Genomic DNA, 144,179 nt, shown 5'->3' with positions numbered 1-144,179 from the left:
TTGGCTCCTCCCTGCCCTCTACCACATTACCCTGTTTTCTTCTGCTTCCTAGCAGATACCCCTACTTGAATATATACTTGTGTGTGTTTAGCTGTCTCCCATACGAGGAGGTGAACAAAATGATAGTGTCCAGCATATAATAGGAATTTGCTCTGTAAATACTTGCTGAATAAATACAGTGGGCCAGGCCATGTTGGGAACTCAGGCTAGGAGGTCCGGAAGCATAAATAAACCTAATCAGTCGGTTTTCAAATCTTCCAAATCAAAAGCACAGTTTCTGGATCTCATGCCCCAAATTTCTAACCTGTCAGGTGTGGGCATGGGGTAGGAACCGAACCTCTGTGTGTTCATGCATGACCAGATTTGAGAATCACTGCTCTGGCTCTGCCTAGGATCTGGATGTGCCTCTCAGATACAAACTCAGAGTGTCCACACAGTGGAGAGGAGGAAGCCTTCATCTAAGGGAGAATTGAAGAAGACCGACTCCCAGGGAAAGACACTGCTCCTCTGGACAAGTGGGCATACCATTTAGGATGTAGACTTAGAGATTTCACCTGGCCGTGAAAACCTAAACTTCAAGCTAGATGTCTATTTCTCTCTGAAGGAGAAGTCTGAGTTGGGATGGCAGCTGTGCTCACCAAGGCCCTGCCCTTTTCATCCATTGTTCTGCCGTCTGTAGAGTGTGGCCAGCACTCACATGGCCAAGAAGGCTCCCCATCGCGTCCATGATGCAGCCAGCATGGAGGAGGAGGGGCATGCCCTCCATTCCCTCTAGGAAATGACATTAAAGAGCCCACAGGGCGCACAAATCCTCACCAAAAATTGCCACTGAGTGCCAGCTCCAGCACTTTCCAGAAAGACCTCCAGCTTGCTCCAGGGTGGGCAAGGGCGCAGCCCCCTGAATGACTCATAACCACCCTGTTGCACTCCATTACCAAGTTTTATGGCGAGCCAGGGAACAGGCCTTCCACGTGTATGCTCTCCCCAGTGAGCAGTAAAAAAACGCCCAAACACGAGAGTCAGATGTGCTGTATGTTAAGAGTTTTCTGTCCTCCCTCAGCCTCTGAGTGTCTGCCAAGTCCCATAAATTAGGCAAACGTCTCCAGGCTCTAGAGCTGCAGAAGTTAGAATCACCAGCAGCCAGAGCAGCAAATCCAGAGGAGGAAAGATCAGGAAACAGGAAGAACAGATCAACATTAGCCTGGCCTTGGGGAAGGAAGTTCCTCATCCCTGAATTTCCCGAGCAGCCTTTAAGAGAGTTTTGTGCCACTTTGCAATTCCCTAGGGTAGGGATTCTCAAAGTGTGGTCCCTGAACCAGCAGCATCAGTATCACCTGGGAACTTGCTAGAAATGCAGATTCTGAGGCCTCACGACAGACCTCCTGCATCAGTAACTCTGGGGCTTGGACTGGTGATTTATGCTTTAACAAAGCCCTTTTAACCAGCCCTCCAGGTGGCTTGAGGGCTCACTGAAGTTTGAGCACCCTGGCATGAGAGGCTTTCTTGTCTAACCCAAATCAGCCCCACGTTGGCTGGACAGGCCAGGCGGAGGGTGAGGCCGGAGGGACACAGAGTGTAAGGAGGTGGTCCTTTCTCAGGCTGTGCATTTGCATGACCCCGAAAGCGAGCGCCTCACAGTCCCAACTGTGTGTGGCAATGATATATGGAGGGTGGGGGTGGTAGGGGGTGGTAGCTGGAGCCAAGTTGGGGTGTTTGGAGCCTAGGAGAAGTGGTGGTCTACAGGAACCAAACCCCACAGAGGCCACCCTCGGGAGGACAGCGACCCGGCAGGGTGTGGACTCATCACTGGTGAGTGCCTGTGGGCCAGTACACCTGGGCCAGATACATTGTGCCCACTCTTGGCTCCATTTAGCCAAGAAGCACCCTCAGGCCCTCAGAGCCCATCATTTACTCAAACTCATCCAGTGAGTGAGCCCTGGTGGCTTGGGCGAAGGGGAGTGGGCTCAGTGCCAGTGAAGGGGTAAGAGGAGATGAAGGAAAGAGAGAGCTTCCTCGCTTGTCACTTTGGCAAAAACTCCATTCGGGACCCCCCTCGAGGATTTTCAAGAGCCTTCAATTATCTCCACAAAACCCAGCCAGCAAATCTCTAGTTATGGCTTTCGCAATTATTATTTTGGAAGTCAACAGCCTGAACATCAAGTCTTTCCTTCCCTTCGCTTCCTGCTCAATCAGGTTTCATCCCCATGAGGGAACATGGAGACCCAATGACTCACAAGGAGAAGGTCCAGAGCCAGTTATGGGGAGGAAGCACAGACCAAGATGTCAGGAGAGCAAGTCACTAGATCTGTTCTAAAATACAGAATTTTAGGGGCGCCTGGGTGGCTCAGTTGGTTAAGCGACCGACTTCGGCTTGGGTCATGATCTCCCAGTTTGTGGGTTCAAGCCCTGCGTCAGGCTCTGTGCTGACAGCTCAGAGCCTGGAGCCTGCTTCAGATTCTGTGTTTCCCCCCTCTCTCTACCCCTCCCTTGTTCACGTGCTGTGCCTCTCTGTCTCTCAATAATAAATAAATGTTAAAAAAAATTTTTTAATAATAAAATACAGAATTTTAGAGCTGGAAAGAACCTCAGAGGTGATCCTGTCTACCCCATCACTTTATACACAAGGCACAGAGAGGGAAAGTGACTCGTAGGGGTCACTGAGCAGATTAGTGGTTGAGCTAAGGCTACAGTCCGGACAGAGCATAGTCCTGCTCATGAGAAACACATCTGACCTAGCCTTGCTGCCCAGGTCTGCTCTGTGGAGTGGGTGGGACCCATCACTCCTGCCTTCGTGTTTCCATTATTCTATTGCCCCATAATTCTACCGCATTATCAGAAACATCTCCCTTTCTTCTTCCAAAACATGGGCTGTGTATTAGTCGATGTGGCTTATTCCGTGGTACCCAGCAGCCCCACAGTCTCAGCTTGAACACATACAAGCTTGCTCCTCCCTTCTAGATCCCTCCTCAGTGAGAAGTGAGTCTTCCACGAGCCCAGAAGGAGAGGAGAACCAGATACGTTTGGGTACTGGCACTGTCACCACAATCTGTGACTGAGCCGGTGTGTGACCCACAGCAATGGCTCACTAACTCCTAGAAAGTGTGAAGGAACAAACAAGTGAGACAAAACAAGGAAGGAACACAGATAACGAGGGAACGAGGGGCCTGCCTGCCCTCTGCCTATCTGATGGCATTTAATCCCTAGGCAACAGGGGAACGTAGCAAGAGAAACGGACACGGGGTCAGGGGGGCTGCAGTAAAGCCCTAGCTCTGCCACCAGGCTGTGTCACTTTGCACAGGTGTCAAATAATAGCAAAAATGGAACCAGTCTCCCCCCAGTCCCCGGCACAGAGCTCCTAAAACCCTTGGAACTCCCTGAGTGATGGGAACGTCTTTGGTTCTTGGCGGGCCCCTGGGTGGCGGCTGGTCACCAGAGACACCAAACCACGATTAGAAGGTTGATGCTTTTAGAGCTGGCCCTCACTCTCTAGGGTGCAGAGAGGGGCTAGAAACGGAGTAAATCATCAATCGGGCCTACGTGATGAAGCCTCCATAAAAATCCCAAAAGAACAGGGTTCAGAATGCTTCCAGGTCGCTGCACGCATGGTGGTGCTGGGGGGATGGCGGGCCTGGAGGGAGCATGGAAACTCTGGGCCCCCTCGCCAGACCTCTCACACTTTGTATCTCTTCATCTGGCTGTTCGTCTGGATCCTTTATCGTATCCTTTATGATCTAACAAAGTGACAAACGTAAGTGTTTCCCTGAGTTCCACGAGCTGTTGTGGCAAATTATTTTTTTTAATGTTTACTTTATTATTTTTGAGAGAGAAAGAGAGAGACAGAATCTGAAACAGGCTCCAGGCTCTGAGCTGGCAGCACAGAGCACGACATGGGGCTTGAACTCGGGAACGGCGGGATCATGACCTGAGCCAAAGTCGGACGCTCAACCGACCGAGCCACCTAGGCGCCCCTGCTGTGGCAAATTAATGACGCCAAGGAGGGGAGCATGGGATCCCTGATCTAGAGCCAGTCGGTCAGAGGCACAGGTGACAGCCTGGGACTTGCGAGGGGGCATGTGAAGGGGGTGGGGGGAGCAGTCTTGTGGGACGCAGCCCTTGTGGGATCCGATGCTAACTCCGAGTAGGCAGTGTCAGAACTGAATGGGATCATAGCACACCGGCTGGTGGCAGAGAGTTGATGGGCGTGGGGGAGACATCCACACATCTGGTGACCGGCAACGTGTGTGTGGTTGTAGCAGATTTTCCTGACCACGGGTCACCTTCCTTCTCTGGGCTCTGGTTTTCTTACCAGGAGAACGATACAGTTGGACTACCAAGAAATCCGTTCTAAGACCTCTGCCAGCAACAACATTCCATCAGCCCACATTCCTGGTCGTCCTCGCACAACAAGGACGACACCGCAGAAGGGGTCCTGCTAACTGAGTGGGTAGCTGGAGTTTTAGCCAAGCAAGTATAAGGATACGCTTAGGGGAAAATGACCCGCATTCTATGCTTTGTAGATTGAATTAATCATCAGTTATGACTCAAGGATTCCTAAAGATAATAGCAAATGTGTTCCTAGTCCCAAAGGGTGGATATTATCTGAAAGGAGTACTGAAGACTGTATCTCTCCTGACCCAGACCCCTGGGCAGTCAGGCCTGCAACACTGGGTACAAGGCAGGACTTGTGCTTGGAGAGAGCTGGAGAAAGTGCAGAGGGAAGTGGCCGGGCCTCCCTTTACCAACCACTCTCCACCCTCCGCCTTGCTCTAGGCCCCGGGGAACCAACCCTGGGCTACATCCATGACCCACTTGTCCCCTGGCTCCAACCGATGAGAGGCCCTGGCAGGAGCCAGAGGACGGGAGAGAATGAGGCCTGGGCGCCCGGGCACCTCTTTCCCTCCCTGCATCCCCCCCCCCCCCCCTCAGGCTGGCTGTGTCCCTCTGCTTCCCTAGATGGCTCCCCTTCCAGGTGCCAGTAACCACCCCTCCCTCCTCCCTTGGGCCTAAGAGTGGTAACAGCTCGGTTATATCAGCCCCAGCCGGGCACAATCCCTTATGGCTCCCCTACACCCACACCTTTGTCCACAAGCTCTCCTCTAAATGCTCTGTTGTTAGTGAGCCGCCAGTCTCCAGTAGGAATATAGGGCAAGGCCACGGATGGGAAAGGCAGACCAAAGAGATGAGCCTCCCAGACTTGGCAGGGAAAGGGTAGGGAGACAGCATGTGGTCTACAAAGGGCAGATCTTGGGGGACACAGACTCACTCCCATACCCTCGAATATGAGACCCGGGTGGGGCACCTGGGTGGCTCAGTCAGTTTAGCGTCAACTTCTCACAGTTATGATCGCACAGTTCAAGAGTCCGAGCCCCGCATCAAGTTCTGCGCTGACAGCACGGAGCTTGTTCAGATCCTCTGTCTCCCTCTCTCTCTCTCAGAAATAAACACACACACACACACACACACACACACACACACAAAAGAATACGAGATCAGAGGAAATGCCTCCACCAGCAGAACACAGGCCTATGACAACTATGGGCAAGTATCGTGTAGGTAACACATCATAAGGTCTCTGCCCCACCTAGGCCCCCTTCTCTGGTCATTGCCTGTACCCATAACATCTGCTGAAGATGGGCCTGAGTGGGAACATCTGTGTGTGAGTCCTGGTTTCCGACCCCCTCCCAATGCCCCCAGTTGGACCAGCCGCAGACAACTGACACAAGCTGGACCAATCATATTTTCGCCATCTAGAACCACAAACAAGAGACCCAGGCCACTGAGCCGGTGACCGACAGATCTGAGGGAACACATTCTATCACATAGTTATTATGTTACAGAAACGATCACTCCAGAAGGTAATAAAGGCCAAAAACATAATGCAAGACAAGACAAGTGAAATATACCCATGGGCCATTTACTATAAATGGATTTGGATTTTGTTCATGTCTTTTTAGATATATAATATATATCTTAAATATATTTTAATATATTAACATTTTATAAATTAATATATCTTTATTTATGTATATAATTTTACACATATATCATTTCTTCCCAGCCTTTTTAGAATAGATTCTCTTTTTTTAATGTGTATTTATTTATTTGAGAAAGAGAGAGAGAGAGAGAGCAATTGGGGGAGGGGCAGAGAGATCGGGGGAGAGAATCCCAAGCAGGCTCCACGTTCAGTGCGGAGCCTGACACGGGGCTCAGTATCACAACAGTGAGATCGTGACCTGAGCCGAAACCAAGAATCAGACGTTTAACCGACTGAGCCACCCAGGCGCCCCTAGAATAGATTTTTAGAGCAGCTGGTTATGGGGAATAAGTAGGAATGTAGGAAAAAGACCTAAGGTTTACTGAGCACTGTTCTGTACCAGGCTCAATGCCATACACTCTAGATGAACCTTACTTGTCCTCACAACCCCCTCAAAGCAACTGTACTTTTCCTCATTTTGTAGTTAAGAAACTCAGGTTCGGAAAAGTTAGGCTCATGTATTGGGCAAATGGCTTTTGAGTACCTTCTATGTGCGCAGCCTGGTTCTAGGCTCTAGGGAAGCATGTCTGTGAACAAAACAGACCAAAGATCTGCCCCCGTGGAGTGACATCTGACACCCCATAGAGAAGAGAGACAAGAACTAAATATCTAGAGTGTGCGGCCATCAGATGACCAAATGCCATAGAGAAAAGAGCAGCAGGGAAGGGGCAGGGAAGTGTACGGGGAGGGATGGGGAGGACAGAGAAGGGCATTCACTAAGTGCCAGCTGGTGCAGGCTTTACAGAGGTGACAGCGTGTGCCGCACAGCCATCTCGGCAAGACTGTTCCAATAGAAAGGAGTAGTGAATGCAGGCTTGAGGCTGGCGGAGAAGCAACCGGGAAGCCAGTGTTCCTGGAACAGAGTGAGCAACGGGGAAGGAAACAGGAAATGATGTTACAGAGGTAGCAGGGGGCCGGCGGGGGGGCAGCACCTGAGTGCAGCGGGAGCCTTTGGAGGACCCCGAGCAGAGGAGCGATGTGGTCTAACTCGGGTCTTACAGGCTCTGTCCAGGTTGCAAGAGAGGAGACTGAAGAGGGGTGTTAGGAGGCTGCCCGTGACTTTGTGGGTCAGGACTAGGCTGGCTGGGTAGTTTGTTTCTGCTCCGTGTGGCCGCAGCTGGGGAGGCCCGGGTAGCACATCAACCTCCAAGGTGGCTTCTCCACTCATGCTTAGTGCTCAGTGTCCCTTAGCATCTCTCTCTTCTCACATCATGGTGGTCCCCAGGCAGGTGCACTTCTTACATGGCGGCTGCCTTCCAAGAGGCAGGAAGTGGAGGCTGCCAGGCTACTGAAGGGCTATGCCCCAAACTGGCACAGCAACATTTCTACCACATTCTATTATTATTCAAAACAGTCCAGGGGTGCCTGGGTGGCTCAGCCAGTTGAGCATCTGACTCTCGGTTTCATCTCAAGTCACGGTTTCACGGTTTCATGAGTTCAAGCCCCACATTGGGTTTCATGCTGATAGTGCAGAGCCTGCTTGGGATCCTCTCTCCCTCTCTCGCTCTCTGCCTCTCCCCCACTCTATCTCTCTCAAAATAAATAAATAAACTTAAAAAAAAACAGTCCAGAACCTAGCTTATTTCTCTTTCTTTCTTTCTTTCTTTCTTTTTTTTTTTTTTTTTGAAAAAGAGAGAGAGAGGAACCGAGAGCAAGTAGGGGAGAGGGACAGAGTGAGAGAGGGAGAGAGAGAAAGGGAGAGAGAATCTTAAGGACGCTCCATACTCAGAGTGCAGCCCAATGCAGGGCTCGATCCCATGACCCTGAGATCATGACCTGAGCTGAAATCAAGAGTTGGACGCTTAACCTATTGAGCCACCCAGCCACCCCCAGAACCTGTCCTATTTCAAGGGGGTGGAAAAATTAACTCTACCTCTTGATGAAGGAGTAGCCTGTCACATTGCAGAAGAGCATGGCGGGGACACCGGGGATATTTTCAAAGTCATCTTTGGAAAACATGATCTGGCCCAGAGGAAGTTCGCATTTCCTAAGATGGAGAGGACAGCAGGGGTTGCAGGGCGATCAGCGCTCCATTTTAAGCATGTTAAGTTTAAGCTCTTCATTGATTGTCTAGGCAGAGGTGGAGAATAAGACCTCAAATCTGCCTTCAGCCATCCAGTCACCCACCTATCCATCTGCCGGGCCTTTATGGAGTAAGAAGGAGCTATCTGGTTGGCTTTTTGGTGTCTGAACGTTTCAGGGAACTTTTATAGCTTTTTGTTGGGGAGGACAGGAAAGTGGAGACAAGAAGAGAGATCAACACAGCCTCCTCCCAGGCAACATCAGGCCATTTGTAGTTATAATAAACCCTTCTGCTGGCTCCATCCAAGGCCCCAGCACCAAGGTGTTGTAAAAAAAAAAAAAGGCTCTGAGTCAATGAGAGGCAGCTGGTTGAAACATTTCCCAGTTTTTCATATGACTCATAAATTTGTTACATGGTGAGGAAATTCCCTGAAAGCTTTTTGGCAGTCTCATCCAGTCTGACCAGTAGCTAAGAAACACATAACCTTCCAGTTAAGAAAAGGAAAGAAAACACACAGGCTTTGACTCAGGGCTTAAACGGAGGGTCACTTTAAAAGCTTTCCTTACACTGAGTTCACAACAGCTTTCCGGGAGAGATCAGAAATTTATCTGGAAGGTTTGCAGTTGCAAGCAGACTTTAAGCTGCAGATAGGTCACAGGGAAGTGTGTGTGTGCACGCACGTGTGTGTGTGTGTGTGTGTGTGCACACGCACATGCACGTGCCTCAAAGACAAGCCCCTGGTTGGGGTAGATAAAAAGAGGTCGCTCCCTTGACGGGTCTTTCTCTGATTGTTGAGAAATGCATGGCCTTCTCTCCAGATACACAGACACCTGTACCTACATGTAGCAAAGTCAAGGCCAGGACAGAGCAGAGCCATGAGTCAGGCCTAGGTCTCCTGTCACTGCCCTCACAGGAATGCCATGCACTTTGGGGGCTCATGTTATAGGCAGTAGAAAGACACTGGTCCCTTTCCTCAGGGAGGAACTTCAGGCAAACTCCCTCACCTATTTGTTAGAAGTCAGATGATGGTTATCTTTGGGAAGGAGAACAGCAGAGAAAGGGGGGGTATTGCTGGGGCAGTGGTGGCGTTCTATGCCTTGTTCTGAGCAGTGGTCAATGGATGTGCTCACCTTGTGCTAATCTACCAAGGTTTTAATCACCAGACCTAATCATTTTTTTTAAGCAAGTTACCTGATATTTGACATCTTGGCAACATATGATTCTTCAACCATTCTCTTCTCTCAGCTTCTATGACACGGCTTTCTCTGTATAGGATGTGGGTACTTCCTATAGAAATATATCTATTTCCATTAAAAATTTATTTTCAAAAATAACATTGTCAAATCATTATACTGTACACGTTAAATTTATACAGTGCTGTTTGTCAATATATCTCAGTAAAATGGGGGGGGGGATTACCTTTTCCATCTGAGCCTCAACTTCTTCATCTGTAAGATGGTGATAGGAATTAACACCTCATGCCTCAGGGAGAGTGTAGTAAGGTTAGAGATATTGACACAAAGTGCTCAGCAAGATACCATCACATAGTAGACATTCGGCACCTGCTGACGCTACACATGACAAAATGTATTTGTATTTGACCTCTTATGATATGACATGATTGTCATGATAAACCATGACTTATTTTTCCCTTCTTTCTCATTGACTCCCAACCGTCAACCCCAAGGCGTCTGTTGGTTGTTTGGTACTGGCATTATTTTCATAGGTTAAATTTTCAGAATTTAAATTCTAGATAAGGGGCACCTGTTGTGGCTCAGTTGGTTGAGCGTCCAACTCTTGATTTCAGCTCAGGTCATGATCTCACTCATGAGATTGAGTGCTGTGTCGGGATTCTCTCTCTCCTCTCTCTCTGCCTCTCCCACCCCCCTGTCTTTCTCAAAATAAATAAATAAATAATAATTTTTAAAAAATAAAATACTAGGGGCACCTGGGTGGCTCAGTCAGTTAAGCATCTGACTCTTGATTTCGGCTCAGGTCATGATCTCACAGTTCGTGGGTTTGAGCCCCACGTTGGGTTCTGTGCTGACAGCTCAAAGCCTGAATCCTGCTTCAGATTCTGTCTCTCCCTCTCTCTGCCCTTCCCCAGCTCATGCTCACTTGCTCTCTCTCCCTCTCTCAAAAATAAATTAAATTAATTAAAAAATATATTAACAAAAAAACAGGACACTTCAAAGACCCAAAGGATGCTGTTAATGTTGAATAAAAACCACTGAGGACATGCTAGTGGACGGAATTTCTTGAGGAAAGCTTGGAGGTATAGAGGCAAGGAAAGTCCTGGAACAAACCCAGACAGTGGGAGGATGTTAATGAGAGCAGACGTTAATGGACATGAGGGCAGACAGGGAACCTTACATTTCCTGGTGCAGGTTTGGATTTTACCCTGAAGGCAGAGGGGGAGACTGAGTTTTAAAGTGTCAGGGGCACCTGGGTGACTCAGTCAGCTAAGCATCTGACTTTGGCTCAGGTCATGATCTCACTGTTCGTGAGTTTGAGTCCCGCATAGGGGTGAGCTCGATCCCCGCTTCAGGTGAACATGAGCCCCACTTAGGTGAGCCCCATTTCTCTCTCTCTCTCTCTCTCTCTGCTCCTTGTGGGATTCCTTTCCTCTCTGCCCCTTGCTAACTTGCTCCCTTTCTCTCTAAAAAGAAAAAAGAAAAGAAAAGAAAAGAAAAGAAAAGAAAAGAAAAGAAAAGAAAAGAAAAGAAAAGAAAAGAAAACTATCAGGACTGGAGCCACATCTCAGGAAGGAAGCAGCATGGAGGGTGGAGACTGAGAAGAGGGGCAGACCAGAAGATGCTTAAATCACTTTTTTTTTTTAATTTTTTTGTTTTCAACGTTTTTTATTTATTTTTGGGACAGAGAGAGACAGAGCATGAACGGGGGAGGGGCAGAGAGAGAGGGAGACACAGAATCGGAAACAGGCTCCGGGCTCCGAGCCATCAGCCCGGAGCCTGACGCGGGGCTCGAACTCACGGACCGCGAGATCGTGACCTGGCTGAAGTCGGACGCTTAACCGACTGCGCCACCCAGGCGTCCCTTAAATCACTTTTTAAAATTGCAGTAAAACACACATAAAAAGTTTACTAGCTTTTTAAGTGTATAGTTACACTTACTGTTAAAAGTAAGTGAGTACACTTGCTGTTAAAAGTAACACTTTTAAATGTACAGTTCAAAAGAAGTATATTCACATAGTTCTGCAAGCCACCTCTAAAACTTGTTCATCTTGCAAAACTGAAACTCTGTGCCCATTGAACAACAACTCCCACCTCCACTCCAGCTCGCTTTCATACAGCTTACTAACAAACTGGATGTGGAATCGAGGAAGACGGAGGTGACTGGGTGACTCTCAGGTTTTGAGGTTAGAAGGCTGGTTACGTGGCCGTGCCACTAACCAACTTAAGGGATGTAGGATATTTCAGTTATCTGTTGCTCACAACAAACACTCCAAAACTTAGGGACTTGAAATGACAGATAATTACGATTGCTCATGATTTAGGGGTTGGCTGGATGCTGCCTCTGCTGGCTTCATCTGGGCTCACTCATTCAGCTGTAATGAGCTGGAAGATGCACTGGGATGGAAGGTCAAAACTGGCCTCACACATGAGTCTGGTGGTTGGCACTGGCTGTCAGCTGGGACACTTCAGTTCCCCCCCACCCCTCACCCTCCAACAGGCTAGACTGGCTTCCTTACATGGCAGCTGGCTTCTCCCAGGCCTAGGCTTCAGACTCTCTCAAAGTTACAAGACCAGCCCAGAGTCAAGAGGAGGAGAAATAGATTCCACTTCTGGACGGGAGGACAGGAGGAAGAAGGTGCGGCCATATTTAATCTGCCACATGAGAGGAGGACCGGGTTTAGCAGGGAAAATGAGTTTACGGTCATAGACATAGAAGACGACATTGAAATCAACTCAAAGGATGAGTCTTCCCAACCCAAAGGGAACATAACACTAAAAAGAATGTAAAAAAGAGGGGAAAGATGGTCCCAGAGAGACAGAGATGAGGTGGAGGTGACCAGAGACTGGAAAGAACCAGGAGAAAACTCAGTCTAGAAGCTGAGAGAAGAGAGGTTGACAGAATCATATGTTGCCAGCATGCAATTTGCCTTTAAAAAAGAAAAAAAGATGGGGCATCTGGGTGGCTCAGTCAGTTGAGTGTCCAACTTCAGTTTCAGGTCATGATTTCATGGTTTGTGGGTTCAGGCCCCATGTCGGGCTCTGTGCTGGCAGCTCAGAGCCTGGAGCCTGCTTCGGATTCTGTGTCTCCCTCTCTCTCTGCCCCTCCCCCACTTGTGCTCTGTCTCTGTCTCTCTCAAAAATAAATATTAAAAAAGGCTTTATATTAAAAAAAAAGAAAAAAGAATCACTACCTGTGACAACTAAAAAGACTCTAACGATCATGGTGAGGGAATTTGGGAAGAATGCCAAGAATAGACACAAAACTACTCTAGATACTATGTCCGAGGGTGCTGAATTTTTCCTGGTGTACCCAGGAAGATGCTTGTGCTGGCACTCCCTGGTGAAAGGATTCTTCCTTCCCATCCCACTGACTTCGGGCTTGGTCAAGTGGCCTGCTTTGGCCAATAGGAGGTAAACAGAAGTCAAGTGTGCCACATGCGAGCATAAGTTTTAAGATCCCTACGTGGTTCCATCGTTGCTGTCTTATTCCCTCTGGGTGCTGCTCCTTCAACCTGGATCCCAGAATGAATCACTGAGAAGTTGTGGTTAACACAGTATCACCTAGCAAAAGCTAACTCATACAGTACTCGGTAAATATTCACTGAGTTCTATCAACTCACGACAAAAACAATGAGAGCCCAGAATTAGGAGTGCTCCATTGTGACTGAGGTGACAGTCAGAGAGGGACTCCAGAGGACAGAACACTTGTGCCAGACATTGAAATCTGGCCAAGATTTAAAGAGGAGGCAACTGGGGAAGTGGTGTGTTAATGTCCTAATAACCAAGACCACACATGCTCTTGGGAGAATTTTTTATGTTATAAACTCTGCATAAAAACTTTCTAGCTCCTCTGAATACTTATTTAATCATATGCTTTGGTTCCCTTTTGAAATATGCTTCGAAAACCTGTAACAGCAAACAGGGGCTGCAGGTTAATGGCTTGGCCCAGCTTATGCATAGGAAGGAGGTCCAAATAAAATTGGAGTTTCAGAGGAGAGAAAATAAAGAGGGATTTGAAAAGAGCCCCAGATTCTTGCCTGAAGAAAAGTATTCTCTTTTTAAGAGACAGACATCTGACACCCAGGAGACGCTCACCCACAGAAACTGAGCCCCCTTCAGAATGTGGGCAACTGGGGCCTTGCAGCAATATGGCCCCACCAATGCTCCCCTTTCCCTCCCCGGAGCCTAGCTGTCTTCAAAATGTAGCAGGAGAAGGCAGGCTGTGAATAGGCCAGGAGTGGAAACCCTCTGGAATTCAGAGGCTGTACCTACCCCTCCAGACGGTGCGTTCCAAGGCTTTGGGTGAGCAGATCTGACAGGGGTGACTGTGTGTGTGTGTGTGTGTGTGCGCGCGCGTGCACTCATGCACGTTCAATTTAGCAGAGGAAGTCAAGGCAAATAGTTTAATCACGACCATCCCTCGAGGCAATTTGGAATAATTTTCTCATTAGAGAATGTAACGTGCAGCATGACTAATGTTCAATCAGACGGTAGCTCTCGCAGTCCCCCTGCTCACCGCCATTACGCGGGCCTCAGCTCTGATTAATGGGGGCGGGCTTCCGTCCTTCCTTTTTGGGCCTGGGATGGTGGCTGGAGAAAGGGAGTGGGGGCAAAATCTTTTTCCAAATATAAACAAGAGGAATAAAGTAATGGGACCCCTCGGGGCTTGAAGCTGCCGTGATTAGAGCTGGAGGTGTCTTCACCCCCTGGGAGACCAGGAAGTTGGGGAAGCACACTCCGGCCCTGGAGGGGGCAGAGCCGGCAGCCTCTACTTCTCCCCATGCCCCCACAATTCCCTCCACTCTCCACCTGTACTCTCCCCGGCTGCTTTCCTCCTTCTGTGTGTTTCTCTGCCTCAATCTCAGGGCACAAACCTCTCCTCCTGTGTTCGTACTGTTCTCTGCATCCCTCACTGTACCTGCTCCCTGCCACATGGCACCCACTGCCTTTTTTCCCATTCTTCTTCTGCCTCTGTCTTTCCCCCTGTGAAGTGTGTGTGTGTGTGTGTGTGTGATCTCTGGGTCCAGAGCTGTGTGCTTGAGAAATCCCTGGAATGTGAGAACCCCAGCTCTGCTTGCCCACTTCAAAACCATAGTTCAGCCCTGAGTTCACATTGAAAGGACTCTTGGCGATTTTCTAGAGCCTTCCCATTCCAAGTGCAGCCGGTGGACCAGCAGCCTTGGCTTCTCCTGGCACCGGTTAGAAAAGCTCTCAAGCCCCTCCTCAGATCTACTGAATCAGAGCCTGCCTTTTATCAAGATCCCCCAGGGGTTGATGCTCATGGTAAAATCTAGGTTGCACCGGCTTCACTGCCTCATCTCAGAGGATGTGCCCCAGCCCCAAGGCCCAGAGTGACAGCACTCACCCTAAGTTAAAGATTGTCACAACCCCCAACCCAGGACGCCTGCCTCACCATAGTCCACACCCCACCCCTAATGATAAGAAACCCTGTTATTGTCAAGACACCTCTCATTTTAAGATGTCTGGTTTCCAGGTGTTTCCTTCAGGGATCACTTTAGAGAAAGTTTACCCCTCAATACAAAAAAAGATCCTTCTCTTCACAGGGGTAGCAGCCCCATCCCTTCTCTCCAAGTGCACTAGGTTATGGGTATTCAGAAAACCTAATAATACACAGGTGCTTTAGACGCACCTGTGAGGTATGGCAAATGCACCCATTTTGGGGCCATGACGGGAGCCATAGACAACTCAGAGCTCAGTTCTTGCCCCCAAGAAACATTCACTCCCAAGATTTCCCACCTGTCCCAAGATAACATCAATAGCTCAAGTCAGGGTGGCGGATTCCCCAGGTGCCATAGACACTTGTATGCTAATTACACCCATGTCAACACACACACACACACACACACACACACACACAGGTTAAATAAATCAAATAACTGAGCCAGCGTGGAATGAGCGGGGCCAGAAACACAGTTTACCAAGCCAGACTCCCCTGGAGTTAGAACTTCTCAAAACTCTCCCAAAAGTTGCTTTGGGGCAAACCACCCCCACCCATGCCCCGGTTTTCCCAGTGTAATCAAGCAACAGCACTCGAGCTGCAGGAAAGAGTCGCCCATGGTGGTGTCCTCTTTTCTCACTCTCAGAAGTCTGAGGCTCAGTGGAGAGACAGGAGGGGATGCAGAGTCAGACGACCCCAAATTCCCATTTCCCTTCCCCCATCCCGGCCCCAGAGACAGTGAGTTAACGGGTCATGGAATCCCAATTTACACCAAACAGTACGTTGCCAAGGCCAGCACGTACCAGGCACATCACAGTGAGGACATTCTCCTGCCGTCTAACCTAAATGCTAGAAGCCCGATCAAAATGGAAGAGGCGTGGCCTGTGGGCTCAGGCAGACCTGCAGAATCCCCAGCTGCCTCTTCCGGTTGTACGGACCGACTGTGGCCCCTGGCCTCCCTCAGCCTCGCCTTCCTCTTCTGTGAAATAGGGAGCATCCAACGTGGGGAGGTACGCGAACGCCTTAGCACATGCACGTGTGCACGGCCAGCAGACAACGCTCCCAGGGGTTGTCGGCAAAATGTAAATATTCCAGAGACCCTCCAGCGACTCCAGACCCCCGAGGCGCGAGGACAGAGGCACGGGGTAAACACTGGGATCTGCTGAGTGGTGGTTTTCATTACACGGTGCATGAGTACTCAAAGATCCGCCGGGCCTCCCCTGACCCCGAGCCCCACCTGGCAGCCCACAGAGTCAGGGGCACCGGAGCACAGCTGGAACCCATCGGCACCACACGTGGGGGCCCCTTTCAGCACCACATCCCCCCCAGCCCCCACAGGTTGGAGTGGGAGGTGGGGTGTCAACACTGACAGACACACTTCACCCCCTCCTGACTCCCACTGAGGCGGCTGGACGGGCCCCCCCCATACAAGCCTGAATGCAAAGGTTGTGGGGAGCACCTGTGAGGAGAGCAAGATTTGCTGTGGTGCTCCCCACTCTCTTCACCACCCCCACGTCTTTGCGGCAAGCACCCCTCACTGCCAGCACCTCACACCCACCGTTGAAGCGGCTGCCTTCCCCTCAACATCCCCATCTGGCATCTTCATGACCCCCAACTGCCCAGACCCCACGTGGATATTAATGGGGCATTCAGTAGCCATCCCCCTCCCCCTACACACACACACACACACACACACACACACACACACACAAAAGCCCCTCTGTGACTTTACTAGAATAGCTACCAGCTTAGTGAGGGACTGGCTGATCTTGGACCTAACTCATTCAAGATTATTAACCCAAAGTCATGGCTTTTAAAAAAGCAATTTGGGGGCGCCTGGGTGGCTCGGTCGGTTAAGCATCCGACTTCAGCTCAGGTCGTGATCTCACGGGTGGTGATTTCCAGCCCCGCATAAGGCTCTGGGCTGTCAGCTCAGAGCCCACTTCGGATCCTCTGTCTCCCTCTCTCTGCCCCTCCCTTACTCACGTTCTCTCTCTCTCTCTCTCTCTCTCTCTCTCTCTCTCTCTCTCTCTCAAAAATAAATAAGCATTTAAAAACTCAATAAAATTAAAAAAGCAATTTAGCTGTAAATGGAGAGGGGGAGGCGAGGGAGGACACCAGCCAGGAGAAGCAGGCAAAGGACCCAGGGTCTAGCAGGGACCCTCTGGCTCCACGGCTGGAGGAACTGGACAGAGACAGGAGCAGGAAAAAAGCCCTGAGGGAGAAATGGGTCTGCCTCAGTCCCGCCCTGTCTGCAGCCTGACCGAGGGCAAATGTCTTCCCTGATCCTACTTGCCCAGGGAGGGAGAAACAGAGCTCTGCGTTCCTAGATTCCTGAATCACCTGGGCTGGGAGCCTCTTCCCATGTTGAACCTGAACCGCTCCACAGGAGTTCTGACATCAACTGCCATTGTCCCATCATCCTTCCTCCCTCTGAGGTCCCTGATCACTCAGTGCCTTCAGCACCTCCCCGCCCAGAACCAACTCCCAGGAGGTGACCTCCATTCTTCCTGAGGGCCCAATCTCTGATTTTAAAGACTAAATGAACTGAGAGTGTGAGTATGACTTGGAAACTGGGCCAGTTAGAGCAATGTTCTTAGAGTTATTTGTGTCTTGACTTCTCTCCCTCCCTTGAGGGCAAGGACCTGACTCATTCATCTTTGCATCCCCCCACAGCACCTAGGGCCATCCCTGGCTCAGGATAGGAGAGCAAAAGACATTTTGGATAGATTCCTCTGTGGCTGGGAGGGTACAGGACCAGACATTTTGGATAGATCCCTCTGTGGCTGGGAGGGTACAGGACCAGACATTTTGGATAGATCCCTCTGTGGCTGGGAGGGTACAGGACCAGACATTTTGGATAGATCCCTCTGTGGCTGGGAGGGTACAGGACCAGACATTTTGGATAGATCCCTCTGTGGCTGGGAGGGTACAGGACCAGACATTTTGGATAGATCCCTCTGTGGCTGGGAGGGTACAGGAAGCATCCTGACAGACAGAAGACGAAGCAGCATTGACTGCCAAACCCAGTGAGTGGCCGGCCCTCCTGTAGACAAGGCCTGGAAGTTGGGCCCAATTAAAGGCATCAGACAGCATTCTTATGTTCAGCAGTCAATACGGAATATTTGTCAATCTTTAAAAATGCAAATCAATCTTTAAAAAAAACAAAGGCCCAGTAGAGACCTCTGTACTTAGAAGGGGAATGCCCAACACCTTCAGTGTCTAAGGCCCAAACCACCTTCCCTCATCACCTCTTCAAACCAAGCTATGCCACGTGGTGAGACATAGGAAGAAGGAGCTTGGACAGGAGATGGGGACCGGGATCCAGCAGCCGCCAGCCTCCTGTGGTAGCCAGTCCCCGGCATCCCGTGTGGGAAAGACCCAAGTGGGATCCAGAGTTGTGGCATCTGGCTCAGCCCTGGCTCCCTGACCTGAGCTTCAGTCAGAACAAGCCAGTCTCCTTCCCGCACTGACACTGTGTGTGCGGTGGGGACTTCTGATCTTTGGCACTTACCGTGATGGTGGTCAAAGTGCCCACCAGACTGGAGGCCAGTGAAAGCCCACACCCCGCAAATGTCTTCTGAATCTAGTGATGCTACATACGCTAAAGCCTAGTTGCTCAAAGCATGGTCTAGACCGATGGCGTGAGCACCACCTGGGAGCTTATTAGAAAGGTGCCCACCCCAGGAGGCACGTGGGTGGCTCAGTCAGTTAAGCATCTGACTTTGGCTCAGTCATAGTCTCACAGTTCGTGGGCAGGAGCCCCGCATCGGGCTCTGTGCTGACAGCTTACAGCCTGGAGCCTGCTTCGGATTCTGTGTCTCCCTCTCTCTCTGTCCCTCCTCTGCTTGCGCTCTGTCTCTCTCAGAAAGAAAGAAAGAAAGAAAGAAAGAAAGAAAGAAAGAAAGAGAGAGGGAGAAAGAAAGAAAGAAAGAAAGAAGAAAGAAAGAAAAAAAAAAAGAATAAACGTTAAAAAAAAAAATTTTTTTTTTTTTTAACGTTTATTTATTTTTGAAGGAGAAAGAGGCAAAGCATGAGCAGGGGAGGGGCAGAGAGAGAGGGAGACACAGAATCCAAAGCAGGCTCCAGGCTCTGAACTGTCAGCACAGAGCCTGATGCGGGGCTCGAACTCCCAAGTCTTGAGATCATGACCTGAGCCAAAGTCAGACGCTCAACAGATTGAGCCACCCAGGTGCCCCTATTAAAAGTAATTTTTAAAACAAAGGTGCCCACCCCAGACAGAGTGGGTCAGAATCCACATTTTAGCACCAATCCTAGGGCGTGCGTGTGCACACTAAAGTGTGAGAAGTGGGTTCTGAAGCACTCTGAGCCTCGGAGGAGACAGCCTTGAGGCCTGGGGCAGGGACTCAAAAGCCAGCTGGCTCTGCACCTTACTAACGGCGTGGCCACAGGACTTTGGCCCATCTCTCTGCTCCGGGTTTGCATTTGTAAAGAAGAGAGGATAATGTTTGACCTCCACACATCAAATAGCAGATGGGAATGCATTTCTGTAAGTCGGTTAGGGGCCCGGCTAACACAGGGGTGTTTGCGGCGGCTTCATGATAGCCGCCAAACTCGGCACGGTGTAAATATCAGTCCCAAGGGACCTGCTGCAGGAACTGAAGTAGGACCATACGATGCAGGACGGCACAGCGAAGAAGGATAAACAAGGACTGTGTGTCCATGATCTACTTGCTAAGTGAAAAAAGTAGCATTACAATATGTGTAGTGTGCTACCAGCCATGTGAAACACACACACACGTACACACACACACACACACACACACACACTCACATGCATGTTTATGTACAGATGGAAAAGTCTAGAAGATTATAACCCAAACTGCTAATAGTGGACACATGAGAAATAGAGGGACCTGAATCGGGGGCAGAGAAGAGGCTTTTGCTATCTCGATGTTGTTTCAAATATTCAAATTGATCAGAAAAAAAATACCATGCTGTATAAATCTGGGGCGCCTGGATGGCTCGGTCGGTTAAGCGTCCGACTTCGGCTCAGGTCATGATCTTGCGGTCCGTGAGTTTGAGCCCTGCGTTGGGCTCTGTGCTGACTGCTCAGAGCCCGGAGCCTGTTTCAGATTCTGTGTCTCCCTCTCTCTCTGCCCCTCCCCTGTTCATGCTCTGTCTCTCTCTGTCTCAAAAATAAATAAACGTTAAAAAAAATAAAATAAAATAAATCTGAGATATTATTACCATCATTACTGATGGGACGGAAATAACGTAGTGACTTTATCCAGGAGAGAGAACACATCCAAAAAGTTGTGTTTCTCTCATTGGCATTACTAACCTCCGCGGGATGGAGGCACAGGGGCCATGGGGACAGTTGTGAGGCTCCAGGAGGTCCTCAGTCTCAGTTCCTGCGATTAAGTGTGTTTCTGCTTTAGTGAAATAACTCTCAGAGGGTAACGTTTCCAAGATAAGTGCTCCCCTCCCTGTATGTTTGTTCTTCCTAAAATACCTATTGTTTACAGTAGAATACAGGTTAAAATGGCATCCAATTTAGAGCAGAGTTATATCACACTCAGTCATTTTGACTTGAATATGTCTGTATCTCATGGGGTTCCACAAAGTCCTGTGTTCCACAGCTGTAGATAGCAGGTGGGGGAGGTCTGTGGGGTGTTCAGGGGACGCCAGGAAGGCTACTGAGGGGTCAGAAGACACTGAATGAGAGCACCATGCCCATGCAGCCTGGAGGTGGCCTCAGGAGAAGGGCACCCTGACAGACCACTACCTCTGCCCAGAGGTGCGGGAAAGTCAGCTGTATGGGATTCACCCAAGAAGGGGAGAGAGCAAAGCAAAGGAAACAGTCAACAAAACTAAAAGGCAACCAACAGAATGGGAGAAGTTATTTGCAAACAACATTATCAGATAAAGGGTTGGTATCCAACATCTATAAAGAACTTATCAAACTCAACGCCCAAAAAACAAATAATTCCGTGAAGAAATGGGCAAAAGACACGAATAGACACTTCTCCAAAGAAGACATCCAGATGGCCAACTGACACATGAAAAAATGCTCAACATCACTCATCAACGGGAAATACAAATCAAACCACAATGAGATACCACCTCACACCTGTCAGAATGGCAAACGTTAACAATTCAGGAAACAACAGATGTTGGCGAGGATGCGGAGAAAGAGGAACCCTGCTTCCTTGTTGGTGGGAATGCAAACTGGTGCAGCCACTCTGGAGAACAGTATGGAGGTTCCTCAAAAAATTACAAATAGAACTACCCTTCGACCCAGCAACTGCACTCCTAGGTATTTATCCAAGGGACACAGGTGTGGTGTTTCGAAGGGACACATGCACCCTAATGTTTATAGCAGGACTATCAACAATAGCCAAAGTATGGAAAGAGCCCAAATGTCCACCGATGGATGAATGGATAAAGAAGATGTGGTATATATATACAATGGAGTATTACTCGGCAATCAAAAAGAATGACATCCTGCCATATGCAACTACGTGGATGGAACTGGAGGGTATTATGCTAAGTGACATTAGTCAGTCAAAGACAAATATCATATGACTTCACTCATATGAGAAATTTAAGATACAAAACAGATGGACACAAGGGAAGGGAAGTTAAAATAATATAAAAATAAAGGGCCAAACATAAGAGACTCTTAAGTATAAAAATATAATATAAAATAAATATAAATATAAATATATATAAATATATATAATATATATATAAATAAATATATATAAATATAAATATATATATAATATATATATAAATTATATAAATATATATATATATATATAATATAAAATATAATATAATATAAAAAAAAGGGCCAAACATAAGAGACTCTTAAGTATAGAGAACAGAGGGTTGCTGGAGAGGTTGTGGGAGGGTGGGATGGGCTAAATGGGTAAGGGCCTTAATGAATCTACTCCTGAAATCATTGTTGCACTATATGCTAACTAACTTGGATGTAAATTTAAAAATTAATTTATTGATTAATTAATTTTTAAAAATAGGGGTGCCCGGGTGGCTCAGTCGGTTAAGCATCCGATTTCAGCTCAGGTCATGATCTCGCGGTCCATGAGTTCCAGCCCCATGTCGGGCTCTGTGTTGACAGCTCGGAGCCTGGAGCCTGCTTCAGATTCTGTGTCTTGCTCTTTCTCTGCCCTCCCCCGTCTCACATTCTATCTCTCTCTCTCTCTCTCAAAAATAAATAAACATTAAAAAAAATTAAAAATAGAACTACACTATGACCCAGCAATAGCACTACTAGGAATTTATCCAAAGGATACAGGAGTGCTGATTCAAAGGGGCACATTCACCCCAATGTTTATAGCAGCACAATCAACAACAGCCAAATTATGAAAAGAGCCCACATGTCCATCAACTACAATGGAATACTACTCAGCAGTGAAAAAGAATGAAATCTTGCCATTCGCAACGTGGATGGAACTGGAGGGTATTACGCTAAGCAAAGTAAATCAGTCAGAGAAAAACAGATACCATATGATTTCTCTCATGTGGAACTTGAGAAACCTAATGATGAACATAAGGGAAAGGAAGGGGAAAATGAGATCAAAACAGAGAGAGAGGCAAGCCATAAGTGACTCTTAAATACGGAGAACAGGAGCGCCTGGGTGGCTCAGTTGGTTGAGAGACCGATTTCGGCTCAGGTCGTGATCTCATGGTTTGTGAGTTTGAGCCTCGCATCGGGCTCTGTGCTGACAGCTCGGAGCCTGGAGCCTGCTTCTGATTCTGTGTCTCCCTCTCTCTCTGCCCCTCCCTCACTCATGCTCTGTCTCTCTCTGTCTCAGAAAGAAATAAACATTTTAAAAACATTTAAATACAGAGAACAACTGAGGGTTGCTAGAGGGGGGTGAGGAGGGGTGCGTTAAATGGGTGATGGGCATCAAGAAAGGCATTTTTCGGGATGAGCACTGGGTGTCATATGTTAAGAGATGAATCACTGGGTTCTCCTCCTGAAGCCAAGTCTACACCGTATGTTAACTAACTTGAAAACTGATTAATTAATTAAAGGAGATAAAGAAAGAGGCCCAGGGGATTCTCGAATAGCCGCCTCAATGCCATCCATTCACACCTGCATAAAAGATTGGGATCCAAGGAGACCGAGGGGAGACCAGAGAGGTAGGATCTTTGGGGGAAATCTCTCCTGACCCAGCAGCTACCTGGAGACATGTATAGAAAGCCAAGGGCTGAAGCCCCAGAATTATTTCCAAATATACTGCCTGATGAGGTAGGAATTGGGCCTGGGTGCAGAGAGGTGAGGTGAAGTCTGGGAGGGCAAGGGAGTCAGGAAGAGGGTTAGCACCTATGAGTAGGGGGTAAACATGGACACTGGAGTGTTTACCAACTGCCTGGCACACAGTAGGTGCTCAGTAAATAGCAGTGCACTGTCCTCCTCACCCCTGCTGCTCCAGGGCCTCAGCCCTCCTGCACTTGTCAGTGCTTGAGGAGCTGTCTCAAGTCCAAGGACGGAGGAGCCCTGACCTCCCCTAGAGAAAGGAGCCCCCCCTCCAAAGGGACAAGACCAGCTGGGGTCCTGGGGAGTCATCTTGCCAGGTCCCATCTCCTAATCACTTCCCCGTGTTTCATCTCATGTAGGGTTGCCAAGTAAAATACAAATGAAATATGCCATGGGACATATTTATACTAAATAATTACCCGTGGTTTATTTGATTTTTTTAAATGTATTTGTTTATTTTGAGAGACAGAGTGTGTGTGCGTGCACACAAACAGGGGAAGGACAGAGAGAGAAGGAGAGAGAGAATCCCAAGCAGCCTCCACGCTGTCAGCACAGAGCCCGAAGTAGGGCTCGATCCCATGAAGGTCAATCTCACAAACCCGAGGCATAATCAAGAGTTGGATGCTCAACCAACTGAGATCCCCCGCCCCCACCGGCCCCGGGCGCCCCCCCCCCCAAGATGTATTTGAAATTCAAATTTAAGTAGGCATCTTGTTTGGTCTTACATTGTTGTATTGTTTTGTTTGTTTGTTTGCTTGCTTGCTAAATCTAATCCCAGAACAATCTACAGGCAGGCAGGCATCAAGGATGTCATCGTCCCTACACTGCAAAGAAGAAAGTGAGGTCCAGAATTTCTTACAGGGCTCACATTCCCAGTGCCAGTGAGTCGGGAAGCTGGGACAAGACCTCAGATTTCCAGTTCCCAGCCTACGCTGCCCCCCACAACAACAGTTCCCCATCTTCTCATGCAGCAAAAACAGCTGAGAAACTTAGTACAAATAAAAATGAGACTACAGAGGTACGTCCCTAACCAATGGGTCCTCAGGGTGGCGGGGGGGGGTGGGGAAGTGCTTGGCTGGGAAACCCAAGGACTGTGTGTTTTGTTTCACACACCTTCACGTTGCTTGCCTGGCCTCCTCGAGCATGTGCTGCTTTTGTGATTTTTTTTTTAAGTTTATTTACTTGTTTTGAGAGAGAGAGAAAGCATGCACATGAGCATGAGTGGGGTAGAGACAGAGAGAAACGGAGAGAGAATCCCAAGCAGGCTCCACAATGTCAGCACGGAGCCTGATGCAGGGTTCGGACTCATGAACCGTGAGATCATGACCTGAACCGAAATCAAGAGTAGGATGCTTAGCCAATGGAGCCACCTGGGCACCCCTGCCTTTGTGATTTTAAAAGTAAGACCATAGGGGCGCCTGGGTGGCTCAGTCAGTTGGGCAGCCGACTTCGGCTCAGGTCACGATCTCACGGTCCGTGAGTTCGAGCCCCGCGTCGGGCTCTGTGCTGACAGCTCAGAGCCTGGAGCCTGTTTCAGATTCTGTGTCTCCCTCTCTCTGACCCTCCCCCATTCATGCTCTGTCTCTCTCTGTCTCAAAAATAAATAAACGTTAAAAAAAATTTTTTTTAAATAAATAAATAAAACTAAGACCATAAATGAGGCTCCACATTGGAAGGGAGCAAAAGCCGGGTGTATCGGGGGAGTGGAACCCAGCACAAGGGAATGAACAAAGCTAAGTATTTCAAAGTCTACTCTAGAGCTTTCTCACACACCCAAGAACCCAGCTTGTGGAAGTAATCGGACAAAGATTCCCTTATGTGCGACCCGTACAAAACATGCTTTCAGAAAATATCGAATGTCACGGGAAAATACTCATGATGCTCAAAAGGAAAAGGACACCAAAGTGAGCGTGTAGTACTTCTCCAGATATAAATGTCTGTACAATAATAAAGACCGGAAAGAAGTTTGCAAAAACGCTCAGTGTGACTGTTGGAGGGCAGAAAACATTATGGTTCATATTTTCTTAATTCTCAGAAGGTTTTAAACGAACACGCATGCTTAAATACTCTCTTGAAATAAAAATAAAGATGCTTGAGTCCTGCATCAGACAGACTGCACCTGAATCTCTAAAGACCGTGAATTCTAGAAATCTGTACTTGTTAGGCATTTGGGACTCCTCTGTGCCTTCGCCAATTCCTTATAACTTGCCACCAAGAATCAAAGGCCAGAAGAGGGTTTGCTAGCACAAGTCTCTGCCCACCTGATTCATTCTGCCCCACCAGGTGGTTCTAGGGAAAGAATGGCTGCAGGGGAGAGGGGGCCCTGCCGGGGAGGAAGGGCGCCTCCCAGGCAAATGCTCCCCAGCATGTGACCTCCTCGAACTTGAAAGAAACAGAGCTCTGCGGCTCTATGGAAATGGCTTTGCAAACAAAATGGAAAGCAGGGCCTTTGAGACAGCCAGCCCCACAGCACACGCCCAGAGTCCCTCCCGCGGACACACAGTTATAGTCAAACAGGGGGCACCACCCAGTGTAATCCAATCAGAGTCTTATCTATGAGTTGACATCACTCTGCCAAGGGGCTGCATCTTGGACTCTGGAGTCCAGGAGGCCCATGTGCTTCGCGAGAAGAAATCTGTGCACGATCAAACCACAGCAATGAGTGAGTGGTCTGTAATCACCTTAGCCAGGGGTCTGGTGGCGTCTGGACAGAACAGGAGACAGAACACGTCAGCTTGGATACAGCTGAGAGTGGGTGGACCGGTGGACCCTTGAGGTCAACCCCCACCCTTGGCATGTCTTCCTCCCCAAAACACCAAAGTGCCCAACATGTCCTCCTACAGGTGCCACAGCCTGAGCGCCCATAAAGGAGCTCAGCTGTTTAGCTGAGATTCCCTCTCTCTCAATCCATTCTTTCTCCCAAACTTTCAGCCCCTCGATGGGCAGGGCTTGACTACATATTAAACAGAAAGAAAATGACCAAATTAATGCACAAGAAGGTGTGATGGACCCATAAACTGACCCCTGTGAGCCACAGGAAATGGGCAGGTCATGAAGAACATCTTGGTTCCTGCCCCCCTTCTGGGCTTGGGGCTCCCACCTCCCCCTGAGAGGTTCGGAAGAGAGGGTCTCTTGGATAACTGCCACCATCTAGAAAGGAGGCTTCTTCCTGGGCTGCCTCGGTGACCATCAGCAGGCCTGGAGCCCCGAGGAGAGACTCACGGGGCAATTACATCAGCACAGGACGCCTTTGTTTTGAGCTGAGGCTGGTTTTCCCACAAGCGACTGAAATAAATTAGAGCATTTTCAACGAGGGCGGTTGAAAGCAGCACTCTTGGAAAAATCACAGCATCTGCTCTTTATTGGATTATAACTAGGAGCAAAACACCCCAAACCACACAATCGCCTGCAAAGGGGGGAAAAAAATCAAATCAAATGCAACATTGTTGTAGGCTCTGGAAAATGTTTCCCCAGGAAAACCAGCCTGGGAACCTGGTCAATGTTCTCTAGCTCGACTGCTCCGGGAGACAGACACTGCTCCTCGGGGGTCAGATACAGTTTGTCTGCACACAGGCGGCCAGAGACACCGACAGACAGCCACACACAGGCAGGCTGGAGACAGGGAACAGGCACCCCAGTGCAGGCTGCCGCCACGGGGGTCTGTGGGGGCCCCACGAGAAGGTCCTATCTGCAAGGCGGCCCAGCCCAGGAACCGAGCCACGCCGGGCCCTCTTTGCAAGAGATCTTTAAGGGTCGGTGGAACCACCCTGTTTGTGGGGCAAGCAATCCCCACCGTGCCCTGAAAGCCAGAGGTGGGACACCTTCCCTAGGGAGCCCAAGGAGGCATTAAATCCGCTGTTCAGTTCAGCAGCTGGCTTGAAATGGAAAGAACACTTGGCTGGCAGACCAGAAACCTGGGTCATTCTAACCCTGCCACCACCGAGCTCCGTGAGCATAAGCAAGCTGCTTGTACTCCTTTGAGCCTCATCCCCCTTATCCATAAAATGGGTATTATCTTGTTTTCCCTGTGGTGTGGGAGGTGGGGGACAGTTGTTCATTAGCCTCCAATGAGAAGCAAAAGGAGACAGAAATGAGAACAGTGGTTGTTTGGTGGGGGTGGAATGGACCTGGAAGGGGCAGAGGGATCTCTCTGGGTGGATGCAGATGTTCTAGATCTTGACCCGGGGGCCAGGTCCTCGAGTATGTGCGTCTGTCAGAATCGATCGAACTACGCATTTAAGATCTATGCATCGCACTGTGTTTAAAGATGAGAAATAAAGTAGGCTGCCTGGGTGGCTCAGTTGGTTAAGCATCCGATTCTTTATTTTGGCTCAGGTCATGATCCCAGGGTTGTAGGATCGAGCCCCCAGTCGGGCTCTGCACTGAGCATGGAATCTGCTGAAGATTCTCTCTCTCTCTCTCTCTCTCTCTCTCTCTCTCTCTCTCCCGGGGCACCTGTGTGGCTCGGTCAGTTAAGCACCCAACTTTTAATTTCGGCTCAAGTCATGATCTCACAGTTCATGAGATCAAGCCCCGCATCAGGTGGGGAGCCTGCTTGGGATTCTCTCTCTCTCTCTCTCTCTCTCTCTCTCTCTCTGCTCCTCCATGCTCATGCTCTCTTTCTCTCTCTCAAAATAAACAAATAAACTTAAAAAAAATCCTCTCTCTCTACCCTTCCCCTGCTCACGTGCACACACTCTGTCTCTTAAAAAAAATTAAAATTAAAAAAAAGATGAGGGGCGCCTGGGTGGCTCAGTCGGTTGAGCAGCCGACTTCGGCTCAGGTCACGATCTCGCGGTCCATGAGTTCGAGCCCCGCGTCGGGCTCTGCGCTGACAGCTCGGAGCCTGGAGCCTGTTTCGGATTCTGTGTCTCCCTCTCTCTGACCCTCCCCCCTTCATGCTCTGTCTCTCTCTGTCTCAAAAATAAATAAACGTTAAAAAAAAAATTAAAAAAAAAAAAAAAGATGAGAAGTAAAGTTACAGTGCCGAACAAATGAAATAAAGGAAACTCGGCTGGCCTGCTGGGAACAGGACACTCTGAAGCAAATAAAGTCTCACTTCGCCCTCGGATAGGAGATTATTTTGAAGTTCAAGTTCAATAGTTTCAGAAAACACATATGTTTGTGTCTAGTTCAAACTGGCTTGGTAGGTATTTAAGAAAAAAACAGTTCAATTCAGAGTTCAGTTGAAAAATAATAATATTTGGATTCGGTTTTGGGTTCAGTGAATCGGGGCAGTGTTTTCCAATGTGGGGGTCATGGTTCGGTTCAGTTCAAGTTCTTGTTAGAGCGGCCCAGCATGGGGCTTGGCCCCTGGGACACGGCCAGCCTGGCCCACCAACCATTGTGTGCACACTTTCAGCCCCTCCAGATCAGTTTCGGTCAAGGAAGCCCTTTCCAGCTTCTCTCCTGTGCCTTCCAAAAAGAGAAACCAAAATACAAGAGAAAAAGAAAAGAGCTAAATTCTTTGGCTATGTAAAATCAAACTTGGGTCCTCACTGGTGTGCAGGGTGGGTGAGAGGCAGTGGTCGGTCCCTGAGATGCTGCCACCCAGCAGGAGGAAGGGTAAATAATCATGACATCCAGGCAGCTTATGCCCTGGCCATAAGGTGAGTGGGAGCTTCTGGGCCCTTCGGCAAGCATTGGAACCCAGCGGAAGTGGCTTACCCGGTGCCCTTGTCAGGGGTGAAGACTATGCCCACAGCCAGGTCTACACAGGCAGTGGGCAGGTCTGAGAAGCCCTTGCAGACCACCCCAAGCACAGGGCAGACTCCTTCGCCCCGCACTCTGTCGGTCCCAGCAGGCACACGTGTGGTATCCGAACTCTCTTCTACAGACTTGTCATTTCTGTTGAGAGTAAGGTTCCCAACTTTTATTTCTAAGACTCCCAGCAGGATCAGGCCCGATGGGAGAAGACAGAGCTCAGAACTACCAATGGAGGTTTCTGGACGCGGTATGGGAATAAAAATCAGGGAGCCTACAAAAAGAAGTGTTATCTCCCCGCTCTTCCCTCCTTGCGGCCCCCTTCTCTCCAAGTCCGATTCCTCCCATCCTCAACCACAGAACAACGCACAGAAGCCCAGACCTCTACCCTCTGGCCCCTACCCACCTCGTCCCCCACTGTCCCCTCCTTGCACCCCACCCTCCAAGCAGCCTGGAGATTTTAGGCCTCTGTGCATCTGCACATGTTATTCCTTTGCCCACGAGGCCCCTCCTCCTCCTTGTCTTCCTGAATAACTTCTTGTGGGTACTTCCCAGGCAGAGGCGGCCACTCCAAGCACACTCCGGCCTCACTCCTGAACCCATTCATGCATGCCTGGCACTCCTCCTTCCTGACAAATTCCCTCCCAAAGGGTTCCTCGGCCCCTGACACAAACAGGCTTCTGTCGGCAGGATCACCATGTGCAGTCGCACAGTTTACGCACTGCACAAAGGCACCCAGCTGAGGGGGTTAGTGGGATCTGAACTTGCAAAGCTGTGCTGCCGAGAGCCGTACACATCCAGAGAGGGCATTTGTCCTTAACTCTCGCCTGTGAAGGCAGTAGCCCTGCTCGGCAGACACACGCAGATCCCAGGAGTGGATGAGTGACACCTTGAGCTCTGTCTTAATGAGCTCGTCACTCGTCCTGGTTGCGGTGACTTGCTGAGGAGTCTGTCTGCTGGGGGCCCAGGAGCTCTCACAGGCAGAGACGGGAAAGCTGGGGCTTCTCTCTGTAACACTGGCCCTGAGCTCGGCAACCAGCCTGGGGGGACAAGAGTTGCTTTTACCGGGTGGATCAAGGACCATGTGGATCATTTCGTTTGGGTTCTCACGCTCGTTTGAGTGTTTCCCCAGCTCCCCTGTCAGAACCCAACACCACTTCATGACAAGCTGTGGAGGTAGCTGATGCTGTCCCTGCCCGCCCCACAAGGGGGATGACCGTGAACTTCCTTCAGGATCTGCTTCTTCCTGCTCACCCGGTCCTGCTCGGCTCAGCAAGACAACCCCACAAGTCCTGAGCTCACCAGGCGTTTGTTCTTGTACCAAAAGACATTTAAAAGAAAGACAATTTTTTTAATGTTTATTTATTTTTGAGACAGAGAGAGCCAGAGCATGGACGGGGGACGGTCAGAGAGAGAGGGAGGCACAGAATCCAAAGCAGGCTCCGGGCTCGGAACTGTCAGCACAGAGCCCGACGCGGGGCTCGAACTCACGGACCGCGAGATCGTGACCTGAGCCGGAGTCAGCCGCTTAACCGACGGAGCCACCCAGGCGCCCCAAAAGATACTTTTTTTTAAATGTCTGGGTTATCGAGGGGGCACATGCAATTGTCAGAGCCTCCTTGGTGGTGTGGTCTGTCCCCCCTCCGGCTGACGTAACCTGTGTTGTTCCCCCGCAAGCCCTGTCGACCCCAGCAGTGCCCCCTTGGCCTGGCCCGTTGCACATCTTCCTTTTGCGTGTGCCCTCGCCGACATGTCCTCGTCTCCCCCCAGTTCCCAACACGCTGCTTCCCTCAGAACTGAAAGCTCTTGAGGAGCTCCCGGGCCGCTGCCCCAGTTCAGGCAGCGGCCGCAGCACACGTTATAATTATCTATGCCCACGACCCACAGCTGCCTACTGTTTGGGCCTCCCAGATTTGCCTCTGCAAGTCACTTCTCAACTCCCAACTTCGGAGGAATCCAGGAGGCTGTGGAGCGCAATGGAAAGAACACCAGCGAAATGGACTTTCATTGCAATGTCAGCTCTTTCCTCCCCATTCTGAGACCTCCGGCAGCCCCTTTAAGCTCTCTGGCCCTCAGTTTCTTCTTCTGAACAACGGAGGTGACAATGCTACCGCCGGTGTGGATTACATGAAACAGTGCCTGAAACGTGGCGGCTACCCAGTTAGAATGACCAGGGTGTTCCCAGCTTGCCTGGGCTTTCCGGGGTTTAGCACCAAAGTCTTGTATCCTAGCAACCCCTCAGCCCCTAGCCACCCATCGCTGGGCAAATGGGACCACTGGTCACCCTCTAAACCCATTCAGGTGAGCTACTTCCTTTTCTCCTATGGTGCAGAGGAATAACTCAAAACCTAGAACAGGACCCTTCAAGAAAGAAAAACCAGGCTGGGGACTCAGCTTGCCAGACCCAGGCTGGGCCCCTCTTTGTTACACTTACACATTCCCCTTCAAGTTGTCCCATCCCCCTGCCGGATTATGAAGTCCAAAACGCCTCTTCATCGGAGCACCCCGACAGCTCCAGGGAGAGCCTGGCAGGCAGTGGTGCCCTGGAGCCCCACGTGGCCAGGAGGTCAGGGGGGACGCTGCGCAGCCAACCTGCATGGAGTTCTCTTCGGCCCACAGCCTCCCGGCCTCTTTGGGGGAAGGAGGAAGGCGGGGGGTGTCACCCCTTGTCTTAGGCAGAAGTGGGGACGTGGGGGAGAACAGGCTTCTAACCCTGTCACGGCCCAGGGTAAACCCTGCCGGGCGGGAACAGAGCTGTTTGGTCCGTGCGCGGGGCCGTCTGCTGGGGTAGCAGCGACACCTGCTGGTCTGGGCCGCCACCGCCACGCTCGGGATAGGCCGGGGCCGGGACCGGTTTGTCGCCGCACTGCGCGAGAGCCTCTCTGAGCGCTCGGGGCGGGGGGGGGGGGGGCCGCCGGGGGGGCCGGCTGCTCGAGGCCCTGCTCCAGCCTCCCGCAGCCCGGAAGGAGCACCTGGGGTCTGGACGGAGCTGCGAGGGCGTGTAGCCGCCCACACCATGTCCTTGATTTCCCCATCTCTCCTCGTAGTTCCCCAGATGCCCAAGAACACATCGTTTCTCCTGTAAAACTTTTTTCAACGTGTATTTATTTTGAGAGAGAGAGAGTGCAAGCAAGCAGGGGTGGGGCAGAGAGAAAGGGAGAGAGAAAATCCCAAGCAGGCTCCCCACTTGTCAGGTCAGAGCCGGACATGGGGCTCGATCCCTCTAACGTCAGGTCATAACTTGAGCCAAAATCAAGAATTGGAGGCTTCGTTGACTGAGCCACCCAGGCCCCTCTCTCCCATAACACTTCTTAGTTGTAAGAATCATCCCTCTCTCCGAATCTTCTAGCCCTCATAGCTGGTTTTCGCTTCGGGGCTTCTTCCAGAAGTTAGCGTTTTCGCAATGAGTGAGCATGACGAGGAGATGCCTCTGCCTGCTCTCCAGCCTCACAACAGCAGCTTCGGGAAGATGAGGGCTCAGCAAAGTCACAGGCCATCACGTGCCTCCGGGGCCAATGACCTATACAGTATACATCTATACATATCTATGCTAATTCCCATCGGACAGATGGGGAAACTGAGGCTCAGAGAGGTGGAGTGCCTTGCCCAGGCTCTCACAGGTACCTTCCACTGCCGTAGGCCACGCGTTCGGCTCCCGGAAGAAGCCATATACATATTTGGGAAGGTCATGATACCAACGAGAAGAACTGAACACAGCCTTAAATGTTTAGCAGTAGGGGGACTGGTATAAACAATGCCTATCCACTCAATGGAATAGTATGGAATACTATGCTCACCTTAAAAAGTAGGCGATAGATACACACATATAGAACTATATGAATGCTTTACTACTTTTGGTACACACACACACACACACACACACACACATCTGCATACGCAGACTACAAAACAATGTATGTGCTCACCATCAGTTAAGGTCCTACAAAACCTGAGGTGGGGTGATTTGGGGAGAGTTAAAAAAAAGGGTTCAGAAAGGAAGGTGGGAAAGAGGGAAGAGGGTGCCTGGGTGGCTCAGTTGGCTATGCTCCAACTCTTGATTTCGGCTCAGGTCATGAGCTCACCATTCATGGGATTGAGCCCACATTGGGCTCCGAGCTGGGTGTTGAGCCTGCTTAGGATTCTCTCTCTCCCTCTGCCCCTCCCACCCTGCTCATGCACACATGCTCGCTCTGACTCTCTCTTAAAAAAGTAAAATAAAACAGGGGCGCCTGGGTGGCTCAGTCGGTTAAGCGTCCGACTTCGGCTCAGGTCATGATCTCGCGGTATGTGAGTTCGAGCCCCGCGTCGGGCTCTGTGCTGACTGCTTAGAGCCTGGAGCCTGTTTCAGATTCTGTGTCTCCCTCTCTCTCTGACCCTCCCCTGTTCATGCTCTGTCTCTCTCTGTCTCAAAAATAAATAAATGTTAAAAAAAAATTTTTTTTAAGTAAAATAAAACAAACAAACAAAAACACCTAAAAATAAATAATAAATACATTTTTTAAAAGGGTTCTTTATAGGGTTAAGGGAATGGGCAAGGTGTGATGAAGGACCCAGGGGCCAGCAGCACCCCCTCCCCAGCCCCCCACACACTAGAGTAAAGGGAGGAGGCGGCTGTGGGGATGGGCAGGAGGGAAGGAATGCACTTGACAGATGCTCTGACCCAGAACAGACACACCTGGCAGAGAGGAAGGAAAAAAACACCACGACACTGTCCCTGCAGGGGCAGAGAGAGGCAGAGCAGGCTGGAGGAGTGAGAGTGGGCCTGGAGGTGTGTCCAGGGAAGAAACCACGCAGGTTGTACACAGATGAAAATGTCCAAAGGGACACACGCCAACATGCGAACGTGTGCAGAGTGTTAATCTTGGGGGCGGGGGGCCAGAACTGCAGGCAGTAGGGGAAATGACATGTGACCTTTCACTGTCTGTGCCTCTGCCTTTGAGCTGATGACAAGTAGCATATATGAAACGTACAATGGCCACTAAGAATGAAATACTCAATCCTGGGCACCGTACCTGGACTTCAGGGAGCTGTGATGGCAAGAGCCCTGTGGGGGAGGGAGGGTGGCCTCCTTCACAAGGTCCTGCCAGTCTCCCTACTCCGACCACCCTCAGCCCTCCCTTCTCAGAGCGCCACGTGGGCTCCAGCTCACCTCGGGCTGTTCTGGACTGTTCCACTTAAACAAGGCGTGTGTCTCCATGGCTAGACAGCAGCCACCTCAACGTCCTTGCCAGCAGCCCAGCGTGGGGCACAAAGGAGGTGGCTGTGGCAAATACGCGGTCACGACAGACGGACGGAATGCCCAGGGCGACCCGCGCTGTGAGTCAGTAACGTGGTGTCCTCGTCTCTCAGGTGCAGAGATCGATGGGGGCCCTGCTCGCTGCCCGGGGCCGCTGTGAATGGGGAGCCTTCCGAGAAGGCAAAAGCACTCGCAAACCCAACGTGTCAGGAGTAACACGCTTGGATTCATGCACCTTTGCGAACACTTTTCTTTTCGTTACACATTTTTATTTTTTAAGTGTGTTTAAGAAGAGTGATCATTTCTCTTCATTTCCTGCCCTCTCCCCTTCTCAGGGGCATGAGACGTTTCATTCAGGGTCGCAGATTCTGTTTCCGTCTGGGGGAGGCGGGCCTCGGGGGAATGGCCCCCTTTAGGAATTTATACCGGCTGGGAAATATAATCCAGTGTTTTCCAGCCATCATTTAGCAGAGAGTTGTCATCAGAGTGGTTTCCTCCCGCCCGACTTTGCCTCCCACCGCACCCCCTCCCGGCCCCCGATGGACCGACTTGGTGACTCTCTTCGTAGTTATGAACAAATCTGCGAAAACTCAGGAGGCCTCGGCTGAACCAAAACGTTTTTCAAAGAAACACTTTCCAGCCCAAGAAAGGTAATATCCTGGAGGGCTGCCCGCCTTCCTGCAATTAACTAGAATACCACCCAACGGCGCTTTTGTTGGCTACCATTTCCCGTGGAAATACCTCAAATGCTTTTCCTCCTGGTGGTTCAGCAACTAGAGACATGGAAACAGACAGCAGCCCTAAAATGGGACCTTTGTCTCTTTCCTGTTCAAGCCGCAGATGGGCAGCCGGGACCAGCGAGCCCTTCCTCTGCCACCCACCGCAGCGCAGGCGCCGTGGGCAAGGGACAAGGGGCCTGGCTCCCAGGTGGGCTCTGGAGGCCAGGGGCCCGAGGGAGGGAGAGGAGGGGAGAGGAAGGGGCACTGTCTTGAAGACGGGCCAGGGGTTGGGATTGTACCAAATGTGCGTGTAAGTGCGGCCCCGCCAGAGAGCCGCCAGCTCTGTGACCTTAACCGAGTAACTACCTTCTCAAGCCCCCAAACCTCCACTTCCCTATCTGTTGAATAGGAAAGTAAACCCATCTGTTGTGGGGATGAAATGAGATGATGCTTTGTGCAAAGCTCCTGGCATCCAGTGGGTGCTCATGACACCCAAGTCTTTTCTTAGCTTTTTTTTTCTTTTGAGAGAGAGAGAGAGAGAGAGAGAGTGCACGCATGCGTGCCTGAACTGAAATGGGGGAAGGGCAGAGGGAGGGAGAGAGAGAGAGAGAGAGAGAGAGACAGAGTCCTAAGCAGGCTCCATGCTTAGCAAGGAGCCCAACTTGGGGCTCAATCCCACGACTCTGAGATCAAGACCTGAGTTAAATCAAGAGTCAGACGCTCAACCGACTGAGCCACCCAGGCGCCCCTCCACCCTAGTCTTCATTGTGTTCTTTGAGTTGGAGCATTGCCCTCTCTGGTTGCCCCACTGTCTCCTTTTATAATATAAAAAGGGAGGGAGACCCTTAGAGGGTTTCCAGGAGCCTATCAGGAAGAGAAAAGGAGGCAGGTGATGGTGTCAGGCGGAGGGGCCCAGAGCAGGCACGTCGGACAAACCGAGCCGCAAGGCAGCCATTCTACCAAATTGGGGCCGGTAGCGGAGAGGTCCCTCCAGGCAAGCATTGGGGTACCTGAGCCCCAGGGACACCGAGAAAATGCCCATCAGACGCAAGGACTACAAGAGCCACCTCCTGTCCCCCCCACCCCCCACGCCACCAGAGTTTCACCACTGGCAGGGTGCCCAGGGGAGCGGGCACGCAGGACACCCCTCCAGTTTCCCGCCTGCCCTGCACCCACCTCCAGGGCCCGCTCTCCGGGTCCGCCGTCTCCCTCATCCACCCCGTGCAGCCTGCCTAGCCTCGGGAGGATCTCCTACCCCAAGCCACCTGTCCCAGCTGCAGTGTCTATACCTGAAATCACACCGCTGGCTGTCGACCTGTTTCAATAGGAAATGTCCAGATCTTGAACACGTTCAGACCATGGGGGAGGAAGGGAAGGGGGAAAAAAAAAAAAGGTTAGAGAGGGAGGGAGGCAGACCATAAGAGACTCTTAAAACCTGAGAATAGGGGCGCCTGGGTGGCTCAGTCGGTTAAGCGTCTGACTTCGGCTCAGGTCATGATCTCACGGTCCGTGAGTGAGTTCGAGCCCCGCGTCGGGCTCTGTGCTGACAGCTCAGAGCCTGGAGCCTGCTTCAGATTCTGTGTCTCCCTCTCTCTGACCCTCCCCCATTCATGCTCTGTCTCTCTCTGTCTCAAAAATAAATAAACATTAAAAAAATTAAAAAAAAAAAACCTGAGAACAAACTGAGGGCTGATGGGGGGTGGGGGAGGGGCATGGAGGAGGGCACCTGTTGGGATGAGCACTGGGTGTTGTATGGAAACCAGTTGGACAATAAATTTCATATTTCAAATAAAATAAAATCAGGAAAAAAATAAAGAAATAAATAAACAAACATTAAAAAAAATTTTTTTTAACTACTTAAGCACCAGCCCCTCATTGGGATGAATAATCTCAATAGCAATGAGAGCTGACACTTACAAAGGGCTTGTTCAATGCCACACACCTTTTTAAATGTATTAAAATGTATAAGTGCCACACACCTTTTTAAATGTATTATGTATTAAAATGTATGAAATGTATTTTAAAGGAGGCACCTGGGTGGCTCCGTTGGTCAAGCATCTGACTCGACTTCAGCTCAGGTCATGATCTCATGGTTTTTAGGTTCAAGCGCTCACAGCTCAGAGCCTGCTTGGGATTTTTTTCCCTCTCCTCTGTCTTCCTCTCCCCCTTCCCTGCGCACGGTCATACATTTGCGCTGGCTCTCTCTCTCTCTCTCTCTCAAAATAAATAAACGTTAAAAAAAATTAAATGTACTATATACTTCACTAAGTACCATCATCACCACCATCCCCATTTTTACAGGTGAGGAATCAGAGGGCAGAGATATTTAAAACTTCACTGGCAGAGTGAGTCCAGGCTTCAAAACAGGCCATCTGGCAACGGAGAGCCCACCCACTCAGCCACGTAGGCTGCCCTGCCTCCAACCGCCTGAAACTTTGCACTTGACCCAACTACACATGACATTTCAAAGAACGATTCCCGGCGATTTTGTCAATAATTAGAGGTATGGAATATAGAAAGCTCAGGGAAGTGTATAAGGCCTAGAAAATGTTTAATTTAATTGCTGTCAGTTTAGCAGAATCGAAGATAAGCATCATTTATAGTATCACTGACATTCAGAATAATTTTCCACTTACGGAGGCTACACGTTACCCAATGACTATAATTTAAGTAGGGAAATCGCCAGAAGAGCTTGGTGCCATGTCCTGCATCAAACCATTGTCCAGACAGGTTGCATCACTTCAGAAGGGTCAGCCACAGCAACCGGGAGCCCACACCAACGGTTGTTGAACGTGAACAAGTAATGTGGACATTATCAGATGTGTTTGATGAACCATTTGTGCTACGACTTGGAGAGTAAAAGAGAATATGTTTCTTTAGTTTATTCTGTCATTCTGAAGAAAGACAGACTTAAAGTCACTCAAGTTCTGTTTGTCTTTATTAATCATTGCACTGTCATTGTCCATTTCAAATCCGTTGTTTAAACCCAGAAGTACTCACCCGGGGGCTGGAGACACGGGCTGCTCACCAAGCCTGAATGCTTTTGAATAGCTGTGAACTTCTTCTCCAAGCGAATGTACACACAGTGAGTTCCCATGGGTCAGGGGCCACCTGTAGAACTGAGTATTCTCCAAATGTACTTCCAGGTAAAATAGTAACCTTCCTTCCTTTCTTTCTTTCTTTTTTTTAAAGTAGGCTTCACGCCCAGCGTGAAGCCCAACACGGGGCTTGAACCCACGACCCCAAGATCAAGACCTGAACTGAGATCAAGAGTTGGGCGTTCAACCGACTGAGCCACCCAGGTGCCCCAAATATTTATTTCTTAAAAGATAAAGGAGGCGCCTGGGTGGCTCAGTCGGTTAAGCGTCCGACTTCAGCTCAGGTCACGATCTCGCGGTCCGTGAGTTCGAGCTCCACGCCGGGCTCTGTGTTGACAGCTCAGAGCCTGGAGCCTGCTTCGGATTCTGTGTCTCCCTCTCTCTCTGCCCCTCCCCTGCTCGTGCTCTGTCTCTGTCTCAAAAATAAATAACAAAACCATTAAAACAATTATTTTAAAGATAGATTAAAACAAGCTAATTTAAAGCTTATGTATATGTTACAACAATTGTTTATGACTTAAGCCAACGAAACATTTTTTCAAGGAGTCATGTTATCACTGCCATGGTTCAGAACTGCTGGCTTTATTGCTGATGCACGGTGATCGTGAGAAGCCGGTTTTTCTTTGTTTTTGTTGTTGCTGTTGTTACTTTCATTCTTTAGTCAATGTGCCCCCTTGCCAACTGCTCCCCCCATTCACACCACTGCCATGCTCAGAAGTGTTACAGTTTAGATGATACGTTATTTGGTTAATAATTTATTGGCATCTTTGTTTTTGCTTACATAGGGACCGGAGGGGGAATGGGGAGAAAATGGCCATTGGATACAAATGGGAGAGGAGAGAAACAGCCAGAAGCACAGAAGCTTTGAGACACAGCCCTGCACCTTCTTACCAGGCTATCCTCCATCTCTGTGGAACTGCCCCCCGCCCCCAGCCCTGCCTCTCTCCCTTGAGGTCCTGTAGAAGAAAATTAAGCCTCTTTCCCAGGGCAACCCTCCAAGTATTAGAAGAGGGCTTGTTATGGCTTGAATTGCATTCCCTCCAAAAAGGTGCTGAAGCCCTAAGCCCCCAGTACCTGTCAATATCTTATTTGGGAACAGGGTCTTAGCAGATGAGCAAGTAAAATGAGGTCATTATAGAATAAGCCTAACTTAATATGACTGTGTTTGGACACAGAGACATGCACACAGTGAGACGACCCCGTGAAGATAAAGAGATAGGGCTGACGGGTCTACAAGCCAGGGAACGCCGAAGATTGACGGGAAATCACCAGAAGCTAGAAGAGAGGCACAGAAGAAGGAACCAACCCTACCAACGCCTTGATCTTGGCTTTCTAGCCTCCAGAACCATAAGACCACACATTTCTATCACGTTGGGACTTGGTTTTGGCAGCCCAAGGAAACTAAAGGGGCTCTTGCCTCATTTCACCCCATCCCACCAGCTCTTTCCTCAACCGGATCTCCCATAACACATGTCTGAGTCTCTTCACACTGATGGCCAGTTGCCCCCAAATTCAGAGCTCAACGCAATTCCCGCAGTGGGAATTATACTGAGGCTGCTGGTGTGTGGTTCCCACATCAGGCAGATTCTCCCATTCAGCCTCATCTCGTGGACCATATTGTTACATTCAGCTCAAAAGGCTGTTGGATCAAAGTATGCTTTGCATCTTTCTAATATTTTTCAAAATATCAGCTCTCCCAGCTCGTTTCAAATCATCGCCAAATGTTGTAAGTATGCTCTTTAGGGCTTCAGCGAAGTTACTGCGTTATCTCTAGGGTCAAGGTCAGAGCCTGGGGCACACCACCAGGTACCACCCTTGGGAGCAGCACTATTCCCGGCACTGGCCGGAGTATTTCCTCTTCCCGTTTCTCTCGCTTACCCACAGCTGAGCTAAGCTCACCAGGCACCACCGCAAGCCTGCTTACTCCTGCTGAAATTTTAAGTAGCGCATTGGGAGAGATAATCAGCTTCTTTAGGGATATCTTTGCATGTTCAGAAGTCCAGAGATGGTCCAAGTGGGGCTGGTGTGTCCCTCCCTGGTGTCGGGGACCTAAGCACCTTCTCTCCTGTTCTCTCCTAAGCCCGGTTTCCCTTCTCAGCATGTCCCTGTGGGACGGTGGCTACTGTGTCCTATCCCCAGTTCCTGACACAGGGCTCCTAATCTGTTTGGAATGCCCTTGAGTGGTAGGGGTGGCAGGAATGTCTTTTGTTATTCATAACAAGCCCTTTAAGACCATAAGGTGACTCTAATCTAATAAGGTGACTCTTGGTGGTCCCCTAGATGGTGATAAGGAGGGAGGCTGGTGGCCAGAGGAACCGACCATGTGATTGATTAGAGGGTTGGAACTTTCAGCCCATCCCCCACGCCCCAGGGAGGGGAAGGGACTGGAGGTTGAGTGCAGTCACTAGTTGATTATGACTTTTTTAATGTTTATTTTTGAGAAGGGGGGGCGAGTAGCAGAGAGAAGGGGGACAGAAGAGCAGGCTCTGCACTGACAGCAGTGAACCTGACACGGGGCTCGAACTCATGAACCATCTGACCATGACGTGAGCGGAAGTTGGACGCTCAACCGACTGAGCCATCCAGGTGCCCCATGATTTAGTCAACCGTGCCAACATAATGGAACCTCCATAAAAACCTGCAAACGACAGGATTCACAGAGCTTCCAGATGGCAAATGCATCCGTCTGCTGGGAGGGTGGTGCACCCAACTCCATGGGGCCAGAAGTACCTGTGCTTGGGACCCATCCAGACCTCATCATACATGTCTCTTCTTATGGCTGTTCACTAGTACTCTTTATCATATCCTTTATATCCCCAACCAGTAATAGTTGGGGCACCTGGGTGGCTCAGTCAGTTGAGCATCCAACTTCTGCTCGGCTCGTGGTCTCACGGTTTGTGGGTTCGAGCTCCGCGTCGGGCTCTGTGCCAACAGCTGAGAGCCTGGAGCCTGCTTCAAATCCTGTGTCTCCCTCTCTCTCTGCCTCTCCCCCACTTGTGCTCTGTCTCTGTCTCTGCCTCTCTCTCTCAAAAATAAGTAACATGTAAAAAAAAAAATTTTTTTTAAATAAACCAGTAATAGTTAAGTTGAGTGCTTTCTTGTGTTCTGTGAGCCATTCTAGCAAATTGCCAAAACTGAAGGGTCATGGGAACCCCCGATTTGTAGCCAGTTGGTCAGAAGTGCAGGCGCCGGGGTGCCTGGGTGGCTCGGTCGGTTAAGCATCTGACTCTTGATCTTGGCTCTGGTCGTGATCTCAGGATTCTTGAGTTTGAGCCCTGCATGGGGCTCTCTGCACGATTAGCACAGAGCCTGCTTGGCATTCTCTCTCTCACTCTCTCTCTTCCCCCTACCTCAAAATAAACAAACAAACAAACAAACTTAAAAAAAAAAAAAAAAAACAGGAAGTGCAGGTGACAGCCCAGGACTTGTGATTGGGCATCTGAATCGGGGCAGTCTTGTGGGACGGAGCCCTTAACCTGTGGGATCTGACACTAACTCCAGGTCAGTAGTGTTGGAACTGAACTGAATCGTAGGACCCCCGGGTGGTGTGCAGAGAATTGGGAGAACTGGTTGGTGTGGGAAACAAAACCCACACGGTTGGTGTCATAAGTGTTGGGAGTAAAAGTGCAGAAAGAGGGACGAAGGGCACCGGGCCTCTTTTTTTTTTTTTTTTTTTAATTTTTTTAATGTTTTTTTATTTAGTGTTGAGACAGAGAGAGACAGAGCATGAGCAGGGGAGGGGGAGAGAGAGAGGGAGACACAGAATCCGAAGCAGGCTCCAGGCTCTGAGCTGTCAGCACAGAGCCCAACGAGGGGCTCGAACTCACAGACCGTGAGATCATGACCTGAGCCGAAGTCGGACACTCAACCGACTGAGACACCCAGGCGCCCCTCGGCCTCTTTTTAAGAACACATCTCTCACCTACATTTCTGCTTCCGTCCCACTGGCCAAACCTTAGACACATAGGTCTTTTTTTTTTTTTTAACGTTTATTTTTTATGTTTGAGACAGAGAGAGACAGAGCATGAACAGGGGAGGGGCAGAGAGAGAGGGAGACACAGAATGGGAAGCAGGCTCCAGGCTCTGAGCCATCAGCCCAGAGCCCAACGCAGGGCTCGAACTCACGGACCACGAGATCGGCCTGAGCTGAAGTTGGATGCTCAACCGACTGAGCCACCCAGGCGCCCCAGACACATAGGCCTTTTATATGGCCTTGAAAACTTACCGCCAAACCGTGCCGAGAATGTTAACTGAGAAAGTAGTAGTTATTTTAGAAAAATATGAAACAGGCTTAAAGGCTAGGCCGTGTGTAGGAAGTCTGGGGCTCATAACTTTGGGTTCCTCTCCTAAGAGACGTGTGGAGTTTATTTGTAAAGTGAGTGTATTAGTCAGGATTAAGTTCAGCTGTAACACAAAACCCCAAAGTAACAGTGGTTTTGTTCCGTTTCCCGCTTCTGGGCGTTTTAAGTGACCGTAATACCTACTATTGACTGGAGGTCTGCTGCGTGCTGGGCACAGTCTGAGACACTTTACATTTAATCATCACAAGAGCCTGGAAAGGAGGATCTGCTTTACAGGTGAAGAAACAAGAAACCAAAGCTCAGAGAAGGTAGGTCACTCGCCCAAGGTCACACAGCTCCTTCGTGGTAGAGGCTGCATGAATCCAAAGCTCTTTCCACTCTGCTGTCTGGCCTTCTGGGGACAAATGCTCCCCCCCACCCCGCCCACTTCTCCCCCATCAGCATAAGGGAGGAAGGACATCACCCAGCTCACCGTACAGTTGACAGAAGCATGTTTTTCCAGACCGGCTTTCAGAACATATGTGTTAATGGTTGAAAAGGCAAACCGAAATGTGCTTCCACACTCATCACCCCCACACTGCTCTTCCTGTTAATTTGTTTAAATCCCACAAAGGAACATATTTGGGTTGTGCTTCTGGTTCACCAAGTACAACTAATCAGCACATCCACTCACTCAGATACAAACCAATGCCAAGGACTTCTGAGTCAGGACACTGTGGAATGAGGAGTCTGCAGGCACTCCCAGCCTTCCCGGCCAAGTCCCCTTTTCCTCCGCAGTCCCGTGTTTGGGCTCGGAACCTGATAGGGGGCTCGCGCTAGTATCTTTCCCCATGAACGATGGGTCGGTCAGGAAGTCGTGAAGAGCTTGGGTGGTAAGGAAGTTTTGCAGGCGTGAGCGCTCGGCAGCTCACAAACCCACCCTAACCGGACTCTCGGGACAATCCACGAGAGCAGAACAGCCGCATGGCGCACAGAGAAGTTCAGAGACATCAAGTAACCTGCCCCAAGTCACACAGCCTGAAAATAAACAGAGGCAAGACTCACACCCAGGACTTGAGACTCTGAGAACAGTGGTTTCTCCTTCCCGGGACATTTCTCCTCGACGTCCCTTTCCCTTCTGTCCAGCCAGCAAAAGTAATTGTTATTTTCCAGATTGAAGGCGCATCTGCTGGAATGGGGGTCAGGGGTGGGGACTGACAAAGGGATCTGTTTATGGGCCAGAGGTGCCAGGACACAAGAGGTAGATGGGGAAGAGACACAAAGAGACAGAGACAGAGACAGAGACAGAGACAGAGACAGAGAATGAGCAAGATACTTAGATACCCAAGTATCTTTCTGAGGAAATGCTTGGAAGACATGGTTCGAAGAAGCTCTGGTCTAGCTAAGGAGTCAAGAGGAGACACAGGAAGAAATGAATCCTAAAATGCATGAGGCCAAGGAGCACCTGTGCGGCGCAGTCGGTTAAGCATCCGACTCTTGATTTCGGCTCAGGTCATGATCCCACAGTTTGGGAGATTGAGCCCTGAGTCCGGTTCGGCACTGACAGTGCAGAGCCTGCTTAGGATTCTCTCTCACTCCCTCTCTTTCAAAACAAACAAACATTTTTTTAAACAAATAATAATAATAAAATTCATATTTTTTATTCACATTTATTCGTATGGGGGCGCCTGGGGTGGCTCAGTCGGTTGAGTGTCCGGCTTCGGCTCAGGTCATGATCTTGCGGTTTGTGAGTTCGAGCCCCGCGTCGGGCTCTGTGCTGACAGTGCAGAGCCTGTCTCGGATCCTCCGCTTCCCTCTCTCTCTCTGCCCTTCCTCCTCCTCTCTCTCTCTCTCAAAAATAAATAAAACATAAAAGAATTTAATAAAATAAAACAAAATGCGTTAAGACCAGATACGCGTCAGCACCACAGGTGACAGAGGAGGGCTGAGTGTGGGAGGGTGGGCTGGGGCTGGCCTTGCTGGACTTGAACAGGGCCAAGAGGGAAGACAAAGACCGGCCTGAAGCAGGGGTGAGCAGGGGTGGGGGGGTGCCCCAGCCCCAGGGCACAGGACTGCATAGCGTTCCATGGCGCAGGCGTTGCCGTGAAGAATTGGATCCATTTACGGGCATCTGGGCTGTTCCCAGTACACAGTGCTGCAACGGAGTACCCTTTCGTCGCCACGGTCTCTGCAGGTGGCTATTCCCAGATGGGCCACTGTGCTAAGACGGCCCCAGAACCACCCTCCTGCTTCTTTCCAGCTCAGTGACATGGAAATCGGTGCTCCAATCGTGCATTGGAAGAAATGTAGAGAAATGAAGGTTTACAGGCTTATTCTGACCTTTTCAAATGTCCGAGGGGGCTAGGCAGGTCTGTAAACCCCACCCCGACTCCCACATACAGTGACCACCCTCTCTTTTACGTGCTGTGGGAAAATGTGTGGGGAGGACACCGTCCTCTGGCAGTGACCTCCGTAACCCCAGGCCCGAGAGGGCCACGCCGGACATGAGACGGAGAACCGGGCTGAACCGCGAATGCCTCCCAACCTTTGCCCTCATCCTAACCTTATCTGAAGCTGGGGATCCTGACTTGGGCATTCCCTCCCTCGCGCCCACTTCCGTGCTGCTGAGTAAGCAAGTTTCCCCCTGTGATCACCCCGTGTCCATGGGATCTCAACGGAGTGTGAAATATTTTGAAATAGGCTTCAAAGACCAAGGCACAGAGAGGAAAGCCTTCGAGACACCGTTTGACTTGTGTATGAGGAGAACCAATCACCAGGGCTAATAACTAAACGCGCCGAAAGAAAAAAAACCTTCTTATTCACAGAGGAAACAACTGCTAAGACAAGGTGCTTTGAGCTTGAGGCAGGAAATGTACAGACACATTTCATACGTGCAAACCCTCACGCTTAACCGTTAGCCGTGGGAGAACGCGAACCCGCGAACACCTTTGTGTTTGAAAAGTACCATTTTGAGGAGCTGCCCACCCAGGTTTTGTTCTGTAAAACAGCCTGCATCAGGGTTAGTTTCGAACCTGTTAAAATCAAATCTCTCAAGCAACCTGAAACTGGTACAGCTTCCTTGTCTAATACAGTTTCAAGAGCTCACTTCTGCCATGTTCGCCGTGCCTGGTTTTCTTCCAGAGAGAATAATACGCACATTGTTGGAAGTGCAGGGAGCCAGGAGTGTCTTTTTTGTTATTGTTGTCACTTGCTTTTATTGTGGCCGTTTTACTTAACTGAATGAGGATCCGTGAGTTGTTGTTTTGTGTGTGTGTGTGGGGGGGGGGGGGGGGAGGGTTGGTGTTTTTATTGAGAGACAGAGCATGAGCAGGGGAGGGGCAGAGAGAGAGAGGGAGATACAGAATCCAAAACAGGCTCCAGGCTCTGAGCTGTCAGCACAGAGCCCAATGCGGGGCTCCAACTCGTGAACCGTGAGATCATGACCTGAGCCGAAGTCGGATGCTCAACCGACTGAGCCACCCAGGCGCCCCATCCATGAGTTTTCTTCTGATAAGCCTTGTGGGCAATTCAGAACGACACCATCTCTCTCCTCTCCCCCCCCCCCCCCCGCGCTGTCTCTCTCTCTCTCTCTCTGGCACCCAAGCACACTTCCCAGTTAGTGACACACACTATCCTTAGAGACCACTGCTGTCCCCTACTGTCCAGTGTGACACAAGGCAATGAAACATGGCCCACAGTTCCTTATCACTTGGGCAAAATGAGCACGGATGCCCTGTTTTACTTGGTCTTCAAAGCATTACAGAACTGAAAGGCACACTTATCCCACCATGTCTAGGGAAGACCAGGCAGATCTTCAGGTCCCCTCTTGTAAATTTACTCTTGTGAGTTAATACTGCACGCCAGCAACCGACATGTCAACCCTATACAGCTTTCCCAAATAGCAACGCCCAACAGAACTTTCTTGGTGGAAATGTGGCCGTTGAGCACCTGAAATGTAGCTGAGATCACTGAACATAATTTTATTGAACTTAATTAAAATGTTCATTTTAATAGCTACATGTAGCTAAGGTCCATATTGGACGGCGTAGTTCTAGAACCCGCACTTTTTTTTTAATTTTTTAATGTTTTATTTTTTTATGAATAGAACTTGTCAAATTGGCTTCCATACAACACCCAGTGCTCATCCCAACAAGTGCCCTCCTCAATGCCCATCACGCATTTTCCCCTCTCCCCCACCCCCCTCCATCCACCCTGTTTGTTCTCTGTATTTAAGGGTCTCTTGTGGCTTGCCTCCCTCCCTCTCTGTAACTTTTTTTCCCCCCATCCTCTCCCCCATGGTCTTCTGTTAAGTTTCTCAAGATCCACAAACGAGTGAAACATGTACCTGTCCTTCTCGGACTGACTTATTTCACTCAGCATACCTTCCAGTTCCATCCATGTTGCTGCAAATGGCCAGATTATATTCTTTCTCATTGCCAAGTAGTATTCCATTGTATATATAAACCACAGCTTCTTTATCCATTCGTCAGTCGATGGACATTTGGGCTCTTTCCATAATTTGGCTGCTGTTGAGAGCGCTGCTATAAACATTGGGGTACCCGTGCCCCTACGCATCAGCACTCCTGTATCCCTTGAACCAGCACCTTTTTGAACTTTTTTCCTTGGATTTCCCGGCCTCTTTGTCAAAGTACAAAAATGGGAATTTACAGATACAGCACGAGTCCTTGTTCTCCCCATCCTCACCCCCTAACCGCCCCTGCCCTTTCTACCTTCCCCCCTTCCACCCAAGTTCTCTAGAGCTTTCTAGGACCAAATGTTATTTCTAATAACAGAGCTTTCTCACTCCAGTTATAATCACAAATCCCTCTGGGGAAAAAGTCTTATAGAGAAACAAATGGCTTATCCAAAGGTTTCCGAAAATTGCTTTTTAAAAACTCTTTGGAGTGGACTATGCAGGGAAATGAAGTAAGTATCAGGTTGGTTTGAGTAAGTTATCACATAAGCCCCACGAGCTCCAGGGCATGTTTTGAGAAGGCTTTTTTCATGGCTCCCAAATAACGGACAAATTGTTGATATAATGAGTGATCGAAGGAAGGGCTGGTCGGCAGCCTTCGGAGCAGAAAGGCCTCTGCAGGGAGGAGAATATTAATGCAGGCTTCCCGAGAGCAGGGGCAACCGGGAGAGAAACAAGCTTCTCCTTCACGTACAAGGCCGCTCCTGGGTATGTTTCCAGCAGTGTTTCCCGAACTTTAACGTGCATGCACGCCAGTTGGGGAATCGCATTAAAACGCAGATTCCCAACCAGTGGGACCGGTGCTCTGAGGCCGCTGGTGCAGAAACCACACTTTGTGTAGTGAGGCTTAAGGCCTCAATGCTGCTGGTGTCCACGGAGAGAGCCCACTGACGACAGCCGGCAGCTGGTTCCAGCGCCCTGACTCCCGACCCACTCCTGCCTGCCGAGGGCTAGGTTCTCTTGCAAGGATCGCCTCGAAGCCTGTCTCGCAGAAAATCGGCCCCACTTTGTAAATTCACCAGCCGCAATCAGCAATCAACAGAACTCTGCGAAGTTACCAGAACCCGTCCGAACACAGAGGACCGACGCCCCAAGAGCCCAGGGTCTCTGGGAGAGCCAGCAGTCTGTGTGAACACATCTGCGCCACAAACTCACCGGCTCACAAGGGGGCTGTGCTGAGGCTTGGGAGTGGGGGAAAGACTCCGGAAGCCACTGTCGGCACAAATCTCAGCCCCACCTTCCAGCCTTGTTTCATCGGTAATAATGTTGATATTTTCGCTGATTTCTTCTCGGTTCTTCTCTCCCTCACACTTAATTCCATCTAAACTGGGGGTGAAACACTTGGCCCGTGCAAACCACTTTACCTCCATCTGGAAAAGGAGGGTATGAGAGCACCTACGCTTCTCGGTTTTGTGAGGATTAAGTTAGTGCACAGGGGTCTAGCACTGTCCCTCGTATGACAGGTGCTTACGACACGCAAGCCATTACTATAGGCACTTTACAATGTTCGTTCCATGAATAAATACAGATCAGTCTGCAGTAACAACTGCCCTCTGGGCCTCTAGAGCCAATGCCTGCTGGGTATTTCGCTAGAAGCAAACATTTCACCTTTTCTCCAAAATCTGGTCCCCTCAGCATCTTCTGTCAGAAATGACGAACCCGTAGCTTTTTGTTTGTTTGTTTGTTTTGCCTCCATATCCAAATGCCAACACTTTTCAATCCTGCCTTTGCCTCTTGAATTCTTCTGCCTTCACTGCCCCCCCTCCCCCGCCCTTGTCACCTCGGGGTGACCTCGCCTCGGGCTCCTTCGGCAACTTCTCACCAGCCTTCCTGCCTCCACCTCTCTCCTTCCCAACCCCATTACAGAAACAGCCTCCAGGTCAGTCTTTCCCGAGCACCGCTGAAGAAATTCCGAACAATTCCAATAAGCCTTTTATTTTTAAGCAGTGGCGGCACTGTTGAAGTAAGCGCATGGCTTCCTAGGGGACTGCTTGGGAAAAGGCCACACAAATACACCCTGGTGCTTACGAAATTAGTCCACAATCAGGAATGGTACTTTAGAGCCACATCGCAGGTACTGTGTGACAGAGACGCAGACAGACCTTCGCTCCCTCGTCCACACTCAGGGAGCCCCCGCTAGGGCTAGATGGTGAGGCATTAATAGCTCAGTCTAGTGAGGGACAGACGTAAGTCTCGAGTTGGAGGAACCCGTTTCTCAGACAGCACTGGTTTTGTTTAGGTTTTTTCCCTTAACCTATTGGCTATGATTTTGTCATCAAGAAATCACTGCTTCTATTTCTTCATTACCTGCTAGGGATGTCAGGGCCTAGTATTATTCTGGAATTCATCTCGTTCAAAAATCAGGATTTCCAAAGAAGCAAGTTCCCTTGAAAATAGCAGTGACACTGGAGAATGAACATGTTCTGTTTCTCAGATTTGAAGGTCAAAAAGTCTTAACTCAGTTGTTGGTTCCTTGGTTGAAAAACAATTCCTCCACTTAACCACTAGATGGCACTTGAGCCATGGTTCGCGGAGACAGCTGGGTGGAGTTTAGGGCCAAACCCCGCGGGGGCTGACAAGAGACTTGGAATTGGTAAGGTATGCCGCTACTTCCTTAACCCAGACATAAAACAAGCATGTCGCTCAGAACTGATTCTTATTAAAGGCAAGAATAAAATACTTGACCATCAGCAAAGAAGTAGCAGAAAAGCAAAGAGATGACTTGGAAAATAATTCCACATAGGAGTCTAGGTCATGATTCTTCCTAGCCCCACCCTCTAGTTTCAGCTCCTCACCCCGTGAAAACGACAGCTTTTGCAGGTTAACTACTTCCAAATCCCTCTGGCTTAGCACCAGGTCCCTATCTGCAGGCTCATCGCCGCTAAGATTCCCGCCTTCCCTCTGAGCCCAGTTCTCCAAGATGCTATCCTGTAAGTATTCAGAAACCATTCGTTCACATGGGCTCTTAACTCATCAACCAGAAAAGTGGCTCACTGCCAAGCCTCAGTTCCCTTAGCCAAATACCAAATTAAAACATGGCTGTCATCCTCTTTCTTCTTCCTTTACTAGATTTTATGAACCCATTCTGAACTTTGAGGGCAGACACTGGACACTTCCACAGTTGTTAAAAACTTCTACATTTCTCAAGCAAGCAAATCCTGAATCTGGGCAGGTTTTCCGGACATCTCCTTCCTCCAGTAAAGAATTTTAAACACAAAACTAATAGCTGGCAGACCTGATGCTTTTTGTTGGGGAGTAGGGAGTTCTCCTTGGGAGAAATCAAGTAACCATCACCTACATATTTTGAACAGTTCTCTTCTCCGTCAGATACTAAATTTCCCTGCAAGGGCTCTTCTGGAAGCAGAGAGTAAATTACACATTTGATCTTCCAACTAATCCAAAATATACCTCCTCGAGGCAAGCCATATGCATCACTTCTAAAATCTGGTCCAGCTTCTGTCTTTTGGCCACTTCACTATACCAGGACAATCTTCAAGTACATTCTGTCAGAAACTCTTGGCAAGAAGGGGCACAGGGACAGAACATCAAGTGATGCTCAGTGGGAAAGGGTGACAATTGCTCTTCCCTGAATCAGTTTCAAGGGTAATCAGTACAAGATAATACTCCTAAGATATAGAAGGAAAGTCCGTAATTATTCATTATTCATTAAAGAGGGATTATTCAAAAAGGTGGATTTCTTTAAACTGAAAGGTGGGGCGCCTGGGTGGCTCAGTCGGTTAAGCGTCCAACTTTGACTCAGGTCGTGACCTCACAGTCGTGGGTTCGAGCCCTGTGTCAGGCTCTGTGCTGACAGCTAAGTGCCTGGAGCCTGCTTTGGATTCTTCTCCCTCTTTCTCTGCCCCTTCCCTGCTCATGCTCTGTCTCTGTCTCAAAAATAAATAAAACATTAAAAAAAAAATTAAAAAATAAACTGAAGTGTGATGAGTCAGTCCCAAGTTTATTAGATTATAGGAACGTACAGTGTTATTTCATTTAAAAACAAGTGTCCTTGGATTCATCTTCTTTGAGATTTCAGATCCCATGGTGCCTGCCTACAGTAGAAAAACCAGGCCTACACTCTGGACGTGGCTTGAACATCAATTTCACTATTTAGGCAAATCCCTTCCCCTCATGAGATTTCAGTCACCCCATCTGCAAAGGAAATTATACTGCACTAACCGCTTCGGGTTTCCTCATGACTATATTTTGCACACCTAATATCAAGAAAGAAAAAATAACAATAAAAACAACAAAATCTAACTAGTCACTTCTGCTATTTAAGTTGAAAAGCCCCAGAATCCAAGAATGAGTGTAAGGACAGGACAGTGACACAGTGCACACACAGGACACAGCCACCACGAGCCTCTCTCAGGCACATATATGTGGGGTGAGAGGCCCAGGAGGGCAGGGCACACCACACTTGTTTTGTTTCTTAATTTTTTAATTTATTTTTGAAGGAGAGAGAGACAGAGTGTGAGCAGGTGAGGAAAGAGGAAGAGGGAGATACAATCTGAAGCAGACTCCAGGCTCTGAGCTATTAGCACAGAGCCCGACCCGGGGATCGAACCCATGGACCATGAGATCATGACCTAAGTTGAAGTCGGATGCTTAACGGACTGAGGCACCCAGGCGCCCCATCTGCATTTTTTTGTGTAATTTTTTTGACATTTATTTATTTTTGAGAGACAGAGCAAGACAGAGCATGAGTGGGGGAGGGGCAGAGAGAGGCAGAGACACAGAATCTAAAGCAGGCTCCAGGCTCTGAACTGTCAGCACAGAGCCCGATGCAGGGCTCGAACTCAGGGACCATAAGATCATGACATGAGTCGAAGTCAGACACTAAACCGACTAAGCCACCCAGGCGCCCCACCCCATCTGCACTTCTGATCAAAGAGCAGAGAAAGCTGTGGATTCTCTGAGTAGATGTTCCTTTTTTCCAGCCAGCTTAATCTAAATTAGCAGTTCTCAACTGGGGGGGGGGGGGGGGGGGAGGGCTCAGGATCCCTTTATACTTTTAAAAAAATTGAGGACCCCAAACATCTTTTTTGTGAGTCACATCTGTTGATATTTACTGAAAACATCACACTCCCTGATTTCTAACTATATTACAAAGCTACAGTAAGTAACACAGTATGGTGTTGGCATAAAAACAGACACACAGATCAATGGAACAGATTATAGAGCCCAGAAATAAACCCATGCATATATGGAAAATTAATTTACAACAAAGGAGCCAAAAATATACACTGGGGAAAGAACAGTCTCTTCAATAAATGGTGCTGGGACAATGGGACAGCCACATGCAAAAGAAGGAAAGTGGACCCGTCTTATACCACACACAAAAATTAACTCAAAATGGATTAAAGACTTAAATGTAAGCCCTGAAACCATACACCCTCTACAAGAAACATAGGCAGTAAACTCCCTGCCTTGGCAATGATTTTTTGAACCTGACACCAAAAGCAACAAAAGGAAAAATAAACAAGTGGCGCTACATCAGACTTAAAGCCTTCTGCACAGCAAAGGAAACCATCAACAAAATTAAAAGGCAAGCTATTGGGTGGGAGAAAATATTTGCAAATCATGTATCTGGTGAGGGACTAATATCCAAAATATATAAGGAACTCATACAACTCAATAGCCAAAAAAACAAACAATCGATTAAAACATGGGCAGACATTTTTCCAAAGACATACAGATGGCCGATGAGTACATGAAAAGATGCTCATCATCATTAACCATCAGAGAAATGCAAGTCAAAACTACAATGAGACATTACCTCACACCTGTCAGAATGACTAGTGTCAGAATTACTAGTATCAAAATGACAAGAAATAATAAGAGTTGGCAAGGATGTAGAGAAAAGGGAACCCTCATGTACTGTACTCAGGAATGCAAACTGGTGCAGCAACTAAACAGTATGGAGCTTCCTCAAAAAAATTAAAAACAGAACTACCCTGTGATTCAGCTGTTCCACTTCTGGGTATTTATCCAAAGAAAATGAAAACACTAACTCCAAAAGATATCTGCACCCCCGTGTCCATTGAACCATTTACAATAGCCGAGATGTGGAAACAACACAGGTATCCATCAGTGGGTGAACAGGTAACAAAAACATCACACACACACACACACACACACACACACACACACACAAGAATATTATTCAGCCATAGGGGCGCCTGGGTGGCGCAGTCGGTTAAGCGTCCGACTTCAGCCAGGTCACGATCTCGCGGTCCGTGAGTTCGAGCCCCGCGTCAGGCTCTGGGCTGATGGCTCGGAGCCTGGAGCCTGTTTCCGATTCTGTGTCTCCCTCTCTCTCTGCCCCTCCCCCGTTCATGCTCTGCCTCTCTCTGTCCCAAAAATAAAAAAAAAATAAAAAAAAATTTAAAAAAAAAGAATATTATTCAGCCATAAAAAAGAATGTTCCCTACTTAGGTACTCTCTATCTCTGTCTACAAGTAGTAGTTCCTCTCTACATCTGCTAGTCCTACATTCTTTAAGGTTGCCTTTGTCCCTCTTAGTGATTGATCTCCTGTTACTAGCAAATAATTCTTCGTATTAAATTTCCCTGTTCAAATTACTGGTATGGTTTCTTTGTCCTGAATGGATCCTGAACCCTAAATGATACCATCATCATCTGTAAAACTTAAAAGAGAATGCATATTTCCTAAATCACTAAGAAAATTAAAGCCCAGGGCATTATAGCCCATTTAGGAAATGAGAGGAATCAGTGAGAAAGCATAAAACATGATCACAAAGACCAAAGTCAGTAATTAACATAAAAGCAAATGGATTAGTCTCCCCTATTAAATTGCAAAACCTCTCCAAATGGGTTGAAGTATAAAATCCAACAAGACATGCTCTTTAGAGAAAACAAAAAATTATGTAAAAGTTAAAAAAAAAATAGACAACTTATCAAGCAAGTATAAACAAACAAACAAAAAAGAATATTCCAATCTCAAAGAGATAACACATAAAGGACAAAAAGAATAACTTTATAGATTGTCTTCTTATGAATGATCCCCAACAGACACAAGTATTTACGTACTAAACAACCGTATCAAAATATATAAAGAAAAAGCTCCAAACAAGATAAAACTGAGAGAAAGAACGATCTAGAAGCCTTTAAGACAACACTATTAGTCTATGGTAGTTTACACCCAAAAATAAGAAGATAAAATTTCAATCATATAATTAAAGTGGTTGAGTACGTGTTCAGCTGTCCCACATACACTGAATAAACCTTCATTTAAAACATCCATAGCATGCTTTTTTAAAATGCTGGGCCCCAAAACCTCAATCAATTCCAAAAAACAGAAACTACATAAGCCATTTTTCCTTGCTACAAGTAACAATTATTTAAAACAAACAAAAAAAAGCCAACCACACAGAAAATTTTAAATATTCTTAATTATTTAACCAAAAGTTTAAACACAATGATAAACTACTTAGAAAAAAAAGACACATCAATGTAGCTGGGATAGGAACATATTTGAAATTAAAGATAACTAAAACCCTTCATTTGTATACATATAAAAACAAAAAATAAACATCAGACTCAAAAAGTTGCAGGGAAAAATTCTACAGAAAACAAAAGAAATACACATAAGATGAGAAATTAAAATATTTTAAAACAAATCACACGTGATAAATCCAAACAGCAGGGGGTTTTTTTTAAGGGAAAAAAGATTACCTTTAGCAAGTCAAATCAAGGAAAAAAAGGAATGGTCAAACTAAGAAAAGGTCATTTCTTATAACTTAAAAGTAACAAACTTAATATAGAAAATTTCTTACCCTATTCAAATTCTCTGCTAATAAATGTGTTAAATTTCAACAAAATTCGGTTTTCTGGAAAAACATAAATCACTTAAATTTAACAAGTAACAAACAGAAGGAGAAATACATTTGAAACAAAATTTTTAAATCAGATATGAAATACCTAAGTTTAAAAATAGGTAACAGTCACAGAAGAAACTTGACAGTTATCAAGAAATGACTTCCAAACAGGGCTCTCAATTCAAAAGTTTTATAAGCGCAATCCTTCCATGTTTAGTGGAACAAGTAACCCCAACGATATACGTGCTTGATGCAAATACACATATTTATCCTATTCGCCTCATACAGCTAGCAAAATCTCTACGCCAAAAATTGGACATGAGCCCAAAAGACTAAATTCACTCACGTAAAAATGCCATTTTCCTAAATAACATATTAGCAAATCAAATTTTATAGGACCAATAAGGCGGCCACATTTGAGGAGAAATGCACTGCATGACATCACAAATTTCACAACGGATTTTCCCAGAAAAATAAACGTAAAAATCAGGAGAATAAAACGGTTGGGACAGCAGAAGTCTACAATTGCTGGTAGCAGAGAGGCGGCATCATTTCTAATATTTCAGAGAGGAGATCCCACTCACGCTGGCGGGTTTGAGGGCTCTTTATCACATTTAATGTCTGTCCCAAAGTTACTGCCACTTGAACATGATTTTCAACACTAATGTTACCACGACCATTCAATGAATGCCTGTAAGAGAATACGATAAATGTGAATGTGAAAACAGTCACCAAAACCACTCTCAGAGTGGTACTGGTGAAGAACCCTGGGCTTTACAGGATGCTCACAAAGGAGGATGGCAGAACTCTTTATCAGTTAAAGCTTCACTGCTACAAAGCAAAAGCATGAGCCATGCACGATGCAGACTGCCAGTTATGAAATTACACAAACCGTGGTCATTCTTTAGGCTGGAAGTATGTATGTACTACTTCAGATTTTGAAAACAAAGGGAGTCTTTAATATGAGAGCAACTATTTTAAATCCACATAATTCAAGTCTACACAAGATGCAAGCAAAATGTAAATCTTAAAAAAAAAATTTTTTTTTTTTAATTATCTACCTGATTCCAGGAGTTCAAAGATTGGTTTAATGCTGGAAAAATCGACTGATGATGTCATCAACAAATTAAATGGAAAAAAACCCATATGACTATCTTACAAGATACCCAAAAAGTGTATGTGACAAAATTCCAGAGCCAGTCCTAATTCAGATTCTTTACAAACTAAAAATAGACGGGTATTTCCTTTCTAGATAAAGAAGAACTCAAAACAGCCAACCTCGAACGAAAATATTACGGACATTCCCATGAAAATCAAAAACAAGAAGGTCTGCCATCATCATCATTTAAAACTGTTCTAAACATTTGTGCCAACAAAATAGGCAACAAAAACGAAACTACTAGAAGAAACATTACTGCTATTCACAGATGATAAAGTGTTTCCTAGAAAACCCACGTGAAATTATTGAAAAAAGTTCTAGAATTAAAGTGACTAGGTAACTAGAAAAATATATAGTCTGAGGAGACCGCATACTGATTACCGCTCAAGTCCCTGCACCTGCCCCACCAGGACTGCCTCTATCCTGGTTGGAGTCAGTATTACTGTCCGTCTGCCATTACCTTCATGCTCAACTAAGTGGCTTCCCCACCCCCCCAACCCCCCCCCCCCCCCGTCAGCCTGGTGAGACGTTATGCACTATGACACAGGATGTTTCTAAACCAAATCTGATGCCATTCCTTTGCTCAGAATCTTCTCACAGCTTCCCATAATAGAATAAAAACCAAATTTCTTACCAAGGCCTTCTACATATGCCCCTATACGCCCAGGCCTTACTCAAAAGCCATTCTTGACACCCTAGCCACCTTGTCTTCCTTCCTCTTCCTCAAATACCCCAAAGGCGCTTTGCCGGCATTGCTCTTCCCCACATCCTATCTTAAATGTTAGCCCTTCAAAGAGCTCTTCTGATCATCCAAACTAAAGTCGCCATCCAGTCACTGTCTCCCATCACCCGATTTTAATTCCCTCCATAGAATCAAAGTTCATGATCTGATACTTTTCCCTGTATGTTGAGTATCTCCTCCCACTAACGTCACCTCCATGAGAGCAAGAAGTTTGTCTTAACTCTTTATCTCCAGCACTTAAATAAGTGTCTGGCACTTAAGAAGAGTCACTCAAAAAACATCTGAATTTGAGTCGCCTATCATCATTCCCAATGGACTGTAAGCTCCACAAACTAGGAGTCATACCTACTTTACTCATTGTTCTATCTCCATGACTCTGACACCGGGCGGTTAATAAATTACCTGATAACTGAATAAATCCCTCTTTCCCTCCTTTTAATCCCTAGGATTAAGATGGGGAAATATTCCTGGGAGGTCCAACATACTGTTGGTCTATACTGAACTTGTAGCCAACTAGTAACTATCCCAAACGATTTCATGTGAATTATAAAGTCTGGTCTTCCCACTTCTACCAATTCCCAAAATTCTACACTTGTGTAATTAACTTAGGATAAACACAAAGCTTTAATAAAGTGTGATAGCCTTACCGAAATTAATCTTCAACACACCTTTGTAGAAAAGACATTTAAAAGAACCTAACAGGTCAATAAAAATGAAATCTTTTGAGTCCTAATCCATAAACTGTGTGAGTAGCTGGGCAAAGAAGAGAACTTCTTAAAATTATACTTGAAAAAAAACCAAAAAACAAAAAAACAAACCCTGAGGTATTAAAATGTTAATCCATCTTGTCAGTGTATAGAGAAATGAGTGCCCTGTGCTAAAACTAACGAGGCCACAAAAGGACTGCCTCTGAAGGAATTAAGATACGGGATCACCATTCTGATTACCCAAGAGTTACTCATTAAATATGACACAGAGTACATACTTGCTGGTTTGTGGGCACTCTAACTATCTAATTACTTCAAACAAAAGGCTACACTCACAATTTTTTATATTTTCTTTTTATTCAAGAGTTTACTCACAGGCAGCACTTTAAAACCAGGCTTTTAAAATTAAAGGCCAAAACTAAAAAAATTTTTGCAAATATGACACTGCTAAAAGAATGATCATCTTAATAATTTAAACCCTAAAACATTTTGTGGAGTTAAAGTCTTTATACATAGACTGTGTAAGATCGATATCATTTAAAGAAAACAACTGAAAAACCACAGATCGTGGGCAAATTTGTCAATGAAGATAATCATCAGTTTCAGCCTTCCAAAGTATGAAAACCAGCAATTAATTCATCCTGTGACAGAGTATAAACTATGCTTCAGAATTTGGACTTTAAAGTCTCTTTCTCCAGCAGCAGATCAGCATATCTATGCTGAAGTTCTTTTTCTCTTTCCTGTTGTCGCTGAACATCTTCTTTTAGACACTTGAAGAGACAAAAATATTAAATCATTATTTCGTATGTAAGCACGCAATGAAAATTAAAAATATCTTATGGCACTTTATCATCTTACGAACAGAAGGGTTAAGTCATGACTCTTAAGAGAGAAGTATTCCCCAAAGAAACAAGGAAGAACAACTACTTATGCTCTAAAGCCAGTACTGCAACGGTTCTTTGGTCATACGACTACCATCTTGTTGGGAGAATCTCTGCTAGCTCAAATACACAAGCCACTGCTGCCCTATCAGTACCCACAAATGCACCTCGATAAGCCCTCACGGCCCTTTATCTGGGCAGGGACTATCATGCACACTTCGGAAATAAAAGTTAAACCAAATCTGGCCAGAGGAATTTCATGCTGTACAATGACCAGCTATATTCCCAGCATTCTAAATTACAAAACAGGCAACGGTTTAATGTACCTCAGAGAGCTGTAAGAATGGGATGCAATTAAGTTTCAGGGGGACAAATCACAAGGGTTACTTATTCTATTTCACCGTGTATCTATATGCAAACCAGAAAATCAGTAAAGGAAAAGCCATTGTATCCACCACTAGCCTGGTCTATCCACCTATACACAGACAATTCTAGATAAGAAAGTCAAAAACTTCAGGCTCTCACTGAAAAAAGCCAGACAGTATCAACTTCAGAGATAAATCTGCACAGGAGAAAGAAAAAACAGGAAAGCCCTGGTAATTTTTTGCAGTTCTCTTTTTAAGCAATGCTGCAAGGCAATGATGTTACCTCTAGCCTCCGGGGAATAGCAGAATCTTCGTGTTTCTTGAGTTCTTCAAAAGTGCGTAACTCCAAGTAAGCCTGCTCGATTTGGTCCCATAAGTCATTCAACTGCTTCATAAGCCCCATAGCACGAGACTGGTAACCCCCAAGCAAAATTTTCATCTTCTTTTCCATCTTTGCAGCTCTCTTGGCTTCCGTTGTCATGTGACCCCTGTTTATCTGGGGGAGCAGGGGAAGATCACATCAGCAGACATGAGAAAAGCAGGCTAAATAACAGAAAAGGTCCTGTTGGTTCATCTACCTCCTCAAAGCCAAGGCGCATTAGAATTCCTCATACTTGAGCTACCATAACACAAAAGGTGGCCTAAGAAGGATTTGTCTTGAACTGGAAGGGTTGTACAGTTTAGTCCCAAATAATCGATTTGTAATAATCTCACCCATAATTCAATTTCAAAGCAAGCTTGAATTTCACAGTGTAAGAAAAAGTAACCTGCACTTCTGAAAATAACTTCTGCTATCATGAATCTGCATGGATGTGGGGACTGGCAGAGACCCGTCTTCACCAGCTTCATCCCCAAAACGCATCACTATACAATATGACGACTACAGCTAAGACTCCTGTATGACGTACCGGGAAGTTGTTACAAGAGTAGATCTGAAGATCACAAGAGAAAATGTTTTTCTTTCTCTGTTTTCTTCTTTTCTTTACATTTTATCTATGTGAGATGACAGATTTTTAACTGAGATGAGACTGTGATCATCATTTCACAATATATGTAAGTCAAACCATCATGCTGAATGTCCTAAGTTTATACAAGGATGGATGTCAATTATTTCTCAGTAAAAGTGGAGAAAATGCACTTCTGTATTATACATCCAGTACATTTTTAATAACTGAATAACAACCAATTAGTGCACCACAGTTGTAATCAAAATGTAACCCCCTCAAACTATAAAACTACTGGTTATTTTTATAATGTTATAATTCTAAATTTGGCATAAAACCCATAAAGGAAAAACAATGCCACATTTGGCAAAGAAAAAAATATTTAGTTTTTGTACAGTGAAAAGACACCATAAAATTGAGAGATGGCAGTTTTCCTATTAAATATGTATCCTGGGCACAGATGGGCTGCCTCCTCAGCTCACTCTAAAATTAGGGGAAAAGTTCAAAATATATAAACTCACAAAAGAACAGGAGAAGGACAATGAACAGGAGCAAGTTATCAACAAAATTCTAGACCTGAAGCAGGACAGAGAAGGCCCCAGTTGAGAGAGAACGAGAGAGTCCAAGGAGAGATGGATGAGAAGGGGAAAAGGTATGTAATGCAGAATCCCATCCACATGGCACCTACGCCAGGTATCTAGTCTACGTCCCACAGTATATAACCACTTCATATTTTAAAGTGATCTGCGAATGCACATACGACACTTACAACTGTGAGGTCAAAGCCTTAAGAGTAATTATTAAATCTGTTAGCTTCTTATATTCAATCTGTGTTAATTTATTATCTATCTATGTCTGTCCGTTCCTTTCCTCTCTCCCTCCCTCCCCTTACTTCACCTCTCTCCACTCTCTTCCACTCCCCCTCAAACTGATTTCATCAAGTGACTCCAAAACTAAGTAGTTTCAAGATAACATACACCCAAATGATAATCCATAATTCATAACAATGTAACTATAAACAAGGAAGACCATGTGACAATGTAAATACTCTTTTTTTTCTAAGATACCAAATGTGGAATAAATAGGATAGGGATAAGTAAACAGAAATGGTACCACGGATAAATGTCAAATAAATAACTGATAGGAAAAACTATACATAGGATGTTTTATTAAAATATTTAGAAACCATATAATCACCAAAACAAATATATAGCTTTCCAAAATAACAACTTTGAAACATCCACTTCAATGCCTAATATCCGATTTAAAAATAAACACATCAATTACAATGCTTTATGGTTAGAATATATAAGAACACCAAAAAATTAAAATGTTCCTCAAGGGCACCTGGGTGGCTCAGTCAGGTAAGCGTCCAACTCTTGGTTTCGGCTCAGGTCATGATCTCATGGTTCCATGAGTTCAAGCCCCCTCACTGATCTCCGCACTGACAGTGCAAAGCCTGCTTAGGACTCTCTTGCTCTCCCTCTCTCTCTGCCGCTCGCTCCCTCCCCCTCTCTCTCTCGCTCTCAAAATAAATAAATAGATAATAAATAAAGTAAAATAAAACATAATAAAATATTCCTCAAAATACAAAGTATAGTTGAGCCTTGAACAACATAGGTTTGAACTGCACGGGTCCTCTCACATGGATTTTTTATAGTACTGTAAATGTATTTTCTCTTATAATTTTAATGACATATTCTTTCCTCTAGCTTACTTTACTACAGGAACACAGGGCATAATACATACACAATAGAAAATATGCGTAAATTGACTTTATGTTATCAGTAAGGTGCCCCAGTCAACAGCAGGCTGTAAGTTTTGGGGGAGCCAAGCCATGCATGAATTTTGAACTGGGGGGAGGGGGGCGGTCAGCGGCCATAAACCCTGTGTTGTTCAAGGGTCAAGTGTATACTTTTACCGGAAAAGTAACACTTCATACCTATCCACCTCCAGCTTAGTTTATTAAAAGTCAAAGTCAAATAAGCCTGTGGGATGGAAAGAACGAACATGTCGCATGTCCACGCCTTGCCTTAAAAATGTGAGATGGATCTAAAATTAAAATACAGCTTTTTAACAACCATTCATATCTTCGGCATTTTATACAAGTTAATAAGCTTTTATTCCTCTGCAATTCATTTGAAGAATAAATCCAAGAATAAACAATGTCCTTTATAAAGGGGCCACTTTCCTCTAATAGCAAATCAAAGTTCCATGGCAGTTGTATGTCTTCTAAGGAAATACTGTGTGAAGTCAAGGCAGCACAGTATAGTGGGGGAGTGAGTCGTTCTTTCCTCGCAGCACAGCCACCCAACTGTTGTGAATCGATGCAAGTTATTTAACCTGTCTCCATTTCTCCATCAGTAAAATGGCAGTCACTGCTAAGTTATTATGAAGCTTAAATAAGATAATGTACGTAAAAGCCCTTAGCCACCCAGTGACTGGCACAGAGTAAGCAGTTAACAAATGTCATCTCTGATTACAATTATTTCATATATACTAAGAGTTTAACCATTTTGATCTCCTCTCTAATGGACCAAGGGACTAATGATGAGGCTTTCAAACCTTCTTTAAAATTCCAACCTTAATTAAAAAATGACCTGGAATCCTTGCTGGAAATAAAACAAGGAAAAACAGCTGTTCCTTCTTTAAGAGAGCAGTTTGCCTCATGAGGACAACCATACCAAGTAACACGTACTCAAACACATCTTCTCAAGCCAGTGGTTTTCAATCCCAGCTAAACTTTAGAATTACCTGTAGAGCTTTTACAATGTACCAGTGTCAGTGCCCTAAACCCAGAGACACTTATTTAAATGGTCTCAGACTTTGGTATTTTTAAAGCCCCCAAATGATTCTCCTGGACAATCAGGATAGAGAATCTGTTTCAACCACTGTCATTACAGAAGCTGGACATCAATCAGCTGTTTTCTCTGAACTAGACCCACCAAAAAGCCCTCACTCCCAATAATAAGTGAACTAAATCAATGAGTTGCATGCAGTTCCTTAAATATAATTCAGCACGTTCTAAGATACTCTAATCACATGTGGATTCAAATAAACATTCCAAAAACCTTACCAGTACAGAATTTCAAATACACATAGCACATTTTTAAAAAAACAGACATACAAATTTTCATTTTCACTGGTCAAGATAATCCACTTAACTATATGCTGCACTCCATGGATATTCAATTTCCAATTTGGTGCAATAGCTTAATACTTATGTTCCAAAAGCGTTTAATTAGTCATCAAGGCACATTTACTATGACTGGTACCTTGCATCCGGGGAATACCTTGCCTCGTACAATTGAGTCATTTATGCTTCCCAAACTATCAAGGATTTTAAAACTACTAAGCTGCTAGGTTCCATTTCACACCAACAATTTAATTTAGCTCAAGCTTTATATAAAATCTTCTGACTCAAACACTGTGCTAAGATTTCAAGCAAATATGGAAATAAATGATACCCCAAAAAATTAAGTACAGGAAAAAATTTAGTCGAGTAACTATATAAATTTAATCACTAAAAGTATAAAGAAGAAATTAAATGCAGCTTTTAATATTCAATTTAAGCTCAGTTACCTTAACACCTATCATCTTATCATCTGATCATTAAAATGTGAAGGAAGAGATCTGTACACTTTGTAAAATTTTCTATGACTGCTCAATGTGCTTTAGGAGGGAAAAAACTAACCTATAAGGCTGGCGTTTTTCTAGCAGCAAGAAATCACAAGCATGAAATAAATGCATATGCAAATTAGTCCAAACCCCCCCCTCCCCCCATACACTACAGAAACATTAAAGTCCAACAGGATATAAGACCTTATTGTTTAAAACACAAAAAATCAGGGATGCCTTCTTGGCTCAGTCAGTTGACCACCCGACTTTTGATTTAGGCTCAGGTCATGATCCAAAAGTTGTGGGATCAAGCCCTGCATCTGGCTCCACTGCTTAATATTCTCTCTCCCCCTCTGCCCCTCTCCCACACTTGCTCACTCTTTCTAAAATAAAGAAAATTTTTAAAGATTTTATAATACAAAAAAAAAAAAAGACTCTGATTTAATCATATTCGTGTTTCTAAACCTTTTTTTAAAAATTAAGTATTTGCGGGGCACCTGGAGGGCTCAGTTGGTTGAACATCTGACTGTAGCTCAGACCATGATCTCACAGTTCGTGGATTCAAGCCCTGCATCGGGCTCTGTGCTGACAGCTCAGAGCCTGGAGCCTGCTTTGGATTCTATGTCTCCCTCTCTCTCGGCTCTTCCCCCACTCGCTGTGTCTCCCTCTCAAAAATAAATAAATGTAAAAAAAATTTTTTTAATAAAAGAAATATATATTAAGTATTAGCAACTGCCCTTCCTGAAGGACAACTTATTTTAAACAAAACGATATTGGCTTAAGGAGCTTGGATGGTACATTAGAGCTGACTTACAAAAAGTTCTCAAATTTTTTTTCAAATCCTTATCTGCACTATAGATATGCACTTCAAATTCCTCTTCAAACATCTAACAGAGGGGTACAGAGGGGTAGCTGCGTGGCTCAGTCACTTGAGCATCCAGCTGGCGCAGGTCCTGATCTCACGGTTGGTGAGTTTGTGCCCCACATGGGGCTCGCTCCTGTCAGCACAGAGCCCACTCCAGATCCTCTGTCCCCCCTGCCATCTGCCCCTCTCCCACTCGTGCGCGAGCTCTCTTTCTCTCTCACAAATACTAACAGAGACGGCAGTGGAGACAGGATTAAATACTTTGTTAACTTGTCACTAGACAAACCTACCAAATATGGTTATAATGGAAGTTTATGCTTTAAATACATATCAGCACAAAATTTCTAATATCTATGAGGAAATTAAAGTAGGCAACACTTGATATAACTGAAGCTGACTACACCCAAAATGAAAGAGTAAAATTCAATCCAAGAGATGAATGAGAATATATCTACATATAAGTGTGTAGGGACACCAAGACGACAAATTTCATGTACCATAACTGTTTTACAATACAATGTCTGGAATTTGGTTCAAAATAGTGGGGAAGGGAGAATGCCATATGAAAACAAAAGTGGCGGTGAGTTGATACAGCTGGATGATAACACTGGAGGACTCATTAAACTAATCCACTTCAGGATGTATTTGAAAACTCCCATAATAAAAGGTTTTATAAAATTCAAATTCAAGATCTACTGCAGAGGCTATTTAAGACTGTACACCACAAACCATGAAACACCAATACAATGAAATATAAGAGACATCAAAATCTACATGTCAACGATTTTAGCACACCAGATGTATATATGAAATGTTAAATTAAAATCCACAATTACGTTAAGATCCATTTATACTAACCAAAATCTGAGCCTTCAGTCTTACTCAATCTCTGCGAAAATCAACCCATATCTCCAATTTCGGACAGTCATCAAAACTTCTAGAATAAAAACTCAGCCACCCTGCTGTTCAAGGTAACAAAGTTACTTCATGACACCTAAAAGTATCAAACCAAGTTTAATCCAATTTAGACAACACTAACAGTGGTTAACAGACCTGAAGAGACATGGGACGGAATTCCCATTTGCTAAAACTTGCTATTTGCTAGGCACACAGTATCTCACTTAATCTTACATTATCTCAAACTCTCACTTCCGTGAGATAAGGACTATTACCCACCCTAATTTTACAGGTAAGTATGAGGAAATACGAGGCTCAGAGACGGTAAGTAACTTGCCCGAGGCCACACGGCCACTAAGTGATGAAGCTATGAAGTACGTCCTACTTGAAAGTTCAACACACCACTACTAATAAACCGAATGTCCCCTCTGCCTCAGCCCGTGAAATGCAAACATGCCTGAAGAAATTCAAGCTGTGGGACTGAATGGCTTAATGCCATCAGACAGTTCCCTGAAAAACAAGTTATTCTAGACACATGTAAACAAGATCTTAATTAATGGATCTGCCCATCACTCTTTCCCTGATTGAGACATTAACCTACAAGAGTTTTATTTGACACTTGAGAAAAGCTTTGACTTTCCTCAGCTTATCCTTTTAAATTCCTAACTCTTCTATTCTTAACAAGCTATAAAATTAGAAGAACACAAACATTTCTCAGAAAAAATTTACAGGGAAAAAAAATGTTATTTAACAACTTCTCAAGAAGTTGGGCAGAATATAACCAGCATAATTGGGGATTTCACCAAACCAGATCTTTGCCACAACTCTATAAATGAGAGCAAGTGATCAGGTCTTTTTAAAATGGTATTTGTAATATGTTATTAAATCTACAAAGTAGTATATGATGATTCCAATTCAGTTTTAAACATCTTCCTCCTTTCATCCACACACAGATGCATACAGTAATTTTTTTCTATATTTAATTATACACACACACACATATATTAATAGATATACACACACATACATATCCCTCAAAATGTATAAGGCGATTATGTTTGGATGGTAGGCTTCTTTTCAAATTGTTTTTTAATTTCTTTTTAAATTTTCTACAAAGTACAGGTATTATTTTTAGAAAAACGCCCACAAATGTTATTTTTTAAATGCATAGAAGAGAAACTGTCTAAAAAAGGCTGGCCAGAGACCAATGGAAAACTGATGGTCCCCAGGAGATGAATCAGTGGAACCATAAGTGTTTCCTCGGGTCATTACAAAAGGGGGCTGTATGGGACTTATAAAAGTGTAATTGTTACTTTCAAACTCACTAAGTTTGTTAAGGTTACTAAGCTTAAGTAATTCCAAAATAAACACATTATCCTTGGGTCTCCAATACTGTCTTCAGTTAAAGTCTGTTACAGTGAGGTTCAGAAACATTAAGAGCATCCCTCAGTGAAACTCTTGCTTGGAGGCCCAGAATATAACTTTATACCACTGGAAAAACAGGTTTAAGGATACCCAAAATAAATACATAGTTGATGGCAGCTCCACTTCCTAGTCCATCGTTTAGCAATATGATCCTATGGTAGTAACGATGTGGTTCAACCACCGAAATGTTTGCAAACAACAAGAGCCCATCAGTGCCTTTCCTTTCATCTCTATACTACTCACTAGCATTAAATCATATCAGTGAACCTTCTCCACACTGACGAGACGCAGGTCCAAGCATGTGATTATTGCTTGCATCTACCAGAGTTAGCATCCACCAGACTGCATCCCGGCAAAGCAAGCTAAACAGGAAGGCAAAAAACCTTACCAAAAACCTTTCCAGGAACAGTAATGTACCAACAAAGCAATACCAAGAGCACCTGACATCTGCATGAGCTAGGAAATGAAACACATAAACTGCATGAAAGAAATTCAACTCAACGTTGAGGCATACCAGAAGCAACACAACTGTACCAAGGAGATCTCTGGTCCAGCTCTTCTTGATAGAACAAGCAAGAACTCTGCCAGTGCCCTTAAGGGTCAAAGCACAGAGCAGAATTTGAGAAAGGGAGCATTCCAGAGTACCAGAAACTTCTCTCCTGTGCCCCATGTCACCCCTCCCCCACACGCACAAGAGAACATAAACCTGCCGAGTTACTTCAACATACAGTCCTCCATCCAGATTTGCCCAACAACTTGATCCTTACCCTAAATTTTCACTCCTTAAAGTATTAAGGGAATTTTTTCCTATATAAAAATATCTGGCTTTATAAATAAAATCACTGAGAAAATATGATCCATTGTACAGCCAATTTTGCTGAAATATAACCATTCAGTAAAGTCAGGGGTGCTCCTAAGAGTTCTACAAGTACACTCAGAAAGATGTGTTATCTGTGTTTTTCAAGTTACTTTATTTCCAAGAAGTCGATGTTACATAATATTTCTTGACTAAGTTGACTGTGCCAGTAAAATACAGAGAGAAGTATTACTTCTGGACCTAGTTTCCACCTCTAAGGAAAGCCTTTCCATTTTTATAGCTAACATGACAAAATCTACTTTTCAGCCAAACTTCCTCAACGCAGAAGTTTAGATACTATTTCAAATACTATTAAATTTAATAGCAGGCCTAAATTCAGACTTCTCTTTTCACTTTTGCACCTCCTGGAAATTATTTCACTCAAAATAATTATGTCTTCAGACGATTTCCTATTTCCACTTAAAGTGGAAACAAATTAGAACACTTCAAATTCTATTTGCACTTCCCAAATACAGTAATGACTCATTTATCTGGCATCATCAGAAAATGAGGTTCTCCTCCACATGAAGCATTTTCCAGATAACTGATGTCCACAAGAGCATAGAGCTTGTCCACTTTGTTCCTGCTACACTCCCAGGTGCTAGAACAACGGCTGGCACATATTAGATACTCAGTAATAGTCACTGAACATACGATCACATCAAGGACTATATAGTCCTTTTATTTTTTACCATTTGATACAAAATTTTCCTACCATTTTAGGCATCCTTCTTTAAAAATATATATATAACAGTGAGCAGAAATTAACCATTTCTTTAAATATCTGGGGCATCACTACAGATAGCAATCACTCTGCTCTCCCACCACACACCCATAATGCCCTCAGAGGCTAATAAAATAGTGTATCTAAATGGCCTCGACATGCTATGCTTTCGAACTTTTCCTTTTCTGATACTAGTTATCATTTCTGTTTGCTGCTGCTGCTGCCTTGTTTGACACACAAATGTATGGCACAGTTCTAAAATTAATTCTGCCTCCAAAGCAGAATAAAACACGTGAACTTGGTTACAACTCAGAAGTCTTTCCCACTTACTTCTGACCTGTGACTACTTTCCAATTCCATTTATTTAACAGACTCCTTACACCACCCACCACATTCTACATAAAATCTGAGATGGTTCCATTAGTTTTAAGTGAGTATCCTAAGGATTTTCATTTAAATTCTGCATTTCAAATACTAATCATGAGTAATGGCTCAAAGACCCAGCTCCAATATAAACCTCAGGGCATATTTTTTAATCCATTTAGGAGACACCAACCACGACAAAGCTGGATTTCATCTTGCTTGATACACTGTGATAGGGCCATAATTTAGATTCACTGTTCCAAAGTTCATGACAGCAAAAATCAAACACACTGGCAGCCATGGTGTATTGTGCTTGCACAGAAAGGCATATCTCCCTGAACCTAAGAGTGGAAAGAATAATTTAAGTATAGCATTTAGTTTATATAATACAACTGGAGTTCCTTCCCCACAACAAACTTTGAATAGTGTTTATAATTTAGCAATCAACTGAAATGATGAAAGAATTACCACAATTGAAATAAAATATTTATGTATTTCAAACCAGTAGAATTGTGTCTTCAAAAACTAAAATAAGCTAACACAAGCCTAGTTCTGAATTAGGGATGGATACAAATAAAATGGGGGAGTTGTTTATTTGGGTTTTTGAGTCTCTTTTCTTCTTTTTAAAGATTTAATGAACTTTCATTTGAAATAAGTGTAGTTTACTAAATTAAAGGATTTGATTACATATTCTTTAAAAGTAACTAGCTGAGTAAACAATAAAGTAAGTTATCCAGAAGTCAAGAAAAGAAAAATTACTTCAGACTGTTTTATGAATATTCTTCCAAAATCACCAATCCTTCAACAAAAATAGTTCAACGGAAGATTTCAGTTCCTGGTACTGAACTGAACAAAGAGAGCCACATGTTTTTAATGGTTGCTCATAAACGACCCAAATAAATCTCCAAAAGAACGGCAGTGGTTCTTTCTGTATTTTTCCCTTCAAAACTCACAAGACCAATTCAACATAAAAATAAAAATTACTGTACTTTATGGCACCACTCACTTCGTGACACATTTATTTGCTGTCACGAAAGTTAGTGCCTCAGCAAAGTAAATGAGATTTAGGGAAAAACTTTTTTTATATTTTAAAGAGCACAAAATGTCCTTACCACGTGGGGCAGAAAACGTTTACCCACCTCAAATGAGAAGATTTTCAAACTAAGTGAGAGACCAAAGTATTTATACATAAAGGTTACAAGAAAGCTTTCCAAATAGCTTTCTAATCAATTACAATGCTGACCTTAGATCAGGATTACACTGCTAACTACCACTTATAAATAAACGAAGCCAACACAACAGAAAATGTAACTCAAAATGTGCCCACTGATGTTCTACTTTCCCTGACTTTAAATCCCAAATTAAAACACAGGACAACAGCACACCCTGCTGGAAGTTAGCAGTACAACGGAGTAACAAGCGGCAACTGGACTGCAAAGATTTCACCCACGATGAGAATTACTTCAAAGAGAAACTAATTTCCCACTAAGTGATAAAAGAGGCTCAAAGACATTAACCACCAGATGCCTATACATGTAGTCTTAAAGGTAAAATTAAGACTTAGAATAATTTCATATTACAAGAACTCTTTTTCCTGTTCATTTCCCTAGCCCCACATGATACCAACCACTCCAAGTGGTACTGCTATTTTTATTTTAACTCTAAATAAAAATATTTTCCAATCTGCTTTCTGTAAAGAGAAATTAGAAGTCACAAAGGAGGAAATTGAGGCCATTTCTGCATGTGACTGCCTGAAGCACCCTTTTCTCCCCACCCTACCCTAGCCTCAGAAACATCCCTGAAGACCACCTTGAAAAATCCACAAGACAGCCCAGTGGTCCATGAACCACAATTTACATGCCATTGGCAAAATGCCTACACAGATTCTGGAATTCAAAACCTGCAGACTATATTAAGAAACCATGTGCCATGAAACTCCCATCTAGTACATTTCAACATTTCCTCAGATGTGAAAAAAATCACAGAAGCCATTATCTAAGATAATCCAGCTCGGTGCTCTCTCTCTAACAAACCCAAAGGAATCAGAGAATGAACAGAAAGGAATCAAAGTTACATGAATATGCTCTCTTGGCTCCAGAAAAAAAAGCTCCTTGGCACCACTGAGATCCTTCTTTACAGAAAACAAGCTATTCTAGCATTGATGGACATTGTTCTGGGTGACCAGTGTTAACTTCTTGTCTTCCTTGCTCCCACATTTAAAAGGTCCTGTTTGACCTGTGATCAACCTGGAGGGCACCATTCTTTATCATAAAGGCCAGCAATTCTGAAAAATCAATGAAAGCCAAACAAGACCAAACACTTTAGTACAGTTTTCCCTCCAGAGCTGCAAAAGCAAGGGGCACTTGGCTGGCTCAGTCAGAAGAGCATACAACTGTTGATCATGGGGTCGTGAGTTTGAGCCCCATACTGAGTGTAGACATCACGAAACAAAAGAAATAGACTTAAAAAAAAAAAAAGGCAAGAATTGCAAAACCAGTAAGTGCCTCAGGTCTGTTTTTCTGTAATTGTCTCCAGTGGTTATTACTTGGTCCATTGTCTCAATCAAGGTACATTTAAATTAGAATTTTAAAAGGATACCAACCTCAAGCCTCTTTTCAAGTGACTCGATTCTGTCCTTTTTGCTAGCTAAGTTGGCCCGTGTGTAGCGGCTCTGCCCAGGAAGATACAAAACTTGACTGTAGCATTCTTCCCACACCTGGTTATAAGCTTCACTTGAGAGTTCTCCGTGGCTCATACCTTGTTTTACCACTTCCATCTCCTGTACCAAAACATCCTGGGCCTGTGTACAGTAATAATTTCAGTAAGCTTGGGTACCAGAATTACTTGCTATCAAGAGAGAACTTTAAAAAACTAATTTTCCTCTTTCTTTGGGTAAAGGCAAGGAGTTGTGGTTGACTTGTTTTTTTGTTTTTCGTTCTGGAAGGGGGGAACAATATCTAAACAAAATGAATTAAGAAGCCAGTAAGTTGACGCAGACTGATTTGAAAGTCAAGCTTCCGTATATCACCAACAAACATCTTTGCCTTCACTCTATTATTAACAGTAGCTACCATTTCTTGGACATCTACTCTATGCCAAGAACTCAATTTAAAAATTTTATCTACATTATCTCCAAACACCATTAACACGTTACAAAGTAGCTGGTATTACTCTCTTATTAAAGATGATGAAACTAAGGCTCAGAAAGATTAAGCAATTTTTGAAAAACACATCACACTAGTAAAGGCAAGACAGGATCATGCCCCAAGCCAAATGGTACCTTCGCTTGGGTGTGCTCCTTCCACTCTACCAATTCCTCCATACACTTCAGACTTCACAGGATTATGAAGGGGAACCAGGCATTTATTCCTTCTGATACATGCCTTTTTTCTCATCTGAAGAGATGCCCCTGACATTGCCAAAGAATGAGATGGGGGCACAGATCAAATAATAATGGCTCACACACCAGCTTTTACTTTACTAAAGAGAGTTTAAGATGACAGAATGAGGAGAGATAAAGTTGGACAGGCCTGGGTACATGTCATACCTTTACCATTTAAGTAGCTGTCTGAACTTGCTTAACATCTCTGAGCCCGTTTCTCATCTGTAAAATGAGGATAATACCCACCTGACATGTTTGTTATCAGGATTAAATGATAAAACATACACACAGAGTGTGGCCCAACTCGAGACCCAAGGACTCCACAAGCATACCACATCAACTTTTTCCAGCCCTTTGCTTCCTGGCTCAAAACTGACAACTATCGTTTTGTGCCTTAAAGAAGCTTTCGATCATTCCAGTACATCACAGACCAAAATATATAATAAAATCAAATACAAAAACGTAAAACAACGGAAAATCATGTCTATAGAAGATAAAGAACGGATACTTTTAAACAAGATCTCTGAGAAAATAACAAAAACAAACCAATTTTAACACACTTAATGAAAACCCAACATTTCATAGTAACAGAAATGGTATTTCACTCCAAAACTGTACACAGGAAAAATTTACAAATTCAGCTCTTATGATTATTAGAAGACAGTACTATCTTTAAATTTTTTTATGTTTATTTATTTTTGATAGAACACGAGCGGAGAGAGGGGCAGAGAGAGAGGGAGACACAGAATCTGAAACAGGCTCCAGGCTCTGAGCCGTCAGCACAGAGCCCGACGCGGGGCTCGAACTCACAGACGCAAAATCATGACCTGAGCCAAAGTCGGACGCTCAACCGACTGAGCCACCCAGGCACCCTACTAATTTATCTTTAAACTGCCCATAAAGAATCTGCTCGCTAAGTAAATGCTGTTTCAAATTCATTTTGGAACAGAGAAGAATATAAATACATACAATAAAATATGAAAGAATATTTAAACTAAAAAAAAAAAAAACTAGGGCTGCATGGGTGGCTCAGTCAGTTAAGCACCCAACTCTTGATTTCAGCTCAGGTCACGATCTCACTCATGGTTCATGGGTTTATGCCCTGCATAGGGCTGCACACTGACAGCAGAGGCTGCTTGGTATTCTCTCTCTCTCTTTCTCTCCTCTCTGCCCCTCCCCTACTCACCCTCTCTCTCAAAATAAACTTAAAAAAAAAAAAAAAAATTCAAACTACTTTGTAATGGTTTCCAATAATTCTAAAGCACTACCTACAACTATTATTTTTAAAAGTTTTATTAGAATCGATTCCCCACAGAACCTTCTGTTACGTAACAATGTGATCCTTATTTCAGGTTTCCATACACACAGTAAATTTCTCAAATCCCATCTTCCCCTATTTTCACTTTAAAAAGAGGAGACTGTTCAAGTATGGAGTTCAGAGTGTAATTCTCAACCCCAGTCCAATGGTAAAATGTGCCTGCCACAAGCGTAAGCATTCAACAGATGTCAGTTTCCTATCATACTTACTAAGAGTAATTCAAGGTTACTCAGAAATCGGGGCAAACTGTCCTTCCTTTCTCTAATTTCTAAAAATCCTTTAATAAACACGTATTACTTTTGCAAAAAGGAAAATAGAAAGCAAGAAAAAAATACAGGTAAAGAGCAGGAGAGAAGACAGAAAAAAACATATATATTTTAGGGATTCTCTCCCCAAGTATTCAATAACCCATTCCAATCAACAAGTCTATAACTGCCCCTCAGGGCTAAGGACTAAAGAAATAAGACTAAAGCTAATGACCACTCTGCTTCCAACCATGACACCAACTGTATTTTCGCATACCATGGAACAGATTTCTATTTGCAATCACAGCTGTTTGCTCTGTCAGAACAGAAAAATCAAATGCATACGGAGGAAGAGGCAGGACAGACTTTATACAAGAAAATGTTCCTGCATTTCCTTATCTAAAAGGATAGTGGGAAATGATTTAAGGGAAAGAGATTCAGTAAACTGTATTTCTTTTCTTTGAATAGGTGAAAAAAACGTTTTTACGCATGCCTGCTTTTTCATATTAATCTAAATAAATGAGGTTTAGGTATTAAAGGTATTCAATTCAACTCAGAAGTAGCAGAGTTAAACACAGAAAATGGCAATTTGCAGCAACTGTCCATGAGGCATACACCCATGAAACAAAACACCTTGCCACCTAAGCCAGTGTTTACCTGGAAAAGGTCTGTCACTGAATGAAAAGGGGGGGGGGGGTGATTAAGTATGTCTTCTTCATAACACTTACTATGAACATTTATCTCCTAATCATGAAATTCACTTGTTTATAAATAGCAGCATGAGAAAAGACAGTGTTTGTCCATGATACACAGTATTTAATGAATACTTTATAATCAACGATACCTTTTTCAGCTCTTCTTTGGAGAACTTTTCATAAGGGTTATGTTCCAGATAGGCAATGTGCTCTGAATTATTAGTACCAAATCCTACAGTTTTTCCTTTTTTATTTCCAGACGGTTCATAAGGGTGATGTAGAAGGTCATAATGAAGCATTGTGATCATTTCTTTTTTGATTAGTTCTTCACTTTTTTGTAAATCTGTTAGAGGTGGTTCTACATTTAAGGGTCTTAGAATAGTTTCATTTACCTAAAATTTTAAGACAAGTACAATTACCAAACATTATCACTCCAATGCTGATGTTATTACTTGTTCTAGCATGAATTAAATAGTAGTTTTACATTTTCAAAAGAATTTTGCTTTCCTTCTAAGGTCTTATTTGTACCAGCAAAACATTTTACATTATATCTGGGAAGTGCTTTACTATATTCCAGAAAGAATATAATATTTTGTTTCACAAACTTTATGAATGATATAAAAGCATCAATCACATAAGAAGAAACTCAAAACTTCCTAAGCCAGAAACTCTAATACTTACTTCTGATGGCCTTGGCAGATCTTTCTGGACAGCTTTGTGCATTCGCTTCATTTCCTTTACACGCTCTGCCTCTCGTATAGCCTAAAAAAATTATTTTTATATCCATTATTACAGCTATATGGTATTTGCCACATTTCAATAAAGTTGAAAACATGTATAAGAACATGTATGTTCAAGAGTTAAAGCTGTCGAAGTCTGTGTAAGTTTGTAGAAAGGTAATAAAAGGCAACAGAAATCAGTCTATTCATTCTCTCATTACAATACAAACTAAGAACTGCCAACAGCTACTAGAGCATTCTCCAAGTTTATGTGGCTCCATCCATCAGATAATCATTCTTTTCTTGTTTAATTTGGAATTCTAATAAAAATCCTAGAAGAGAGCATAGGCAGGAATGTCCCTGACACCAGCTGTAGCAACATTTTTCTAGATACATCTCCAGAGGCAAGAGAAATAAAAGCGAAAATAAACTATGGGAATTGCATCAAAATAAAAAGCACAATGAGGGGCGCCTGGGTGGCGCAGTCGGTTAGGCGTCCGACTTCAGCCAGGTCACGATCTCGCGGTCCGTGAGTTCGAGCCCCGCGCCAGGCTCTGGGCTGATGGCTCGGAGCCTGGAGCCTGTTTCAGATTCTGTGTCTCCCTCTCTCTCTGCCCCTCCCCCGTTCATGCTCTGTCTCTCTCTGTCCCAAAAATAAATAAAAAACGTTGAAAAAAAAAAATTTAAAAAAAAAAAAAAAAAAGCACAATGAAGAAAATAATCAACAAGACAACCTGTTGAATGAGAAAAGATATTTGTATACAACATATCCAAGAAAAGGTTAGTGTCCAAAATATATAAAGAACTTATACAACCCAACACGAGAAAACAAATAGTTACAAAGTGGGCAAAAGACATGAACAGACACTTCTCCAAGAAGACATCAAGATGGCTAATGGACACATGAAAAGATGCTCAACATCTCTCATCATCAGGGAAATACAAATCAAAACTACAATGAGATATCACTTCATACCTGTCAGAATGGCTAAAATCAAAAACACAAGAAAGAACAAGTATTGGCGAGGATGTGAAGAAAAAGGAACTCTTGAGCACCAGTGGTGGGCATGCAAACTGGTACAGTCACTGAGGAAAACAGTATGGAGGTTCCTCAAAAAGTTAAAAATAGAACCACCTTACAATCCAGAATCACACTATGGGGCATTTACCCAAAAAATACAAAAACACTAATTCAAAGGGACATGCACCTTTATGTTTAGAGCAACATGATTTACAGGAGCCAAACTACAGAAGCAGCCCAAGTGTCAATGGACTGATGAATGGATAAAGAAATTGTGGTGTGTATGTGTGCATATATGTATATACCTATAAAGATAATGAAGATGTAATACATACACACACACACACACACACACACACACACACGGGATATTACTCCGCCATGAAAAGGAATGAAATCTTGCCATTTGCAACAACACGGACGGAGCTAGAGAGTGCAATGCTAAGTGAAATAGTCAGAGAAAGACAAATACCATAAAATTTCACTCATATGTAGAATGTAAGAAACAAAACAAACCAGCAAAAGAAAAAAAAAAAAAAAGAGAGACAAACCAAGAAACAGACTGTTAACTACAGAGAACTGATGGTTACCATAGAGGAGGTGGGTGGGGGGGATGGGTGAAATAGGTGATGGGGATTAAAGAATGTACTAGTCGTGATGAGCACTGGGTGAGGTATGGAATTGTTGAAACACTATACTGTACACCTGAAACTAACATCACATTGTATATCAACTAAATTGGAATTAAAATAAAATTTAAAAATTTAAATAATCAATTGGAATCCTAAACTTAGAGGGGACTCTTATTTGTTCCTCCTGCAACACAACCCTCACTTCCACCTCAAAAGCTACTGATTTTTAATTTAAAAAACTAGCCAATGTGTTGTTTCCTGATTCTTAAATCACGAATAATATAAGTTAACATATCAGAATTTCAAGGCATTTCTGAGAGTAAATGTAGGGCAAAGTAACTAAGAAAACTAAACATAAAAAGTAATATCCTGGGAGCACGTGGGTGGTTCAGTGTGTTAAGTATCCAACTCTTGATTTCACTTCAGGTCATGATCTCATGGTTCATGAGTTCAAGCCCTGCACTGGGCTCTGTGCTCACAGTGCGGAGCTTGCTTTGAGGTTCTCTCTCTCTCTCTCTCTCTCTCTCTCTCTCTCTCTCTCTCTCTGTCTCAAAATAAATTAACTTAAAAAATAAAGTATTATCCTGTACTACCAACTAAAAAGCACATTCAGGGGCACCTGGGTGGCTCAGTCGGTTAAGCGTCCGACTTCAGCTCAGGTCATAATCTCATGGTCCGTGAGTTCAAGCCCCGCGTCGGGCTCTGTGCTGACAGCTCAGAGCCTGGAGCCTGCTTCCGATTCTGTGTCTCCCTCTCTCTCTGCCCCTCCCCTGTTCATGCTCTCTCTGTCTCAAAAATAAATAAACATTAAAAAAAATTAAAAAATAAATAAAAATAAAAAGCACATTCATGTGACTTCTCTCTGAAATACATTTACATTGATGCTATTCACACTCGAGTCCCATGAAATTCCATTTCTAAAATTATCCTAGGGGTGCCTGGGTAGCTCAGTCAGTTAAGCATCCGACTCCTGATTTTGGCTCAGGTCACGATCTCACAGTTCATGAGACTGAATCCTAATTTGGGCTCTGTGCACTCAACATGCACTTGTTTTTAAGACTGATCAATAACACCTTTTCTTGGCTAGAGTGAAAAGCAATGTCTAAAAGAACATTTATGTGTATTTTAAAGAAGCATAATAAATTTGACAGGAGGTATTTAAATTATGTACATACACATATACATACACACGTTTTAAGACTGCCTATCAAGATATTCTTGTATATTATTAATTACATGAGTACATATTATTAACTATGTTAAGCAATTTAGGGTAATTTCTTTTTTTAGATATTGAAAAAACTTTTAAATATGGACACATTTAATGACCATTCTTCATTCTTTCAGCCTACTGACACGGTCAGCGACTTCACACTTCTTTTCTAGCACAATTACCCACCTGCTTTCGTGCATCCACATCAGCAGCATCTTCAATGTAAGTATCATCTATTTCACGGTCTTCCAGCTCCTTCTCAGCATTTTCTGGCAGAACAATCTCAAAGTCATTCTTAGGGGCAGGGAGGCCCAACAATCCTAAACGGAGATGCTCACGAGATTCTCTTTCCTGTAGAAAAAAAAATTGATCTTCTCAATTCATACATCTTAAGTATTCAACCTCCATTCTTAAGAGTTTCTAAAAAATAATTAGCCTAATTTTAATTCTAGAAAAATGATCCCTAATTTCAGAGCTGAGACAAGTTTGTCTGATTTCTATCTCAGTTTCTTCTCTAAATTAAGATCAAAAACTCTGATTTGTGATCCTTACTCTCAGATATTCTAATAAAAGGTTTGGGAATTATCTCTGCAGGGCAGAAAAAAATCCTTTAGAATTTCCATTTAAGGAATACATTTCTGACCATGAAATTTAATAGCAAATGAAAGAACAAATTCAAAAGTCAATTTGTTCTTGGACTAATAAAATCTAATCTGAAAAGATGCCTGAGTTTTTGTGTGTGTTTATTTTTAATAGAAATTACCAAATCATGGGGGGGCCTGGTTGGCTCAGTCAATAGAGCATGCGATGCTCGATCTTGGGGTTTTGAGTTCAAACCCCACATTGAGGGTAAAATTTACTTAAAAACAAATTAATTAAAAAAAGAAAAAGAAAGGAAGAAATGACTAGATCATATGATGACCAAAGAAAACAGTCCACACTTCCCAAAAGAAACTGCCTGGTACCCAAAGTTTTCCCCAGTACATCCTTGGCTTACCTTTTATTCCCCATAGCTCCATTACACGTATGGTAGGTGTGAGGCCCAACCAGATGACCTGCTATGTCCAAAATACACTCCATGCTTACTCATTTTGTGGCCTCTATCTGAGACAGCCCCCACCTCTCCTTCTGAGCATACCTCAACGAAGGTTTTCCTAGTACCCACCCAACAAATGTGATTATTTCTGTCTTCGGCTCCCCCCAAGCATGTTGGTCTTACACAGAAAGCTTATTTTGTTCTTACATTACAATTATTTGGGGACTTGGTTTAGCACTGTCAATCTCTCCAGAGTATAAACTTCCTTAAGACAAAGGACACCTTTACTCAACTTTAGATCCTCTGAAGTCTCCAAATCAGCGCTCTGCACACATTAAATTCATTTGTTTAGCTATTATGTAGCCATTCACAGTTGACATTACTTGATATCAAGGTGGGCATTAAAAAAATTCTAAACTCAGGATGCCTGGGTGGCTCAGTCAGTTAAGCGTCCAACTTCAGCTCAGGTCATGATCTCATGGTTCCTGAGTTCAAGCCGGCGTCAGGCTCTGTGCAGACAGCTCAGAGCCTGGAGCTTACTCTGGATTCTGTGTCTCCCTCTCTCTCTCTCTCTCTCAAAAATAAACAGTAAAAAAAAACACTTTTTTTAATAAAAAATTCTAAAATAACCAAATCTATACACTAGGTTAGAATTTGTAAACTAAAAACAGGTATCACTGGAACTCATTAAAAAAAAAAAAAAATCTCACAATGCTTTTCTGTGGCATCATATAAGACCCAAGAGTGACATAAGAAAAGCAATAACGTGGGGTGCCTGGGTGGCGCAGTCGGTTAAGCGTCCGACTTCAGCCAGGTCACGATCTCGCGGTCCGTGAGTTTGAGCCCCGCGTCAGGCTCTGGGCTGATGGCTCGGAGCCTGGAGCCTGTTTCCGATTCTGTGTCTCCCTCTCTCTCTGCCCCTCCCCCGTTCATGCTCTGTCTCTCTCTGTCCCAAAAATAAATAAAAAACGGTGAAAAAAAAAATTAAAAAAAAAAAAAGAAAAAAAAAGAAAAGCAATAACGTGGGCAGAAACAAAACTGTGGCTTTTATGATTAGCTGTCTGTATCAGCTTGCAAAATATACAAAAGAAAACTTCACTAAGATAAGCAATAAACATCAATTTAATTTGGCTTTGAGATCTAGATAGCTCTTCTAAAAGTCTAGAGCAAACAAGAATCAAGGCTCAAAATCTAATTTATGAGGCATTCCAAACTCAAAATTTGTTTTACAGAAGTTAAAGAAAAAAAAGAGTGCCATTCAAGAAAGTAAACTATTAATTAGTAAATGATAAAAAATAAAATCATATGACATACAAGGAGAACTACTATCAGCACAATCAGTATTCACAAACACATTAAAAATTAGTCAGCTTAGGGGCACCTGAGTGGCCCAGTCAGTTGAGCGTCCGACTTCAGCTCAGGTCATGATTTTATGGTTCGTGGGTTCGAGCCCCGCGTCAGGCTCTGTGCTGATAGCTCAGAGCCCGGAGCCTACTTTGGATTCGGCATCTCCCTCTCTCTCTGCCCCTCCCTTACTCACATACTCGCGCTCTCTTTGTCAAAAAGAAATATTTTTTTTAAATGTTTTAAATTTAAAAAAAAAAAAAAAAAAAAAAAAAGAGTAAGTAGGCTTAGGAGACCAAAAGGTTCCCCTTCTCAAGTTCTATAAGTCATTTTCCTTTTCTGGAATCCATAGGTGTACAGTTATCTTAAAGTATATGTAATATGCACCAACAAGGGAAAATATTTTAATACAACGTCCATGAGATAGAAGAGTTTAAAAAAAAAAAAAAGAGTATTAAAGGGATTTGACATGTACCATCTGCTTCACATAAGAGGGATCACTGTAGTCTGCCATTCCATCCTCAGGATTAATGTTTAACTTGTCTCGAAGAGGAGTTCTACCCGGGGTGGAGTTAATAACTGGTTTGGGAGTTGTCCCGCTGCGGGGAGTCAACCCTTCAGATCCATGAGAAGGAGTCCTAGAAAGACAGAAATTCCAATTAATAAAAGTGCCAATTTTATCTGGATTGTGCTTCCAAATATTTTTCACATAAATTATTTTACAAAGAAAGCATAAAAGAAAGAAACTAAGATTGCAGAATATCTGTCTTCCTACCTGGTTTTAAGTGAGATCTCTACGTTGGAGTACGGGTTTAGTTCAACTAGCTTAGTATTTACACACAGTATTTTTATTTTAATGACTTCAAGTAAAGTTATTACATTTGACATTTTCTTGCCTTGCTAAACTAGGCCCACCAAACATTATTTCAACCTTTCTTGATGCATTGTGGGGTGGCTAAGAACATATCATGGGCAGAGGGCAGCCATAATGCTCAAAGACCCCTAGGAAATTGTTTATAAGTTCACAATAGTGTCTTCATCTTATCATTTGCCCTCACCACCAGTAACTGCTGGCTAGAACAGCACTATCATAGGTATGCATTCACTTCAGTGGTTCCTCCTTTACGTTCTGTTTGGAAACTTAATTAACATGTCTACATATGAACAGTTCTGAGTGAGGGCTGAGACTCTCTTAGCAATAAATAAAATCCACAGACTTTGCAACTGATATCTTAGTTGTTCAAAGCCTGTTTTTGTTTGTTTGGTTGGTTGGGTGCTTACTTCCTATACCTTAGCTCTGTTCCAGACAAGTGATCTGCCAGGCAGATGTTCCCAAAGGTGAGATGAGGTGTTATCAAAAGACATGGTCCCTGCCCCCAAGGAGCTTACAATCTAGTTGAGAGACAAGACATACACAGGGAAAGAAGGATTAGGCTCTCTTACAAGCCCTGCAAAAGTGTTAAGTTATATATTAGGATCTGGCTGCCAATGCTTCTTGATCCTGCTGTCAGGAACAGTTGTAACAGTTTGAGACACTCCCATACTAAATAATCAGTACGAGGATATATCCTAACACTGAAAATTAAAAACGAACCTAAAAGATTTCCAAACTTAAAAGCTCAAATTTCATTTTAATATGACCTGCTTCTACAAGGTTTCTATCTAAAAAATTCCTCTTAAAAAACAGTAACTTAAAAAAAATCGTAAACAAAGACTGAACTCTGGACTCTAGTTAATGATAAGCACAAGAAAGTGTTAGAAGTGAAATGGACTGAAACCTGCAACTTATTTTGAAAAGCACCAAAGAATTAGATGGATTGACAGATGGATGGATATGTGAAAAGCAAATACGGTAAAATGTTAACAACTGTAGAATCTAGATGGTGAAATATGGATGTTTGCTTTCCCATTCTTTTAACCTCTCTGAATGTTAGAAATTTTCAAAATAAAATGTTGGGATATGGGGCATCTGGGTGGCTTAATCGGTTAAGCATCTGACTCTTGTTTTCAGTTCAGGTCATGATCTCACAGTCATGAGATCAAGCCCCACAAAAAGCATGGAGCCTGCTTAAGATTCTCTCTCCCTCTCTCTCTCTGCCCCTCTCCCACTTGCTATCTCTTTCACTTTCTTTCTCAAAAAAAAAAAAATGTTGGGAGAAAAGCAATAGTAACACAGATAAAGGACTACAATTTTTATAAAATTCAATGAATGATCAAACAAACAATGGACTGATTTGTTCTTTTAAATCGGATAAAATGGGGGTGCCTGGTGGTTCAGTTGGTTAAGCATCTGACTTCAGCTCAGGTCACAATCCTGCAGTTCATGAATTCGAGCCGCATGTTGGGCTTTGTGCTGACAGCTCAGAGCCTGGAGCCTGTTTCAGATTCTTTTTTTTTTAATTAAAAAAAAAAAATTTAAAGTCAATAAATCAGATAAAATGTATTCAGAAAAAAGGTGATAGCATCAGAAACTCTGAAAAAAGAAGACAGTTCCATACAGTAATAACCAATTCCTGGGTATTATTATGTTATTTACTACCATGAGTAAGAAGAAATCAAAAAGCCATGTTAAATACTTATTTCCATTCTCTGTCAACATTACTAAAACAAACATGTTGTCCAAATCCTTGAAGTTTTTCTAAAACAATAAAGATGTATTCATTTACAATACCTGAATGGGGTAGAAAGAACTGTGTTTGGAGTCTGTACAACCTGCCGCTGTGGAGTCACACCTGAGAAGTCGCTCTCATGCAAAGGGGTATTAAGTCCACCTTTCAATGGGGTGTCCACATTGGTCAGGGCCATGAGGTTCTGAGCTTCCTGATAAACAAGAAGGTAAAGAAGTGTGTTTTAACAGTTCAGCCAGAATAGCCGAATCCTCTCTTCTGGTCCTACTATATAAACCTCAAAGGAGACAGAATTCTTATACATTTTCTTAATGAACACCAACAGATAAAATGAACTCGCCATGACAGAATTCAATACTTCCATTCCTCTGTCAACCTAACACAACAGATCAGAAGTTTTGGAATAAAGTTTTAAATATCAAAAAATGTTTTAAAATGAAAGTATCATGACTCAAAAGCTTCTATTACCTGTGCCAAATCTCTTTACAATCATAAAGAACTAAAAATGGAAATTTCCCAATGTGAACTTAGGCTAAATGTCAGAATACCCAGATTTTAGTCTGGCTTTATCACGAACTCTCTCCAGTGTTCACTAGCCCCTCTGACTCTCAGTTTCCTCTACTGGGAAGTTAAGAAACCTCCAACTGGCCAGTCCAATGCACTTCCTGAGAAAACTCATGAAGGCAAATTCCTTTCAGAAGCCTTGTCCTCTTTAGGCAGGCCTGCCAATGTTCCGAAGTCTTTAGTCCCTCTGCCACAACCCTGCAGCACTTACTACTATCACTGCACCCACAATCTCCTAATCCCCAACTCCGGGCCTGTGAAAGACTACATCTTCCAAGATAATGACAGCCCTATCTCTCATCTTATGTGCTCTTCTTAGAATCCAACCTTGATACTCCTCCCATCATGAAGTGGAGGTCTATGTCCCCTCCTTTTGAGTCCAGGTGGCCTTGTGAATTACCTGTAACTAACAGAACGCAGGAAAAGTGACACAGCTTGACTTCCAAGGCAGGGTGAGCAAACATACAGCTTCCTACCACACTCTTTACGACACCCCTAATGGAGCCTTGAGACACCATGAGAGAAGTTTAACTGTCCTGAGGCCACAGGCTGAAAGAAAGCGCAAGCTTTGCAGAGGCCACATGCAGATGCATTCCCCATTCTCAGGTGAGGACCCAACCCACAGCCAGCATCAACCACCAGTCATGGAAAGAAGATGATTCAAGTCCCTATGTGTCAAGACACCCCCCAGTGCTGAGTCTTCTTAGCTGAGGCCCTTGACATCATGGAGCAGAGACAAGCCTTTCTTCCTGTGCCCGGTCCGAATTCCTGACCAAGAGAGACCATTAGCATCAATGACATGTTTTAAGCCAGTAAGTTTTGGGGCAAAATGAAGATAACCAGGGGCACGTGGATGACTCAGTTGGTTGAGTGTCCCCTGACTTCAGCTCAGGTCATGATCCTAGGGTCATGGGATTGAGCCCCACATTAGGCTCTGTGCTGAGCATGGAGCCTGTTTAAGATTCTCCCTCTTTCTCTCCCTCTGCCACTCTCCCCCGCCCACTTGTGCACACACTCTCTCTAAAAAAAAATAAATAAAAATTTAAAAAATAAATGAAGATAACCAGAATAAGGCTTATTCCATTACCCATTACTCTGTTCTTAGTTCATGGAAAGAACCTTGAATTTCACACTACCAAAGTCCTGTGTGTGTTCTTTTTGCTAGTCCAAATACAAAACACTTTCCCCAACTAGGCTCCTAAAAGTCTGGCCAGCTTTATACCTTTGGGCAGAAAATTGGAAGCTACTTTTCTCAAGAATCTGACTAACCCAAAAGATGTAGAATACTGACATCAAGAATTTGCCAAAGAAACCCAGCAGACAGTTCAGCCTACAGGGAAGCCTGGAGTTGAGGAGCCTTACCCACACCTAGAGAGCTTCTAGTCTACTTTTAACTGCCCTGCCCTTAACCCCTAGATACAGGCAAAGAGCCAAAGATCAAAAGATATTTGAGGAAACATCCAATATGAAAAACAGAGAACAAAAGAAATTTAAATACTATACAGGGAAAAGAAAACATAAAAATAAAACAAAACCATCATTAATAGCTTCAGAGAAATAAGACAAAATATTCACTAAATGAAATATTTAAGAACTGAATACATTTTTTAAAGAGCTCTTAGAAATTAAAAATGTGATTGTAGGGGCGCCTGGGTGGCGCAGTCGGTTAAGCGTCCGACTTCAGCCAGGTCACGATCTCGCAGTCCGTGAGTTCGAGCCCCGCGTCAGGCTCTGGGCTGATGGCTCAGAGCCTGGAGCCTGTTTCCGATTCTGTGTCTCCCTCTCTCTCTGCCCCTCCCCCGTTCATGCTCTGTCTCTCTCTGTCCCAAAAATAAATTAAAAACGTTGAAAAAAAAAATTTAAAAAAAAAAAAAAAAAAATGTGATTGTAGAAATTTAAAAACCGAAAAAAGATAAAATTCACAGAAAATCTCCTAGCAAGAAGTCAAAAGGTCAATTAAAACAGAAAACCAGAGAAGAATAAATAAGAAAATTCTTATTTTATTTCATAAGAGAAATAGACCAATGAAAGGGAGGAAACAAAATTTTCAAAATAACATCCCAGAACTGAAGGCCAGGAATCTCCAGAATGAAAAGATCACTAAGTACCTAGCAAGTGATTGAAAACAGACCCACACCAAGAACTATGCATGTGAAAAAGAGATCATATTAGCTTCTAGAGAAAGGAAAAAAATGGATTTGCTAAATGGCAGAGATCTCAATAGCTATAACAGAAGCCAGAAGACACTGGAGCACTGCCTTCAAAACTGTAAACAAAAACCATTTCAATCTGGGAGCACCTGGCTGGCTCAGCCAGTGGAGCATGCAACTCTTAATCTCAGGGTCATGAGTTCAAGCTCCACGTTGGGTGTAGAGTTTAAAAGACCAAAAAAAAAAAAAAAAAAAAAAAAAAAAAGATTTCAATCTTGAGTTCTATACCCAGTTATACTATAGTTAGACCAATAATTCACAGCTATGCAAGGTCTTAAAAATTCCATCTGCCATGAACCCTTCTCCTCAGAAAGCTATTGAAGGAACTTCCATAACTTCAGTAACCTTTCACTAACAGACATAAACCAAAAAAACCAAAGACATGGGAGCCAGGAAAGAGGTGATCCAAGAGACTTTCTAGGGTGCCAGTAACAGGAAATCAAGAGAACAAGCTGTAAACAAGATCTAATCGTCCAGGGGTATTTGGGTGGCTCAGCTAGTTAAGCACCGACTTCAGCTCAGGTCATGATCTCATGGTTTGTGGGTTTAAGCCCCAAGTCAGGCTTTGTGCTGACAGCTGGGAGCCTGAAACCTGCTGTGAATTCTGTGTCCTCCTCTCTCTCTGTTCCTCCCCCATTCATGCTCTGTCCCTGTCTCTCTCAAAAAAAAACATAGGGGCACCTGAGTGGCTCTGCTGGTTAAGCGTCCAACTCTTGGTTTCGGCTTAGGTCATCATCTCATAGTCTGTGAGTTCGAGCCCTGCATCAGGCTCTGCAATGATAGCACAGAGCCTGCCTGGGATTCTTTCCCTCTCTCTCTGCCCCTCTTCTGCTCTGTCTCTCAAAATAAATAAACTTAAAAAAATAAATAAATAAATAAGTGGGGCGCCCGGGTGGCTCAATTGGTTGAGTGTCCAACTTCGGCTCAGGTCATGATCTCACGGTCCGTGGGTTCGAGCCCCGCATGGGGCTCTGTGCCAACAGCTCAGAGCCTGGAGCCTGCTTCAGATTCTGGGTCTCCCTCTCTCTCTACCCCTCCTCTGCTCACGCTCTGTCTCAAAAATAAACATTAAAAAAAAATTTTTTTTAAAGAAAAAATAAGTAAAAATAAAAATTAAAACATTAAAATAAAAAAGATAAAATAAAAGAGTAATCGTCCAGAATAGAACACTCAGAAATTCTGAGAAAGACTTTTTCAAGAAGCTGAGAATATCTAAAATTTGATCAGATTACAAGAGATTTACACAGACAGTGTCAATCTAGAGTTGAATTTGTGCTAAGTCATCAAAAAATTTAGCATCTGAATAAAACAAGTATTAACTCAAAAAAAAAAAAACATAATAAGTAATCATAAGGCACTTTGTGGGCTCAGCAACGAATACAGCTTGCACAGTCATAAAGTAAACCATGAATACAGAGCTAATCAAAATTATGATATAACCATAATGGAAAATGAGAGAATAGAAAGAGTGTGAGTACATGATAGAGGAAGAGGGTGGGAGAGCCAAATGTTCAAATCCCCAGGTGGAGAAGTGGCTAAAACTGAAAATAAAATCAACAAGTAACAAGTGTCCAAGCAAGAAGATGGTAAAAACAGAGTTGTAATTGGTGCCTCTAGAGAGCAAGCGGGGCGCCTGGGTGGCGCAGTCGGTTAAGCGTCCGACTTCAGCCAGGTCACGATCTCGCGGTCCGTGAGTTCGAGCCCCGCGTCAGGCTCTGGGCTGATGGCTCGGAGCCTGGAGCCTGTTTCCGATTCTGTGTCTCCCTCTCTCTCTGCCCCTCCCCCGTTCATGCTCTGTCTCGCTCTGTCCCAAAAATAAATAAATAAAAAACGTTGAAAAAAAAAAAAAAATTTAGAGAGCAAGCAATGAGGAGCAAAACTATTTTTCTTACTAAGTTTTAATAGGAACCATGTGACTCCCAATAAAGACCTTAAAATTGTACTTCTGACTATTAGAGAAGAGGAAATGAGACGTAAGGACGTTCAATAGTGTTTTGTTAGGTGTGGCTATTCTCTGGCATACAAACCCCCTACATGCCATTACCCCGGGAGATGCCTGGCTTCCCATTTCCAGTTGCAGTTACTGTGACAGTTTCAGCCTCTCCCCTCAGCCCACGTCCCTCACTTGAGCAGCGAGATGTGAAGACTGACAGCCACTTGAGAACTGCACAGACTGTCCCCAATTTAAGCCATTTAAAATACATTTCTGTTCCATAAAATCTGTTTCCGTAATCCTGTGTCCCTACCTCTTTGAAAGATGGTAACCCCAGGGAGGAGAAGAAATTAGCCAGGGAGGAGAAGTTCAGACGTGCTAATATTTTAATCGCTCGTTCCTTTAACACATTAGTCACATTCATTAAGTATGATTAATTTGCAGGCTTTGTTGAAAACCATATCAGTTTCCTATCAGCCACACATCCATCTTTTGCCAAGCAAGCTGCTGCAGTAATACCAAAAACTACTCCCTTCTTTTTTATACCTTCATTGTATTATGTACCCCCTGAAAAATTTATTGAGTTAATTAAACTCATGTATATAGAATGCTTGCTAAGAACCCAGGCTCCTGAGTGAGGCTGACAAGGCTTGATCCCAACTCCACTTCCTGCCTGAGTCCCTTGGGGAAGTAGCTGAATCTGTCTGAGTCTACTTCCTCATCTGAGAGTGGATGAGGATAGTTATCTCAGAGTTTTGTTGTCAAGATACAATAAAGTTTGGGAACTGCTCAATAAGTTAATATTATTGTAATTAGGGGCTCTTGGAGTATCATTCATTTAAAAGATTTTTACCCAGTGACTTCTATGTGCCAGGCAATGATGTGTGACCACTGCTAGCAATACAGCAGTGAACAAAATAAATAAAAGTGGCCTTTAGGACCTTACATTCTAGGTGCGGGGAGATTAGACAACAAATGTATATACCAGATGGCGATGTGTTCTATAAAGGAGAAGGAGCAGGATGAGGGGAAGAGAGGACTGAGATGATGGGAGATGGCTGAAGGGATCTGAAATCACCTAGTTCAACCTATGTACCTCAGAAAAAATGTGATTAACGTATCCATCCACTGAATGAATGTTGAGAAGCTATTAGATACTAACACTGTAGCTAAAGCTGGGGACTCAGGCACTGACCTGGAAAGGCTCATGGTTTCAGGGGGAAACAGCCATGCTGTGTGCCCAGTTGCATCACACACAACGAGAAAACACCACCAGATGTAGGGAGTAAGGCCAAGGAACAAAGCCTCCATGGCAGAGCATGATGAAACAGGAGGGCCCAAAGGATGCTGCCTGGGAAGGGGAGATGTGACTGGAGCCATGAAGATGCAGGAGGAGGAGGTAGGTAGAAAATCAAGTATAGCAGGTGTTGCAAGGTCCTGTCTGTATCCCTTCCCTGGACCTCCAGATGCCAGCCTCTGAATCTGTCTGCCTGAAAACTCTCCCTTGCCCAGCCCATCCCATCCCCAGGAGCCCTCCAACACTGGCTGGCAGCTTATTCACTGGCTTCCTTTGAATGGGTAACTCTGACTGTGTTCTACACTGTCCCCCAGGGGTTCCATGTAGGATTCGGCCCCAGTTGCCCATGGTGGTAACTGGCTTGATAATGCTACTGGCTGTCTTCCCTTCCTTGTCTCACTTCCTCCCTTCTTTAATGGTGTTCTCTCCACCTCCCAGATAAACATCATGCTCTCAAATTGTCTCAGGGTCAGCTTCCGGGAGAAGGGGAGCAGGCAGAGGGAACCTCACATCCCCAGAGGCCTGAAGGCAGCGGTAGAGGGGAATAGTTTCCAGTGGGCAGAATAGAAGCTATGTGGGAGAGAAGAGGCTCCTGGAGGTCTCCACCTCTGGGTCTTTTATTTGTTTTCTATTGTGTAGCAAATATCACAAACATAGCCATTCAAAATAATGTCCATTTGTTATCTCAGTTTCTGTGGGTCAGTAGTCCAGCATGGCTCATTTGGGTCCTCTTCTCAGTCTCTCCTGGCTGTATTCAAGGGGTCAGCCAAGGCTGTGTGATCTCACCTGAGGCTCAGAGTCCTTTTCCAAGCTCACTTGTACTGTCAGAACCTAGTTCCTTGTGGTTGGACTGAGGCTGTCAGCACCTACCTAGAAGCCACAACAGTTCCCTGCCTCATAGCCCTCTCCACAACATGGCAACTGTCCTTCAAGACTAGCAGGAGAATCTCTGTCTTTGGATCTCTCTGACCTCTTCCATTCCCAACCTCTAGACCCTCTTTGACAAGGGCTCACCTGATTAGGTCAGGCCCGCCCACCATCAAGGTAAACAGAGCATATAGGGGGTGTGAATCTTGGGGTCATCTTAGAGTTCTGCCTACTACAGCATCCCATCATGAAGAGCCATGCACACAGCATGCAGCAGCATGGGATGATGCTGTCTCATTTCTCACCAGCTCCCCCATGTGTTTAGGAGAGAGAGGGAAACAGTACTGATGGCAGCCTGTGCCAAGCTAAGCACAGAAATGCAACGAAATTTTAAAAGCTACTGACTACATACATCTGACTTCTTTCTAGGACTGCTAGGCAATGTGAAATTTTAAAATGCTTTGCTTTACTAATAGGTACTAAAGATTTCCAAGGGCTAGCTTCAAAAAAACAAAACAAAACAAACAAACCTATGAATAAATGTGGAAATGAAATCACCTCATTATTGAATCTGCTAATTTAGGTTCCTAATAACAAAATCTCTAGGATCTAGTTTACCCCTTTTAAAAGAAACAAACCAAATCACTTACTATGCTCCTTCACTTTCAAGGACAAGAAGTGAAAGGCTCACTCTACTATCCGACAGCTTACCTGCAGAATTCTGTCCTGGGAAGCCGGTGTACGAGGTGTTCTAAGAGCGATGCTGTTGTTGGTGACATTGTACTCAGACAAAAGCGTACTGGAGGCAGAGTTTGTTATGCCAGATTCCTCAGCAGTCTGACGTGCGATTTCACTTGCTTGGCCTACTTTTACAACCTCCTGGAGTTCTGCATCTGAAATCTGAAAATCATCATACAGCAACATTTTAACCAAAGAACAATACAGCCTAAAACTTCCATATTCCAGAAAGATGAATCACTGAAGCTGTGTGATGAGTACACAGGGGTTTGCTGTACTACTTTCTTCACTATTGTGGGTTTGAAAAATTCTACAAAAAAGTTTTTAAGTCTTCCCCATATAATGTGGGGATAAATTCCATATATGATATACTATCAAGCGGCAAAGTCTTGTATTTCTATAATGAAATGCTTTCAAACCAACTAACACATCAATAAACCAAGAACATAAAATAATCACGTTTGTATACAACCATCAAAGGAGGGGGGCCTAAAAACCAATTAAAACATCAAAGTCCACTGAGCCATAAGATCCCTGAGAAAATCAAAAAGCGTTATCTTAGTAATTTTACAAAAATAAGTATCCTAGGGGCATCTGGGTGGCTCAGTCGGTTAAGTGTCTGACTTCAGCTCCAGGTCATAATCTCACAATTTGTGGGTTCGAGCCCCACGTCGGGCTCTGTACTGACAGCTCAGTCAGCTGTTCTCGCTCTCAAAAACAAATAAACATAAAAAAATAATAAATTTTTAAAAAGCAAGTATCCCAAAGAGAACTAAGAAAAAAAAAATTACAGGCAAAATCTCAATTTAAGAAGTATCACTACTTTAGGGCGCCTGGGTGGCTCAGTTAAGCATTCGACTCTTGATTTCGGCTCAGGTCATGATCTCACAGTTCGTGGGTTTGAGCCCCGTGCTGGGCTCCACACTGCGGAGCCTGCTTGAGATTCTCTCCCTCTCTGCCCCTTCCCCATTCAGCCACATGAGCACTTTCTCTCTCTCTCAAAAGAAATAAACTTAAAAAAAAAAAAAAAAAAAAAAAGGGAGTATCAGTACTTGGATGGCAGCATCTGACAAAATTATGTCATGTTTATGCCCAAGAATTTTATGTTGACCTAAGTGCATCATTTGGATAAAGAAAGAAGCTCTTCTGGCCTCCTAAGTCCATCCTTCTGCTCCATTAAACCAAACAGTCCAATTCTACAGAGCTGTACTATTCAAAATAAACCAAGAACTTTTTCAAAATTCCCATGGTTCTGACCAACTATAATTAAGTCAAAGGAAGAGAAGGCTGTTCCTTGATAAGCTGAATGGTAAGCTGAATGGTAAGCTGAATGAGGGTATGTTTCTCTCTTCACATCTACCACATTGATTTTCACAGCTGTTGTCTCAAAAAGAGAAGTATGACACAACAAAACATTCCCTATAAGAAAGCAGCCTAAAGTCCACACAGCCAAATACCACCTGTATCCTAATCGGCTACAATAAGAGGCCAAGAGCCCTAACCTGCTCACAAATTGCTAAAAGCTGACAATTACTTACTAAACCATCACAGGGGCAATTTAAGGCCAGATATAATAATTTATACAGAGAAGTTGTTACTTATCACAGTAAATCACAAGGACTTATCCTTATGTGGCTCACCTATTACACTGTAAATTTCTTAAGGGCACCCAACACCTAGCGAAAGCCTGGCATGTAGACCCTTCAAACATGTGCTAAATAAATTATAAGCATATGAGTTCACACAATAAAAAAACTGTTTTTATTAGATTACCTGAGGGGCAGGGAGTACTAGTTTGCTTCTTTTTTTAGTAAATTCAGAAACACCACTAGTCTGAAGAATAGCTGATGGCAAATCAGATTCTTTTTTCCTTTTTAAATGCTGTTTGTCTTTTTTTCTGTCTCTTCCTTCTTTTTCCCTACCATGAATCAAAGCAGAGAGAGATTTTTAAAAGTTACACATAGACAATAACAGTAAAAGCCATATAAATACTCATACACTTCGAACAAAATAATCCCATTCCTAAAAAAATTACTGATAAAAAGACAAAATCCAAATACATTAAGCTGTGCCCTACACCATTACTCACCCACTATACTAAAGAGGAATGCAGGCTGAGAATAGTGATAGAATTATTAAGAAGATATAGTACTAAGTAACTTACATATTAAATATTAAGCCTACATAAAGACTATGATGATAAACAAAATTTTATATATAATTTCAACAAGAAAATTAAACTATTCCTATATTATGATTACATTCTTACAAAAGTATGTGCGTGCACTTACGAAAATGATGGAGACAAGCATACAAAAAAACGGAAAACAGTAATACAAAGGGGATGGGATTAAAACACTGAATTTTTAAATTTCCCTTTAAAACTGTTCAATTGTTCATTATGATTCTTTTAATTCACTTGTTTTTTTAAAGGATATTTCAGTCCTGACAAATGGTTAAAGTCTAATGCCAGGCTCAAGGCCACCTCTGAAAGCTCTAAGAATGCCTCCTCCCAGTCTGGGTGTCAGCCTCTTCCCCATCCAGCCTGTTCCTTCCAGACGAGCCGCTCCCACTTCCACCTCTTTATTCAAAGAGCCTACCTCATACAAGGTCTTAATTTGAGAAACAAATACAATGGAGTACATCCAAGAAAATCCTGTTTCATGGTGCCTGACACCTGTCATTTAGTCCCAATTCATGTCAACAGAGTGGAAGGTCAGTAGGGGAGTAGAAAACTAAAACTCTCTGACAACCATAAAAAGTTCTCCCCACAAAATTCAAATGGAAGAAATAGAGAAAACTCTAAAAATCCCTAGAAATAGGCAAAATCCTCTGCACCTTTAGACAAACATTTTATAAATACACTTACGTATCCCCATTAGATAAAAAGACTTAGGTATGCATCAGTAACTTTAATTTCATTCAAAGAAAACAAGATAAAATTTTCACTAGAACAGACAAAAAACCAGACCAGATTCTGACAGATTCCTCAGTCCATTAGTAAAATAACTAACTTGTTCACAAATGCACATCAACGTTAAGACTGTGACTCAGTGAGTAAAGACTACACTAAGAGCCAAGTGCTGACGTGTCAGGAGATGTAAACAGCCTTCTATGCCAAAGACACGACCACAAGGGTCACTGGTTTTCTCAGAAACGTGAATCCAGTAAATAAATAAAAACATTATGTAGGTCACATTGTCCTAAATAATAAAAATCTGGCTCTGACAAGGATAGCGCATGGCCCTCCATAAAATTCCTACTGTACTTTTCCATTTTCAAAATCAGGAAGGCAACTTACGATCTTAGTTCCCCATCAAGATCTTGTTGTCTTAATTTTCTGAAATCTGCATCAAGAGCCTGGTAGTTTTCCTCAGAAGTATCATAGAAACCAAGAGCAGGCTTTTTTTCAAATGGGATTTCGGCATTATAATCAACTCCCCTCTTCTTTTTTCTCTTCTTCTGAATTTCTATGCCAGCTGCTCTAAGTTCTCTTCTCTTCTGGAGGGCTGCAAGACGCCTGAAGAAAAACAAAACAAGATCACCCTGAAAATCACATACCATGGGGAAGGGACAGATCATGTAATAGAGTTAAGAAAACTACTTGGATATTTGGGGAAGAAATATTTATTTAAATTTTTTCTTAATGTTTTTATTTATTTTTGAAACAGAGAGAGACAGAGCATGAGCGGGGAGGGCAGACAGAGAGGGAGACACAGAATCTGAAGCAGGCTCCAGGCTCTGAGCTGTCAGCACAGAGCCCAACGCAGGGCTCAAACTCATGGAGTGTGAGATCATGACCTGAGCCGAAGTTGGACGCTTAACCGACCAAGCCACCCAGGCACTCCAAGAAATATTTATTTAAATCCTCACCTCACAACCATTCACCAAAATAAATTCTCCTCTTGATTTAAAGATATGCACACACAAGCAAAAAGAAAAACCAGAAGGAACTATATAAGTATGCATCTTATCTGTGGTTGGGAATTACTCACTTAATATAAATTAAATAAAAGGCAAAGGTAAATACCCAACAGCAACAGCTTTGAATTTTAAATTTTATATCTCTATAAATTCATTTTTTTTAATCATAAAAGTTAAACAACAGGAAAAAACATTTGCAATTTATGTTGGGAACGGTTAGATATAAACAATCTATTCAGGTTTTTTTGTTTAATATATTCCAAGAGGGGGTGGGGGAGGAAACAGAAGAAAACAAATAGTTCTCTAAGGAAAAATATGCAAATAGCCAAAATGATAAAAGGTATACTTAGCTAATAATCACAAATTAAATCAAGTACCATTTCTGCAGATCTAATTAATAGTGTTCAGTTTTTTGTTTCAATGGCAAGTACACAAAAAGTGGACAGTCACCCTCAGTGGTAATGGAAAACAAATGGGTGTAGTTTCCCCAAAGAGAATTTGGAAATACACATTAAAACCCTGAAGTTTCTCACATGTTTTAACCCAATAATTTCATTCCTCAGCCTTTAGCCTAAAGAAATAAGTAACATAAACAAGGCCTTGGCTGCAAGACTTCAAGCAGCATTCATAAATAAGCTAATAACTGGACCCAATCTAGACATCCAACAAGAAATGAAGAAAATGTATAGCATAGTTATAAGCTAGAATATTAGACAGCCATCTATATAACGTTTAAAAAACCTGTAAATCTACTTTGCCAGGGAAAGATGCTCAAGACATACTGGTGTGTAAAACACGTTACGAAGTTTACACGTTATAGAGCAACATGTAAAAATTACATGCATATATCTATCAGTGAATATACGCTTGTAAGATGTGAAGGATGTCCAACAAAATATGAACAATAATCACTGGAGGTTAGAATTTCATTTAATCTTTACTTTTTTGTATTTTCCCATGATGCTATAATTCTAATGATATAATGACGAGAAAAGTTATTTATAATATTAAAAGGGGAAATCAGCATATAAGAACACTTTCCAGCATGAGGCTCTGCAGACCTACACCCCCAGTAAAACTGACAAAAATTAGAAAAAAGAAAAAAAAAAAAAAGTTTAAGTCTCTGGAAAGGATCCAAAGGAGATACAGCACATGATGAAACATTTATTCAAGAAAACCTGAGGAGTGCCTGGGTGGCTCAGTCAATTAAACATCCGACTTTGGCTCAGGTCATTATCTCACAGTTCAGGAGTCTGAGCACCACGTCGGGCTCTCTGCTGTCAGTACAAAGCCCACTTTAGATCCTCTGTCTGCCTCTCTCTGGCCCTCCCCTGCTTGCGCTTTTCTCTCTCTCAAAAATAGACATTTAAAAATTTTTTCTTTTAAAAATTTTTAATGTTTATTCATTTTTGAGACAGAGGGAGACAGAGCACAAGTGGGCAAGGGGCAGAGAGAGAGGGAGACACAATCTGAAACAGGCTCCAGGCTCTGAGCTGTCAGCACAGAGCCCAATGCAGGGCTCGTACCCACAACTGTGAGATCATGACCTGAGCCGAAGTCGGACGCTCAACCGACTGAGCCACCCAGGCGTCCCTTATTTTTTTTCTTAATGTTTACTTTATTTTTGAGAGAGAGCATGAGTGAGGAGGAGCAGAGAGAGAAACACACACACAGAATCTGAAGCAGGCTCCAGGTTCTGAGCTGTCAGCACAGAGCCCTACTGGGGGCTCAAACTCACAAACCAAGATCATGACCTAAGCCCAGGTCAGATGCTTAACCAACTGAGCCACCCAGGTGCCCCCCAAAAAATATTTTAATTAAGAAAAAAAAAAAGAGAAAGAAAGAAAATTTGAAAGACAAGGCACCTGGGTGGCTCATCAGTTAAGCATCCAGCTTTTGATTCTGGCTCATGTCATGATCTCAGTTTGTGAGATCAAGCCCCGTGTCAGGCTCCGAGCTGACAGGTCAGAGCCTGCTTGGGATTTTCCTCTCTCCCTATCCAACCCCTCAAAATAAATAAATAAACTTTAAAAAAAAAAAAAAAAAAGGGAAAAAAGAAAATCTGAAAGAGGGCTTCAACTACCCCCATTGTGGTATCAGTCTGTACTTTTTAAATTTTTATTTATTTTTTTAATTTACATCCAAGTTAGCATATAGTGCAACAATGATTTCAGGAGTAGATTCCTTAATGCCCCTTACCCATTTAGCCCACCCCCCTCCCACAACCCCACAGTCTGTACTTTCTAATTAAGTTCTTCTTTCCAGCTTACCCCCTCAAGCAATAAGGACTGCCCCAAGCCAGCAAGACCCAGCAGGTAATGAACTCCAAGACCTTGAGTGCCAGACTTTTCCTGCCCACCTGCACATACCCACTGACCTTTGTCCCACTTTCCTTACATAAACCAGGAAGTATTTTTGTCACTTTGGAGACAGTCTTTGAAACGCTAGTCCAAGTCTTCCCGGCGTTGGCCTCACTGAAATAAATTTCTGTCTTGTTCCACCACCACTCGTCCCTCTGCCTTTGCATTTTGTCAATGGGGAGTGGCCAAATCTGGTGTGTTTGGGACCCCCCAGAGCCAGGTACTCTTGCACCCCTGCACCCCAGCTACAAATCTACTAAAATTCATTAAAGAAAAGTGAAAGTCTACAGTATCTGAATTAGGACCCACTTCCTCATCTCCTACCCCTGTCCACACTGGGAGATATAAACTCTACTCCACACTAGTGCAGCCAAAACCACAGGGTTCTCTCTCCCCTCCAGTTCCCAACAGGAAGGCTTTCATTACAAGAGGGGCAGAACATCAGCAATTTTCATCCTGCCTCCAGATACCTGTTGCAGAGGTTAAATTCCAACAAGAGTGCCCCAGAACCAGGGCCACTTCTTTCTTGTGCCCAGACAGAGGCTCTATCTTGGACACAATGCTGCTAAGAATGCTGGGGCTCCAGGAGTCCTTGCCCTAGCTTGCGGGATGAGGCTTCCACACTAGGAGAAGCAAGCGGAGGAGACCTAGGGCTGCTGCCCACACGGAGCACTCAGCTCCTGAAATGGAGATGTCATTCAGAGAGACAAACACACCACAGCCCAAGGGTAGAAGAGAGAATGCCAAATCTCCCCGCAAAAAAATTGACTTCGTTTGCAACAGAGTATGGAGAAAACATTCAAGCCTAAAAGCACTCTCAAAAACAGTGGAACTTGTGGTAAGAGGTAACTGGGAAGAAACTGGTAGATTCACTGAAGAAAGAGACTAAACTGTTGGCCCACTAGTTTGCCAGAAAAAAATGGGAGGAGACTTCCTGGGGTCAGAGCAAATACCAAGCACTGATCTGAGAAACTATGCCTTCAACTGGGTGTTGTAAGTGACAAATGAATCACTGAATTTTACTCCTGAAACCAATATTGCACTGTATGTTAACTAAAATTTAAATTTAAAAAAGGAGGAGGAGGAGGAGGAGGAGGAGGAGGGAGGAGGAGGAAGGAGGAGGGGGAGGAGGAGGGGGAAGGAGGAGGAGGAGGGGGAAGGAGGAGGAGGAGGGAGGGGAGGAGGAGGAGGAGGGAGAAGGAGGAGAAGGAGGAGGAGGAGGAGGGAGGAGGAGGAGGAGGAGGGAGGAGGAGGAGGGGGAGGAGGGGGAGGAGGAGGGGAGGAGGAGGGGGAGGAGGAGGAGGAGGAGGAGGAGGAGGAGGAGAAACAACCATCCTTTCAAAGGAGCCCAAATTTAATTGGATAGGTTTGTGGAACACTTTATGTCCCAAGACATTGTTGAAAACAATACACCAATCAGCTGACAATTAGTAGAGCTTAAAATGTGGCTGTAGCTAGGGAAAAAGATGCCAAAAAGTGTGGTCAAAACCACACCATCCCAGGTGACTGTGGGCATACCCAAGACTGCACCCCCCATGAGGTGCAACATCAGAGGCTTTGCATTCTGAGGGGACCGCTAGGGGAGAAGAGACTTCACTAACATAACCCACACATAAGCAAATAACAATAAAAAGTCTGGATGGAGAGAACACAGCACCCAGAATTGTTACAATGTATGATCTAAAGTGTCCAGTTCCCACAAAAAAAATTTGAGACCTGTGAAGAAACAGGAAAGCAAGACCCACATGGGAGAAAAAAAGCTGGCAACAGAAACTGCCAGTGAGAGCAACTAGATGTCAGATGTAGCAGACAGACTTCAATGGACCCATTATAAATATTTCCAAAAAACAAAAAGAAACCATGATTAAAGCAGCAAAGGAAAGTATGATTAAAATATTGCATCAAATAGAGAAAATCACTTAAAGATAGAAATAACTTAAAAGAACCTAGAGAGAGATGGTAAAGATTAGGCAATCCAGAAAAAAAAAAAAAAAAAAGTAAGAACAGAGCCTCACAGAAATGCAGGGCATCATTAGGTGCACCAAAAGGAGAGAGAAAAAGAGTAAAATATTCAAAGAAAAAATGGCTGAAAATTCTCCCAAATTTACCGAACCTACATATCCAGAACGCTCAACGAACTACAAGTCAGATAAAGAAATCTGCACGCAGGGGGTGCCTGGGTGGCTCAGTCGGTTAAGTGTTCGACTTCAGCCCAGGTCGTGATCTCGCGGTCTGTGAGTTCGAGCCCCGCATCAGGCTCTGTGCTGACAGCTCAGAGCCTGGAGCCTGTTTCAGATTCTGTCTCCCTCTCTCTGACCCTCCCCCGTTCATGCTCTGTCTCTTTCTCTCTCAAAAATAAATAAACGTTAAAAAAAAAATTAAAAAAAAAAAGAAATCTGCACACAGAAACATCATGCTAAAAATGTTCAAAGCCAAGGGAACTCCAGTAAGATTAACAGCTAACATCTCATCAAAACAACATGTAACAATATCCCATTTTATACAAATATTACTGTGTGTATATGTACACATAAATGTACCTCTGTATTGAAAGAAAGGCTTGCAAAGACACACATTTCAAAAATAAAGTTATTTCATTCTTTTTTTTTAATGTTTATTTACTTGGATAGAAAGAGAGCTGGGGAGGGACAGAGAGAGGAGAGAGAGAATCCCAAGCAGCCTCTGTGCTGTTAGCACAGAACCAGACATGGGGCTCAATCCCATTAACCGTGAGATCATGATCTGAGCCGAAACCAGGAGTCAGACACTTAACCGACTGAGCCACCCAGGCGCACCAATAATTTCATTCTTTAAATAAAGGAAATAAAGACTTCAAATGACATCAGAAATTCTTTCACTAAGTGAATATAACCAAGCTAATAGCATCATATCAACCTCAAAAAGAAAACAGTGCAATACCGGAGGAAAAACGTATTACATTTATAATCAATAAAAAGCTTTAATGGGAATGCAAGCTGGTGCAGCCACTCTGGAAAACAGTATGGAGGTTCCTCAAAAAATTAAAACCTACAACCCAGCAATTGCACTACTAGGTATTTATCCAAGGGATACAGGTGTGCTGTTTCAAAGGGACACATGCACCTCAATGTTTATAGTAGCACTATTGACAATAGCCAAAGTATGGAAAGAGCCCAAATCTCCATCGACAAATGAATGCATAAAGAAAATACAGTATATGTATACAATGGAGTATTACTCAGCAATCAAAAAGAATGAAATCTTGCCATTTGCAACTACATGGATGGAACTGGAGGGTATGATGCTAAGTGAAATTAGTCAGTCAGAGAAAGACAAATATATGACTTCACTCATATGAGGACTTTAAGAGACAAAACAGATGAACATAAGGGAAGGGAAGCAAAAATAATATAAAAACAGGGAGGGGGACAAAACAGAAGAGACTCATAAATATGGAGAACAAACTGAGGTTTACGGGAGGGGTGGTGGGAAGGGGGATGGGCTACATGGGTCAGGGGCACTAAGGAATCTACTCCTGAAATCATTGTTGCACTAGATGCTAACTGATTTGGATGTAAATTTTAAAAAATTAAAAATAAAATTAAAAAAAAAAAAAAAAAGCTTTAAAACACATCTGTAATTTAGCATTAAAGAAATAGTCCTGCAATGTATTTTACATACAGACCAATCTGGTCTATTACAAGATATATGTACAAGTTAAGACACACAGATTCTATAAGAAAATCTACAAGATAGACCAGAGAAAATTTAAATCTGTAAAACAGTGTTTAAAGCAAGCAATGCCACTTATACTTAGAGAAGCATCCTTAGCTATCCATGGTTAAAAGGCTCAAAATTACTTGTTCTCCAAACAACAATGGACGAAAATGGAAAAGTGAATTTTTTTCAACCCTACTCACATTATTTAACCCTAAATAGTGTACAAAATACAAAAATGACTGAAACTGGGCAGAAAATTGAGTATCTCCTCTTGGTTTCTGTTTATTGTTCCAGGCCATTCATACTTCCATTAAGTAACTATTCTGGACTAGTGGCTAGCCAGCTTAGCTATGCCAAGAAGCATCCTCAGGTATGAAAGAATCCTCCACCCCAAGATTTGGCACTTCAAAGTCACTACTGGGGAAACCATCAACATAATGCTAGTCATCAGGTCAGGAAGGACTTCCCAGTGTGGGGACCAAAAACGGCAGCTGTGTAGGCTAGGAAGGTCACCCCAGTACCCAAATTCCAAAAGCTAATAAGCTCTTAGACAATTCAGATTTTCCCTTTAACCATTTCATGGTTTCTGGGCCATAGGAAATGAGCTCAATCATAGATCTAACCAAAAGGAAAAAGGAAGGGGAAAGTGGAGAAAACCTTGAGCAGACAGCAATGACACCACTCACTTCTTAAACAAAAATTTCTAGAAGGGCCTAAAATTTGGTTCAAGGCTCATTAACTCGCTCTACATTCAGCCAAGTTATTTATTTCACAGCCAATACCTGCACAATACTAATCAAGGAGAGTAAGTAAAAATCACATAGCCTTGTATATCCTATAGCCATATGACTCCAAGATGCCTACAACAAATGAAGCTCTCCTATGTTAACAGAACAAATCCAACATAATCAAGCGATCACCCGGGCGTCACTTCTGCCAACATCTTTTACTTCTTACAACATCTCTTCAAAGACGTATTTTTTTTTCTGTATCTATTCTATGATGGTTAGGGAGAAAAAAATAAGATTTTTCCAAAGTATAAGGGTGTCTGGCTGGCTCAGAAGAGAAAGTATGCAACTCTTGATCTCAGGGTTATGAATTCAAGCCCCATGCAAGGTGTACAGATTACTAAAAAAATAAACTTAAAAAAAAAAAAACTTTTCCAAAGTATAAAGGAACTAAAGAGTATTAGCAAAACTGGAATCAGACAATTCTAATTATTACCCAACAGAGTTGACAGATCACAGTTTTATGGGGTCTAAGGATGCACAAACTAATTGTTCAACTACGGATGGAAACAACTATACCTTGCTTCTTCCAACTGTTTCTCTCTTGCTTTCCTCTTGGCTTTCTTTCCCTGAGTATTTGCCAAGCGGGCTCTAGCTTCAGAAAGCATCTCAAGTTCATCTGCAAAAATAGAGAAGAAAAACTAAGTTCTTCAAGAGAAGTATGGTATGTGAGAGATATACTGTAGTACTTGAGAAAAACCATAAATATAATCATTACATGGTGTTGTATGGGGTTTGAAGTCAGAGAAACTAAAGTTAAAAACCAGGCCCACCACTTGCTAGTTCTGTGACCCTGGATAACTTATTTACTCTCCCTGAGCATGTTGCATCATCTATAAAAAGGGAATAACAAGTCTTATTTCACAGGAATGTTGAGAAGAGCTAAATAAAATATAACAGGTAAAGCATCCAAAAGTATTCATTAAATAGTAGCTATAATTACCATATCTCTCATTATCATCAACTAACTGGCACAGCACCAATCATAACAAACTACTGTAAAAACTACTATTTAATTATAAGGAAACAGATACTCTATTAAACAAACCTTTTTTTCCTCAGAAAAGGTTTTTTTCTCCCCTCCAATACATTTCCATGGCTCCCAAAATAGAATAAATTTCATTACTGATGCCTTACAGCAATTCCTGTATAAGGTTGTTGAGTGGAATCACAACTTTTTTTTTTTTTTTTTTTTTTTTTTTTAAACAAGATAACTTTTTAAAAAACTCAGATCCCAAGATTACCCACTCCATGCTGCAGCTTACTGACTCAGATCTCCTGGGGAGACCCTGGTACTTGTATTTTTAGAAGGTCACCACATAACAATGATGCAGGTAAGAACCACTACTTTTAAACTTTTAAATTTTAAAATTTCAACAAACATTCACTGAACACTTCACAACATCTCTGTTGAGGTAAGATAGCTATCATTATTCTCTATCTAGCAGGAAAGAGAATCAAATCTCAGAAGGATTATGATCTTGCCTAAGATCAATAGCTAATAAGTGGCAGGCAGGAGTCTAAAATCCAGTTCCTCTGATTCCTGATTCAGTGTCTGAAGAAGGCATCGTGAGTCTGCCTCCTAGTACCGCACTGCTGCCTTACCACAAAGATTAAATTACCTGCCTGAAGTCAAACTAGTTAACAGGACTGAACTCCAAATCCTGTCGTGGTGCCTCTCTCCACAGAATGGGAAGGAGAAAACAGAACTCTCAAGGGCTTACCACTAGCCTTTAGGGAATCTGTCCAGTAGTATTACGCTGCTTAATTTATTAAATGAAATGAAAAATCAAAAAATAAAGAGACACTGTCCAGAAAGAACAATTACTCTATAATAGAAGACTGGACACAATTAGAAAGAGAGAATAACAACTGCAGACAGAACTGGGGTTCTAAAAAGTCGGAGGAGCTTAGAAAGAAAACTCAAAGAGTTAAAAAGAGGCTGGAGGACTCTATGGTTACCAAAGAAATAAAGTCCTCAGAAGCACGCACTCACCCTCATCCATATCAATCGGATCAGGCCGTGCTGGTTTTGTTTCTGGATTTGGATCTATTTCCCCAGGTTTAAGTTTTCGTGGATCATCTGTCGTTTCCTCTTCATTGTCTCTTTGTGCAGCTTTATCCCTAGAAAAAAAGCCCATAAAAGTTAGTCACACTATCACACCATTCAGTCTTAAGAAATACCAGGTTTCCTAGCACTGGCACTCTTTTCTTTCCAAAACCCAACAGATGGACATTCACAAAATAAAGTGATTCTACTTTAGAGATGGTATTCAAATTCTAATTTCAATGAGTGTTCCATTCACTATGAAACAGAATCCAAGGAGCTCCTTAATCACAAATGCAATAAAGTCATACAAAAAAAAAAAAAAAAACAACAAAACAAAACTTTACATGAAGAACCAAGATGTTCTGGTTCACTCTTAGCAATGTAATTACGGGTGTAACTATGGGTGATGATTAGCTTTTTTACCATTATTTCCCTAATTTTCTAAAAAAATAGAATATGTATGATTATATAATATTTTTAAGTTACTCTTTTAAAAAGCATGTAACAAGTATGTAATATTATCAATAACATGAGACTTAAGAGTATATAATCTGATAGCTTTAGCTCCTTTGGCTTTACTCAGATCTGTAACTGAATGTTTAAACACAGAAAATGCTAAACGCTTATTCAGCCTCATTCAGGAGATATACATACATTTTAATACTGATTTGGAATTCACTTACAAAAGAAATTCATAGTGTTCCAAGCACTGGGCAGCTGTTCTTCCAATGATTGGCGCAATGGTCCTCCACTGAGTTGGCATCAACTTGGCCAAGTGCAATAGTTTTTCCTCTTCTTCTCGGGACCATTCTGTTTTCTTAATGCTTGGATCTAGCCACTCATACCTATTAAAATGATCCATTTGATACATTCATTAGTCACTCAGCATGAATATCCTATTTACACATTAGATATACTAACTTCTAGTGTCTGAAAAACACAAGCTAACTCTCACCCTTCAATTACAAAAGCTGTTCTTTTTAACACTATTTGGTTAACTTTACCCCATTTACTATTCCCTATCTCACTGACTTCTGTTTTTTTTTTAATTATGCAAGACTAGTAATGCTTGAAAAAGGTACCCTAACTGAAACATGATCATATGCCTTCTTTCTCTACTATCAATTGTTTTCATTTATTTTACACTTTATTAGAGGTTTTGAAATCACCTGAAATAAGACAGTACCACCTCACATTTTTAGTGTTTCTAGTTTTCATAGTACTTTCTCACACTTTTTTTTAATTTTATTTATTTAAGTAATCTCTACACCCAACATGGGGTTCAAACTCCCAACCCCAAGATCGTGAGTCACATGCTCTTCCGCCTGAGCCAGCCAGGTGCCGCTCTCCTACTTTGATTCAATTCTCACAATACCTTGGCTTACTTTAAGTATCTGACTTATACTCACTAAATGCTTCCCAATATCATATGATTTTGGAGTTTTTTAATTTAAGTAAAACTACTATGCCATCCTCTGTCTTTCCTATTGCCCAACCCAACCCACCTTTTCCATCCAGTCTACTTAGCTGCAATTAAGATACAAGCCTTACTAAATATTGGGGCAGGAGCTTAGCTCCACTAAGACAAGCAGAAATCAAAACTTCTTCAGGCTGAGGACAATCTTCCTCTTTGGGATCCAATCTCTACATTCTGATCCTTTCTCCCACCCAGGTGCCTAGGAAATGAAGTCACTCTTGTACAATCCAAAATATGATCTTAGTACCACATGGGTCAAGGCTGGGGCCAGATCACTCATGCCAAGAGCTTAATGTGTCCACTACCCTGTGACTTAAAAGGAGACACCACAGGTGCAGTGTTAAGTTATATCTGGGGATAGCAAATACACAATATTTCAACCGTGTTGATGAGGAAAACTCACTACTGTGAGCTAGCCTAGAAAATTAACCATTATTTATCATTAATTTCTTTGAGAAAGTAAGTTCTAAATCAACTTACAAATTTTTGGAACACAATCCATTTACAAGCTGGGGTCCATCAGTACTAAAAGTAAATTTATTTTATGCTTAACAAAACACTCTCAAGCACATTAACTCAACTGTACCTCGTATCTCCATCAGTTAGTAAGGATTATTATCCCCAATTGGGAGAAAACAGAGACAGGAAAGAGGGTATAAAAAAAATGCCTTGCCTAAGATCACACAGGAAGCAAGTGAAAGCTAAGGCTTAAATCTAAATTCCCATCTCCCACTCCATACTTTCTGTTGTATCACACTGCCTGCTTTCTTTGGCAAGGTTCAAAGAACTGACATTTTCCTCATCATAATTAAGGTTGCTTTCTGTTTTCTACTCATTAAGTGGTACATACCATCTGGCTTTGCACTGCTTTGCTGATTTTCTATGCAGCAGTGAGGCAATCCTAGACCACTGGTTTTTTCCATATTTCATTACTGCTGCTTTCAGAATTTCATCCTAAAAAAATTGTCAAGGAAAAACAATATATTCAATCACAAAATTCCAAGTGAGAACAGACAAAATTTCTCCCTAGGATTGATAGGGAGAAAAGTCATAAACACACACACACACACACACACACACACACCAAGGTCTGGAAAAAAATACAAAAATTTCATTTACTATAACAAACAACAAGCCAGAATTGGCAAAATGCAAAATATTAAGAAGAAATCCCTCCGAAGGACATCCTACCCTCCCTAATACACAACCTCCCCACCCTAATAAATTGGGTGAGTACAGCCCAATCTGAGAAACACTACCTGGCAGTGATTAACAAAAAGTACTCTCCAATGTTTGGCTCTCATTCTCAAAAGGATACAGCTCCATCATTTAGTCATTTACTCAAAAAACATTTCCTATTTCCTGTACCAGGTCTTCCATACTTAAGAAAAGAGAATCAAATAGGTCTCATCCAGCCCTCAAGAAGCAAAGCAAGACTCTGGGAATCCATTCTCCACTCCAGTTTACAAATGTCATTTTCTCTCCAGTCCCATAACCCCTGCCCTGACCCAAAAATCCACAGGTATAACTCAAGAATTAAGTATTTTTCCCCTACTACACCAGTCAGCTCTTCTTCTAGCCTTTAGTTATTGTTTCACCAGGGAACCCATTCTGATTTGGAATTCACTACTCCCAGGGGAGTCCAGAAAGCTAAGCCATAGATAGACACCAAGGATAACAGAGCGACAGACGAACGCACTTGGGGCATCTTACTTTTAGGCTTTTTTCCACACTGAACTTGTGATACATGCCTCATATATGAGCCACTCCACCCCATCCCACCCCCTACCTCAACATCAGAGATTTAAAAAGACTGCAGGGCTTTGGCCACTACACAGGAATCCTGCTGTTACTTGATTTTGTACATCTGTCTCTCCCCCAGAAGACATCTCTTCTCCAATTTAAACAGCCTGCTTCCCTCTGTACAAACTGTGAGACAAGGTCGTCACTGATTTTACGTGTCACTTTGTTACAATACGCATCTTGAAGTAAAAACAAATAGCAACTGTCCACCCTACTAGATTCATTCTGCAAACATTTGCCAAAAAAAATTATTTCATGGTGGTTACTGTCCGAGGTTCTAGGGATTCCAAGACCTGGTTCTCTTGCAGTGCTGTCTGCTGGGGAAAAGCAATGTCAACTAGCACTTACTGAAAGACTACTATGTGCCAGACTCTATTCTGGCACATAGAATAGATTCTATTCTAAATGTTGATTCATTTAATCTATAAAAGAAGATCACTGTTACTATTATCATTCCCATTAGAAAACTGAGGCTCTGAAAGGTTAAGAAACTTATCAGCATCACACAGAAGAATAGGATGCTTGCAAAAAGATAAAACATGCTATATCAGATGGATGAAAGATGTACCATGGGGCCACTTATTTTTACAGGGTGATAGGGCAAAAATTCAAGAGTTTCTGAACTGGGTTTTGAAGGATGGTCAGAAAGATGTCAAGCAGTAGGGCATTCTGAGAGGGCACAAGAAGTAAAAAGACACAACATAAAAAGGTAAGATGTGCTCCTGAAACTGACAAAGTCAGTGCACTATGAACACAAAATGCATCAAAATCTTATCTGTATTTTACTCTTTCTCTGCTGCCCTTTAGCTAGCCATTGGCATTATCCATTCCGTTTCTGAAGCAAAGAGACTACTGCAGGTAGTTTCTCCTATCTGGTTTCTATCCTGGCTGAGGCGGAGGGACAGGAAGAGACAGGCCTTGGGATCCGTCGTGAGGACAAACAAGTTATGCCTTGATAAGAGATAGCAAGAGGGATGCGGGCATACACCGGCCCTGAACTTGGCACTCAAGCTGCTTCCCCTCCGCAAGGAAGTCAATGAAGGAACAAAGTTGTGGCCACAGCACTGCTCTATATTTTATCAGAGAAGCACAATGCCCAGGCTGAGGGACGGGGGTGTGCCAGATAACCAACTCTCCCAGAAGTCCTATCCCGCCCCTTCTACACAGTGAGTTCCTCCATGGCAGGGGCGCGTCCTCAATTCAACAAATATTCACTTAGGGCCTAACAAGTGCCTGGCACGTCAAGTGATTAAATCACGGTCCCTGTCCTTGAGGTGCTCTGTTGACTCAAGGCCGGACATCAAGTTAAGACCTCGAGGGTCCGCCCCGCGCTGCACCCCACCCCCAGCACCGCGCCCACGTAGACCCCGCAGGGTATCCTCCTCGCCTCCCCGACCTCCGCGCGCGTGCGCACAGGCCGCCGGAGGGGGCGGAGGGCAGCGGACGGCGGGAAAGGAGGACTTACCTCGGTATTCCTCCACACGCCCCCCTTGATCATAATTCGAGGCATCTTGGCTGCGGGGTGTCTCGGCAAGCGGCCGAGAGGAGCTTCACAGAAACAGTAACGGCCCTACGGCCACGGGACCTGAAGCCGACACTTCCTCCAAGCGCGACCTTCTGGCTTGAAGAGATGTGCGCAGGCGCAAGGTGGGGGGCGGGGGGAGCAGAGTAGCAAGTCTCGCGAGAACCGAGGCTGCTGAAAGGACTAAGTGCCTTGTTGTTATAGCTCTGGTCTAGGAAGACTGACAGAAACCCATCAAGCCCCTCTGCCTAAAGCGCTCTACGCCCCGCGCATGTCCAGAACAGGTTGGAGGAAACCACGACTCTCGCGAGATACCGCCGGTGGCTCTTAGTAAGCAAGGTTGTGGTGGGATTGGTCTTGAGGTCACCTAGTGGCGGAGAAAGGGAACGTCACGCGTGCAGAATTAGCCAGCTGGTTTAGGAAGAGCTTTGTTAACTTATTAATTTAGCATTTTATTAGGCATGTAACTAATAGGAATTTACTCGCGGAATACTCAGGAAAAGGAAATCATTTAACCCTAATTTTTTTTAAGTTTATTTTGAGAGCGTGGGCTCGTGAGCGAGGGAGGGGCAGAGAGAGAAAGAGGGAGAGAGAATCCCAGACAGCCTCCGCGCTGTCAGTGCAGAGTCCAGCGCCAGGCTCAAACTGAAGAGCAAGGATATCATGACCTGAGCTGAAATCAAGAGTAGGAGGCTTAACCAACTGAGCCACCCAGGCATCCATAACCCTAAATTTTTTAAGCTGTAAAATAGGGATAATAGTATAGCAACCTCATAGGGTCGTCCTAAGGATTAAATGAGATCATAAACCTAGGCGAGTGTCTGATACATATAACTACCCCCAAAAGTGGCAGCTGTTATTACAAGAAAGGCAACTTCAGATGATCGGTGATTGTCCCAGAAACCCACAAAAATATCTCACCAGTTTTTCGTATATTTCTATTCAATCTATGTGGATTAATAATAAAGTGTTACCATTGATAGGCACTGGTATTAGACAAACTCAGGTTGGATTGAAATCTTCGCCCTCTCATTAGCTTGGGTAATAACCTTGCTGAATCTCAGTATCCTCATCTAAAAAGTGGAGTTAACAATACCTACCTACATAAATTTGGGTGGCAAATTAATTGATACATACCTAAAAACCCAATGAGGTAGAGCTTGTCAAAATGCCATTCCAGCACCCAGGGACTCACTCAGTGTCTACCATTTCTACGATGTAAATCATGCCCCCTAAGGGCATGCATTATACAACCTGCCCATTGGGACAGAGCAACCCTGTCAAAATGTCCCCCAAGACACCCTTGAACATACAGACTGCATGTCTCACTTAAGGATTCAGAAAATGCAACATCATGCCACTTCCATAATGCCTAAAACCAAACCCAATAGCCATGAACACAAGAGACTGTCCTCCGACATTGCGTGCACTGGCCAAACCCCAACAATATCACCCAAGCCTCGCCAGCCAGGACTCAAGAGTCCCCACAAAGAGGCCATCACCATCCCAGCTGGCAACACTAGAACTAAGAGAGAGGCATGCTATATCTCCCCGCCTTGAGCACCAGAGAATGAAGCAACCTTGCTGACACCTTGATTTCTGATTTCCAGCCTCCTGAACTGTGACAGATTAAATTTCTCTCACTGTAAACCACCCAGTTTGTGGTTTGTTACAGCATCCCTAGGAAACAAAAAAGCTCCTTTTTTTTTTTAACGTTTATTTATTTTTGAGACAGAGAGAGACAGAGCATGAATGGGGGAGGGTCAGAGAGAGAGGGAGACACAGAATCGGAACAGGCTCCAGGCTCTGAGCCATCAGCCCAGAGCCCGACGCGGGGCTCGAACTCACAGACCGCGAGATCGTGACCTGAGCTGAAGTCGGACGCTTAACCGACCAAGCCACCCAGGCGCCCCAAAAAGCTCCCTTTTTAATATAACATTTCCAAACAAAGTTGACCCTGGAAACATGTTTTCTTATACTATCTACTGGTATTTAGGAAACACAATTTGGGAAACTCTGGCCCAGGAAAAAGAAATTGCCTGCCTCACTCGGTCAGTGGAGCATGTGACACTCGATCACAGGGTGGTGAGTTCAAGCCCCACGTTGGGTGTAGAGAATACTTAAAAATAAAATCTTTCTTAAAGGCCGGGGGTTGGGGGTGGCACCTGGGTGGCTTAGTTCGTTGAGCATCAGGCTTCAGCTCAGGTCGCGGTCTCACAGTTCATGGGTTCAAGCCCTGCATCAGGCTTTGCACTAACAGTGTGGAGCCTGCTTCAGATTCTGTGTCTCCCTCTCTCTCTGCTCCTCCGCCCCAATAATAAACATTAAAACTTTTTTTAAGAAGTTGGCAGTCCATCCAGCTTACAAAGGAGTAACAGGGATGTTAGCAGGAGGGTTTGTAGGTTGCAATGTCCCCCATTTCTCCACCTCTCATTCCTTTCTGAGGAACCGGTTCTGACTGGGTTAACCTTGCTTAGCCAAGAAAACAATCGAAATTCTAGTTTCCTCCTTGTCCAGTTTTCACCATCAAATTGTGCAGGAAAAGGGCTAAAGTTAGGGTCAGAAGCCTGTGACAATACCAAGACATTGGGGGCTGGGGTTATAATCTTCATCATCTCCCCAAATAAGCAGATGGAATTTCAGTAGAAACACTGTGCTGCTTTGCAAATACAATTTCAAGACCTCTAGGCCTGCCCTGTCTACTGGATTGCTACCCCTAAGCCTTTCCCTTCCATTTAGAAACGCTTCAGCTAATGTTGGAAAAAGCTAATGTCTGGGTAGACATGAAATTCCACGCACCCTAAGTGCTGGTAATTCATACCGTAATGCTAACCATGGTTAATCATCTAAGTTGGCTTGGGGATGCCTGGGTGGCTCAGTCAGTTAACCTTCGGTCTCTTGATTTCTGCTCAGGTCACGATCTCACAATTCGATTCTTTAGTTTGAGCCATGCATCAGGCTCTGTGCCGACAGTGCAAAGCCTGCTTGAGATTCTCTCTCTCCCGCTCTGTCTCCGCCCCTCCCCCACCTCAAAATAAACTTTATTTTTTTTAATATGAGATTTATTGTCAAATTGTGGTCTCCGTACAACACCCAGTGCTCATCCCAACAGGTGCCCTCCTCGATGCCCATCACCCACTTTCCCCTCCCTCCTACCCCCCTAAATAAACTTTAAAAAAAAACAAAATAAACTGGTTTGAGTTTCGCCTACTGACGCTTCTTCATGGTGGACCCAGTTGTAGTTTGTAGTCTTTTTCTCAGGTGCTCATATTCGTTATTTCTAGGGAGTCCCCTACGCCCTGGGGTGGCAAAGTGTTCCCAAAGAGGATTTGGGGTTTTTTTCTCAGGCCACAGAGTTTCAGAGCTCTCTTTGAGCGCCTATGTTGGTTTGGGATCAATATTCTGATCAGCTTATTTATTATCTAGACCCTGCATCCACATGGCACAGGCTTGAGATTCATATTTCTCACAGGAGCCGTTTTTCTACATTCACGTACCAGTCCCCAGATGCATATACCCAACTACATCCCAAACAATTCCACTCTGTGTGTGTCACAGTTTCCTCAAATTCAACTTCCCAAAATTGAGCTCCCCCAAGAAGACTTCCCCAGCATTCTCTATTTCACCAAATAGCACAGGGCTGCCGTGTATGGTTGTGTAAGTAGTTCACTGCACAGGGACAGAAGGGGGCTGAAATCTAGCTGGCACACTGCTTACCAGGCAATGCATCCATACGACTATCTCCCCCAAGAGGGCATCTTTCCCTAAGTGTATAAAGACACCACATGCTGCCCTGGCAAGGGCACCACCAGCCACCTTGTTGCTAATTGTCCTTTTCCCATACCTTCCCCCTACCCATATCCAAGTCGACTCAGAGTCTTGCACTTTTACCCCCTAATAAGCCCTCAAATCCATCTCCTTTGTGCCACTTCTGTAAGTTGCCAGATTTAGCAAATAAAAATACAGAACTCCCAGTTAAACTTCAATTTCAAGTAAAAACAAAACAAAGCATATTTTTAGTATAATTATGCCTCATGGGTCCATTCCGTCCTCTCTAAGAGGACCCCACGCGTTACACCAACCCACACTGTACCCAAACAAAAGAGCACGTTTCTAACCAGATGATCATAGCCACGCTCACACCATCACCACTAAAAGCTGCCCCCACACCATTTTTATATTTGGTGGAAACCAACACATTTCCTCAGAAAACAAGTCATGGGGTGGGGAGTGGTTCAGTTGGTTGAGCGTCAGACTCTTGATTTTGGCTCAGGTATTGATTTGGGCTCAGGTCATGATGCCAGGGTCGTGGGATCAAGCCCCACATCGGATTCCACACCGAATGTGAAGCCTACTTAAGACTCTCTCACTTTCTCCCTCTGTCCCTCGCCCCCACTCAGTCTTTCTCTCTAAATTAAATTAAATTAAATTAAATTAAATTAAATTAAACAAGTCATTGGTATATTTGGCTTCTCTTCGGATATGAGGCTGGGCCTCCTCCCCCATGCACATTAAGAAATGTTTACTTTTGGGGCGCCTGGGTGGCTCGGTTGGTTAAGCGTCCGACTTCGGCTCAGGTCATGACCTCACGGTCTGTGAGTTCGAGCCCCGCGTCGGGCTCTGTGCTGACAGCTCAGAGCCCGGAGCCTGTTTCAGATTCTGTGTCTCCCTCTCTCTCTGCCCCTCCCCTGTTCATGCTCTGTCTCTCTCTGTCTCAAAAATAAACGTTAAAAAAAAATTTAAAAAAAGATGTTTACTTTTCATATTAGTATTTCTTACAAGGTCCGGGTTTCAGAGCCTCAGTGTTGGTTCCTCAAGTCGGTAGTGGCGCACCCATTTCCAGGGAGGGTTCGGGCCATAACCCTTCCTAGAGTTGCCCAGCATCAGAAAGACACCACATGGGTTCCACGTCCTTTCCCAGAGCCCACAGGGAACTTGGCCAGTAGACCCCCGCAAGTGCCCCATCTACATCAGGCCCATTGCTCAGTTTCGGGTCAAGGTATCACTCTGTCCTGATTTTCCAGCCGAGAAAGAAAAGCCTCTCCGTCAGTAGCATGATCTGGAGGAGCTCCAGCACTGATGTATTTCAGCAAGAAATCCTATACACAAGGCTTTTATCTGCCCAGCTTTTAAGGGTCAAAGGCCTAAGAGCAAAAGGAAACAGTCTAACCAAATTGGGTAGCTCGTACCAGAAATGTGGACAATTAATGAAATTATACAGAATATTCATAACCCGTTTGTGGAACTGTAAAAGTTTAACATCCAAATATCTTAACATTTTGATGACTAGGAGTGCAGAGACTATAGAAACAGTCTTGGAATTGTCTTCATTTAGCTTATTTGGACTTGAGTGTCACCAGCTGTATAACATAATATTCCCTCCAGTCCACAGAGGCCAGTTTTCATTCTTCCCAGGATCTGAAATTAGAATACCCTGTGTACAATATGAAGTTGTTACTCTAATGAATCTACTTGGAAATGTCATGTACAGGTTGCTTCCATTAAGGTTGAGAGTTTCAGTGATTGAAAGTGGGAGGCGAACACACACACACACGTACACACATGTGCACCTGCACCCACATGCTTATTTACCAAGGAACCTGAAGTGAGGTGAGGGGGGTTTTCATGCCTTAAAAGGTCCAACATTTTTGTGCCTAGGAAGAAAGGACTGGGACAGCTAGGACACCCACATATTTTTGCCATTTGGCCATTTAGTCTATGCCTTACTCTCCCCATAAGGTTTGTGAGTTTGAGCCCTGCGTCGGGCTCTGTGCTAACAGCCTAGAGCCTGGAGCCTGCTTGGGATTCCATGTCTCCCTCTCTCTCTGCCCCTCCCCTACTCGCTCTCTCTCTCTCTCTCTCTCAAAACTAAACAAACCTAAAAAAAAAAAAAAAAGGAATGATTCAAAGACCTCTTTGAAATCTTGAGGCCGCTATACATCTTCCAAAACTGTACTCTGGGTGTTTTTCTCAATATCTTTATTATATAGGACTCCTTCCCTCCAAAACACCAGGGTCCCCTCTGAGAGCAGTTTCCTGGTCCACCTGGATAATCCCACCTGGAAATTCCTGCAGAATCCTTTTTTGCATCTATATCGTGTTCTCCGTTATCCATCCAACACAGGTGGTTGCCACTGAATTTTTTACATTTTAAACAACAGAAGCACAAAAGTTCTCTTTTACAGGAGTAGGTGTCTTTGAGAAAATTTGTTGGCAGCCTCTTTTTCTTCCTTTTCTAAATTATTTGGTTTTGTTTGTTTGTTTGTTTGTTTGTTTATTGTGGGTTTTTGTCAGGGACAGCGGTGAGCTTTGTGTCCCAGGGGCAAGGGAACCAGCGCAGAGGTATGCTGATGCTAACCCAAAGAGTGGCCAGACACAGTTGCTGGCTGTGCCCACCATGTTGTCTTCTAGTTGATTCAAAGGTGTGTATAAAGACAGCAAGAACGTACTCCGTTCTAAACCCACCTCATTTACTTCATTTATTGGCTACCTCTGGAGACAATGTTTTCACAGAGAAAGAAGTCGTGTCTCGTGTCTCGAACAATTTGGAGTCTCAGCATGGCCCCCAGTTCTCTCTTTGCGCTTTAACGTTTCGCGAGACCAGACCCACAGCCCTGATTAGCCAGCCAGTGGGGTCTCCTTAGTAAAGGAGATCGGCTATGAAGATGCTGAGTCACTGGCTTGACCGCCGAGGGTCACAGCCTGAATGTATAGGGTTGGCTTTTCTTCCTATCTTTTCTTCCAAATATTTGCTTCTCGCCTGATCGATGAAAGGCCCTAAGGCTCACGACTGGCACTCACTGAGCTCCCGTCCTGCTTGGCTGTGTGGTCAAACAAATACGGGAGGGAGGGAGGGAGTTACAGGGGCAATGGTATGAATCCCCCGTGGCGATCCAGCCTCACATTCTTCTGACATGTACCACGTGAATAGTAGAGAAAATCTCGAATGGTATTAATGAGAATAGTTTTACCAAACTAAAGCTGACGGCTGCATTTTACCATTGATATGAGGGCATTCTTGGAAAACGAAATTTAACTGACTAAAACTGAAGGTGGACTGTCAGAGAATTGTTATCAATGTTAGGTTCCCCGAACTTGTTATTTTGTATTGCAACTGTTGGCGCATATCCTTGACCTTAGGAGATGCATATCGAAGTATATAGTATGTAGGAGCATAGGGTGATGATGTCTGCCACGCCTTCTCAAACAATTCTTCGAAATAATAACAGGAATGAAAGAGAAAGAACGCACAAATTCTGACAAAGGCTAACCACGGTGAATTCTAAGTGAAGGACATGTAGGTATTTGTTCATTGTATGATCCTCACAACTTTTCTGTAAGTTTGAAGGTTTTCAGAACATAGAATTAAAAAAAAAGGCAAAGCACAGTGATTACTTATCAAAGTCAAACATTTGACTTAGAGCAATCACACTGACAGAGGCGACCAATTGGAAGAGGCTCTCCAGAGTACAGTCAGTGCATGCTCTGTGGGCCTGTTTCTGCTTAGGATTGTCTTGGCGAATCCAAAGAACCTGTGGATAGAGGCACGGAGTTGAAGGTTGTGCCCCATTACAAGACTAATGGTGCTCAACCAACACACTCAACCAGTGATGCATGGCCATGATAACAGCAGCCCAAGGGACCACGGTGTGGGACAAAAGATACCATCCACTCTGGAAGAGGCTTTGCCTTCTCTCCTCTCCACTGCGAAGCCTCTCAAAAGCCTGCTCTTCTGGGCTTGCCTCCAGTTTTATACTATTCTTTGAAGGTTCTTTAACCCACCAGCAGGGAATAAACTGTGCACCAAGGGGACTGCTGGGTGCCAATTGTCAAGCTCCTCCACCTCTCTTATCTCAGTCTTCAGCCTGTTGGCCTTCTCCTTCACCCAGAAAGGCAAGCTGCAGGAAGAAAACAACACCTGAGTTTGAGTTTGTCTAAAGCAAAATGCACAGACACGTTCAGTGTTATCTAAGGTACTACATCCTCCGAAGTAAGAAGGCCTCCGATTTAGGAGATCAGTGACGAAACACCATGTGAAGTTGTTCTGCATTTGCCCCTCCCTCCAAACCCAGATCTCTTTTCTGCCCTTCTCTGCCCAGGGAGCTGACCCCTGCAACTTGCATCACCTTGATTCCTCTGTGCCCTCACCTTTGAGCTGGGCTTAGCTAATGGGAGGCACCAGTAAGAGACCAGAAAGCCAGAAGAGAAAGAGGTTGGGGTATTTCTCACCTAGCTTCTCTACTCCCGCTCATCTCCTGATGCACCTCGGTTCTGGCAGTGAGTGCACTCTCCACTGCCACAACCCCTTCCCGACAGCCCATCTCCACCTCCCCCACACAGGGGGGACAAGATCACTCTTCCTGCTGCTCAGACACGTGAGTGGTAAGAGCTGCCCACTGGTGGGAGCCCCTGGATGCTTCGCCCTTCCATGTGAGTTCCCTCGACTGCTTCACACATCTGTAAACAGTCCTTTCATTCAGGATTCTTCAGAATCCCACCAGAGCATGCCCTCTGTTTTTCTAACGCTGACAGCCAGCATCCTCCCAAGTCTGTTGGGATTTGAAAGGACATATGCTGGGCCACACTGTGTATGTTCCAAGAGGTACCAGGAATTGTGACTCCTGGGATGAGTCAGAGAAAGAAGATGAAGAATTTTTTTTTTTTTTTTATCTTTTAAGCAGCTTTGATTTCCATCCATTTAGGGAGAAATGCACCATGATTGGGAAAATGGCCCAATACACCTGCTAGGGATGTGGAAGTTCCTGCAAGAAGGAATGGGGTATTACCACGTAGGTAATAGTTGGGAGTCAAGGGCATCATGTAAAGCTGACAAACCAGTAGGAGAAGCCCAAATAAGACCAGCAGGATGAAGAGCAGTACAGAACGATTCTAGCATAAAGAATCCCTAGAACAAGGGGCGCCTGGGTGGCTCAGTCGGTTAAGCGTCCCACTCTTGACTTCAGCTCAGGTCATGATCTCACAGTTTGTGGGTTTGAGCCCCACATCGGGCTCTGCACTGACAACACAGAGCCTGCTTGGGATTCTCTCTCTCCCTCTCTTGGCACCTCCCCTGCTCGCGTGCTCTCTCTCTCTCTCAAAATAAATAAGCTTTAAAAGAAAAGAATCTCTCGAACAAAACCACCATGGTAAAAATAATATAGTACACATAATAAATGTAACAAAATATTAGGATAGAATTGAAACAAATCTGCCGAATCATTAATGCAAAAGATCTTAATTCACCTATTAAAGACAAAATTTTTCAGATCAGCTCACAAAGCAAAAATCCAACTCTGTGTCTATAAGACAGACCTAGACCAAAGTGCTTTGAAAGTCTAAAAACAAAAGAATGGGAAAGGTATATCAGTAAATGCAAACAAAACAAAGTAAGAGTTGTAATCTTAATATCTGGCAATGTATAATATAAGACAAAGAGCATTAAATGAGAAAAAGAAGATTTTTTTATTTTAATTCTAATCTAGTTAATATAGGATGTTATATTCATTTCAGGTATGCAATACAGTGATTCAGCACTTCCATATTACTCAATGCTCATCAAGATAAGTATACTCTTGATCCCCTTCACCCATTTCCCCCATCTCCCACCCACCTCCCCTCTGGTAACCATCAATTTGTTCTTTATAGTTTAAAGTCTGGTTTCGGTTTGTCTAGTAAGATATTTTTATAATGTTAATGGCTATACTTAACAATATAGATAGAAATATATTAATATTAGCACACAATTAACACACCCATTTTCAGTCCTAGCTAGATCAAATGAACAATTTTAATCAAAAAGATAAATCTTCTGGGGGCGCCTGGGTGGCTCAGTCGGTTAAGCGTCCGACTTCGGCTCAGGTCATGATCTCATGGTCCGTGAGTTCGAGCCCCGCATCGGGCTCTGGGCTGACAGCTCAGAGCCTGGAGCCTGCTTCATGTTCTGTGTCTCCCTCTCTCTCTGACCCTCCCCCGTTCATGCTCTGTCTCTCTCTGTCTCAAAAATAAACAAACACTACAAAAAAAATTTTGTTAAAAAAAAGATAAATCTTCTGGGTTTGTATCTAACTTTGCAGCCTGATGAAATAGATACACCTTCAAATGCATAGAGAGACAGTCCCCATGTTGAGCATGTATTCGGTCACAATGAAAAGTCGGCAAGTTCCATAAAATAAAAATAATAAAAACAATATCTTCTGATCATTGGGTAATAAAAGTAAAAATGAATTGCAAAATAAAAATCCAAAAGCTCTTCCACCTGGAAATTTTAAGTCTATTAAGTAATTCTTTAGTCAAAAGGAAAAGACCAACACAGAATTCTTTTAAAAAGTAAGGATAATCTACACCTCAAAATTTGTAAAATAAAAGGAGAGCAGTGGTCAGAGGTGCTTTCATAGCACCTGGGTGGCTCAGTTGGTTAGGCATCCAACTTCCGCTCAGGTCATGATTTCATAGTTCATGGGTTCGAGCCCTGCAGCAGGATCTCTATCAGTGCAGAGCCCACTTTGAATCCTCTGTCCTCCTCTCTCTCTGCCTTTCTCTCTCTCTCTCTCTCTCTCTCTTTCAAAATAAATAAACTTAAATACATAAATAGGGGCGCCTGGATGGCTCAGTCAGTTAAGCATCAGACTCCTGGTTTTGACTCAGGTCACGATTTCACAGTTTGTGAGTTTGAGCCCCACGTGACTTTGACCTTTGCCATCAGGCTCTACGCTGATAGTGTGGAGACTGCTTGGGATATTCTCTGTCCTCTCCCTCTCTCTACCCCTCCTTCAGTCATGCTCACTCTCTTTCTCTCTCTCTCTCAAAATAAATAATAAAAATAAATAATATAAAAGTGATCAGTTTACTTATGGGGTTCCTAGATGGCTCAGTCAGTAGAGCATGTGACTCTTGACCTCAGAATGAGATCTCAGAGTGAGTTCGAGCCCCACATAGGGTGTAGAGATTACTTTTTAAAAAAATGGAAAAAGGGGCGCCTGGGTGGCTCAGTCGGTTAAGCGTCCGACTTCAGCTCAGGTCACGATCTCGCGGTCCGTGAGTTCGAGCCCCACGTCGGGCTCTGGGCTGATGGCTCAGAGCCTGGAGCCTGCTTCCAATTCTGTGTCTCCCTCTCTCTCTGCCCCTCCCCCGTTCATGCTCTGTCTCTCTCTGTCTCAAAAATAAATAAAACGTTAAAAAAAATAATAAAATAAAAATAAAAAAATGGAAAAAGAACAAAAATAAACCAAAAGAGTAGAAAGAAGAAAATAATAACAATAGAAGCAAAGATTGATGCTTTAAAAACAGAGAAAGAGACAGTATAAAAAGAGAATACAATTTTTAAAGCTGCTTTTTAAAAATAACAAATACACAAACCACTATCTAACCTAATGAAGAAAAGGGGGAATAAAGCACCAACACACAAAATTAACGATAAGGGAGAAACAAGTGAAAGAAGACAGGAAATTGTTTGGAACAATTCTATGCAAATAAATTTGAAAACCTAAAAGAAATGGATAACATTCTGGAAAAATTAAACACTACTCATAAGAAAGATTACGTTTGAACATATGTTGAGGTATGTTCCCTCTGTACCCAATTCGTTGAGAGTTTTTATATCACGAAACGATGGTGAATTTTACCAAATGCTTTTTCTGCATCTGTTGAGATGATCATGATTGTTATCCTTCATCCCGTTAATGTGGTAGATCGCATTCATTGATCTGTGGATGTTGGAGCATCTTGCATCCCTGGAATAAACCCACTTGCTCATGATGTATGATCTTTTTAATGTAATGTTTAATTTGTTTTGCTGATAGTTGAGGATTTTTGCACCTATATTCATCAGGGATACTGGCTTGTAATTATGTTTTCTGGCAGTGTCCTTGTCTAGTTTTGGTATCAGGGTAATGCAGACCTCGTAAAATGAGTTTGGAAGTATTCCCTCCTCTTCTACTTTTTTGGAAGTTTGGGAAGGAACGAAATTAGTTTCTTCTTTAAATGTTTGATAGAATTCACCAGCGAAACCATTTGGTTTTGGGCTTAAGTTAACAGATTTCTGATTACTGATTCCGTCTCCTGACAAGTCATTGGTCTGTTCAGATTTATTTCTTCAAAGGGGTGCCTGGGTGGCTCAGTCGGTTAGCATCCAACTTCGGCTCAGGTCATGATCTCATGGTTCATGAGTCTGAGCCCCGCATTGGGCTCTATGCTGACAACTCAGAGCCTGGAGCCTCTTTCGGATTCTGTGTCTCCCTCTCTCTCTGACCCTCCCCCACTTGCGCTCTGTCTCTGTCTCTCTCTCTCAAAAATAAATGAACATTAAAAATAAATAAATAAATAAATAAATAAGATTTATTTCTCCATGATTCAGTCTTGTGAAGTTATATGTTTCTAGGAATGCACCCGGTTTTTATAGGTTGTCCAATTTGTTTGGTGGATAATTGTTCATAGCAGTCTCCTAAATCCTTTATATTTCTGGGATATCAGTTGTAATGTCTCCTTTTTCACTTAATGTTATTTGAGTCCTGTCCCTTTTTTCTTTGGTTAGTGTAGCTAAAGGTTTATCTATTTGGTTTATCTTAAAAAAAAAAAAAAAAACAGCTCTTCATTTCATTGATTTTTTTCTATTACCTTTTTAGTCTCTATTTCATTTATTTGCCCTCAGGTTTTTGTTATTTCCTTCCTTCTACTAACCTTGAGCTTAGTTTGTTCTTCTTTTTCTAGTTCCTTGAGGTGTAAAGTTAGGCTGTTCATTTGATATCTTTATTTTTTCTTAATGTAGGCATTTACTGCTCTAAACTTCTCTTTTTGATCTGTTTTCGCTGCATGCGTGGTTTTGGGGTGCTGTATTTCCACTTTCACTTGTCTTGAAGTGTTGTTGTTTTTTTTAATGTTCCTCTTTTGGTTTCTCCTTTGACCCATTGGTTACTCAGGAGCATGCTGTTTAATCTTCATATATTTGCACAGTTTCCAGTTTTCCTCTTGTAAACGTTTTCTATTTTCACACCATGTGGTCACAAAAGATACTTGATAGGATTTCAGTCTTCTTAAATGTATAGACTTGTTTTGTGCCCTGGCAATTACTTTTATTTTAAATATTTTAGAATAGCATTTGCCAAAAGTGTGCAGTACACAAGGTACCTTGGTGGCTTGGTCAGTTAAGCATCCAACTCTTGATCTCAGCTCAAGTCTTGATCTCAGGGTCATGAATTCAAACCCCACATTGGGCTCCACACCCAGCGTGGAGCCTAGTTTTAAAAAAGAAAAAAAGTATACAGGGGTGCCTGGGTGGTTCAGTCAGTTAAGTGCCCAACTTCGGCTCAGGTCACGGTCTCGAGGTTCATGGGCTCGAGCCCCTCATCGGGCTCTGTGCTGACAGCTCAGAGCCTGGAGCCTGCTTCAGATTCTGTCTCCCTCGCTCTCTGCCCCTCCCCCACTCACACTCTGTCTCTCTCAAAAATAAACGTTAAAAAAAAAAAGTTTTTATGTATACAGTACAGACATGAGAGGCCCTAATTATCTGCTTCATGTAATAATGCCATATAATGAAAGTATTAAAGCTCCCAAGTTTGGAATAAAAGGCTTTTTATTTCCACTGAGCTCCAGGGTTTGGTTTCCCAGCTGGACTCCAGTGGGTCAGACTGTGGGTCACTTGCCCACTCTATCTATGTTTATATGAAACTGTTTTGTATTAGAAAGCGAAATTTTTTATACTGACACGTATCTTTTTCTAGGTCTAAACCCTCCTTGGGCAACTAGATGAGGTTCAGAAAGGACCTGAACTTAAAGTATGACATCAGAGGAATGATACTTCCCTCTAGTGCGAGAATATTCTGACAGCTTTTTCTCTGCCTCTTCAAACTCTAACCATCCTCCCTGGCTGGACTCATTTAAGCATGTCCTTCTTTTCTGACAACTCTTAGGTTTTAAAAATCAGGGACCCTGCCTTTTTTCTCCATATAAACGTCCATTAGTGCATACCTACTGTAACACATGGCATCCAGCGGGCTGTCCATCATATGGGGTGAAGACATGGACTGCCCAGCTGATAGACTGCACAGCACTTGCCCTCCAAGTGTCTCACTAAAAACGCTCCATACAAACTGCCCCACCCGCCAGCTCAGATTCTAAAGGTCCTTCTGTGTTGGGTGTCTATGAGTTCGTCCATAGGAGAAAATAATAAATAGCTGATAACTTAATAAAACTTGGATAATATAAAACATGGTGAGAGAACTCACATAGGAATTTGTGGAAGAGGCTCAAGTGGAATAAATGTATCAAATTTCTTTTCATAAGGCACTCTGAAAAACAGAAAAGGCAACCATAAAATTGGTATGGCATCTACAGCAGAGAGATCGATAGAAACATCTTTGTGTTAAAGAAGATGTCTTGAGACCCCTGGGTGGCCCAGTTAGTTGGGCGTCCAGCTTCGGCTCAGGTCATGATCTCGCAGTTCGTGAATTCGAGCCCCGCGTCAGGCTCTGTGCTGACAGCTCAGAGCCTGGAGCCTGCCTCGGATTCTGTGTCTCCTTCTCCCTCTGCCCCTCCCCCGCTTGTGCTCTGTCTCTTCCTATCTATCAAAAATAAATACATGTAAAAAAATTTTTTTTAAAAGAAGAATATGTCTTATTTTCTGGTTTAATGGCCACCTATGGGCTTCACAACTATAAAGGTCATAATTCTTATTATACTTTTTATTAAACATCAGTAAACCAAACATAATTGATTTTTTAAAATATTAATATAATACACCAACTATTTTTCTTTTAACTTAATGATCCTCTTCTGAATCGCTTTGGCCTAAGTTTAGTTCCAAGTGTACATCAATCCAAACAGTAAACACTAATAATCTGATTCAGTATGAAACCGAAAAGTCCTCAGATTTGTGGTAACAACAATAGTGACAAAATTAACAACCACCTTTTTGTAGTCAAGATCCTGTGTATAAGTTCAATTGCACACGCACATGTGTGTAGACACTAAGAAACTAGAGATTAACTTTTTAAGGAATTTTCAGCAACCATGTTTTGTTGGAGTCTACTCCTTATGAAATATAACATATATAGTACAGAGAGCTACAATTCCTTTATAATTAACTAACCCTGCTATTCACATACACTTACATTGAGAAATTCACTGGTGGGAGAGTTGAGCCTGCTTTGTGGAAGCCTTTACTCTGTTCTGGGTACATATATGGGTTATCTCCTGGAGTTAACTTTGGTATTCCATTCCTAGGATCAATATCTGTGAAATATTTAAAAACAAGATCATAAAAGGGACTGAAGGTAATCTACAGATAATGCTCTATCCATATGACAACGGAAACAGGATAATTTCATGTTGTATTATGAAGTACATAGAGGCTTCCTAAAGTTCTGTTCGTGATCATCTTGCCTGGCGAATATGAAGATAAAAGTGTTTTGAGAAACACTGTGTTTGGGACATTGTTCCAGAAAGTGTCCCAATTACCCCCACCCCCAGAAAGAACAGTAGCTTAGGTGCAGGCAGGATGTTTTGGTTTAAAATGAGGGGCACTTGGGTGGTTCAGTTGGTTAAGTGTCCGACTCTTGATTTCGGCTCACGGTTCATGAGAAGGAGCCCCACATTGGGCTCTGTGCTGGGCTTGGAGCCTGCTTGGGATTCCCCTTCTCTCTCTCTCTCTCAAAATAAATAAATAAACATTAAAAAAAATAACTATAGTTGACCCTTAAACAAAAATAAATATATATATAGATAGCAAGATAGATAATATAAGAAGTGAATCAAAGGTATCTGCAAAGGAAGAGCGAGAACTCTGCTTAAAATTTGAGCATTGGTGTACTTTGAATCCCTGTGCCCTATGAATCTTAAGGAGCAACTATAATTGGGCTCTGCCTCTCTGACTAGATCTCAGAAGGGAATTAGCTAATGAGGAAGAGCTACAGAAGAGAAAAATCAGTTTCAGGTCAATTTCCCTATAACCTATAACCATAGACAACATTTTGTTCTTCTTCCATGACAACAAATTAGGCCTTTAAGGAACTCCACCAATGGCCGAATCATAGCTGATCATCAGAGTTAACTCTTTTTTTTTTTAATTTTTTTTTCAACGTTTTTTATTTATTTTTGGGACAGAGAGAGAGACAGAGCATGAACGGGGGAGGGGCAGAGAGAGAGGGAGACACAGAGTCGGAAACAGGCTCCAGGCTCCGAGCCATCAGCCCAGAGCCTGACGCGGGGCTCGAACTCACGGACCGCGAGATCGTGACCTGGCTGAAGTCGGACGCTTAACCGACTGCGCCACCCAGGCGCCCATCAGAGTTAACTCTTAATGAAATACATTTTGATTGGATTTTTTCTATAATAAATGTGTTGAATTTCAGTTCATAATGGAAGCTGACTGGCAGTCATAAATGCTGCCTCTCCGTCTTGTCCAAGAAGTAACGAGGGAGAAGAGAATAACAAAGAAATGTCCAGTGCCAAGCTTAAAAATATTAAATGCTGCAAGAGATCAAGGAAGAGAAAAAATGGAAAAGAGACCATTGTATTGGAGGTTTAAGGAAGTCACTGCACATTACCCAAGAACTAGTCACACTAAAACGAATCGAGCCTGTATATCCAACTATAAGTGTACAAGTAATGCACAGGACAGAGAAACCTGTTAAATGGTACCAAGATGTAATCAGCAAAATCCTGACTGTGGCAAACTTTATAGGATAAATAACCTACTTTCTTCACCAAATAAATTGCAAGAAAAAAAGAGGAGGAAGACCTATGTATTAAAAAGAGATTTTAAAGACATTTTAATTAATTGTTAAGTGTGGACCTTTTTTGGACCCTGATTCAAACTCTAAATATTTTTAAATTGTGGCATTTGTGAGGCAATTGACTATTTGAACACTGACAATATTTGGTGATATTAAGGAATTATTGTTAGTTTTTTTAAGATATGAAAATGGTATTGCGGCCATTTAATAAAAATAATCCTTGTCTATTAGAGGTATACACAAAAACATATACGGATGTAATTATCTGATGTCTGGAACTTGCTTGAAAATAATCCCTAGGGGGGGCGCCTGGGTGGCGCAGTCGGTTAAACGTCCGACTTCAGCCAGGTCACGCTCTCGCTGTCCGTGAGTTCGAGCCCCGCGTCAGGCTCTGGGCTGATGGCTCGGAGCCTGGAGCCTGTTTCCGATTCTGTGTCCCCCTCTCTCTCTGCCCCTCCCCGTTCATGCTCTGTCTCTCTCTGTCCCAAAAATAAAAATAAAAAATGTTGAAAAAAAATAATAATAATAATCCCTGGGGGAGGGGGATAAAAATTAAATAAGACTAGCCACAGGTGATAATTGTTGAAACTAAGTGATGGGTACATCAGGAAACAGTATGGTCTTCTCTTTACTTTGGCAAATGTTTGAAAATGTCCCCCATAAAAAGTTTTTCTTTGTAATAAAGGTGGAATTGGAGTTACCTGTGGAGTTGGGGGAGGAAAGATGTCATATTCAGGGAGGGGCCTATAAGTAGCTTCAAATATAAAGACAGTACTCTATGCTCTCTGCTGTCAGCACAGAGCCCCTTTTGGGTCCTCTGTCTCCCTCTCTCTCTGCCCCTCCCCTACTTGCTCTCTCTCTCTCTCTCTCTCTCCCTCTCAAAAATAAATAAACATTAAAAAAAAAACACAAGTGAGGGGCACCTGGGTGGCTCAGTCGGTTAGCCATCCAGCTTTGGCTCAGGTCATGATCTCACAGTTTGTGTGTTCAAGCCCCGAGTCAGGCTCTGTGTTGATAGCTCAGAGCCTAGAGCCTGCTTCCGATTCTGTGTCTCCCCTCTTTCTCTGCCCCCCCCCCACCCTGGCTCATGCTCTGTCTCTCTCTCTCAAAAATAAATTAGAAATTTAAACAAAAACACAAGTGATTGTGATACTTTATTCTATATATTCAATAAATACTTCATAAATATTCCTTTGCATGTATTCAGTATGTATAAAAACCATAAAAAGACAGAAGAAACAAATGAAGGAAGGATGGAAGGGAAATAATAATAAACAAAATTCAGGGGTGCCTGGGTGGCTCACCCAGTAGCTCACCGGACTTCAGCTCAGGTCATGATCTCACAGTTCGTGGGTTTGAGCCCCGTGTCGGGCTCTGTGCTGACAGCTCAGAGCCTGGAGCCCGCTTCAGATTCTGTGTCCCCCTCTCTCTTGACCCCTGCTCAGCTCACACTCTGTCTCTGTCTGTCTGTCTCTGTCTAAAATAAATGAACTTTAAAAATTTTAAAAATAATAATAAACAAAATTCAGGATAATGTTTGAGTTAGGAGGGAAGTGATGGATTAGGGTCAGGACTTGAGTCATCACGATAATACCATTTATTTTTGATAAATACTTGCCACTGGCCCAGTTCTAGTCAGTGAGACATGAGTGGAAGGAAGTCTCCTAAGGACCATATGGGAAAATTTTTCCCTCATTCTAAAAAGGGAAGGCAACAAGAGAGATTCCTCTTTTTCATGTTTTGAAATATAGACGTGATGTTTGGAACTGCAACAGTTCTCTTGTGACCATAAGATGACAAGTGTGAAGACAAAAATCCAACACAACTAAGAATAGCAGCACATAAACACAAAATGAGCCTATTATCTTTGGGGCGCCTGGGCGGCTCAGTCCGTCAAGCATCCAACTCTTGATTTCGGCTCAGACCATGATCTCACGGTTCGTGAGTTCAAGCCCTGCGTCGGACTCTGTGCTGACAATGCAGAGCCTGCTTGACATTCTCTCTCTCCCTTTCTCTCTGCCCCTCCCCTGCTTGCTCTTTCGCTCTCTCTCAAAATAAATAAATATACTTAATAAAAAAAAAAAAGAGCTATATCTTTGGTGACATCACTGGGCAATCGGACAATATAGACCACCTGGATTCCAAAGCTTCTCATTAAGTATGTAATAAATGTCTTATGATTTAAGCCTCTGACAGTTTGGCTTTTGTCTGACCGTGGCTGAGAACGTTCCTAAGTACTATACAGCTAAACTTAGTCCCTTCTTGGTCTTTCTCTGCTCTTTCATGTTTAAACCAGTTAAATAAATCTTTCCTATTCTACCCTATGGCTGCAACTCAGTTGGGGGTGGGGAGTAAGCATGTGCACAACAAGCTTATGTGATATCAAGGCTTCTGTATAAGCCTTTGGGTCCTGGATCACTGTCTGTGAACCACCCTGGTGTCTGACCCTCATCTTATCTCTGCTACTCTCTGTAGGTTGGTATCTATTTCTGTTGTCTGCTAAAATGTGTCATCTAGTCTGATCCTCAGGAAGTCAGCCCGCTCCACAATGCATCAGGTGAGACATAAAGTCGTTCTTATGACCCCTGGCTTGATGGTCCACAGAGCCTCACACGGTGGCCTCCTGCCGTTTTGGTCGTGAGAGCTATGGAGCTCTCCTGGCTTGCTCTCTTTCTTTCATTCTTTCTATGTGTCCCGGCCTCCACAGTCCTCACGGGGCACAAGAATGCAGCTATTACCCACGTCTCCTGGGTGGGTGAGACCCCGCATCTGGCTTTCTGCCCAGACATTGCCCATAGCTATCACTACGCTGAGGTTCCCCAACCACAGTCTGAGGCAGAAGCCCCAGCTAGAGTCACATCTGATCACCGACTAGATTTTGGTCCCAGGAACTGAGCAGGATACAGGACTCCTCAAAACACCCACCTCAGTGACAACTCTCCCACCTCCTCTAGTATGGCTTCTTATATATTCTCTATCCAGACAAAAGCCTTGATCTTTAAAACTTTATCTCTGGGGGCACCTGGGGGGTTCAGTTGCTTAAGCGACTGACTTCCGCTCAGGTTCCCGAGTTCGAGCCCCGCATTGAGCTCTCTGCAGTCAGCACAGAGCCCGCTTCAGATACCCTGTCCCCCTCTCTCTGCCCCTTCCCAACTTCCCCACTCACATGTGCTCTCTCTCTCTCTCTCTCTCTCTCTGTCTCAAAAATAAATAAACACTTAAAACTATTTGCCTGTGCAATGAGTTTAAAAGTCCATTTTAGGGGCACCTGGGTGGCTCAGTCCTACTCTTGATTTCGGTTCAGGTTGTGAGATCGAACCCTGTGTTCTCCGCGCCGAGCATGGAGCCTGTTTGAGACTCTCTCTCTCCCCCCCCCGCCCCTCTCTCCCCCGCTGGCGTGCTCTCTCTCTCTAAAGCAGAATAAACAAAAAAAGTCTATTTTAAACCTCAAAAATGAAAACTTTCTATTTCTTCCTCTTTGTATTCCTGCTACAGCAATCCTATTCATCCACGAAGCAAGGGCTGCCTCCTGTATGGGTATTTCTATGGAAGAATGTGCTATAATGATCCATTGGAACTCAGCAACACTAGGATCTTTCCATAAATTATGGGTAGGTTGGGACAGAGAACTCACCAAGTAACAAACTATATAAGTATATACACACACTCATCTCAAATTACCTTTAATAAGGTATGAAATAACAATGCACTTCAGGCTAAGGTTTATGGGCTATTTTCCTTTTGAAGAATATAATGTATAATTTAAGTACATATCATGGGCAGCATCTAATTGAAACAAATTATTTTCTTCCGACTTGAATGAAGGTTTCTATTAATAAGTATCTGAGAGAACTTGTCTGATGACTTAAATGTCACATTAGCATTTTATGAAATGCAGAGAAAAACAAAAATGTGGATCAGCATATGTTGTCAGTTCTTTGCCAAAAAGAACTGCCAAACATCCCCTTCACTTTCCTATCTTCCTGGCCGCCCTACAGTAACATGGTGACCCCCAAGGGCTGACACCAGCCATGGAATGTTGGCCTGGCAGAACAACAACTCAAGTATTTTCAGACATCGCACAGTCAAGGTCCAGGAGGAAAACATTACCATACTTCTTCCTCCCAAAGCACTTGTCCACCATTCTCTCTGATAGAGACCTCCTGTTGCCGAGGAAGACCCCGTTAAAGAAGCACTGCTTTCCAACGTGGTAGGTGTGGATATTGCTGCTAAACCTCGGGTAAAATGTCCATTCAGGACGGTGCCCATCCTCTGCAAGACATCAGAAATCCTTCCATCAGCTCCGCTCCCGGTCTCATAATGCAATTAAATGACAGAAAGTTGTCCCAGGCGTTCTCTGACTGTACAGCCTTTATCAACATGTTTAATTCCTTGGTTCTACATCAAGGGCAGCGTTAACCTCTGGGGGACTCAGCACGAGAGGAAGGGAATGGGCACCTGGGTGGCTCAGCCGGCTAAGTGTCAGGCTTCAGTCAGGTCATGATCTCACGGTTCATGAGTTCAAGCCCCACATCGGGCTCTGCTTGCAGTGCAGAACCCGCTTCGGATCCTCTGCCCCTCCCCTGCTCGTGCTTGCTCTCTCTCTCTCTCAAAAATAAACATTTAAAAAAAAAAAAAAAGAGGGGAAGTGGGGAGATAGGTATCTAAGAGGCCTCTTTTTTTTTTTTTCCTTTTTACCCTCTCCTCCAAAAATAAAGCCACCTTTATGGTTGGAAGCGATGTCTGGAATGGGAAGCTAAGAGACAGTTGTACAAGCACCTATGATCCAGCCTTCGCTCTGATGAGTGGGTAGGAAGAACAGAATGCCCATCAACCAGGGAAGGGCTGGGCCAACCACGGCAACTTAGTGGATGGACCACAGTGTTGGCAGCAACGATGGGACACGCGTGCACTAGAGTGACTCTGGGAAATGTAGATGTGCAACTCTGGCAAATGAGAAAGGCCGTCGCGAGACCTCAGGCAAGTCGCCGGACCTCTCAGGGCTTTGTTTCCTCGCTCAATACTTTTCCTACAAAATGGCTAAAGTGGTTTTAAACAATGAGAGATCCTCTAACAGCTCTAGGGTTGTTTGAGAAACACTTGGGCTCTGTGGTGGCCAAGAAAGAACACAGGCTCTGGGGGCAGGTGAGCCTGGAGTCTAATCCCATCACTGTACTTCCCAGCCAGGTGGTCTTGTACGAGTGACTAAATCTCTCCGTGCCTCAGTTGCCTGGGGTGTTAAATGGGTAGGCCTATATTAGCCACCTAGATGTATACGTATTGACACAGAAAGAGGTCCATGATCTATTTGCTCTGAGTGAAAATAGTTTGTATACTATTTTCCACTAGTGAAAATATGGTTGTATACTCCAACCCATGTATAGATAAGTACATACATACCAGCACATACACGCTTCAAAATTCCTCATGGCTACGGGGCCCATGGGGGATACATTGGAGAACACTGGGGAAGGGGTTTCTATACTCTACCTTATATACTCCTTTATTATTTTAATACTTTGCTATGATACTTTTATGGTTTTTATATAAAGCCATGTCAGTTTGGGAAAACATATCATGACAGCTCCCCAGCAGAGCTGCTGCGAGAATTAGAAAACCTGTCTGGGAATGCAAGCTGGTGCAGCCACTCTGGGAAACAGTATGGAGGTTCCTCAAAAAACTAAAAATAGAACTACCATACGACCCAGCAATTGCACTACTAGGCATTTATCCACGGGATACAGGTGTGCTGTTTCGAAGGGACACGTGCACCCCATGTTTATAGCAGCACTATCGACAATAGCCAAAGTATGGAAAGAGCCCAAATGTCCATCGATGGATGAATGGACAAAGAAGATGTGGCATATATATACAATGGAGCATTACTCAGCAATCAAAAAGAATGAAATCTTGCCATTTGCAACTACGTGGATGGAACTGGAGGGTATGATGCTAAGTGAAATTAGTCAGTCAGAGAAAGACAAATATCATATGACTTCACTCATATGAGGACTTTAAGAGACAAAACAGAGGAACATAAGGGAAGGGAAACAAAAATAATAGAAAAACAAGGAGGGGAACAAAACAGAAGAGACTCCTAAATATGGAGAACAAACTGAGAGTTACTGGAGGGGTTGTGGGAGAGGGGATGGGCTAAATGGGTAAGGGGCACTAAGGAATCTACTCCTGAAATCCTTGTTGCACTAGATGCTAACTAATTTGGATGTAAATGTTAAAAAATAAAATTAGAAAGAAAGAAAGAAAGAGAGAAAGGAAGGAAGAAAGAAAACGTGTCAAATGCCTGGCACTTCGTGAGTCTTCAGTGAACTGTGCCCAACAGTACAGCAGACTTCTGGAAAGCCCTGGGTATGGAGGCACGCAGAGGGGAGGCTAGGACGTACTCACTTGTCTGCAACTTAAGCAGGCTGAATTCCTTGGGATATTTATCCTTGGGGACTTCAGGGAATGAGGTTTCAGAGGACTGATCAGAATGTGCGGAGGAGGATTTCAGATCCAAATCTGTAGCAGAGCTGGAAAGGAGGCAGAAGGATTAGAATCTTCTATGTGTTTAAATTGGTAGTTAGAATCTGATTTTATGTATCTTACGCTAGAATTACGCTCATGTGCGTCAACTAAGCCTACCCCTCCATAAACGTCCATAACATATCATTTACTTACTTACAATTTGAGGGGGCTGAAACAGAGCCCAAAGGTGCGTCCTTAAAAACAGTGTGGTGGTTCCTCAAAAAGTTAAATATAGAATTACCGTATAACCCAGCAACTCCACTCCTAGGCACATACCCCAAAGAATGGAAAACAGGGACTTAGACACTTGTAAATGAATGTTCTTCGCAGTGTGACTCACGTTAGCCATGCAGTGGAAACCACCCAAATGTTCACTGACAGATGAGTGGATGAGTGTAGCGCTGACATACAATGGAATATGATTCAGCCATAGAACGGAAGAAAGTTCTGACACATGCTACGACACAAATGAAACTTGAAATATTGTGTTAGGGGCGCCTGGGTGGCGCAGTCGGTTAAGCGTCCGACTTCAGCCAGGTCACCATCTCGCGGTCCGTGAGTTCGAGCCCCGCGTCAGGCTCTGGGCTGATGGCTCGGAGCCTGGAGCCTGTTTCCGATTCTGTGTCTCCCTCTCTCTCTGACCCTCCCCCGTTCATGCTCTGTCTCTCTGTCCCAAAAATAAATAAAAAACGTTGAAAAATAAAAAAAATTAAAAAAATTAAAAAAATTAAAAAAAAAAGAAATATTGTGTTAAATGAACTAGGCCAAACACAAAAGGACAAGTATTATATGACTCTCCTTCCACAAAATATCTAAACAGGTAAATTCAGAGAGACAGAAAGTAGATTAGGTTAGCGGATTAGGGTGGATCAGAGTACCGAGGTCTGGGAGAAATTATCGCCTAACGGGTACAGCATTTCTGTTTGGGCTGATGAAAATGTTTAAAAAATAGCAGTCATGGTTGCACAACACAGAAAGCTAATTAATGCCAATGGGTAAAAGTGGATAAAATGGCAAATGTTATGTTAATATATATTTCACCCTAATTTTTTTAAAAAAAGGAATGATGTGGGGCGCCTGGGTGGCTCAGTAGGTTGAGCATCCGACTTCGGCTCAGGTCATGATCTCACGGTCTGTGAGTTCAAGCCCCTCGTCGGGCTCTGTGCTGACAGCTCAGAGCCTGGAGCCTGTTTCAGATTCTGTGTCTCCCACTCTCTCTCTGACCCTCCCCCGTTCATGCTCTGTCTCTCCCTGTCTCAAAAATAAACGTTAAAAAAAAAATTTTTTAAAAAAAGGAATGATGTGCTGATACATGTTGAAACCTAGATGAAACTTAAAAATACGCGCGGCCGGGTTCTTGTGCCGCAGAAAAGAAAGAAAAAAAAAAAAATACGATGCTAGGGGCTCCTGGGTGGCTCAGTCTATTGAGTGACCAACTTTGGCTCAGGTCGTGATCTCACAGTTTGTGGGTTTGAACCTCGTGTTGGGCTCCGTGCTGACAGCTCAGAGCCTGTGCTTCGGATTCTGTGTCTCCCTCTCTCTCTGCCCCTCCTCTGCTTGTGCTCTGTCTCTCAAAAATAAATAAACATTTAAAAAAATTTTTTTTAATGATTCTAAATGAAAGGAGCCAGACACCGAAGACCACATATTCCATTTATATAAAATGTCCAGAGATAAAAAGTAGATTAGTGGCTGTCTAGGGCCGGGGGGGGGGGGGGGGCGGGGAGGGGCAGGTAGAGTAGGGGCCACGGTGGGGGTGACTGCTCAAGAGCTTCTTTTTGAGGTGATGAAAATGTTCTAAAATTGATTGTGGTAATGGTTGCACAGCTCTGTTCACTACACTAAAAACCACTGAACTGCACACTTTGAAAGGATGAATTACACAGTATGTGAATTACGTTTCCACAAAAACTGCTACCAAAAGATATGCACGTTCAATAAAACCATTAAATGGAAATTAAAAATCAACAAAGATAAAGGGAAGAGGAAGAACTAACCAAAAAACAAACCTAAGCTGCAATGGTTGTAATAACAGAGCATCGTGTTTCGCAAAGTTCCTGGCCATTAAAAACAAAAAACCAAAACCAAAACCTACAACAAACTATTTTCAGCGGTAAAAGCAATCACTTCTTGTTTGAGTAGCTTTACAGTTAACAGATGGCTTTGGTCTTCAGGTATAGTTATCAGTTATCAAATCATGGGATGTTTTTTCACGACATCACATCGCTCTCCCGGTTGAAGGGCTTCAAAGCAACGTCACGACACTGGTCTTCTTTGCTCCCTTCTAATAATCCTGCGATGTAGGCAGGACCCATATAATCATTTCCATTTGAAAAGGAAATAGGGGGCACCTGAGTGGCTCAGTCCACTGAGTGGCTGACTCTTGATTTCGGCTCAGGTCATGATCCCAGGTTGTGGGATCGAGCCCTGCGTCGGGCTTTGTACTAGGCACGAAGCCTGCTTAGGATTCTCTCTCTCCCTCTGCCCCTCTCCCCACTCGCTCTCTAAAATGAAATTTTAAAACATTAAAAACAAAAACAGCTTAGTTTCGCTTGCTTTTACATCTGATAATGACAAGCATGCATATAACATGTATTGTGTGCCAGAGAGTCTTGCGATCACTTTCCATGCATTACCTCCTTTAATCCTCAAAACCATCCTATGAAGTATTATCTCCGCTTTGTAGATAAAAAACTGAGTCCCAGGGAGGTAAAGTGATTTTCCCAAGTTCACACAGATGAAGTTGGCAGACCTGGGGTTTAAACCTAGACAGTCTGGCTCCAGAATCTAGGCTCTTGCCAAACATGTCATTCTACCTCTTAGACTGTTGGCTTCCCAGTCAGAATTTACACCAACAGTATGGACTGTACTGGCCTCTTACTTACTCTAGGTGAACGGACACTTTGCCGGGGACTGGAGGCTCACTCACACTAGGACATGTTTCAGCAGAAGATGAGGGGCTGACCTTTCTTCCAGAGGATGTTGTGCCAGCAAAGCACCCCTTAGATTCCAGAAAATCACCTGCAACACATCACCATTGGAGTTCGTTAATGAAACGAAATATCTACCCCTCCATCGTGTCCCCTGGATTACAAAAATTATTTTAAAAAAAGAAAACAAAAAAACTAACGTTTAGGGGCACCTGGGTGGCTTGGTTGAGCATCCGACTTTGGCTCAGGTCATGATATCACGGTTGGTGAGTTTGAACCCCACATTGGGCTCTCTGCTGTCAGCACAGAGCCAGCTTCAGATCCTATGTCCCCCTCTGTCTCTGCCTCTCTCCCACTCTCTCTCTCTCTCTCTCTCTCTCTCTCAAAAGTAAATAAACATTTTTTTAAAATAATGTTTATTGAGCATTTATTGTGTATTGGGGATGGTGTTAACATCTTACACACATTATCCCATTTAATTCCCATAATACCCCACAGACATAAGCATTGCTTATCCTTCCGTTTTACTGATGAGGAGACCAAAGCACAGATGGTTAAGCAACTTGCCTAAGATCACACAGAAAGCAAACATCTAGATCTAGATTTGATCATGGTTCTTGTGATGCTAAAGTCAAAAATCCTAACCACAATGCTACACTACTTGTCCCTCCCGAGTTTGTCTACTTTGAATTAAGTGGTAGACATAACCTCTGAATCAAGTTATATTGAGCATCTCAATACAATTTTCCAAAGGATTGATTCATAGAAAGACTGATGAATAATCCAAAGAACTGCCATCAGAAACTTCCAAGAGGGGCACCTGGGTAGCTAAGTCGGTTAAGCGTCTGACTTCGGCTCAGGTCATGATCTCACGGGTTCGTGAGGTTGGGCTCTGTGCTGACAGCTCAGAGCCTGGAGCCTGCTTCGGATTCTGTGTCTTCCTCTCTCTGCCCCTCCCCTGCTCATGCTCTGTCTCTCTCTGTCTCAAAAATAAATAAAAACATTAAAAAAAAAGATGAATGGATATTGCATTTCTTTATGCATAACTTTAGCCCAATAGACACAACGTTACCTCCGGTGATTAGAAAATTACAAAAAGGGGCGCCTGGGTGGTTTAGTCGGTTAAGCATCCGACTCTTGATTTTGGCTCAGGTCATGACCTCACGGTTCGTTATTTTGAGCCCTGCATCACGCTCTGTGCTGTCAGTGTGGAGCTTGCTTGGGATTCTCTCTCTTCCTCTCTCTCAAAATAAATAAACAAATAAACTTTTAAAAAATTAAAATAAGAGTCAGACTTCTGTGACTCTTGAGTACATTCCCCTCCCCTCCCAGTATCCCCATTCTCAGGTTGTTCAGGGTATGGCATAAAGACTGCCTGCGTCAGAATGACCTGGGAGGCCTGTTAAAAATACAGATTCTCGGGGCACCTGGGTGGCTCAGTCGGTTAGGTGTCCGACTTCAGCTCAGGTCGTGATCTCACGGTTTGTGAGTTCGAGCCCCAAGTTGGGTTCTGGGCTGACAGCTCAGAGCCTGCAGCCTGCTTCGGATTCTGGGTCTCCCTCTCTCTGCCCCTCCCCCTCCCAAAATAAATAAAACATTAAAAAAATATACAAATTCGGGGCGCCTGGGTGGCGCAGTCGGTTAAGTGTCCGACTTCAGCCAGGTCACGATCTCGCGGTCCGTGAGTTCGAGCCCCGCGTCAGGCTCTGGGCTGATGGCTCGGAGCCTGGAGCCTGTTTCCGATTCTGTGTCTCCCTCTCTCTCTGCCCCTCCCCCGTTCATGCTCTGTCTCTCTCTGTCCCAAAAATAAATAAAAAATGTTGAAAAAAAAAAATTAAAAAAATAAAAAAATAAAAAAATATACAAATTCTCATATCCCATCACAAATCTCTCTAAGTGAGGCCTGGGAACCCACATTTTTAATTTGCTCGGTCATGAGAATCATCTTGGGGCACTTATCCAAAACTCAGATCCCAGAGCTCCAACTCCGACCTACAGGGCAAGACCCGGGTGTCAGAATGTTAAAGAAGCACCTCAGGTGATTCTCAGAGCCGGCCAAGTGTGGGAGGAGCCATTCTGGAATATGCCACAGCACCTACAACAGCCCTAGGTACAGAAAGGGTCAACTGGTTGCCTGAGGTGTGAGTAGCAGGGATGGACTGGAGCCCAGGGGAGGGGAGCTGTGAAGAGGAGAGCACAGGGTCCCGGTAGCCAAAGGCGTAACCACCCACCCACCTACAAACCATAAAAGTAGCGTCAACCAATGTAACACAGACCACACTCTCTGACCACAATGCAATACAATTTTAGGGATCGATAATAAAAAGACAGCCAAAAACATCCATGAGCTTGGAAACTCAAACCACACTTCTAAATATTTCACATAAAAGAAGAAATCGTGAGGGGAATCACGAGGTGCTTAATGGTCAATGACATACGTACTATAAATCAAACTTGTGGGACTCAAATAAAGCGGTAAGTAGAAACTAGAGCCCGAAATGCACCTACTGCATTCCACCAAATATGAGACACCAGCAACTGTAATAACATTATTATTTTATGTACCACAAAGAACAAAAGTTGCCAATTAAAGTAGGAGAGAATGCTCTACCACTTAGAATGTTTATTATATATTTATTGAAGCATTCTTTCAGACTTACTTAGATGTATATTTTAAATACACATCATTCATGTGCATATTTAAAGAAGGAAAATATAAGCAAAATAAATTGGTTAAGACCTTTTTTTTTTTTTTTTTTTTAATTTATTTTTGGGACAGAGAGAGACAGAGCATGAACGGGGGAGGGGCAGAGAGATAGGGAGACACAGAATCGGAAACAGGCTCCAGGCTCCGAGCCATCAGCCCAGAGCCTGACGCGGGGCTCGAACTCACGGACCGCGAGATCGTGACCTGGCTGAAGTCGGACGCTCAACCGACTGCGCCACCCAGGCGCCCCAGACCTTTTTTTTTTTAATGTTAATATGTTTTCGCGAGAGAGACAGAGCGTGAGCAGGGGAGCGGCCGAGAGAAAGGGAGACAGAGAATCAGATGCAGGCTCCAGGCTCTGAGCTGTCAGCACAGAGCCCGACGTGGGGCTCAAACTCACAAACCGCGAGATCATCACCTGAGCCACTAACAGCTTAAACGACTGAGCCACCCAGGTGCCCGGCCTTCTTTTTTTTTTTTTTTTAAAGTTTATTTATTTTGAGAGAGAGAGAGAGTGTGCACGTGCACGCAGGGGAGGGGCAGAGAGAGAGAGGGAGAGAGAGAGAACCCCAAGCAGGTCCCACACTGTCAGTGCAGAGCCCAACGCAGGGCTCAATCCCACAAACCGTGAGATCACGACCTGAGCCAAAACCAAGCGTCAGACGGTCAACCGAGGGGCCCCTGGTTAAGGCCTTCTTAAATCTTACATTCAAAAGCCTGATTACTGAATCACTTTTCAACTCAATCACTGATGCCCACATTTTCCACCCAAATTGACCTCAGTGCAGCAAGAACATGGGTGATGCAGCAGCACTTCTTAAATAAGTGCTCCTCGATTGCCTCTGGAATTTTCTTCCAAGATACAGACACACCCTCTATATTATTCAGGGCTCATTCAGCAAAGCTTATAAAGACTGCTTCACACCTGCTGCTGGGCCCACAGCTCTGGTAAGACCAATCCAACCTCAGAGATGTTCACACGCTGAAAAATGTCCATCTTAGAACTGACAGGTGGTTAAAAAACAAAGATTCCAAAATTAATGAGCTCACTTGCAATGCAAAAAAAAATAAGGAAAAAAGAATAAACCTCCCAACGTGGTTAAAAAAAAAGGATATTATAAAAACAAAAGCAGAAATGAATGAAATAGAGAAGATTATCAGAACTTTGGTATGGCTTCGTGGAAAGTACCAATAATATAGGTAAGTGAAGTTCAAGAAAAAACAATTTTTAACACAAGTAAACAGTATTAGCAATGAAATACCATAATCACAAATGGAATAGAAATAACCTTACACATAAAGAATTTGAGGGTCAGAAATGTCCAGTAACCTATTCAAGGTGACAGAGCTATAGAGTATAATTTATAAAATGTAGTTTAATGTCACATAATCAAAATAGTACTGACACTGACTCTAACAGATTAATCAAGAGAACAAAATAGAAAATGTAGATAGAATAAAACTTTATATAATCGTGGCATTTCATGTCGTGGGGAAAGAATAGGTTATTCAAAAATATTGCTGAAACAACTAATCATTTGGAATGAAAATAAAATTAATTAATCCCCAAATAAATCCAGATGAATGATAGATTTGAATATCAGATTTAAAATAAAAGATGTACCTGAAAAAAATGATAATTTAATGTTTACATAATCTTAGACTGGGGAAGTTATTTCTAAGAAAGATATCAAATACAGGCAAAATAAAGGAAAAGATACGTGATTTGAAAACATATCCATTTAAAAGTTCCACAGAAAACTATAAACTGGGGGAAAGTTTATAGCTTACACAACAAGAAAAAGAGTTAGTAGTCATGCCAAATTGTGAGTTTTTATAAATTTATAAAATGAAAATAAATACCCAAGGAAAAAATGGGCAAAAGACATGATTAGGTAATGAATTAAACACACACAGGGGCACCTGGGTGGCTCAGTTGGTTGAGCATCCGACTTCGGTTCAGGTCAGGATCTTGGGGTTTGTGGGTTCAAGCCCCGCATCGGGCTCTGTGCTGACAGCTCAGAGCCTGGAGCCTGCTTTGGATTCCGTCTCCTTCTCTCTCTGCCCCTTCCCCCTTTGCCTCTCAAAAATAAATGAATATTTAAAAAAATTTTAAACACACACACACACACACACACACACACAAATAGCCAATATACATTTGGGGGGGGAAAAATCCATCCTTCCTAATAATCAAAGAGCTGAATTTAAGCCACAATACCAGGGGCGCCTGGGTGGCTCAGTTGGTTAAGCATCCAACTTCGCCTCAGGTCATGATCTCACCATTTCTGAGTTCGAGCCCCACGTAGGGCTCTGCGCTGACAGCTCAGAGCCTGGAGCCTGCTTCAGATCTGTGTCTCTGTCTCTCTCTCTCTCTCTGCCCCTCCCCTGCTTGCACTCTATCTCTCTATCTCTCTCTCTCAAAAATAAATAAACATAAAAAAACTAAAAAAAAAAAAAAAAAAGACACAATACCAGTATTTGCTAGGAGTCTGCAAAAACCTAAGATTGGCAGAGGTCAGAGGAATGGCGTTCTTGTACATTGCTGGTAGAAATGTCTCCATCTTACTAAAACGCACTTTGGCCATATGCATCCTCCAAAGTCCGTGAGAAGTGCACTTTTGATCCAGTGCCTCTATTTCCAGAAACATAGCTATGAAAAAAGTATGAACCTTATCTATAAGGAATCAGAAAGGATCCACATATGTAGAGAAGACAAAAGCAAGAGCAGATATATCTTCTAGGTTGATAATCATATGTAAGCTCTGAGTTATTACAGCATTGACTGATAATAATTTTTGCCCCTGGATTTTAACAGTGGTTGCCTTTTCATAGCATGTAAACATTCTAATTGTATATTTGCCACTAGAGGACTTACGAGTTCACCAAAGCAAGAACTGGTTGCCATGGATGACATTACAAAACAAACACTGGTTTTTTTTGTTTGTTTGTTTGTTTGTTTGTTTTAGGGGCAAAATTTAAATATACTATATCACCCTGAGCAGCAAGCAGTGAAATCACATGTACAAATTTAGCATATTTCCTTGTTTGCTTAAGAAGCTGTGTGTTGGCAACTCTCTAGAAAGTGGCCTGTGGCTGCTTTGAAAGGGAAAGCTTATCTGACAGGCAAGCATAAGAAGAGCGGTCTCTCTTCTAAACAGGCAAAGGGCACATCCTCCAAATCCAGCTGACTACAGGATCTTCCCAGAAGTAACTCAGCCTCTACAGCCTAGAGACACTTAAACGTGGCCTCTGGCTGACTCTCCACGTGTCCTCCAGTAGAAGAGGCTGGAATTGCAAGTCTGACCCCTTCTGTTCTGACACTGATGCTCGCCTTGTGTAAAGGTAACATCCAGTTACTTCAAGTAAGTCAATTACCTCTCCAGCCCAGCTCCCAACACCTCCCCCCCACTAGCTCACTAGGCTGAGATGATACAAAGAAGCTAAGGCACATGCTTCTTGAAAATGTCATCATTTAGCATGATAATTGTTATTCAAATTCAATGTCCAGGAAGCCATAAGATGGGAAATTCTAACAAGTTGCCAAAACACAATGATATAAGAAAAGATGATTCAACAGAAGGGACCGAGAGAAGGTTCTGGTGACTAGAAAGAAATTTAGGGGGAAATGGAGAGTTTAGAAGAAAGTCTGTTTCTTTGGTACCATCTGTGGAATCCACGCTAATTATTTCCATTTCTTTAGGCAGGAATAACACCTTACATAACCAAGGAACTTTCACATACTTGTCATCACAGCTGATTTACACAATAGCATGGTCTGGCAGGGAGAAAATGATACATCAAGCCAAGTTAGCTTAATGTGGTTACCTTTTAACCACTCAGTTTCTCACCCCTGCTTATCTGCTCCACAAACAGCCTAAGGGTCTAGGGCTGTGGTTTTTAACCCTTCAGATCACAGACTCCCCTGGAAAGTAATGAAAACAACAGCCCCCCCCCCCTTGCTGGAAAAATGCATATACACCCACAGTTTTGTATTCATGTTCAACTGGTTTGTGGAGCCCCTTCCTTCCCGAAACCCCTGGACTCCATGTGAAGCTGAGTCCAGATATGGTCTCCTGAACGGACACACCTACATAGCAGGAAAGGAAGTCATGACTCTCTGGTTAATGTGGTCTGGGGATCTCAGACTCTGGTGCTCCTCCAGTACCCCTAACTCAGAAACACGAACGCCCTCTCCCCCACCTTTAAAACAGCAGCTCCCTCTGTTACCTGAGCTCACCATGGGAACTGCAGAAAAGCCTAGAGCTTAAAGTTAGAATCCCCAAACCTTTTTCTCTTGCTGACCTAGCCACATTGGGCACTTTGGGTTCCAACTCCCGCTCTTCTGGTCCCCGCTTACAGATTCATATGGTAAGTCATACCTCCCCGCTCTCTGTGCACTTGTGAAGGAGAACGAGGAGACAGAAGATCTGTAACACAAAGGGCCGAGGACCAAGCTATGATCTGATGGGGCACAGACAGAACATTCTACAACATTCCCTCTTTCCAGCATTCAGGCCACTCACCTATAAAGGCCAACCTAGGCATACACTCATTCCAAGGTTTTCTGAGAGACTGTGGCTGTTCTGCTTCATGATTCTGTTCTCTAGAGGCAGTGTGCCCCCCAAACATCCTCCTCAGCCTTCAGAACCAATTAAGGAGCCACTATCCATTATTTTAATTTAAGCCTTTCCTTAAAATGTTCATACTTTTTGCCTGAGCTGCCCATCCAATAAATAGTGCCACAAATCTAGTAATATTTGAGCAAAGAAAAAATTAAAGGACACAGGTTTGGGGGGCCAGAAGACTGTGGTTAATCCTCAGATTTACCATTTATTGACCGTAGCACTGGGCAGGTCAAAACTCTGGCTCCCCTGACCCTTTTTTTTTTTTTTTTTTTTTTTTTTTATCTTGAGATTGAGAGAGAAAGAGTGAGTACACAAGCGGAGGAGGGGCAGAGAGTGAGGAGAGAGAGAATCCCAAGCAGGCCCAAGCCCCATGTGGGACTTGATCCCACTAATGGTGAGATCATAAACTGAGCCAAAATCAGGAGTCTGACGTTCAATGGACTGAGCCACCCAGGCGCCCCTGGCTCTCTTTACTCATTAGTAACATTCCTCTGGGCTGTTATGAGATCCAAGGACTTAATTTGTGAGAATCTCTGCTTTGAGCTGCTATCCACTTCATCAGATCTTGGGTTAAAAGAGACATAAGCTACTTTTCAAAGACTACTTTTTATATGCCCGCAAACTGGCCTCCCCGTACACTTTAAGTGGTTTGAACTTCCCGGCTCTGGTATACTTGGATCTGGCGACCAAATCCACACCCAGCCCTTCTGATTTCTTCAACTCAACTGTATCTCTTCTCCATCGTGGTCATGCCAGGGTCTCCTCCCTCTTGAACCTTCTCCAGCTCTCTGCTGCAGGTCGCTCTGGAGATGGAGGGGAGAGAACAGTCCCGGGGACCTTTTCCAGGGTACATGGACTCATCTATGCATGTGTTGATTTTAAGTACGAAAAGCAACCCGGAGACAAAGAAAAGACCTTTGTAAGAAAGGCATCAAAGAAAGCAAAGAGAAAGTCCACAAGCCATTGAAAGTCAAAGAGGGCAGGGGTGGCATCTTAATCAGAACTTCCCTCCCGCCCCCTCCTCGGGCTTTTCTCAGGTCGGGATGCCCCCGGGGTTCCCGTGGGTTCTCTCCGCCGCCCACACTCGCTGCCCCGCCGCCCAAGGTGCTCCTTCCCTTTCCACCTCCGGGTCTTCCACCCCTTCCCCCAGCGGAAGCCTCCTCCGGCGAGGCTGCGAGATCAACGCACCCACTGGCAGCCGAACTGCCACTGCCGGGCGCCGGGCGGGCGAGGAACCGGAGCGGAGGGCCGGAGGGCCGGAGGGCCGGAGGGCCGCGGGGCCACCTGCTTCTCCCGCGGAGACGCGTCCGGGGGTTGCCTGGACACCGGCCGCAGCCGCGCGCGGCCGCGCTGCGTCCCGCCAGGCGCGCTCCCGGTCCTCCTGCCTCCGCGTCCGGGGCGCTCCCGCCCTCCTCAGGCGCCGGGGGTCCCCCGAAGGGCAGGGCTACTCGCCCTGGCTAGTGGGGGCGGCGCCATCAAGGGCCCCCGGAAAAGCTGCTCAGTGTTTCTGGATTTTTTTTTTTTTTTAATTTTCTTAAGAGTTGTGGGTTTTCTCCAGGCAGATGTCATTATTGGAACCGTAGCCTCTGGTGGCAGTGAAGGATGGGCCGTCCACAAAGCCTGCAGATGCCTGTTCATAATTGGCACTGATTAGGCAGGATCACCTACCACTTTTCTGGGCCAGGCGCCCTGCTGGATGTTATCTTCCCTAAGCAGCTGCATTTTTCAAAATAGAAAGCCGAATTTGAGCAAGGACTTGCTCAAGGTCACCGAAAAAACTAGGATTCATTTCCAAGTTTCCTCACTCCAAATCGACCACTCTTTCCTTCATACCAACTCGAATGTATCTCTAATTCTTTCCAGCATCTAACTAATCTTGCATGGAAAATTTTTCTCCAAGTCTGGCTTACGTCCCTCAATTCAAATTCAGACCTGGTTTCTCCCTTGGTGAAGTGGAGGGAAAAATTAGACCATGTTTTTATTTTTGATAACAGTTTTTTTCCAATTATAAAAGAAGTCATTGTAGAAATCTTGGAAAACATATAAAAGTAGCGTTGATACCCAGGATCCCACAATCCTAAGTCACTTCTTCTGCATATCGATTGCTAGATAGCAAACCATCCCCAAACTCTGTGGCTTTAAACAACCATCATCATGATTGTTAAACCCTGATTCTGGGGGTTGGCTAGGCTAACCCTTCATGTGTGGGGGTGTCTCATGCAGTTGCAGTCAGAAGGTAGCTGGAGCTTTCTCATTCATATGTCTGGTGACTTGTGCTGGCCATCAGCGGGGACCTCCGCTGGGGCTTTGGTGTACATTTCTAGCAGGTTCTATAGTGAGGTCAATGGGAGTGGCCTGGTCTATAGCCCCCAATTTCCCACTCTGACGTGCAGGACCCCATTTTGTGTTCACTGACTGGGATCAGCTCTGAGAAGGGACAACCGACAGAGGGCAGGGTGGTGGTGTAAGAAGGTTACAGGCAGAGAGGGTCCATGCTGGTTCTCCCTTGGCTCAGGTGCCTCCTGTGACCGCCCCCCCCCCCCCCCCCCCCGCTCAGGTGCCTCCTGTGACCGCCCCCCCCCCCCCCGCCAGACCCTTGACAGCAGCTGGGGCAGCTCTAAGAATTAGGTGCTCAGGGATTCAGAAAAAACTAGACGGCAGACCGGGAATAGTATCAAATAAACTCTACCCCGTTCCTTTTGGCCAAGGCCAAACGCAAAGTGCCTAAGAAATCTAATCCTAGAAAGATGGCATTATCTGATGGCTGAGTGGTGAGGGACATTGGTAAAAAGCCTCTTGTGTTTGGTAAGCCTCAGGAGTTGCAAGCTAAATTGGGGAGGAGGTCTTAAACACTACCTCTCCCCCCAACAGGATTGTAAGCAGCCCATAGAGGGGAGCCTCTCCCAATGTCAAGAAAACGTCACCGCAAGCCCTCATTGAACATGCTTATCCCGTAAGCACACAGCAGAGGGCAGTGTAAACCAGGCCATGGAAAATAGCGCCAGAGAATCTTTACTGCTGCCTTCAGGCTGAGGCATTCCAGGGCCTCAGACAAAGAGGGCGCTGAGAGAATGGGGGCTGAGTGGATTGCTGACACACAGTCACCTTCCAAAACCTTCAGTGGTAGGCAAGGGGGCCTGGCAAAGATGAGAGAGAGAGAGAGAGAGAGAGAGAGAGAGAGAGAGAGAGAGAGAACGCGCATTAATTGCCTCAGAACCTGCTAACACTACCAGCACCCAAATCCTCAAAGAGCCTCACCATCAGTTCAGGTCAGGAAACAGCTCCAAGCACCTTCTATGTGTCAGGCACTGTGCCAGGGGCAGGGGGTTCAAAGGGTT

General features: G+C 44.0%; 2 protein-coding genes across 8 annotated transcripts; both read right to left on the bottom strand.

Moving 5' to 3' along the window:
* Nucleotides 1–57,260: 57,260 nt before the first annotated feature.
* CDC5L (cell division cycle 5 like) lies at nucleotides 57,261–107,514 on the bottom strand. Of its 2 annotated transcripts, XM_058734138.1 has the most exons (16): nucleotides 107,268–107,488; nucleotides 104,850–104,953; nucleotides 103,206–103,367; nucleotides 102,469–102,596; nucleotides 100,992–101,091; nucleotides 93,003–93,221; nucleotides 91,475–91,619; nucleotides 89,675–89,863; nucleotides 82,137–82,285; nucleotides 79,941–80,103; nucleotides 77,272–77,436; nucleotides 74,182–74,262; nucleotides 73,650–73,892; nucleotides 70,463–70,660; nucleotides 58,452–58,664; nucleotides 57,261–57,692 (listed from the first exon to the last, which is right to left on the bottom strand). In XM_058734138.1, exons 1-16 carry the CDS (start codon nucleotides 107,310–107,312, stop codon nucleotides 57,588–57,590), a joined length of 2,409 nt encoding a protein of 802 aa, XP_058590121.1. In that variant the 5' UTR covers nucleotides 107,313–107,488; the 3' UTR covers nucleotides 57,261–57,587. The 2 variants fall into 2 exon arrangements, with proteins under 2 accessions (XP_058590121.1, XP_058590122.1); XM_058734139.1 differs by lacking the exon at nucleotides 70,463–70,660 and having other exon boundaries at nucleotides 107,268–107,514.
* Nucleotides 107,515–113,286: 5,772 nt separating this feature from the next.
* Nucleotides 113,287–142,101, bottom strand: SPATS1 (spermatogenesis associated serine rich 1). Of its 6 annotated transcripts, none has more exons than XM_058734134.1 (9): nucleotides 142,030–142,101; nucleotides 141,568–141,756; nucleotides 133,462–133,597; nucleotides 130,457–130,581; nucleotides 128,162–128,323; nucleotides 122,429–122,549; nucleotides 121,544–121,606; nucleotides 115,107–115,222; nucleotides 113,287–114,856 (listed from the first exon to the last, which is right to left on the bottom strand). In XM_058734134.1, exons 2-9 carry the CDS (start codon nucleotides 141,692–141,694, stop codon nucleotides 114,828–114,830), a joined length of 879 nt encoding a protein of 292 aa, XP_058590117.1. In that variant the 5' UTR covers nucleotides 141,695–141,756; nucleotides 142,030–142,101; the 3' UTR covers nucleotides 113,287–114,827. The 6 variants fall into 6 exon arrangements, with proteins under 6 accessions (XP_058590117.1, XP_058590114.1, XP_058590115.1 ...); XM_058734131.1 differs by having other exon boundaries at nucleotides 113,287–114,145; XM_058734132.1 differs by having other exon boundaries at nucleotides 113,287–114,145; nucleotides 141,568–141,702.
* Between the last annotated feature and the right edge of the window lie 2,078 nt (nucleotides 142,102–144,179).

Source organism: Neofelis nebulosa, chromosome 6 (assembly GCF_028018385.1).
Source record: "Neofelis nebulosa isolate mNeoNeb1 chromosome 6, mNeoNeb1.pri, whole genome shotgun sequence".
Lineage (NCBI taxonomy): Eukaryota > Metazoa > Chordata > Mammalia > Carnivora > Felidae > Neofelis > Neofelis nebulosa.
Note: the sequence above shows the minus strand (reverse complement) of the source record. Positions and strands in the feature narration are given on the sequence as shown.

Excerpts from the sequence above, each read along its gene's own strand:
- CDC5L (XM_058734138.1), bottom strand. The coding sequence starts at position 107,312 with ATGCCTCGAATTATGATCAAGGGGGGCGTGTGGAGGAATACCGAG. Across the intron at positions 77,437-79,940 it reads CCTCTTATGTGAAGCAGATG|GAAAGAGAATCTCGTGAGCA; the intron begins GTACATGTCAAA and ends TTTTTTCTACAG. Across the intron at positions 73,893-74,181 it reads ATCTGCCAAGGCCATCAGAA|GTAAATGAAACTATTCTAAG; the intron begins GTAAGTATTAGA and ends TTAAAATTTTAG.
- SPATS1 (XM_058734131.1), bottom strand. The coding sequence starts at position 141,694 with ATGTACCCTGGAAAAGGTCCCCGGGACTGTTCTCTCCCCTCCATCTCC. Across the intron at positions 133,598-141,567 it reads CACGATGGAGAAGAGATACA|GTGATTTTCTGGAATCTAAG; the intron begins GTTGAGTTGAAG and ends GATGTGTTGCAG. Across the intron at positions 121,607-122,428 it reads CCACCAGTGAATTTCTCAAT|AGTGCCTTATGAAAAGAAAT; the intron begins GTAAGTGTATGT and ends TCTGTTTTTCAG.